The sequence below is a fragment of the Tripterygium wilfordii genome, chromosome 3, assembly GCF_013401445.1.
Source record: "Tripterygium wilfordii isolate XIE 37 chromosome 3, ASM1340144v1, whole genome shotgun sequence".
In the NCBI taxonomy this organism is placed as follows: domain Eukaryota; kingdom Viridiplantae; phylum Streptophyta; class Magnoliopsida; order Celastrales; family Celastraceae; genus Tripterygium; species Tripterygium wilfordii.
Genome location: NC_052234.1, coordinates 3,148,400 through 3,292,578, shown reverse-complemented (window position 1 = coordinate 3,292,578; position 144,179 = coordinate 3,148,400). Strand labels below are relative to the sequence as shown.

General features: G+C 38.0%; 8 protein-coding genes and 2 pseudogenes across 8 annotated transcripts; 6 read left to right on the top strand and 4 right to left on the bottom strand.

Annotated features, from left to right (window-relative positions):
* Window positions 1-6,054: 6,054 nt before the first annotated feature.
* Window positions 6,055-7,150, top strand: LOC119995320 (lignin-forming anionic peroxidase-like). The gene has a single exon (XM_038841792.1). The coding sequence runs from the start codon at window positions 6,064-6,066 to the stop codon at window positions 6,997-6,999; it is 936 nt and encodes a 311-aa protein (XP_038697720.1). The 5' UTR covers window positions 6,055-6,063; the 3' UTR covers window positions 7,000-7,150.
* A 13,168-nt stretch (window positions 7,151-20,318) lies between these two features.
* On the top strand, window positions 20,319-21,502 carry LOC119995401 (lignin-forming anionic peroxidase-like). Its single transcript, XM_038841881.1, has one exon. It carries the CDS (start codon window positions 20,339-20,341, stop codon window positions 21,266-21,268), a length of 930 nt encoding a protein of 309 aa, XP_038697809.1. The 5' UTR covers window positions 20,319-20,338; the 3' UTR covers window positions 21,269-21,502.
* Window positions 21,503-28,082: 6,580 nt separating this feature from the next.
* Window positions 28,083-29,210, bottom strand: LOC119995519. The gene is made up of 4 exons (XM_038842037.1): window positions 29,089-29,210; window positions 28,704-28,870; window positions 28,540-28,622; window positions 28,083-28,457 (listed from the first exon to the last, which is right to left on the bottom strand). Exons 1-4 carry the CDS (start codon window positions 29,208-29,210, stop codon window positions 28,083-28,085), a joined length of 747 nt encoding a protein of 248 aa, XP_038697965.1.
* Window positions 29,211-30,858: 1,648 nt separating this feature from the next.
* Window positions 30,859-31,519, top strand: LOC119995518. Its single transcript, XM_038842036.1, has 2 exons — window positions 30,859-31,182; window positions 31,286-31,519. Exons 1-2 carry the CDS (start codon window positions 30,859-30,861, stop codon window positions 31,304-31,306), a joined length of 345 nt encoding a protein of 114 aa, XP_038697964.1. The 3' UTR covers window positions 31,307-31,519.
* Window positions 31,520-33,443: 1,924 nt separating this feature from the next.
* LOC119995218 (peroxidase 5-like) lies at window positions 33,444-34,915 on the top strand. Its single transcript, XM_038841651.1, has 4 exons — window positions 33,444-33,708; window positions 33,801-33,992; window positions 34,115-34,283; window positions 34,370-34,915. Exons 1-4 carry the CDS (start codon window positions 33,475-33,477, stop codon window positions 34,756-34,758), a joined length of 984 nt encoding a protein of 327 aa, XP_038697579.1. The 5' UTR covers window positions 33,444-33,474; the 3' UTR covers window positions 34,759-34,915.
* Window positions 34,916-54,309: 19,394 nt separating this feature from the next.
* On the top strand, window positions 54,310-131,572 carry LOC119995517 (annotated as a pseudogene).
* LOC119995102 (peroxidase 5-like) lies at window positions 65,876-67,238 on the top strand. Its single transcript, XM_038841482.1, has 2 exons — window positions 65,876-66,484; window positions 66,570-67,238. Exons 1-2 carry the CDS (start codon window positions 66,245-66,247, stop codon window positions 67,125-67,127), a joined length of 798 nt encoding a protein of 265 aa, XP_038697410.1. The 5' UTR covers window positions 65,876-66,244; the 3' UTR covers window positions 67,128-67,238.
* On the bottom strand, window positions 96,777-96,876 carry LOC119995731 (annotated as a pseudogene).
* Window positions 104,867-107,168, bottom strand: LOC119995100 (pentatricopeptide repeat-containing protein At5g13770, chloroplastic). Its single transcript, XM_038841481.1, has one exon. It carries the CDS (start codon window positions 107,136-107,138, stop codon window positions 105,225-105,227), a length of 1,914 nt encoding a protein of 637 aa, XP_038697409.1. The 5' UTR covers window positions 107,139-107,168; the 3' UTR covers window positions 104,867-105,224.
* An 8,194-nt stretch (window positions 131,573-139,766) lies between the features above and the next one.
* Window positions 139,767-140,973, bottom strand: LOC119995516 (retrovirus-related Pol polyprotein from transposon TNT 1-94). Its single transcript, XM_038842035.1, has 2 exons — window positions 140,322-140,973; window positions 139,767-139,947 (listed from the first exon to the last, which is right to left on the bottom strand). Exons 1-2 carry the CDS (start codon window positions 140,876-140,878, stop codon window positions 139,767-139,769), a joined length of 738 nt encoding a protein of 245 aa, XP_038697963.1. The 5' UTR covers window positions 140,879-140,973.
* Window positions 140,974-144,179: the final 3,206 nt, after the last annotated feature.

Here is a 144,179-nt window from a genome sequence, read left to right as displayed (position 1 = left end):
ATACACAGTAAATATGGAAACCATAATATCACAACTTAATTACAACCGATTCTCCAATATCTCCAATACTCCCCCTCAAGCTGGATCAAGGATATTGATTGAGCCAAGCTTGGATAATATTTGATGAAATTGAGCCGAAGGTAATGCTTTCGTGAAAATATCCGCGAGTTGATCTCGACTGCGGGTGTAATGTGTAGCAATGACTTGTGATTGAACATGTTGTCGAATATAATGGCAATCGACTTCGATATGTTTGGTGCGCTCATGGAAAACAGGATTGGATGCGATATGCATAGCAACCTGGTTATCACAACAAAGAGACATTGGTTGAGGATGAGAAATACCCAAGTCACCAAGCAGGGCCCGTAACCATATTAGTTCTGCTGCAGTAGATGCCATGGCACGGTACTCTGCTTCCGCGCTTGACCGTGCAACAACCATTTGTTTCTTGCTTTTCCAAGATACTAAGTTACCACCTACAAAGATACAATATCCGGTGGTCGACTTTCGATCCAGATTATTTCCGGCCCAGTCAGCATCAGTATAACCATGAATTTGAAAATGACCATTATGCCTCATGAGAACACCTCGTCCAATAGATCCTTTTAAGTAACGAAGAATCCGTTTGACAATGGCCATATGATCCACAGTAGGAGCATGCATGAACTGGCTTACAATGCTAACCGCATGACTAATATCGGGTCTTGTTATTGTAAGATAAATAAGCTTGCCAACGAGCCGTTGATAAACTTGGATCGAATCAATTGATTCTCCATTCTCAGGAAGTTGTAATTTGCTATCTAGAGGCGTGATAGCTGGTTTACAAGTTAGCATGTCCGCTTCCCGCAATAAATCTAAGACATATTTTCGCTGATTCAAAAACAACCCCTTCTTGGATGTGGCCATTTCTATTCCCAAAAAATATTTGAGAGCACCAAGATCCTTAATCACAAATCGTTGATGAAGGATGCGTTTAAGGTCTTGAATAGCAGTATCACGATCCCCGGTGACAATAAGATCATCCACATAGATCAACACAACCAACCTTGCACCAGCTTTAGTACGGACAAATAAGGAATGATCTGCATCACTCCTTTTAAAACCAATTTCTTCAAGCACCTAACTTAACTTTGCATACCACACCCGCGGCGATTGCTTCAAACCATAAATAGATTTATGCAATTTACAAACCAATTTAGGATTGTTACCTTGAGGGTGACCCGGTGGAAGCTTCATGTATACTTCTTCTTGAAGATCCCCATGCAAGAATGCATTTTTGACGTCCATTTGTGATAAAGACCAACCATTATTCACAGCAATTGAAAGCAAAGTACGAACAGTAGTCATTTTTGCCACTGGTGCAAATGTTTCTTTGTAGTCAACCCCATAGGTTTGAGTGAAACCCTGCGCTACCAAACGTGCCTTATGTCTTTCAATCGAGCCATCGGACTTAAATTTGATTTTATACACCCATCTACTTCCAACAGCCCGTTTGTCTGGTGGCAACGGAACAATGCTCCAGGTATGATTAGCATCAAGAGCTTGAAGCTCCTCTTCCATGGCTTGCTGCCAAACTTTGTGACCGTGAGCTTCTTGAAAGCTTTGTGGCTCGATGTTGCTAGAAACACTATTGAGAAATGCGGTATGCATGGGTGACAGTTTGTGATATGTAAGAGCATCATGCAGTGGATAACGTACCGAATAAGATACATAATCTTGAAATTTTGATTGTGGTCGGCGTTCACGCGGAGGCAATCGTAATGGAGTTTCACTGGTAGGAACTACAACTTCTTCAGAATTAACTGGTGTACTATTCGTGACTGTACCACTGTCCGTAGCCACATCTTGAGAGGTCGGTTCTGCCATTGGCATATGAGATAGCTTATTAGGATAAATGAACTCAAGAGACCCTTGTGTTGGATTAGACAAAGGAATAGGAAAAAAATCATTCTCCCCCTCACTGAAATCATCATGGGACTGAGTAAAAAATGGAGCATCTTCATCGAACCGCACATCTCGTGTCACCAAGAGCTTTCTTGAGAGTGGGTTGTAGCATTTATATCCTTTCTGTGTGACAGAATAGCCCAAAAAAACACATTTAACAGCCCTTGCCTCCAACTTAGCACGTTGAGAAGTTGGAATGTGAACATAGCAAACACATCCGAACACCTTGAGATGAGACAAACTGGGTGCTTTTCCTGTCAACAACTCAAATGGAGAGTTAAAATTCAAAACTCGACTAGGCAATCGATTAATGAGATAGGCTGCAGAAAAAACCCCTTGAGACCAAATTTTTTTTGGAACATTCATTTGTATCATCAAAGCTCTTGTTTTCTCCAATAAATCTCGATTTTTTCGTTCAGCTATACCATTTTGCTGTGGAGTACCTACACAACTTGTCTCATGAATAATGCCATGCATGCTCAAGTATTGTGACATAACGTTTGTCATAAATTCAGTTCCATTATCTGATCGAATAACTTTAATCTTTGTTGAGAATTGAGTGTTGACAAGATTATGAAAATCTTGAAAAACAGTGGCAACTTCAGTTTTGGATTTTAAGAGATATAACCATGTAAAGCGAGAATGATCATCAACAAAGGTAACAAAATATTTATATCCATCAAATGATTCAAGGACCGGGCCCCAAACATCGGAATGGACCAAATCAAAGATATTATTTGCGCGAGAATTGGAAGAAGAAAATGGCAAACGAGTTGATTTAGATAAATGACATACATCACAATTTATTGCATGCTTATTGGAATTAGGAAAAATTTTGGATAAAATAGGCTCGGAAGGATGAGCCAAACGCCGATGCCAAAGCTCGGAAGACACAGAACCATTAATGTGGAGTCCCTTGGACATATAAACATCCTTGGGAAGATAGTAAAGACCTTGATAAAAAAACCCTTCACCAATTGTCTTCTGGGTTACAAGATCCTGAAACAAAACATTGTGAGAAGAGAAAATAGCACGACAATTTAATGATGCAACTAGTCTTCCAACCGAAAGTAATTGAAAAGGAAAAGAAGGAACGTATAAAGCAGGCAAAGGAATATTTTGAGAGAGCAACTTGATGTTACCGTGACCGGCAACTGTCACACTCTTACCATTTGCTACCCCGATATGGTGGAAGGTGGAGACAATATTTTGAAATCTGACAAATTGTCAGGATTGTTTGTTACATGATCAGTGGCACCTGAATCTATTACCCAACAATTATGCACATTACTAATATTGAGAGCAAGAGAAAAGGCATTAAGAATACCTGACATATCTTCATTCGAGACAGTTTTATTCTCAGCCAAAAAACCAGCAAATTGACTAAGTAAAGCCGTCGAACCGCCTCCATCACTCTTATCCGAAGTACCATGCTTAGACTGTAAGTAAGAGGCAAAATCATTTATGAGGTTAATTGGATTAGAGGTGAACCGAGACATCTCATCTGCAGATAATGAGGAGGTGACATGATTTGCTTGAGAAACGGGTGACTGAAATCGTTTCTGGCCGCCTTTAGTTTCTCGGGTAAATTTCGGTTTCAACTCAGGATGAAGAATCCAACAACGATCAGCTGTATGTCTGATGTTTTTGCAATGATTACACTTGAGTTCAGGTCTTTTGCCTTTATATCCCTTCTCATCAACACGTCTTGGGTTAGCCATGAAAGCACGGGCTTCTGATAAATCGACTTTGGTGCTAACATTCATGACCTTTTTACGTGTCTCTTCCCGTTGAATAGTTGCACACACACTTGCAAAAGAAGGTAATTCAAAGTTCATCAGTATACGACTACGAAGATCTTCGTACTCGGGAGCCAAATTAGCTAAAAGCTGAAAAATCTTGTCTTCTTCCGCACGTTTCAACAAGATAGTAGGGTCAATAGTATGTGGACGATAAACAGCTAACTCGTTCCACATACTCTTCATGCTACCAAGAAATTGAACAAATGACTTACCTCCTTGTTGCAAGCATGCGATATCTCTCTTGAGTTGAAAACCACGAGCAGCATTGTTCTGATTTTCATACATCTCCTTAACAGCATCCCATAAATCCACAGCAGATTCAGAATAACTGAAAATTTCGGCAATATGTGGTTCCATAGAATAAAGCAACCATGACTGAACCATCTTGTCATTGGCTGACCAAGCTTTATATTGAGCAGAATTGACATCAGGAATAGTGGTACTCTTGTCGATGAACTCAAGTTTTGATCTTCCACCAAGAGCCAACAAAATAGCCCTTGACCAAGGAAGATAATTGAAATCGTTCAATGGAACCGAACATAAACGTTGATGATGTGAATTTCCATCAGAAAGATTTGATGATGGAAAGACAACAGAACTATCTAAATCTTTTGAACCAGAAGGAACGATTTCAGCCATTATTAGGCAAAGAAAGAAAGAAACAGATTAATAGTAACCTGCTCCGATACTATGAAGAAAGTTAGTGGAAGAAGAAGAGGAGATGAAGCAAAGAATATTTTTCTGATACTTGATTATTACACTCAGTACATCAGCCATATATAGTTACACGTCTCCATGATTCTAGTGATACACCTAATATTTACCTCTAATTATCATATCAATCATTGACATCATTGACCCTATGATTTAGCACTAATGATATTCATACACAGTAAATATGGAAACCATAATATCACAACTTAATTACAACCGATTCTCCAATATCTCCAATAGTAACGATACCTAGATCTGTATGTGTGTGAGAGAGATCTATATCCTACTAGATCTATATATGTGTGAGAGAGATCTGAATCCAACTAGGGGTCTGTATCTTCCACCATAATATGGAGTTGTAGTGTTTGAAGAGAGATCTGTATGTGTGTGAGAGAAAGAAAGGCAAGAGATCTAGGGATTTTTCAACGATTGTTCAAGAAATCGACGGAAAAATCGAGACCCTTTTTACTTTCTTTTTCTTTCTTTGTTATTAAATGTAGTTGTAGTTTATTATCCTAACTTAATCTGGTTTTAAATTTTAATTGTATTAATTAGTGCTTTTTAACTTAATGTCACATATCTTTGCTTTTCCGTTAGCCAGGTCAATAATTCCGTCAAATTTGGACGGTTTATTAATAGTCAACATGTCACTTAGGCACGTTGACTGCCCCAAACTGGGCAACTCTGACCGACTGTGCAATTTGGTACCATTTGAAACTTTAGTGTATCAGATTGATATAAAAAATCCTTCAATGTGCAAATTGAAACACGGGGTATCTTTCAGTGACCAAAATGACTATTAACCCCAAGGAATATCAACTACCTAATTAGAGATGATTCAAAATAGTATTTTCTCTCGTAAATTATGAATATTCTCTTTTAACAAAAATTTTATTTACACCACAAAATCTACTAACTTCACACCATTTTTTCTAAAAAATTTTATTTACATATATATACTTGTTTGGAATGGCAAATATACCCTTTATTGAAAATAAATATTTATATATTGAATTAGAAATTTATAAATTTACACAAATTCTCTAAAAAAAATTTACACACCATTTCGAAAAAGTATGCTAAGGACGTATATATGTATATAACCTTAGAGTTCATGTTCATCTCCATACATTAGTACACGTACAGTTCCAAAACCTCCATCACCAAGTTCTTTTCAGAATCACATTTGTTTGTGGCTTCATCAAGTTCACTGTAAGAGAAAAAGGAGATTTATTTTTATTCCTTTTTCCCTTTAAACTTAGTAGATTTTGTCGTTAACATATTACAGGGTGTATAAACTTAACACTTTGTTAATCACAATTTTACAAGTAAATGACAGTTTAAGTTTTCTATTAAATATTTGGTGTAAACTCATAAAATATGAATGCAAACATATAAAATTAAATTAGACGGCGTAAACTTAGTAGATTTTGTGATATAAATAAAATTTCTCCTTTCTTAAATTAGATTTATTTCATACCTTGCATGCATTCTCCACCAATTCCTAATATCATTTCCTCTCTCAACTCTCTACTACTCCTCCTCCTCCTCCTTCAATATGACAACTTCAGCTATTCAACATTCTACTAATATTGGTGCTTTCATGTTGTTTCTCTTTATCATGAGCACAACATGCAAAGCCCAGCTTTCTTCAACCTTTTATGACAGTACATGCCCTAATGCACTCACTACCATACGTTCCTCAATAAGATCCGCTATCGCTAAGGAACGTCGAATGGCTGCATCTCTCATTCGCCTCCATTTCCATGATTGCTTTGTTCTTGGATGCGATGCATCCATCTTACTAGACGAGACCCCCTCAATCCAAAGTGAGAAGACTGCCCGTCCTAATGATGATTCTGTTAGAGGCTATGGAGTCATAGACAATGCCAAAGCTGAAGTAGAGAAAGCATGTCCTGGCGTTGTATCTTGTGCAGATATCATTACAGTGGCCGCCAGAGATGCGTCCGAATATGTCGGTGGTCCATCTTGGACTGTGAAACTTGGAAGAAGAGACTCAACCACCGCAAGCAGAACTTTGGCTGAAGGTGGAGACCTTCCTGCTTTTACAGACGGCCTTGAACAACTTATAACATCCTTCAGAAACAAAGGCCTTAATGCAAGGGACATGGTTGCATTGTCAGGTTCCCACACAATAGGACAAGCTCAATGCTTCACTTTTCGCGATAGGATATACAACAACAACAACGCAAGCGACATTGATGCCGGATTTGCTAGCACTCGCAAGCGTGGCTGTCCAGCTAGTGGTGGCAGTGGCAATTTGGCACCGATGGATTTGGTAACGCCCAATTCTTTTGACAACAATTACTTCAAGAATCTACAACAACGGAAGGGACTTCTTCATTCTGATCAAGTTCTCTTCAGTGGCGGATCCACGGACAACATTGTCAATGACTATAGCAAGAACCCCAACACTTTCAAGTCTGATTTTGCATCTGCCATGATCAAGATGGGAGATATTGGTGTTCTCACTGGTTCTGCTGGTCAGATAAGGAGGATTTGCAGCGCCGTCAACTAGACTTCCTCGTATTCTTTTTGTATATTGATTCAAAATTCTTTTATATCTTTGTCACAGCTTCGTTCGTTGAATTAATGAACGCCATTCGCTTTCCTTCTTTTAATGTCGTGGAAATTTTGTTAATTTCTTTCGTGGATTTCTTGCATAAATGCACGCCATTCGCTTCCTTTTTTTAATGAAGTAGAAAAAGTCAATTCTACTCTTAAAAAAAATAAATTCTTCTTTGCCCCATTAACTCTATATTAATTGTTATTTTATCTTAAAACGTCACCAACAATCTTTTATGCCAAATCAATATTACTTTTGTTCTGACTAAATCAATATAAATCAACATAACTTCTAAAGAATGTTTCGTAAGTCTCTAGTACTCACAAGTCTCTAGGGTTGTCTTTACCCCTTCTAGAGCGCTCGTGCTCTCTCTCTCTCTCAGCTGTTTCTTTTTCTCTTTTACGACTAGGTTACTGTTGACACATTTTTCCAAGATCATCTTTAACAAAAATATCACATAATAGTAGAGAAATTGAAATCGACAATAGCAACACAATGAACACAAGAATCTACATAGAAAAACTCCAAGACCGGTCTCAATGACATCTATACCCAAGAAATCTAAGAATACTCAAGAAATTATCGTAAGTCTCACTCCAGCTCATACTCTCAAAGACTCTACATCTTGGAATTTCTCACAATCCCACACCAGAACCCAATTATACCAATAGATTTTTCACATAGTTTTCCCCACCTTACTCTCTCTCTCTCATTAGGTTTGGTGGCCTCTTTAACCCCAAGAGAAACAAAACAATAGGAACTAGGTTTCAATCCTAAAAAACTAGTCTCTTATTTATAGAAAAAAAAACTGCTACATCGACAGTCGTCAGGATGGCTACTTAACCCGTTCGAACGGCAAGTCCTTCATACGTGTTTTTAAGCATACCTATCTAGACGCCCCTATCATCTGTCTATATGGATCTTCATCCTTCCTCGATCCAGACATTCTGGACAGCCCTTCTGCCACTTCACACACCTGAGGTGTCTGGATGGCAACTCCAGAAATAACATTCTAGCAACAGAACTTGCCTCCAAGCACAATTTGAACCGACTCCAATTTATTTTTCTATCATAACAGTTAAAAAGCTATAAATTTTTTTTCTATTTATATCAACCCTAATTATAACAAAACTCCAACCGTTTCAGTATTTAATTTTAGAGGATAGAAGGAAATAGTAACATTAGTAGCTAGTAGTAGTACCAACTAATAATGAATACCTAGTCAAGTTGGACAATTTTCATTTAATTAGAACTGTTGGCACCAAAAATATGTTAGGCCTAATAAGCTTAGAACATGTGCAAGGCCCATGGTACAGCCTATTATGATTTGGATTGTTATGACTTATAAGCCCATATTACTGAGGAAGAGAAGCCCAATTGTAATAACTGCCCAAGTGGAGTAGTGCTGAGAGTGGCCCATGAAAACTGGAGAAGTTGTGGCAGTTATAACAAGATGGTTCAGGTGGCAGCACATGAAAGAAATGAGGCAAGTTGTTGTGAGAAGGTTAGTAACTTCCAACTAACAAAACATGAAGTAAATCAATGATAACTGCAACAAGATCATGGTTTATGGGGAAGAATTTCGTGCAGGACAGGAGGTATAAAAGATGGTAGATAGACAGATAGAGGGAACAACAAACAATCAGTCAAACAGACAACAAAAACTCAAGCCCAAAGGCACTTTCAAGCTTCCTAGCATTTCAATTACTTTTCCAAATCCTTGTCAATTTCACGCAATTATTATGTTTTTCATTCCAAATTCTCTTGTATTTATTCCTTGTCAAGTTTCAATGCCAACCATTGTTGTGTAAATTGCTCTTGGTGTCTAGTTAGTCTTCTTCATTTCAATCTCAAAGTGCACTTCAGTGGAGTTGGGGAACCTAGAACTATTGAGGTCCCAAGATAGTTCGTTCAATTGTCTAGATAAAAGTCTTATTTACATCTGGTGCATTTCATTCAAATTAGTATAAGAAACTATAAGCCTTGGCACACTTACAAATTATCATCACCTTGGGCCACTTTTTGGTGACAACAACCTTTTTTGGCACACCCGATGGGACTGGAGAAGAAGTATCTCAAAGCTACCATGGCACCGCGCACTCGCTTGTTAGGAAAAGAACCAATCACTACGGAGAATTCGTAGGAGCAAGAGGATAACCAGCTGGCTTATCTGATGAAGCCGCCATATTGTTTGAACATTTGAAGCAAGAGGATAACCATCAAGTGAAAAAGGATCAACCACCTGCAAAGGAATTCATGGTGGGAGCAATTCAGGTACCATATGAATGTTCTACTACTACTTTAGTTTTACCAGCTGCTTGGCAGGCTAAGAAGCACATAAAAGAAAATCAAATGCCAAAAGTTGACCGGCTAGGGAAATTTGATCAACCTTTCAGCTCAGTGACGGTGCAGATAGTGGATGAAGAAACCCCCAAAAGGGTTATCTTGGAGAAACCTTCAATCCAAATGTCACAGCACATTAAGCCACTGTATGTCAGAGCACAGATGAATGGCAAACGATAGACAGAGTCTTGGTGCAGAACGGTTCTGCAGTCAATACCATTCCACGAGTTCTCAGACTGCTGGGTAAGAAAGAAGAAGATTTAATTCCAACTAACGTGACTACGACAGGTTTTATAGGGGAAGTTACTAAGGCAATTGGTATACTACCAGTAGAGTTGACTGTCGGGCAACAATCTTCCATGACTGCCTTCTTCATTATTGACAGTCAGGCCAAATACCAAGCTTTATTGGGAAGGGATTGGATTCATTCCAATTGGTGCATTCCATCCTCACTGCATCAACTCTTGGTGTGTTGGAGAGGAAATGATGTAGAAATCGTTCGGGCAGACAACTAGCCATTCAACACTACATCATATTAGGTGGAAGCTCGCTACTACCATGCCCAATGTGGACCAATTCAGTTCACAAACAAGAAGGAAGAGATGCAGAAAATTGCAAGACAATTATTGCAACCAATGGCCATTGTTCCTTATAGGCCGAGGAGGTCAGAACCAATTATTGAAGAAGTTCCATGATGTGGTCGAAGGAAGAAGAGAAGATAGTGGCGGCTACAATAAATAAGATTGTAGAACAAGCTGCCATTGGTAGAATTGTAACAGAAGAAATTAGTGAAAAAGAAATGATAGTAGAAGATGATGGTTGTTTAGCCACTAACAAAGAAGAGGAGTTAAATTGGAATAATTTGAAGATAGCACCGGCCAAATTAGATGATTTGAAGGCCGAAACCCAAGATCCTTTGGAAGAAGTGAACTTGGGGGGGGCAAGAAGAGTCTAAAGTCACTTATATTAGTTCTACCTTGGATCCATCTATTAAGGTAAAACTAATAGCCATACTCCACGAGTTTCGTGATTGTTTTGCTTGGGATTACCAGGAAATGCCAGGATTGAATAGAAAGGTGGTAGAACACAGACTGCCTATCAAGCCAGGATACAAACCATACCAGCAACCATCTAGAAGAATGTCTTCAGAAGTGGAGTTGCGTGTCAAAGAAGAAATACAAAAGTTGGTTAAGGCTGGCTTCATACGGCCAACCAGGTATGCTGAATGGTTATCCAATATTGTACCGATAGTTAAGAAAAATGGTAAAATTCGTATCTGTGTTGATTTTTGTGATTTAAACACCACTACACCTAAAGATGTGTATGTTATGCCAATTGCTGATATGTTGATAGATAGTGTGTCTCAACACGAGCTACTATCTATGATGGATCGTTATTCTGGATACAACCAGATATTTATTGTAGAAGAAGACGTTTCAAAAATGACAATTAGATGTCTTGGAGCATTGGGTACCTATGAATGGGTAATGATGCCCTTTGGCCTAAAAAATGCCGGAGCCACCTACCAACGGGCAATGAATGCTATCTTCCATGACATGATAGGCAGGAAACTGAAAGTTTATATTGATGATATCATTGTCAAGTCAGTCAAGGCCAATGATGATGTGGCCGATCTCAAACTTGCATTTGAAAGGATGAGGCAGTACCAACTAAAGCTCAATCCTTTGAAATGCGCATTTGGAGTTAAAGCCGGAAACTTCCTGGGGTTTTTAGTTCACCAGAGAGGCATGAAAGTTGACCAAAACAAAGCTAAAGCCATATGCCAAGCTCAACCACCGAAGAACAAACAACAGCTCCAAAGCTTCCTTGGTCAGGTAAATTACCTTAGAAGATTTATTTCTAATCTTGCAGGTAAAACCAAGGTATTCTCAGAATTATTGAAGTTAAAGAAGGAGGATGCATTCAGATGGGAGCCAAAACACGAAGAGGCTTTTCAAACCATCAAGGTCTACCTAAGCAAACCTCCAGTTCTCATGCCACTTACCAGGCATAAACCATTGAAGTTGTATATATAAGCTACTGATGATTCCATTGGGTGCCTACTAGCCCAAGATGATGATGTTGGAAGAGAGAGAGCAGTCTACTACCTGAGTAGATTGTTGACAGATACTGAAGGGGATATTCTATGGTGGAGACGCGCTGTCATGCATTATATTTTGCATGTACCAAGTTGAGGTACTACTTGCTTCAAACTAAGGTGTACGTGATCTCAAAGATGGATTTGATCAAGCACATGCTGACCAAGCCATTACTGACATGAAGGATAGGTCGATGTTCATTGGCCTTGACAGAATTCAACCTCAAATGGAGAACACAACAGGCAGTCAAAGGGCAAACACTTGCTGATTTCCTTGCTGACCACCCATGTCTGGAAATTTCTAAGACCTTACAAGGCATGATAGATGCGCACACTACACCAATCTTTGAAGATGAAGGTGAATGGGTGCTAAAATTCGATGGGTCTAGCATAGAGATGGCTGCTGGAGCTGGGGTAGTCATTCAATCCTCCCAAGAGGTACAAAAACCACCTTAGCTTTTAATTTGGATTTCGATTGTACTAACAACCAGGCAGAATATGAAGCACTGATCATTGGCTTGGAGATCTTGCTTGAACTAAAAGCCAAAAATATTCTGCTGGTTGGAGATTCCCAATTGGTGCTAAAATTGGTTGGAGAATACAAGTATGCTAGTTTTACATTGGCTCCATACTACAGTACAGCCTTGCAATTGCTTGATGACTTCCAGGAGGTGGAGTTGAAGTACATTCCACGAGAACAAAATCATGAGGCCAACGGATTGGCCCAACTAGCTTCTGGTTTAATACTTCCAGAAAGTTTGATACAACAAATCATCACGGTGGAAAGACGATCTCATCCATCTATCAGAGAAAGAGGCATGGCAGTTGAATGCCTAGCTCTTGACGATCAGATGGAAGATTGGAGGAGAGATATCATTAACCATCTGACATATCTCAATGATCCAGCAGCCAAAAAGGTCAAAGTGTTGGCACAAAGCTATGTAATGATTGAGCGTGAACTCTTCAGAAAAGGAGTTGATGGTTTGTTACTTCGTTGCCCTAGTTTTATTGAAAGTATGAAAATAATGCAACAGGTACATGAAGGTATCTGTGGTGCACATCAAGCCTGTCCAAAGATGAGATGGTTGATAAGAAGACACGGCTATTATTGGCCGACCATCTTGAAAGATTGCATTAAATATGCAAAAGGCTGTCAACAATGTCAGAAATTTGGCAACATTCAAAAAGCACCAGCAGCGGACATACAGCATATCATTAAACCATGGCCATTCAGAGGGTGGACACTTGATATCATTGGAAAAATATTTTCTGCCTCATCTAGGGGTCATCATTTTATCCTGGTCGCTACTGATTATTTTACAAAATGGGTAGAGGCAATACCCCTAAAAAAGATCGAACAAGCAGAGGTAGTAGATTTAATCAAAGAACACCTCATTTTCAAATTTGACATTCCAGAAACCATCACAACTGACCAAGGGACTGGAGGGGAGGTCAAATCATTTCTAGAAGATTATGGAGTCAAGTTGCTCACATTTACCACATACTATGCTCAGGCCAATGGACAGGTAGAGACTTCAAATAAGGTGATCATCTCTATCTTGCAGAAAACTATTGAGGATAATACCAGAGCATGGCACAAGATACTACCATAGACTTTATAGGCCTACCGCATATCCAAGAGAACAAACACTACAACCAGTCCTTTTGCTCTCACTTATGGGCATGATGCAGTACTACCTATGGAGCTAGTGGTCCCATCTTTGAGGATCATGAAGCAACATGATCTATCTGTTGAAGAATATTCAAAAGCTATGAACATGGAACTGGAACAGTTACATGAAAGCAGGATGGAGGCTTTGAACAGGATGATAGTCCAAAAGAAGAAGATAGCAAATGCCTATAAGAAGAAAGTGAAGAAGAAAGTGTTCCATGAAGGCCAAATGGTGTGGAAGGAGATCCTACCACCAGGAATCAAGGACAGAGAGCTAGGCAAATGGTCTCTAAACTGGGAATGACCCTTCAAAGTCCACAGAATTCTCAAAGGTAATGCATATTGGCTGGCAGACCTAGATGGTCAGCCACATAAGAGATTTATCAATGACAAATACTTAAAGCCATATTTCCCAAGTATTTGGGAATTTACATCTATAATGATATAAAGGATGTGAAAGCAGGCTATTTAGCCGTAGCCATGAGCTAGCCTTAGTGGCCGCATATTATGAATAAAAATAGTAGATGATCACAGGCCACACAAAAGAAATTGTAAATAAATGATTAGCAATTATAAAAGAAAATATCTAAAATTAAGGCCAAATAATGGCCAAAGTCAAGTACTAGAAGCCAATACAGATGGCAATAAAATTGTTTCTAATAAACCAACCAAGGCCAAACAATGGCCAAAATCCAACAATCAAGTCAACATATGCTTCAGACCCGACCAAGTATTCTAATGTGCTTGAAGGCGTGCTTGAGTTAGCTACAAATCTGAAGACCAAGTTTGAGCATCTAATAGTTGTGACTTGATGGAAGCACCCAGAGTATTGAGATTTTGCAGAGCATCTTGAAATTTCTCATGCACCTGGTTTCTTGCATCATATTGCTGCAGAATCTTACCTTTCAAACCTTGGATCTTGAGTTCAAAAGTCTCAATTTCTTCTTGAGCAGCAATGATATTCTTCTGAATCCCAAGGTCTTCAGCAGCCAGGTTTTGAGAGTTGGCAAGTAAAATTTCATAAGCAGCTCGATCGTTAGATAAACCTTCCAACTTGCTCGATAAAGTTTGCTCCAGAGAATAATCTTGATGAAAGGCAGTGGGTATATGATGCAAATCATGCTTCAGACGAATGAGCCTACTTTTACTCTCGAAAGCTATCTGAGGATCTGCTAGCAGAGTCTTCACATGTTTTAAAGCTTCCTTACCGTCTGCTTCTTGAACATCTGGAATATTTTTCTCAAAGAGCTGGACCAACTTATTGGTGGCATGCTGCAGTTCTTCCTCAGTTGGCACTTTGCTAGCAAGAGGAGGTGGAGTTAGGAAGGAGAAATCCAGACCTGCCAATGGCTTTACCATGCTGGTTGGAATGATGGAGGTAAGCACTTTAAATGATGTTGCTGCCTGCATACATAAAGTACTGTCGCAAGTATCAAAGAATTATTTGTGGTAGCAAAATAAAGAAAATGAAAGATATCAACCTGAGAAGAGAGAGGAGTAACTGAGCCAGAAGGTTGGTTAGAAATTTTGAGAGTGACAATTGGCTCATCTGATGAAGGAACTCCTGTATAGCTGGTGGAGATCTTTTCACTCTCATCTTCAGAAGCTTCACTATCATCATCGCCTGAAATTGTAACAGGCTCCGAACTGGATTGGGTGGTCTTTTTAATTATAGTAGAAGATCGTTGAGATCTTCTCACAGCCACCACCTTCCTATTGATTTTTGGCTTCTTTTTGGGGGAGATTGACTCACTTTTAATGTTCAATTTTCTAGAGGAAATTGGAATAGCAGGAATAGCTGCACAGTATGTCACCAGATCAGAATCTCATAGACAGACAAGCAAGTAGAAAAAGAGGTGAAGAAAGCATACCAGGCGTAACATCTGCAATGTCTGCCTCAGATTCAGTATTGAAGAAAGCATACCAGGTGTAATACCTTTCCTTTCAAGATAGGTAGTCAGAAGCACAACCATGACTTAAGGGTGGTAGCAGTTGAAACACAAATCTTTTCGAAGCATTATTATTTACAGCCACCTGGTTCTCAATCCTTTCTCTGGATTGAATGTTGGTCCTCTCTTCTCCAGGAGGGTTGCAATGAGAAGGCGGTTAAGAGGTACATTTTGGGTATAACCCACCTACGTAGCACAGAGTTGAGGATTGTATGCCTCAAAGCCACAAGCAGGGTTCATGGGGTTATCAATATTGGCACCTTCATGAAGATACGTGGGTGTAACAAGACTGGCCCAGAAGTCACGAAGGATATGGTCCATTACCATAGATATGGTGACTTTGGAAGATAACAATGGCATCAAAGGACCACCAGGCAAAGTGTCAATAAACAAGAAATATTCAGAATCAAGTCGATCTGAAGGCAAGGACAAGAAAAAATTGAAGATTTCTACAAAAGACCTATCACTGATGCAAGCTAAAACAGACTGCCCATAAGAAGTGAATTTGGCAGGTAGTCGATAGCCAAAAGCACGTAAAGTAGGGAAATAAGCAAACAACCAATGCTAAAGAATCCAAAGGCTACCAAAAAAACGATGGTAGTAAGGTTTCTCAAAGGTGAGTAAAGAGAGACAGTGATAAATACGACCTATCCAAATACTACCTAAAGCCACATTCTGACCTTCAGCTAGTGCGCATGCAAGGGGAAGATAATCTTTTACAGGTTGATTAGCAAAGGTGCCAAAAGCATACCTACAGAGTCTACATCACAAGAACAGAGCATGCTCTTTGAAGGTAGGTTCTCCAAGGTGTTCTGTTGAACTTAAACCCTGATAAGAAAAGGTTTTCTTTTCCTCCATTATTCCTACCTCGACGATTCTGACAGAAGTAAAGAGGTTGGGAGCATCTGGACCTGCAATCGGTCGCCCAGTTAGGGCATACATATCCCTCAGGGTGATGGTCATATGGCCACTGGGGAAAGCAAAAGAATTTGTTTAACGGGACCAGAAACAGCAGGCCGCTGAAATCAAAGTTGGATCGAATGGAATTGGCTCAAGAGTCATGTCAATAAATCCATCGAGTCCTTGCTTCATCCATTGTACACCGAAGGTAGTTCGAAGTCGATTGACCCAGTCTCTCCATTCTAGAGGTGGTTTGGGCCAAGAATGATGTCGTTCCAATAGCGGTTACTCATTTGCACGGTTGGCAAGGAGTTCTTCACTAGAGAATGATGAAAAGCTTGTCATCTTCTCGGTGAAAAGATGGGAGTCAATGAGAGCAGTATTTGGGAGGAAGGAAGCCATCAGTTGAAGAAGAAGAGAGGAAGAGGTCAGGGTTTTTTCTCAAATAAATGAAGAAGTAAAGAGGCGTAAGAGATTAAGAACCAGTAGCTCAAATTAAATGAGGTAAGTGAAGAGTTTGAATTTTAAATGGATTTTATTTGATAGTAATTGATATTTGAGAGGGATTTTTAACAAGAACACATATAGTTTCCAACTACACATGCTTGCGTTTATTTACCATGTAATTTATGCTCACATTCTGTTGATTTTTTTTAAAAAAAATTATGCTCTATTGATTTCACTTTATGAAAAAAAATAAACATAATTTAATAATAGTTTGTTCTATATTTCTTGTTTGGCATCACATTCTTAAATTTATGCTCTATTGATTTTCATTTTATTAATTCAAATTGATATTGGGCATAAAGTAACAAAGTATTCGAAATGTCTTCATTATTTCATTTACTCAGAATCCCGCAAAATACGAACAAAGTGCCAATACATTATAAATTTGAAGTTATAGTAATTTTTTTTTGAGAGCAGGCTAAGCAGCATAGCATTGATTTAAACAGGATTACAATAAGGCAGAACAAAAGAGAGAATAGACTGGGGAACCCCCTCCATGCAAACATGATCCGAACCAGAATGCGTCAGTTTATCGAGTGCAGCCAAAGCATCAGCCACCTTGTTATTTGCTCTATGATTAAACAAAAATTGATATACCATTGGACCCAACAGTATACTAAGTTTATAACATAAACTCGCATGCATGCCCGATTTGGTGAATATCATGCTGGAAGGTGATGTCCTTATGTATATTTTTTTTGGTAATCGAGAACGACGTCATACAAGCTTGTCTTTTGGATATCCGATATGGATCAAAACTCCGGTAGTCAAGTCCGCACACACAGAAATTTTCCACTTAGACTGATGAATATATATGTTAAAATTTTCGCTCAAGTTAAAGGTATGATACACATTGACTCGATGGGGGTCCCTGCCATAAGACAGATTAACTGCTAATATTCTATTTTTGGGCTATTGTCTGCCCTTTTGGTTTGTTGTTGTTATGGTTTGTTCTTTTCCTTCTTGGTGCTTGTTCTCTTGTTCTTTTTGTCCATGGGTTAGGTTTAGTCCCCCATTGTGAGCCACCGGAGAAGGGCTCCTCTTCTCCTCCTTATGAAATACAATTTTTGGTTTCTTAAAAAAAAAAAAAGTTAAAATTTTCAGGTTGCCGATGAGTTTATAAAAAGAAGGAAAGACTTAAGAGTGCCCTGTTTGCACGCTTATGACATTCTGCAATCATTTTTACTAATTTAGATAAGCTGATTATGAAAGCCAACTTCCTGTTAATTGACATCACTATGATTTATATAAGCTGACTATGATGGTCCTATTATAAGCTGACTATGATGGTCCTATTCGGTGGTTCTGTTCATGCAAACTTAATTTTCCTTTTTCATGCACCCAATATCTGAGAGATTAATGTCATCGTGTTTATCTAATTGCGAACACGATGAATGTTTGTAATGGGTTTAGGCATCTTACTTGAGGAAAGGCCCGATCCGGCCGAGTCCGACGTCGGTTTAACAAACTAACACCACCAACAAACTTACTGGCCAGAGATGAACCTGACCCAGCCCTTGGCTGACCGTAACTGTCGTCGGAGGTGCAAGACCCGGCTTTCACTCGAAACAGGTCACTTTGATCCGGGCGGAATACTTGTTTTCCGACGACCCAGAAGTTTGATTCCGATTTGTTTCATGATCCTGAATGCGTTGGTAATGTTTTTGGCCTCATATGGGCAACTTTGGTGCACACCAAAAAATTGATAAATATGCGTCTACGATCCCTTGTACATATAGGTAATTAAGCGATCATTTCGAATTGTTGGATACTCTGGAGGCAGGAGTATGATTAAGGTGTTTGGAGCGTATCAGATGAGTCGATAATGCTTTAAATAACACAATGTTTGACTCGATAAATATTTCGACAATAAATTCCCTATATCTTGTAAAATTCAATACTAACATCAGTTTTGAAACCCCATGTCATGATAGTCAATCTGTTCTGACATTTTTTTTTCAGTTATTCCTAAGTCAAGTCAGATATTTGGGACAAGCATTTGACTTGTATTTTGATTCCTGTCGTTGGTCTGTACGTCGTTCTGAAATTCAAATTTCATCAGTATTCATGATTTGATAAGCCTTTTGTGCAGGTTCAAGTTTTATGTATGCTAACGGCAATATTTGTTAGCCTTGTTGCATCAGTTATGTATGCATATACGACACTTGGTGCGTTGAGGTTTGATGCCGCACTTGATGTGCTAAGGTTTGATGCAACATGTGTTATGCCGACGTTTGATGTGAAACATGTTGTGCTGAGGTTTGATACGACACGTGTTGTGCTGCGGTTTGACATGTAATTTTTTAAAATTTATTTACGTAAGGTTGAATGCGAGATTTTTTTGACTCAGAATATATTAACAACGAGTCTTGTTTGAAAGAGCTATGCACATTGATTTTGAATATATGATTTATTTCAAAATTTGTCATCTATTTTGTAAGAAAAATCGTTTTGAAATTTCGTTTAAGAAAAGAAAAGAAATCAAAACTGATGATGTCATGTGCATGTTGGGGAAAATGTGGGAGGAAATACCTCAATTCATATGAGAACTTAAGGAAAATTTCGTAAATAAAAAATTATTTAAATCTTTATTAATACGTGTTTTAAAATTCCATGGATTTTATGGTATAATAATTAATTGTATGAATATATTGGAACACGACTTTCAAATTTTGTCATTCGTAATAACTGCCCGATAATAAATTAGAGACTTTTTCTATTGGTTAATAAAACTTGTTCAATTGTCTCTACAAAATTGGATTTGGGGGCTCAATAATTCCTTAGAGTCTATAATTCATATCCAATGGTGAAGAAAAAGTCATATAAATTTTAAAAATGAAAAAACAAAAATGTGGTGTGATGTGACACATGTCTCAGGCCATTGGATTTCAATTGTAGACTTTATAATTTGAAACTAATTGAGGAGCCCCCTAATCTCCTAATCTGACAAAATTAACTATGAATTGTATCTGTTAATCAAAGGTGGGTCCCAGTCAAGCATTTATTAGCATAAGCTAGAGTCAAACTTCTTCATAATATAATAGAAACTCAAGTAGAAAACGTCAAACCCATACATTAATACATAACGGTATTGTACTTGAAATATATATAATTATGTATAGTTGTGCGACTCTTTCTTATAATAATAATCATAAGAATGAGTCACATTACTTGTGGACTATATTATTCACTATGTTACTATAACGCATAGGTTATCAGTTTAGATTGGGTCTGCACGATAATTTTTTTAGGGTTCTATGACTCCAACCGATAATCTCGTTAAAGATGTTTCAAATTACTAGGTTTCGAACCACTAGCCTACCAAGTTCAACCGGTTACATCCGATGGCAAAACAAAATATCAAATTTTATTTTGAATTTTCATTAGCTATTTATTTGAAATTTTAAACAGTTAAAAATGTCTAAACAACTGTAAAAATAGTAACAAATCCAACAATAGGTCTTACCTCACCCGGATGAGGTAAGAAGGGTCCACGTTAATTCTTGCATGCATGGATGCGGGTCCCACTGCACGGTCATCCATGAATTCTTCAAACTCTAGGTATATTATATATTGTTGTCAGTTTTGTTGTGTTATTGATAAGTCAAAAGCAGAATAAGTCATGCACGTACACACTCATTTGTTTATCACACACACGCGGCATAACCTTTCCTCAACCCCTATAAATGATTTCATACTTGCAGGCATTCTCCACCAAGTCCTAATATCATTTCCTCTTTCAACTCTCTACTATACTCCTCCTGCTTCAATATGACTACTTCAGCTGTTCAACTTTCTAGCAGTATTGGTGCTTTATTGTTGATGCTCTTTATCATGAGCACAACATGCCAAGCCCAGCTTTCTTCAACCTTTTATGACAGTACATGCCCTAATGCACTCACTACCATACATACCTCAATTAGATCCGCTATCGCTAAAGAACGTCGAATGGCGGCATTTCTCATTCGCCTCCATTTCCATGATTGCTTCGTTCTTGGATGCGATGCATCCATCTTACTAGACGAGACCCCCTCAATCCAAAGTGAGAAGACTGCCCGTCCTAATGATGATTCTGTTAGAGGCTATGGAGTCATAGACAATACCAAAGCTGAAGTAGAGAAAGCATGTCCTGGCATTGTATCTTGTGCAGATATCATTACAGTGGCCGCCAGAGATGCATCCGAATATGTAGGTGGTCCATCTTGGGCAGTGAAACTTGGAAGAAGAGACTCAACCACCACAAGCAGAACTTTGGCTGAAGGTGGAGACCTTCCTGCTTTTACAGACGGCCTTGAACAACTTATAACATCCTTCAGAAACAAAGGCCTTAATGCAAGGGACATGGTTGCATTGTCAGGTTCCCACACAATAGGACAAGCTCAATGCTTCACTTTTCGCGATAGGATATACAACAACAACAACGCAAGCGACATTGATGCCGGATTTGCTAGCACTCGCAAGCGTGGCTGTCCGGCAAGTGGTGGCAATGGTAATTTGGCACCGATGGATTTGGTAACGCCCAATTCTTTTGACAACAATTACTTCAAGAATCTACAACAACGGAAGGGACTTCTTCATTCTGATCAAGTTCTCTTTAGTGGTGGATCCACGGACAGCATTGTCAATGATTATAGCAAGAACCCCAACACTTTCAAGTCTGATTTTGCATCTGCCATGATCAAGATGGGAGATATTGGTGTTCTTACTGGTTCTGTTGGTCAGATAAGAAGGATTTGCAGCGCCGTCAACTAGAATTCCGTGCATTCTTTATGTATTTTGCTTCAAATTTCTTTTATATCTTTGTCACAGCTTCAAAATTCTGTTGTATCCTTGCAGTCTATGGTCGTGGAATTTTTTTTTGCGTGAACATCACTAGCTTGCAAGGCTGAAAAGAAATAGGAAGCTCTCTTCAAAGCAGGTGTGAGATCTTCATATGTGACTTGTTCTTTCTCTTCAATTATCAACGGAGGAATTATTTGCTTGAAATTCTTCTCTCATAAACTATATTCAGTTTGGTGCATATCCCCAGAGCAAAGAAATTATATTAGTCGTATTAACATTTGAATTAATCCTACATTAGTTAAGTAACATTTTTGTTGGTCGCGTGAAACCCATTCAACTATCCATTAGACAACGGGAAGATAATGTAGGGTGACATTAGCACACACTGGGTAGAGCAAGGGCCAATGTCTCAATTGCGATAATGGAAACACCCATGAGACTTTAATTCACGACCTCTCGCTTGCGCTAAGAGTTACCGTGATCAAGTTCACCATCTCAACCATGATCCGTTGTTAGTTAATTAGAGCACGATAATCCCATACAAATATATCGATAACCCCATATTTATATACACTAAAAAACAGTATAGTACCTGCTTCATGCATCCAAAGTAGGTCGGAAGCATGGTTGACTTCATAGCGATTCTCGGTAAATTAAATTTCATGCGAGCCTCTTCGACCTCAGCGGCGGTGCCTGCATTAGGGTCAAACTCCTATATCTGCGTACCAAAGTAGAATATTGGAGTCTTCAATTTGCATTTCTGTGTACAGTGAGACCCCACAAAAGTAGATAGTGATGAGTTTGTCTTCGTAGAACACTTGCATGCAAATTAAAACAATAATAACTATGTGGTAAAACAGGAGTTATGAAAGCATTGTTCTTTCTAAATCCTATAATAAATCTCAAAGTCGGATTTGGGACTTGAAACATCTGCATGCATTCGTATTCATTTGAGGAAGAGATGTAAAAAGTCGCGCTTTATGAAAAGTACAACCAAAAAAAGAAAAAGTATGATTTTTTGTTGAAAGGAAATATATAACGTCCTGTTTGGTGTCACTTTCAAAAATTATGAAAAAAAAAATATAAAACAAAAATCGAAAACATAAATTTAACTACCTGTTTGGTTTTTGTATTTAAAACATAAAATGAAAACATAAATTTAATTCAATATGAGATTGACATGCTAGATGTCGTGAAACACTGCTCTTGATTCATAGAAAAAATCAATGCCCAAAGTTCGGACAAGCCCGACCCGATCCCCAAGCCTAGTCAGGGATAGACCTGGGCATATAGCCTGGCCCTAGATCGACTCGGGTCCGTAGCCCAACATAAAACAAGCATGGCCTAGAGATTGACCGTGGATCGACTCGGACCCAAAGCAAACCCCAGGATCGACCTGGACCTAGCCTGGGACTAACCAGGCCTAGGATAGACCCGACCCCGAAGACCGTCCCAGGACAGACCAAACCCCGAAGCCCACCCTGGGGCCGACCGACTTCAAAGATAATCACGGGATCGATCCGACCTCGAAGACCGTGCCTGGATCGACCCAACCACAAAGCCTGCCCAGCGTTTGACCTAGGCCCATAGCCAGTCCTAAGTGACTCAACCCTGAAGACCGTCCTGGGGCAAACTCAACGCCGAAGCCTAATACGGGACCGACCTGACCTTGAAGATTGTCCTAGGACAGACCTAGGTTCGGGGCTTTAGCCCGTCCTGAGACCGACCAACCCCGAAGTCTATCCCGAGACCGACCTGACCCAGGAGACCGTTTCAGGATTGACTTGACCCCGAAGCCCATCCCGAGACCAACCCAAAGATCATCCCGAGATTGACCCGGGCTCGAAGCCCGATCGGGGATTGACCTGTTCTAGAAGCCCAGCCCGGGATCGACCAAACCCAGAAATTAGGCCCGACCTGGGTCCGAAGTTTGGCCCGGGACAAACTCATATCCAAAGTCTGGGTTAGACACAGCCCGAAAATGAGAAAATGATAGAAGGGTCGGTACGCATGTCGTGCGAGAGAGAAAGGAGGTCGTTGTGTGTGTGGTGTTTTAAAACTTATGAAACCTTTTGTTTTGTGTTTTTAAGATTTTGAGAACCTATTGTAAGTTTTCATACAACTGAAAACAAAAATTACAAACAAACACTATCTTTTTTTTTTTTTTTTTTGTCTATTTTTTGAAACTAAAACAAAAAATAGTAGTGATAGCCTAAAGTTTCTATCTGATTTGTTTTATGTTTTATATGTTTTCTATTTTTCAGAAACGTCTTGTTTTTTCATTTTCTGGTTTCAAACAGTTTTCAGTGATTTATTGTTTCCCGTATTATCTAAAATGACTAGCTAAACGTGTTTTTTATATCCTTGTTTTTGCTTTCATTCATTTAATCAAAAGAAAAAGTCAATTCTACTCTTAAAACATATTTTTCTTCTTTGCCCTATTAACTCTAAATAAATTGTAATCTTATCTTAAAACGTCACGAACAAATCAATATAACTTTTGTTTTGACTTAATCAATATAAAGGGAAGAATGACTTACCAAAAACAAAAAAAAGGGCAAGAATTAGGGAGTGGTTCAACACAATTTGTGTTTCAATACAAGTGTTTAGTGGTCAATCACTGGATGATTAGTAGCCAGTAGTAGTACCAACTAATAATGAAAACCTAGTCAAGTTGGACAATTTTGATTTAGCACGAACATAGTTTCTCCCTTAGAAACTTAACCAAACATGCATGCTTTTATCCAACTTTAGTGACATATGAACAAGAAAACACATCAACCCAAGTACAGCAGCAAAATATATAATAAGAGGAGAAGAATAGTATAAAATTGATTCTGGTTCAGACTGAATATGAGATCCTAGTTCAGGAATGTTCTTTTAGTTTACTATGATTTTTAGAGAGTATACAAGATAAAGAGTACAAGAAATAGCCAGTGGCGTACCTGAGCATATGGGGGCCCTGAGCGAACTCTAAACAAGGGGCCCTCTAAATTTTTTTTGTGGCGATTATCATATAGTTAAAGTCTAACTCCAAAAAAAAATATATTACTTAAATATAACTCGTCTAGCATTTTGAGATGCAAAATCACTAATTACATTACTATAATCAACCTTTTCCACCAAATCACTGTCAATAGACAACATAGCTAACCCATTTAACCTTTCTTGCGACATGGTGGACCGAAGATATGATTTTATCAATTTCAACTTTGAAAAGCTTCTCTCTGCGGAGGCTACCGTTACTGGAATAGTTAACAATATTCTATATGCAATCCATGTATTTGGAAAACCACCATCAAGCATTTGCAAATGATTTAATATTTCAATAGGTTTTTTTACTTCTTCAGGAAAGATGTTACACAAAACTTTTAATTCTAAAGCTAAATCTCTTGCATCAATATCATAAAGATTATCACACTTCAAAAAATTCTCAAGTTTATTGCAATACGATATCAAACTTTCATTATCAATAGAATGTAACTTCTTCAAATCAAACAAAAATCCAAAAGTCTCTCCATATAATTGAAGTTGTTGAAACTTACTTCTAAAAGAAGAAATAGATTTATCCACTATGTACAGAAAGTAATCAACTCTAAATGACTCCTCAACTGAACGTATTAAATCTTCATTGTTAATTTCATCAAATTGTCTTTTTCTTCGAATTAGTCGTTTTGTTTTAAAAACAGGTTCAATATCCATTGCACTAGCTATTTCTTTAGCTTCAATTATGGCTTCCACAAATCCTGTCTCTCTATATTGTTCAAAAAATAAGATGAGTCCTCTTAGCTTTTCTACGGCAATCTTAATATCCATATCTTCAGCTTGAAGGGTTTTACTAACTGTATTTACAACAAATAACAAATTATACCATATTATCAAGCTAATCAAGAACTCAAAACTCTCAATTTCATTTGTTGCTAAGGATTGGGCTTCACTCTTTGTCTTTGGATCTTCACTAGTATTAACTAAGTCAATTAAAGCATCTCTAACTTGTGGACTTTGATATCGTATTGCTTTAACACTCTCAACACGACTTTCCCATCGTGTTTGAGAAAATGGCTTAAGTGTTAGATTTCCAACATAAGACATCAAAACATTCCACCGTTTTGTAGACGATGCAAACAATGAATATATGCGTTGAACAACTCCAAAGAAAGATATGGCTCTTTCACAAGAGTTGCCCATATCACAAAGTGCAAGATTAAGACTATGACAACCACAAGGTGTGTAAAATGCTCTAGGATTCTCCATAAGCAACCTATTTTGAACACCTTTGTGTTTTCCTTTCATATTTGATCCATTATCATATCCTTGCCCTCTTATGTCACCAACATCAAGATCAAGGGTATTTAAAATATCTTTGAGCACATTAAAAAGTCCTAGCCCCGAAGTATCATCTACCGTTAAAAATTGTATAAAAAATTCCTCCACTTTTATTGGTTTGACGGAAACATCCACACATCGCAATATTAGAGACATTTTGTAATATCCTGGTCTAATTTTACACTATTCATAGTATCTTCTCGTGGTGGTTGAGGTGGAGGGAACCTCTGTGTTGGTGAACCAGTATTTGAAGGAGTAAAAATTAAATTGTGATAAAATTATAAAAATATTTTTAATAAATGGGGAATTTTAAAGGAAAATTTTTAAAGTAAGAATTACTTAAATCGGATTTAAATTTGATTTGTTATGAATTTTTGAAGTTAATTATAACAATTTAGTTAGGGGCGTTTTTGACAGATGGGTGTTTTGGTAAGTCAAAGATATTATAAAAGAAAAATTAAAATGAAAAAAACTTACGCAGTTTTTTTCCTGTTCTTCCTCTTCTCTCGCGTGTATTTGTTCTTTACTATTCATTTTCCGAGTCCGATGACGGTGAGCGACACCACCGGTATCAAAAGAAGCGTATTGACGAGACGAGTATAACCCAACTTGAATCACGTCGATCGGAGTTGTGGTTAGGGAGATATCGGAGTTTGAAGTTCCGATTTCCTCGGATTTCTTTTGGTCGATCCGGCCGATTCCGGCAACGGTTTGGTTTGTTTCAGGTACCTATGAGTTCATCTCATCGAGTTCTTTAATTTGATATAAGATTTGGCAGGTTTGGGTGGTCGGATCGCCGGCGATGGGGTTAAATGGGTTTCCGGCGAGTTGACCGAGTCAGGCCGAGTTGAGTCGGTTGACCGGCGAGTTGACTCGGTTGACCGGTGAGTTGACTCGGCTGGGTACTATTTGACCCGGTCGGGTACTATTTGACCCGGTTCGGTACTATTTGACCCGGTTACTATTTGACTATTGACTTTGACTCGGTTACTATTTATACGTTGACTTTGACCAGTACTATTTGGCCGTTGACCATAGTTGACCGACCGTATTTTTACAGTATTTACATATATCGTGTTTTTCGGTGTAGACGGTGGTCACGGTTGAGATTCGGAGCGGGTTAACTTTTGGAGTTAGGGGTTGTCTGGGACGCGTGCTTGGTTTTAGCACTCTGATTTCCAGGTAGGGGTTTCCATACTCTTGCATGTGACTTTAGAGTTCCGGTTTTACGGACTCTGGTGATATTATGGTTTTGTTGGTTTCCGGGGGTGGAAATACGACCTGTTTGCATGTTGATTTATATTCTCTGTTATACATATAACTGTTGGTATGTTTTCTGAGAGTGAGGTGATTGGAAGTGTTGGATGTGGATGTGGATGTGGATGTGGATATGGATATGGATATGAATGTGGATGTGGATTGTGGGCCCATATAGGCGCCCAAATGATCAGATATGGATTTCTGATGGATGATATATATACATATACAGACCGGATATATACCGGTGGACCGTCTGAGATGGGGTGCATCACAGGGGACGCCCTCTGGTGTAGGCTATGCTATCGGGATACCCGATCCTCATCCAGTTTCGGTGTGGACCTGGATTGGGAGACACCCTACGGGGATTAGGGTGGGTCCAGGGGTGTGATGGATTGTTGGAGATTGATGTGGTGATTACAGTGTTGGATAGCCTTATCGGCTACCATTTCACTTGATTGGATTGGTGTATGGATTTCTGGAGACCAGTGTTGGTGGTTCCAGTGTTGCTTAGCCTTATCGGCTATTGTGCTATTTGGTTGACTTACTGATGGATGTATATTTCCTGTATTGCATACTATGCGTTTCATTTCTGGATTTATCATTATTATTTATGGATATTGGCGTTTCCTCTCTACGCCCTACTGAGCTTTGTGGCTCACCCCTCTTCTTTATCCCCTTTCAGGTGAGTTGGATGTAGGTGATGGCGGTCAGCAGCGGGATGCGTGAGCTGGTGTGTAGCCTTGGGCTGACTCTTAGTGGGTGTGGGAACTTTTTGTATTGTATTTGTATATACTATACGGTTTGGTATCGGGTAGATATGTTTTATTATTTCGCTGTTGTATATGTACACAGGTGGATGTACTTGGTGGATAGTATGGTGGTTCTTATTATTATTATTATTATTATTATGTCTGTTGGGTTTAGCAGAGATTTGGGATCTGGTTCGGGGGATGGGGTCCCCTGCCGGTCACGTCCCTGTGATATAGATACACCTCGGTGTATCTTAGGAGAGAGGGGCGTGACACATTTGTTCTTCATGACTTATATCAGGAGTACAATCAAGTATAACAGAAATATATTTTGCCTTCTTTACTCTTCCTATAATTGCACTTTTAATTTCATTGGCTAAGAGTAGGATCAACTCATTTTGTATTTTTGGACTAAGATAATGATAATGAATTGATTTATTTTTAACTCGTTAAATATGTTCTTGCATGATTGGATCAAACTCTGCAATCATCTCAATAAAACCTAAAAAGTTTCCATTTCTCCCTTCATAAAGCTTCTCCCTATGACCACGAAATGCTAAATTGTTTCTTGCAAGAGTTTTTACAAGGGCTATTATTCTTTTTAACACTTGTTTCCAATGCTCTTTCTCCCTATCTATTTGTTCTTGTACACTCTTATCAATTGTTTCAAGTTTTCTCAACCTCACTTGCAATTCTATCCATTTGGTCATGCAAACTAGGTGTTCACTACTAGTTTCATGAGCTTTAAGTCTTTCACTAAGATGTTTCCAATCATTAAATCCATCCGTTGTCATTCGGGAAGTGTTATGATCTTGTTTGAATAACTTACAACAAAAGCAAAACACTTTGTCATTAGAAACAAAATATACAAGCCATTTCATATATTGTTTCTCTCCATTCAATAACATGTTCATAATGATTAGATGAAAAATGTCTACCAAGATCATCAACACCAAAATCAATATCAAGAATTCTAATTGGACCTTTTTCTACTAATAGGTCCCTAAACTTTTGATTAATATTATCCTAATTTCCTGGATCGTAAATGTTTAATGGCCCAAATTCTTTACCTATTGGTAGAATTTCTTTTTCCTCATATTGATCACCATCATCACCTACTCTAATTTCTTCTTCTTTATCACCTATTGGTTCTTCTTCTTTATCACTCAGGACTGATGGATTTGTTTCTTCTTCAACATTCGATGTTGAGCCACCTCTTTGTTTACTAGGCAAAAATCTATCAAGAGATCCTGCTAAAGATCGAACCAATTCTTCTTCTCTTTTTTTTGTTTTCTTTTTTCAAAACCTGACTTGTATTTTCTAGGTATCATTATGATCAAATTTACAAATTATCAAAAATCTCAATCACAATACAAAAAATAAAATAAATGACAGGAGCAGCAAGAGTTATATTCAATCACTTATCACTGAGCCTATTAAGTGGAACAAAATCACCTGGTAAGGCTATAAAACCAGTCAACCATATGTTGTCGAGCTGCAGAGTGCAGGAGGAAAATCTCAGAATCCAAATTCCAAAACTGAATGCAGAGCAGACGAACAGAACGGCCAGAACCCATAAGAGATTACAAAAGAACCAAAGAGAATTAGAGATTGCAAACACCAAAGAAATCATGAAGATAAGAAAACAAAAACCCTAGAAAATCAAAACTCAAAGAAAGAATTACCTGCAAGTGCAACTCTCAAGACTCAAGTCTCAGGCTCCTTCTAGTTCTAAAATCCCAAATGAAAACCAAATCAATGTTGAAACAGGAAGTCAAAAGTCGGAAGTTAGAGTCGGAACTCGGTCTCGGAAGTCAAAGTTGAAACTCGGAAGTCACAAGTCAAAGTCAAGAATTGAGAAGATAGAAGTAGAATTGAGAAGAAAAGGGAATAGAGAATGAGGCATTTTGATATTCTTTTACTTCAATTAGTTGGGCCTCTCAAATTTTCTTGGCTATTATTGATTTTTTAGTTGGGCCTCTCCTCCAAATTTCATTCTTTCTTGATGGGCTTTATAAAGTAACACATATAAGGTTTTAAAATGGGCTAAGAGAGTAAGAGGATAGATGGACTACCATATAACTTAACTAACACTATGAAAAATTGGGGACCCTAAAAATTTGGGGAAATTTGGGGGCCCTGGGAGACGGCCCAGCTCGTCCAGGCCCAAGGCCGCCCCTGGAAATAGCATTCACAAGTCTCTAAGATTGTCCTTATCCCTTCAAGCTCGCGCTCTCTCTCTCAGCCATCTCTTTTTCTCTATTACGACTAGGTTATTGTTGAGAAATTTATCCAAGATCCTCCTTAACAGAAATATCACATGACAGTAAAGAAATTGAAATCGACAATAGCAACACAATGAACACAAGAATATATGTGAAAAAAACTCTAAGATCGGAGAAAAAACCACGACTGTTGTCAAAAGGTAACCAGATAAACTTTCAATATATGAAAAATTTATATAACCATAGTCTCAGTGTTCTTTAGCATATCCGTCCGGACGCCCCTATCATCTGTCCAGACAAATCTTCATCCTTCCTCAATTCAGATTCAGTAAAGCCCTTCTGCCACTTCACACATCTTAGGTGTTCGGATGGCAACTCCAGAAACAACATTCTAGCAACAGAACTTGGCTCCACACATAATCTGAACCGATTCCAATTTATTTATCAATCATAACAGTTATAAAACAATAAAAAAAAATTATATTTATATCAACCCTAATTATGACAGAACTCCAACCGTTTCAGTTTCTTCAACTTGGACCACTTCGTCACAAAATTTCAATCTTGAATCAAAGTTGAACATCAAACCACGGTATTTTTTTAGATCCACCACGGCATGAATTTTTTTTGCGCTTCGTCTAAATGTACCCAAATATTGATTAATGCCCGCATGCATGTTGATGAACAATGTTTCATGTTCAGAAGTGTTAGGGAGGCAATAATTGAGGATTGTTTCTTTCAACACATATTGTGTTCCAATACAAGGGTTTAATTGTAATATCCGGTGTTTTTTTTAAAAAAAAACAAAATATATAATATATATTTATGTATACTTGTAGAGGAAATAAAAAACTCATTTGGGCCAAAGTCTTTCATTAAGACCCAATATGGGATGTAGCTTGGCCCATACTAAGTTGTCCTAAACATATAAGCTTCAAGATGTAGAAAATGGGCTTAGCCCAAGTCAATTTCAGCTAGCCTTTTAACAAGCTTTGGCTTTATGGGAAGTTACAAGAAGAATATAGGAAGACAAGTCATAAGGCAGAGAACTAAACAGGGGGAGAAGAAGAATCTAAGGGGAAGACGCGAAACAATGGGAGTGGTGGAGTGTAAATCGCATAGATTCTCTCGTGGTTGCCAAGGTAATGAAGAAAGAAATGTGTTTTGGGAGGCTTTGAAAGTTGGGTCTACAAAGCTTAAGTTCGGTTTGCGAAAGAAATTCAGATTGAAGGTTGGGGAGAGATTGTCTACGTTAATTTGTCCTTGTACAAGGAAACTTGGATGGTCAAAGCTAAAGTTGGATTTCATGTGCTACTTGGTTCGGGTAAGTTCTGGGATCAATTAAACTCTGAATTTGTTTTGGCCTGTACAAAGATGGGAAGTGCTACATGCGTGTGAATTGATGTGGTATGATGGAAATTTTGTAGGAAATTGGACTTGAAGTGTAAGTCATGCGGTCAAGAACTAGATTTTCACGGGTAAGTGGAATTGAATCTCTATTTCAATTAAGATGACGTTTGTGCTTGTAAGTGAGATGAGGACTTATTGAAGTTCTATATACTGTTGGCATTGAGTTGTTAAATACTATATCGTTTTATTATATGGTCAGGCGGTCGACATTGTCTCAGGATTTGGCTAGTAGCATATTTTCGGTGAGTGGATAGATAATTTATCTGATGCACTGAACCCACACACACCTATGATCCGCCCTTTTCTTCAGATTTTGTATTAGTGTCCCTATTTGTCAATATCCGTATATATCCGTTCGGTTACTGTTTGTTAGACGTCTTGTGTGACCCATGATTTCTTACCATTGGGACAAGCATAGAATTAACTGCATGCGACCTTTTGATATGACATCGATTACTCTGATTCTGAAATATGTGTTATTCGGATTTCTTATCGAGATGGAATGTTCTGATTCGAACTTGTGATCGTATCCTATTCTGGTTTAGTTTGATGATTGATTGATTGATTGATGGTTATTTGTTCCTTGGGAGTTACTATTTGTCAGAATATTGTACACTAACGGTAGGATACGTTAGCCTTGGTGCACCAAGTTTGGATATGTTTGGATATCGGCACTCGGTGTGCTGTCTGATATAGGCACTTCATGTGCTGTTTGATATCGGCACAGTGAGTGCTGCCTGATATTCTAATTGATTCTGTATGATGGTACTCCCTTCTGATACGTTGCTTGTTCAGTTCTTTGACACCTGATTACCCGACTTGTCCCCTTTGTATCATTTAAGTTTCTATTCATTCACCGAGTCTTGTGACTCATGCTTCCTTGTTGATACTTTTGCTTTAGATAGAGTAGTTTCGGTAGATTCAGGACCACCTTCAGCTATTTTGAGTTCTATCCGATTTTGGAGAGCCCGTCACCTGTAGTGCGGGTAGTCACTCTGATATTTTGTATTTTACCACTCTGTATAAATTCATGATCTTAGACGCTCCGTTAACTATTGATAGGATGTTTTGGTATGTATTGCTGTAGGCGTTGACTGTACTCTGGCTATTGCTTCCGCGTTATGTAAATTTTAGTTACATGTTCCTTATGCATGTTTGGATTGTTAGTTTTGAGGCTTGCTGATCTTAGTGGGCTTCTAGGTCCATTGGGGTCATGCGCCGGTCACGTGCCCTTATTTGGGTCGTGACATTAATGATCAATCAGTGGATGATTTCAAGGTATAATAATTTAATTTTAGAGGATCGCAGGAAATAGTAACATTAGTAGCTAGTAGTAGTACCAACAAATAATGAATACCTAGTCAAATAATGAATACCTAGTCAAGTTGGACAATTTTGATTTAATTAGAGCACATATAGTTCCCAATTACACAGCTTGCGTTTATTTACCATGTAATAGTATATTATCTTTGAAAAAATATGTAATTGTTGGACAAAACGTTGGCAGCCGGCAATTCTAGCCGACATGACAAACATAATTTCTACGACAATGATTTTTCAACCATGTTAATTAGTTAAACCAACCAAATTGGTGTTTCTACTCTTGATTAAAGCTCCCAACATACCTAGTCAAGTTGGACAATTTTGATTTATGACAATTTAGTTTCCAACTACTAGTGGTTACACGTAAAATGTTCATGTTGCCCGCGCCCACAACACACAGCTTCTCCCTTATATATATATTACATATTTGAAAAAGAAAACATGCATAATTTTTTATCAATATATATATATAATATATATATAATATATATATATATATATATATATTATACTTGAAAAAGAAAACATGGGCTGCTTGCAATTTGGGCCGACATGACTAACAGAATATGTATGAGATTGATGTTTCAACCTAGAACATTATTTCTACGAGTTGGATGTTTCAAAATTTGTTACCATGTTAATTAATTTCATTAATTTGTGTGTCAACGATTATAATATTTATTTTTCCCTTCTTTGATTGGATGAAACATAAAAAATAATTTACCAAGTCTAAGTACAAAGCCTCACGCAACACAAACCAAAGGAGGCACCCAGGATTGGATTAGTGTGATAGCCATCGCAGAAAATAATATGGCCTATAAATCTGCCTACACAATGCAGTATTCTTCATTTCTCTCGTACGTTTTTCATTAAATCAGTGACTATGGCTCGCAAATTGATCTTCACCTCTCACCTAAGCGCAGCCTGTGCTTCCATGTTGATCATGTTAATGCTCTTGAGCTTGACATGTGAGGCTACACTTTCTACCAAATTTTATGACAAAAAATGTCCGGATGCTCTTACTACTATCAGAAAATCCGTCAGAACTGCCATTGCTAAAGAGCGACGTATGGCAGCGTCTCTCATTCGTCTTCATTTCCATGACTGCTTTGTTCAGGTATATATGTACCCCTAATTTTTCACAAATTCCAACAAGTTGATGTTAACTATATGTACATAACTAAAGTATATTTGTTTTAATTTCTCCAGGGATGTGATGCCTCAATTTTGCTTGATGAAACCCATTCAATCAAGAGCGAAAAAACTGCACTCCCCAACAATGCTTCCGTTAGAGGCTATGAAATCATAGACAATGCCAAAGCAGCCGTAGAGAAAATATGCCCCGGAGTTGTATCTTGTGCTGATATTGTCACGGTGGCAGCCAGAGATTCATCCGAATATGTGAGTAAATACATCTAATTAGTATATGTATATGTATATGTACATGTACATGTAATCTTCCACAAGTAATATATAAGTCATGAAATTTAAGAGCAATGTGTATTAATTTGTTTAATTATTAGGTGGGCGGCCCATCATGGAAGGTAAAGCTGGGACGAAGAGATTCAACGACTGCAAGCAGATCTCTAGCTGAAAGTGGTGAACTTCCTAGTTTTACAGCCAGCCTTGATCAACTCATAACACACTTTGCACGTAAAGGACTTGATAAAAGAGACTTGGTTGCTCTGTCAGGTCTGGTAACCAAACTTAGTATATGCGCATATACATATACATACACATATAGAATGCTAATATATACATATGTTTGATGAATGTAGGTTCGCACACAATTGGACAAGCGCAATGCTTTACGTTTCGCAATAGGATATACAACAAAACCAGTGACATTGATGCTGGATTCGCAAACACTCGTAAGGGGCGTTGTCCAAAAAACAGCGGCAGCGACAAGCTCTCACCACTTGATTTGGTGACACCCAATTCTTTTGATAACAATTACTTCAAGAATTTGATACAAAAGAAGGGTCTTCTTCACTCTGACCAAGTTCTCTTTAGCGGCGGATCCACCGACAAAATTGTCTATGAATACAGCAAGAATCCTTCTCTCTTTAACTCCGATTTCGCTACTGCCATGATTAAAATGGGAAGCATTGATGTGCTTACTGGTTCATCTGGGGAGATAAGGAGGATATGCAGCGCTGTTAACTAATATATCATTTACATTAGTGTGATTGTTTTCTTATTTGTCTTTCAATTCATTCTAATTTCTTCTCAGTCAAAATAAATGATGTAAAACATCGTAGAAAATCTGTGATTGAATTTGTTCTATATTTCTTGTTTGGCATCACATTCCTAAATTTATGCTCTATTGATTTTCATTTTATTAATTCAAATCGATATTGAGGATAAAGTAATAAAGTATTCGAAATATCTTCATTATTTCTTCAGTAGTGCTAAATAGCCCATATAGTGGTAGCACATGGGAGTCAAACTCTCTTAAAAGAAATTTTAAAGCGTTTTTACTCTCAAAATACATGTTAAATTTTTTAAAAAAATTACATATTCAGAATCAGCACATAAAACTCTCACTAACAAAATCCAATATTGTCGATGAGTTTTATTGGGTAAATCTTAATTCTATTGTTTTTTTCAATGGAATTTCAAAAAAAATGAATTCAGAACTAAAACAATAAATTATAGATTGTGCTTTAAAAAAAATATAAAATCTATATTAAAATAATAAATTTTAGACAATAAATTTTGAGATAAAAGAGTGAAAATAAAACTATTCCATTGATTAAATCAATGGAATAAACTTGTTGGGTTTTCATGGGATGGACTACATGTCATTTTCGTTATTTCTTTACTTACTTAGAATCCCGCAAAATACGAACAAAGTGCAAATAAATTACAAATTTTAAGTTTTAGTAAATAATTTTTTTTTCTTTGGGAAGCAGCATAGCATTGATTTAGACAGTAAGACTGGGGAACCCCCTCCATGCAGACATGATCCAAATCAGAATGCTTCAATTTATCGAGTGCAGCCAAATCATCAGCCACCTTGTTATTTGCGCTATGAGTAAACAAAAATTGATATACCATTGGACCCAACAATAACATAGTATCCTCTAAAATGAATCTTAACGAAGTAAGAGGAGAAGACTTATTCCTAAGTACCGAGACAACATAAGGACATCACCTTCCAGCAAGCACCCATGCACCGAAATTTCCCACCTAAGGATAGGAAAAGGTGGACTAAAACTCAGTGACAAGGGTATTCGAGTGCAGCCAAATCATCAGCCACCTTGTTATTTGCGCTATGAGTAAACAAAAATTGATATACCATTGGACCCAACAATAACATAGTATCCTCTAAAATGAATCTTAACGAAGTAAGAGGAGAAGACTTATTCCTAAGTACCGAGACAACATAGGGACATCACCTTCCAGCAAGCACTCACGCACCGAAATTTCCCACCTAAGGATAGGAAAAGGTGGACTAAAACTCAGTGACAAGGGTATTGCTCCTAGTATGAATACGCTGTCGCTACATTTAACCGTCACAAACTTTGACACCAAAATCCACCAAAATTAGTGAGGGATTATTGCGGAAATTAGTGACGGCTTAGCGATGGAAGTATTTTTCCGTCATTAATATTAGAGACAGAAGTATTTCGTCTCTAATTCTGTCACTAATCCATCGAAATAAAAGGCTTCTCAATAGGTTCTCTGAGTGACAATTTTTTGCAACGGGCATAGTTTTCTGTCTCTAAATTCAGTGGCGGAAATATGTTCCTTCAATACTTCCCTCACTAATCCGTTTGAAAAAACAGGCTTTTAGAATAGTGTGTAAGAGAGACAGCATTTCTGTGACAAGTTTTTTGCGACGGAGTATGGTTCTCATATGGTGTCAGAACCTTAGTTTTGCGACGGATTATGGTTCTCTATCACTAATTTTGCGACGGATTATTTTCCTTTCCTAATTCTATTTCACAAAGTTGTATTTACTGCTTGAAAAATCCCTATCAAAGGCTATCACCTAATTAGACTGATGAATATGTTAAATTTGTCAGGTTGCTAGTGCTCTGTTGCACGCTTATAACATTCTGCAACCATTTTGTAGTAATTTACATAAGCTGATTGTGAAAGCCAACTTCCTGTTAATTGACATCACTTTTACTAGAAAGACTGAATGAGCTGCACTATGATGGTCCTATTCGGTTGTTCTTTTTTTGCAAACTTAATTGCGAACACGATGAATGTTTGTAATGGGTTTAGGCATCTTACTTGAGGAAAGACACAAAGTCTATGTCCATCTTATCTAATTATGGCTGTTTATTTTAGGTAATCATCTAATTTTAGCCCTTGTAACTTCTTGTTTCGTGGTTTTCATGAGATATATGTTTAGAGTTGTATTAGAAAAAACATCACCTAAAATATGTTTTTTTTGAGTTAAAATAGACGAAATCATGTACCCATTTTCGGGTAAGGGTTGGACTTACTCTAAAAATCCCATCTCGTTGTTACTTGTCAATTGAGCACACATTGACGAAGGCCCACAAGGTTCTCATACTCTCATGGATTGACGTAGTTTTAAATGTAACAGGCTACAAAGATCTTGGGCCATTTTGGACAATCAGTAATGAAGCATTCTCTTCCCTATATTCAGACTTGTTTAGATGGTGGGCCTATTTAGGTTTGATACATGCTGATCTCGTCTTTGATAAGGTTGTCAGGTTAGTGCCAACTAACACTTTTTCATATTTAATTTTCATTTATGGAGATCCAATGCACCTAGATGCTACTTTTTTAATGATACTCTATATCTAAAAATAAAAATATATAGATGCACCAACTCATGGATGGAATAATTTTTAATAACACACTATATATGTATATATGTTGCATTGCATGGTCTCATATTCACCAAACATCTTTATCTCTCGCAAAAACAATGGGTTATTCTACTTTGTTGTTTGTAATAAGTATGATGATGGTGATGAGCAATTGAGCATGTTTGATGCATTCTCAATTTTTCCAAAAACACATGTGAATATCACCAATGATATAGGTCCTGGAATTGAGCTTCTTCTGCGCTGCAAGTCCGGCAATGATGACCTCGGACAACACACACTCACATATCACGATCTTGACTATGATTTTAGCTTTCGTCCCAATTTTTTGGGAACGACACAGTTTTATTGCAAGTTTTGGTGGTTGAGTGAATGTCATTGGTTCGATATTTACAAATATGTCAGGGACGACTATTCATGTAACTATCATCATTGTAACTGGGTTGTGAGACCAAAAGGTCCATGTCTTACTGGTAAGACGCCCGAGCCGTGTTATCCATGGAATTCTGATCCATGTTAATTAGTGATGTATCAATTCTGATCCACGAGCATCTCGCCTTCATGTTGAGTCAACTTAATAAATAATCAATAACAAGTTCTAAATGATATATCATTTATATTTTTCTTTTTATTTCTTCAAATGCTTAAATTGTCAAGTCAATATATTGAAGATGTTGTCAGCTTTGGGCCATCTGTCTACACGAATTTGTTCTTCATAGATTGTCACCATTTATTTTTTTGGCTTAGAAAATGCGTCTTCAATATTAGATAAGCTAACTAGTATATGCCAGACAGATGTGACATTTTAGTCTTGACATCAACTTCTAATTACTGTTTTTTTAACGTTTTTTCCAATATTTACCTTGACTATCAAGGATATGAAACTTGAGTAAGAAGAGCAGAACACTATTGTGGCTTGTTCTCTTGGCAAAGATATATTACTGCCGAAAAAGAGAACCAAAAAATTAATCTCTTTACTATCAATGTAGTACCTAAAAAGAAAGTGCAAAATAGAAAAAATTCCATCTTGACAATTCCCGCATTCAAAAACAGAACGACGCGATCTTTAAAGAAAAATTGTAACATTTAGTTTTAATCGAAAATAGGTGAAACAATTGAAAATGACATACATACATAATTTTTCAGGTACATAACATACATAATCTATGTCGCATGCCAACTAGGCATGCCACATAGATATATTGACACAAAACCCTAAATGCTCACCTTTTTTTCCCGCTTCTCTCTCCTCTATTACTAGTAAAATACACTGCTAATACATAATGCATTAAATACTGAAAAACAAATACACTGTAAAAAATATAATGTAATAAGGTACTGCATGATAACAATCGAACTTGCCAAAAATGGGAAAGAAATACACTGTCAAAACATAATGTAATAAGTCACTGTCATGATTAGCTTGGTTAAATACACTGATAATTCGTAATGCATTAACAACTAAGAAACAAATACACTGTAAAATTATCATGCCCATCGGCACCAACAAATGAATTGTAACTCTTGTTCGATCGAATTCCAGCAATATCATTAATCTCTAGTTGCATTTTCACACTCGGGTTTATTTCCCTGTTACACACGAAGAATCTAGAATGACTAGGACTTAGATCGTGGTAGTGGATATCTTCAAACAATGTAATCTTCGACTTCCCATCGACGAAAAGTCTATCAACAAGCCTCGCCTTGTTATCCAACCTCCCGCATGTAAATATCAGATATTTGTAATCACCATTCGCATCCTACGTTATTGACCTCCTCTTGATTGAAAACCCATCTCTTCACTACAAAACAATATTGAAACATACATTTGTTTGATAAATACATAAATTTAGTGATTGATAATGTAATAACTCATATAATATCAACACCAAAATGAAATGACTTTGTCATTATTACACTATCATACTAGAGTGTAATAACTAAATGCCATAAAAAAAGTGAAACCAATTTATTTAACAAGGAAAATAACTATGTAATAAACAACGGTGCTAAATACATTGGTAAATCGTAATGCATTATAAACTGGCAAACAAATACATTGTCAAAAATATAATGTAATGTTTTATAAACAACAAATGAAAGGTAAAATTACTCGGATATAATTAAACCAAATACATTACACAGTGTAGTAGTGTAATCAAATATTTGACCAATATGAAAAACACACACTATCGAACGACACTATATACCTAAATACACTTCCATTAAGCGTGAATAAAATATCACAAAACACAAACCAATGCATTTAACAGCTGAAACCCATCAAGTATGTAAACAGAACCATTCAAGCCAAATACATTATTTAATTGATAGTGTATAGTTCTATCAATGTTCATAATTACAAATTTTACTAGCTTTGTCCATACTTCAAATTACTCACAACAAATACATTGGGCAATATGGAAGTGTAGTTCTAGCATTGTTCATACATACAAAAATTTTACGAACAGAGTATACCCAAACAAGACAACATTGAACATATGTTAAAAACATTATGCACACTGACAGTGAACCAATCGAACCCATCAAGCAAGGAAACTAAAATATTCAATGCAACTACATTATGGGAACTTACAGTGTATGTAATATTTTGGTTTTGTATAAAACAAATGCATTACTAAAATGAAAGTGTAATAAAATATTTTGTGGAACCAAGAAATCACCAATCCAAGACACCATACACTATATACTAAATACACTATGTTCTAAATACACTAAATGCTAAATACACTATTTGCAAAATACATTCTCTGGTAAGCTAGGCAAGAAACAAACCATGAAACAAAATAGTTGCACTTTTCATTACGACAGTGTAATAACCCACTATCAAGCTCCACAAGTAATCCATAAGATGTTCAATCAACAGAAAAAGCTAAATACACTGCCAAATGTAGAGTGTAATAACGCACTGGAGCATACCTTCGACGTGGGTCTTCAATTCCAGTGGCCGTTTCGGTCGATGAAGGGCTGGGCTAAGTGATCCTCACGTAGGGGAGTCTATTAGTGGTGTCGGGTTGCCAAACCGACATCGAAATCAGTCGGATCTGTGAATTTTGTTCGGTGGATACCCATGGCTTCACGGTGGATTTTCGACAAAATCAACAACCGGTGACGGTAAGTGGTAAATGGGCGTTGCTCCTGGGGGCTGGACGCTTCTTTTGGCAGCAGCGGCGGTCATATCGGTGGTCGGACGATGGAGGTCTGTTATTGGCCGTGAGAGAAGAAGAGAGAATCACGTGAGAGAGAGGAGAGGAGAGGGAAAGGGGAGACATGAGGAGAGATAAAAGTGATTTGTAGGGTTTGATTTTTGAATTTTGAAATTTTAAATTGCCTAGTCATTTGCTTATATGGCATTCCATGTCATTATGTATACTAATGTATACCAATCTTATGTATGTTTATCATAACCGTAAATAATTTTAACAAAATAAAAATTGTTAATAAAAGGAGAGAAAGACAAAAAAAAGTAGGATTTGAACTAGGGTCTAAGGCACAACTCCCATAACCTTAACCACTCTCCTATCCTTCAACTCATGTTCAAAATACACATACAAATTCTTATAAAATATATATAATCATCAACAAGTACTAGCTCAATAAACCCAAAGTCTTCAAAGTAAATAATATATTACTTTAGAAGCAACTACAACCGATTGTGTTAGGTATATGTGTGTCCAATGCTCGATTACAATGAGAAGCATATTTCTCAACGATATTTTCCAAATTCAATTTGATGATCTCCAAGACAGATTAACCAGAATTAGAAGCACTCAAGAAGAGTATGATGGCATACTCCAAGCTATTGCCCAACGAGCTAAGATACACAAGAAGTAACTATTTGTGGGCTCAAAAAAGGGGGGAGAAGTCCCACAGGGGGAGTATAGGTGTCTTGGGGAATCTTACTTGGGGGAGTCTTACTTTGTTTTTACTTTTGCTTGGGAGTTCTTTTTGTCTAACTTGTTTTTATATTCTGAACAATCTATTATGTGTTAACTCTGTGGACTTTTGAGGGGAAGCTGATCTTTATGGCTACTATTTTACTTCCCCTTTTCAGATTGACCTTGCTCTTCTACAGGGGAACTTTGTGTGCATGCTCGATCACCACTGTGATCCATTTCTGTTTGTGAAAGCTTGTGTGTGCATTTTGTTGGACCTATGGTACTACATGTCTAATTTTGATGATATTAAATGATTTGTAAATGATATTGAAACATTAAAGCAATATTTGATTTATGTAAATTGAATTTAAATGAATATATCTTATTGATTACCTTACATGAATATATCATTGAAGTGAGACTTTTGCCTAATACTATGTGAATTTGACATTTACTCATGCATAATATATTGTTGGAAATTCAGAATTGCAAATGAATTAGAATGGACTAAGTTAGAGTATTAATTTTCTATTTATCATATCTTAACCAACTAAGGTCCAAATGACTTGAAACTTGAACCACATGCACATGAAGGTCTAATATATGTTCTAGAACTATAATCATAAGAAATTAAGTGCATCACATATATATTTGGTCATATGCTTAAATTCCGCCAAAACTAGGTTTTACCTAATTTTGTGCATACGTGTTCTTTACGAACGTGGTGAACCAAATGAACTCCGATTTAAATGAAATTTCGTGTGCACCTTAGTTTCATCACTATGAACATATTTGACTTAGTAAAGTTCAAAAGAAAAGGTCATTTACACTGAGTTTACAAAATGACATTGAATTTACACTTAGAATTTATCGGTTTCACTATTAGTGACCTATTTGCTTGGTTGAGTGACCAAACGATTTCTGATTGTTATGAAATTTTATATGGACATTCTAATACATATAAAATGATTTATCATGCAGTAATATGAATTTTATGGGTTATTTTTCTAATATAATTAACCTATGCGCTTCATATGAAGCTCTTTGAGCTTACATATAATTGGGGAGTTCTACCTCCTATTTCCTTGTAGGTTAATCATCATTGTGGTCTCATATGACTCAGAATTCAGTATGTTCAAGATTTTCGAAGTCCGGTTTCTAAGAATGAGCTTCGAGCTCTAGGAAACTATGAAAAATCCTAAATTCGCCAACTTTCCACTAAGGCATTTGATAAAGTTGAATGAATCCAGCATTGAGGCTATTGGTTATGGTCTTCATGGAGATACAACTGATATTTATTAAGTGAAGAGTGCAGCTGTGTTAAGTGTGTGATAAATTGGACCCAATCATGTGAAACATGGAGATTTGTCCAACAAGGCTTTTACCAAAAATATACAAACATGTGGTACAAGCCTTGTACTCTCTATTAGAAGTGGTATATTCTTTGTTTGGCTTCTTCACTCAAGACTTGTGCTACCAAGAAGATTAGTTTGGTGCAACCAAACAAGGCCCTTGCCTTGGGTTCACTTTTTAAGTCTTGGAGCCAAAATGAAGGGACAAGATGGCATAGTACAATGTGCATCCATGGCTGAGAATTAAAGAGAGTTTAAATGGTCAAGATTTGAAGACATACATTGATCCAAGGGTTGTGCTTGTGACAACACTTATGGAAGAAAGGTTCTGTCTTTTTCTCTCAAGCTTCCAACGTCTATATGCTCTATGGTGGAGATTTGTTTGCTCAAATCATCAATGGTCAAGATTAGGAGTTGCAATGAATGGTAAAGATCAAATCTTGAAGTTTAATCCAATGGCTGCAAGCATGGGAGAGCATTGACACAAAAGAGGGGTCTTCTCTTTCATTCTACTTGGAGAAGCAAATTGAAAATTATCCTTAAGAGAAACCTCTTGCTATCAAGTTCATCAATCATCAAGCTTTCTTGTTATTTGCTACAACAATCTTCTCCAATACAAGCCTCTACAATCAAGGACTTCTCACTACTCTTGCTTTTGCAGAAGGGAAGTTCCTATATCCTTTAGGCTTTGTTTACTTACAATCTAAACCTCTCTTGTTCTTAAAATCCTACCTTTGAGAGTGTTGTTGTAATCTTGAGAGTTCCACGCCAAATACCTTTGAGGTAACTTGTGAGAACCTTGGCTGAAAACCCCATTGAGAAAGCCCCTTTGTTAGGGCAAATTGTAAACATTGAAGTTTGAGGGAGTTCTTAGAAACTCTTGGTGTAAGGAGTTTTGTGGGTCTCTTAAAACCACGCCTTAGCGGAGTTGGGAAAATCCTAGGTTGGTGAATTTAGGTAGTAGACGTAGGAGAAGGGTCTCCGAACTACTATAAATCGCTATCTTGATTTCTTTGTTTACTTGTTTCTATTTACTACTTGATTCAAACTGCAGGATTTTCAAAACCCTAATCTGTCCGAGATTAGCAGGCTGCCTTAAACTTTGAATTTTGATCTGAAATTTTGATATAGTGTTTATTAAGGTGTTGTGACATTGCATATAAAATTTCGTTGCATTTAGACATCATTTGATAGGTGAAATCTGAGTTGAAAAATCTATGCGCAGTGTGTTGTTTGAAAATCTGTTTTGTGTAATTCTTGATTATTTGATATTTGATCATTCACTATATTGTATCACATCTTGCATTGGATTGAATACTGATTAGGATAATCATTAGAGTCCAAATTTGTGTGTTACTTGTTAATTGCCATTAATTTGTTTAAATTGAAAAAGGGATTCCAATTGGAATTTGGGGACACAATTCACCCCCCCCTCTTGTGTTAAACTCAATCCTTCACATTTATCTTCATGCAGGTCATATGATGAAAGTTGGATTTACTGACTTACAGTGTTGGGTTTCTGACCCTGCAATTGTCAAGGGGGAGATTGTAGAATTCCGGATTCTAAGTTCCATATTTCTGACAAATGCGTGGTCATTGTGAAACACAGGATTTAATTATCCAATGGATAAATATTAGAAAAAATGGATAGACGTTGGTTATTGATATACTTGTCTTGATACAACAAACTTGTTTTATTTGATAAAATAAAGTCTATCTTAACTCGTGACTTTAACAAATCACACTAGATAAATGTTATATCTTCAGATTGTTATGGTTGGGTTTTGAACAACAGAAGAAATACAAAAGTGGAAGTATAAAAGCCCCAAAGAGATCTTAGCATGGTATCGAAACAATTATGAGCAAAATTGAAGATTTGACTTTCGTAGTTTATTGAGTATTCTTGTAATACACAAAGTAAATGTGTAAGAGTGAATGTCAGATGTTAGTGTCTAAAGCTGATGAAGACCGTAGCAATGAATAGTTCAAGGCACTGAATTGGTTCATGTTGGTGGAGTCCAGTTAAAGCTCCACACAAGCAAGAAGCCATTGATGGAGTCTAGAGTAACTTCAACATTGAAGGATTCCTGCTGAGCTGAGGCATACACTAAATCTAGATGTTCTAAGGTTTTAATTGAGGTTAAGTAATTCCTTGTAAACTACATTTCATTATAGTAGATTGCTTCAATGTTAGTCGCTCTATAGACTCGAGGTTTTTCCCATCTCGATTTTCCTCGTAAAACTGTGGTGTCACATTCGTTTTATTCCGCATTTTATTTCATATATTGTTGATGATCAGAGTACACAAGTACACGAGTGTTTCTCAATAGTTTCATATATTGGCAAATCACTCATGCCAAAGAAATAAATGGTAATTTTATGTACCTTGACAACAATATATATATATATATCAATACACAGTACACAGTAGGGTTTTTTGTAGCTATATACGGACAAAACGAGGATCTAAGTAGACCGTTGGGTTTCTCTCTAGAAAGAAGTGATTCAAGTAAGATCTCTTTCCTTTAATTTCTCCAATCAAATATCAAAGAAAGTCAAATTTGCAACTCAAGCCAACACTCCCCCTCAAGTTGCCTGACTTGTCGAGTGAGTTGTAGAAGGCTTTGCTTGAAACAGCCTTTGTAAGAATATTCGCCACTTAATGTTCAATTTTCACATAAGGAAAACGAATCACCTCGTCTCCAAGATTCTGTTTGATGAAATGTCAATCTACTTCAACGTGTTTATTTAGATCATGTTGGACTGAGTTATGTGCAATCTCAATAGTAACTTTATTGTCACAGAACAAATTCATCTCAAAGCTAGGGGTAACACCAATTTCAGTTAGCAATCTTTTAAACCAGAGAAGCTCACAAAACCTTTTGCCATTCCTCTAAACTCAGTTTCAACATTGGATAAAGCTACCACCTTATGTTTCTTGCTTCTCCATGTGACTAAATTTCCTCCTACAAAAATAAAATAGTCGGATGTGATTATCATATGAACAGTACTTTCAAGCCCAATTTGCATCCGTGTGCCCCTCAACATTACAATGATAATTCTTGGAGAGCAATCGCCATTTCCCCGGTCAAGACTTTAAATAATGAAGAATCTGGACTACTACATCCATGTGATACTTGGGTAGTGCATAAACTGACTCACAACACTTACAACGTAGGCAATATCTGGACGAGTATGAGATAGATTAATCAGCCTATCGACTAGCATTTTATATCTTTCGTTATTTGTTGGTACCTGATCTGTATGATCTCCAAGTTTATGATTCTAAATGATCGAAGTATCTACTCGCTTACAATCCAATAATCCAACTTCTGACAGTATGTCTAGTACATATTTCCTTTGAGAAAAAAAATATTCCTTGTTTTGATCTTGCCACTTCAATTCCTAAGAAATACTTAAGCACTCCAAGATTCTTCATTTCAAACTCTGTTCCCAATTGGTCATATAGTCTAGCAATCTCCTCCACATCATCTCTTGTAATAATCATATCATCTGCATAGATTATAAGAGCTATTAATTTTTCAACTCGATGTTTCAAGAACAAAGTATGATCTAAGTCACTTTGTTGAAACCATACTTCTTCATAGCCTGCAGGCTAAAGCGACCAAACCACATACGAGGTGATTGTCTTAGCCCATATAGTGCTCGTTGTAACTTATATATATATACCAGTCTCAGCAGATGTTGTATACCCAGTGGAATGTCCATGTAAACCTCCTCTTCAAGGTCACTGTGAAGGAACACATTTTGTTACATCAAACTAGTGTAATAACCAATCTAAGTTAACTGCTAGAAATAACAAAACTCTGACGGTGTTTAGTTTTGCCACTGGAGAAAAAGTCTCCTGATAATTCACCCCGTAAGTTTATGTATATCCTCTCGCTACCAACCTCGCCTTGTATCTCTTAATAGAGCCATCTGCTTTGTATTTGATGGTGAACACCCACTTGCACCCTACTGTTTGTTTTCCATTTGACAGTGGAACAAGAGTCCATGTCTCATTGTGCGCTTCCCTCTCTTCTTGAATTTCCCGAACACAGTTAGGGTCTGTTATGGCTTCTTGGACATTGTTTGGAACATGAAATGAGGAAATACTTATGTACAAATGCCATGAGAGACTCTGATAAATTCTGGGTGGACATATAATTTGCAATCGGGTATCTAGATTTTCGTTCTTCAAATTCTGGTGAATACCGACTTGGTGGCTTGCCACGATTATGTCTAAAAGGTAAGTTGTCATCAATTGAAGAATCAAACTCATTATTAGGAGATGGTGTAGTAGGAGAACTTACCTCGAGGATATTTTCAAGAGACTGATTTCGGGTACTAAAGAATAGGGGGAATCGGCAGCTTCTGGTAGTATTCATTGTCATTCTCTCCTTCTGCTATCACTATTCAAGTTTCTTCAATCGTGTTTTCGACGTCATTCTCTCCTTTTGGTATCACTCTTCTAGTTTCTTCAATCGTGTATTGGACATTGCTTCGCTTGATAACAGACTCATGTATCCAATGTCTTCAATCGGCCACTGACACGATCGGAAGTAATGATCGATTGGCTAGTTCACGATTAAGTCAGCATAACTTGGAATCCACCAAGAAAATTGAGAGAAATCTCAAAAATATTATTAATTCATCAGTCATCCCTTTGCCGAAACGGCTATGGCCCTATAAATATTAAAAACAAGAAAACCTAATAAAATTAAAAATACTAATTTGACTAGAATTCCTATTAACTACTAAAACTCCTAATAGTTCTATTAGAAATAGACTTCTAATAAGGAAAGCAAATAAATAAACTAACTCTGAATAAAGTACTAAACGTTGTCCTACATCAATCTCCTCCACTTGGAAAATAACTCATCCTCAAGTTATCATTCGAATGAAAATAATTGTGTCAATAGAGAAATTCATGTAGAACCAATCCTTTAATCTTCAAAACATATGGATCAACAGGTTGCTTTCGTGCAACATCACGAACACCGTTACACATTGATTGGTTGATTCTGGTTGACATTAAGTGGATTAAGCAAACCATTGAAGCCATGCGGTTCATCAAATGTACTGCAGTAGTAACAGTGCTTTGTTGTGGCGTCTAGGTACAAGAGGTTTCATGAATAAGATAGTGAAGTTGAAAGTAGGCTTGAAAATTCTGATTAGCATATTCACCGCCATTATCTAATCGAAGAATATGAACTTTTGCTGAAAGTTGAATTTTAATCATAGCCTGAAATTACTGAAACACACTCAATACTTCATCCTTGTATTTCAACAAGTATAATGATAAGTCTATATATTCTCTAAATGTAGTACTCTCTAAACTTGGTTTTTGTTAGAGGATTGACTTTAAAAAGGACTAATTACTTTGTTTTCCTTATTTTCAGTTTTCTCGAGTACTTGGATGGTTTTTGATGGAAAATGATCGATTTTGAGTATTTTGAAGAACCGTCAATTGGAGAATTAAGCTAAGTTGAAGAATGTTGGAGAATATTTTGGGAATTTTCGGTGAAGCCAATTGACCCAGATTTTGAAGACAATTTTCCTGGAGATGTATGAGATAGCCCTGTAAAGCTAAGACATTAAGATTCAATTACATTTTTTTGGAGATTTTTATGAAGAGCAGAACATGAGAAAAACGTGTGAGACATCCAGCAGTGCAGTTTCCTAATCAAAGAAGAAGTCAACCTCTTCCCTTTTGTTGGGTTTATTGCTTTGGAAACCATGGGTAAGTTTCCTTGGAGTTTTAGTATTTGTTGTAGTGGAAGTTTAGGGTTTGAAAGAGCTATTTAAGGGGGACTTTCGGACGTTCAACCTGGGGGACATTCAGTCGACTTTTCTAGGGTGTTCTACTGCTCTCCAACCTTTCTTGTGTTTTTCATTCATGACTATGTGTAACTAAACGCTTTTACTAGGACGTGATGAAATCTTAATATGATTCTCTAGTTTGTTTATTGTTCTTATCTTTGATTGCTCTTTTGATGTTGGATTTCTAATCACTATGCTATATACTTGTTTGATTGCTTGGATGATTGGCCACCAACTAAGTTTTCAATTAAGTAATTTGATGCAAGCTCATGTAGATACCATACGGGGTTTGGGACCAGCTTCCTGTGATTAGGAATTGGGAATGCCTAGGGTAGATACCATACTCCTAGAGTTTACATGACATGTTAATGAATTTTTGCACTTAAGGACATCTTGCATTTCATATTTGAGTTAGATACCATAACCAAATTGCATGTTAAGATAAAAGAATTAGCCTAGATACCATAGGTAATTCATGCCTTAGTGGATATGCCAACAACATCTATTGAGTGGGTTAAAGGTGAGGTAATAAACAACTAGAGAGGATTATTAAGATGGATTCATTGTCCTAATGCTTTCATAAATTTGCTTTCGTAACTAAAATCAACAAGTTTGTGTTGTCTTTACTTCGTTGCTTTAATTTCGTTACTCGCTATCTAAAATCAATCATCTCACAATAATTATTTCTTTTACTAAGTTTAGTATTGTAGTTAATCGTATTGTTTGTCCAATCCTTGTGGTTCGACCTCGTTCTTGCATAACCTATTCTACTACGGACTTGTGCGCTTACGAGTATTTTAATTTGGGATTTTTGTTTACTTATTTTAAGTGATCAAAAATTGTTATCTTATAACCATGTCATTTGAATATAGTCATCTACAAACATTACGAACCACCGAATACTAGATAGAGTAGTACGTGGAGAGGGTCCCTAGACATTAGAATGAATTAGAGCAAAACGAATATCACTTTTATTCATACTAATAGGAAACGGGACACGATGAGTTTTTGCCAGAATGCGAGTCTAACATTTAAAGTTCAACTCGTGAAAATTAGAACACAAATCTGGAAATAAATATTTCATATAGCTAAAGGATGGATGCCCCCAAACAATGATGACATAGCCAAATCTGTCTCTCCTTGCTACTAATAGTATGATGCATAGAACTAACTTTGCCACGGCTCTAAAGTCATCCATGTAATACAACCCCCCTTTCTTAGTACCACGCCTAATGATCTTTTTGGTGACAATATCTTGGAAAAGATAAAAAGTGGGGTAGATTAGTGCAACACAATTTAGTTCTTCAGTAGCTTGTCCTACGAACATCAATTTATTCGAAAGAAATGGAATTAGTAACGTATTAGATAAAGAGAGTGATGGTGAGAGTGAAATAATTTCAGCCCCTATGATTGGATATGTAATCCCATTTGCATTGGCAATAGTAGTCCTCTGTGGTTGAGTGATGTCGATAAAGTCATTTGGACTGAATGTCATATGGTCGGCTGCCCCGGAGTCAATTATCCATCCACTATAGTGCTCTTGATTAGAGCCTAGTAATGCATAAGCACAGTTACCCTGATCCCCGAGGTTGGTTGACTCATATGAGAGTTCTTCTTGAGCCATAAAGGAAAATTAAGGTTATGTTGTATCATAGTTGCCCGTCTCGATCCAGTTCGTTCCACCACTCTGGGTATCCATGGAATTTGAAGCAAGTCTCACGGGCATGTTTCATATTCTTACAGTATGTGCATCCATCTCCCTCAGATTGATTTTTTTTCATTTTTAGTTCGAGTTTGGCTTTCCCGTAAATTTTGGTCCAGTTTTGACATTTTGAAGAGTTAGTGACTGTGATTGCCCAATCCTAACTCCTTTGGAAGCCATGTAGCACCATTGGTGATCTCTGTTCCCGTTATCATCACTGCTTGTCTAATATCTTTTCTTCGAACCTGAGCATACTTTAGTTCGACTGTTGGAAATGGCATCAACTGTAGCACGTCACTTCGAACCTTGTCCAATCTATCTTCCAACCCAGCAAGAAAAGTATAGACTCTATCTCCTTGTATGATAGAATTATATTTCTGAATATCATCACCAAACTTCATTGGATTTGGACAATGGGAATCAATCTCCCTCCAATGGATCCTCCATTCTATCTCATTCTAGTTCCCTTTTATAAATCATAAACTTCAGAGGTATCTGATTCATCAAAATAAGTCGTCGCAATAGAGACCCATACTAGTTTTGTTGTCGGGAAGCGAATAAATCAACCATCCTTTGACAACAGCATTCTCAGTCCTCCCTTTCTGAAAATTTCGGTCCGTCTGCGGAGGCTTTGGTAAGTCTTCATTGATATATCCCAGTTTGTCTTCACCAGAGATATATGTTGGGTGTAAAATACACCTACTTTTACGGGCTTAAAATTACTATTTTTCTATGTTGTTTAGTGCAAAATACTACCCACATTGGTGTTTTTATGCACAGGTACTGCGGGAGAATAAATTCATTACTGGACAGAATTTGTAACCTGTTTTGCAACTTGTCGCGGCCGCAGAACGTGGGAACCAGACTTGTGTTAATTAAGTTGCTGACGTGGCAAGGACAATTGGGCCAGTTTAGGGTTTGCTAAAGACTATATAAGGCGTGTTAAGCTGAGAAAAAAGGAGACTTTTACTTTGCGCAGCCGAAGACCAAAGATTGAGGAAGTGGGTGTCGGCAGGAAGGAGGAGAAGCAACATCAAAGCTGGGCACATCAATTCTTCAGCAAATTTCTACTCTTCCATTGATTTGAACATTGTCTATGAGTATTTATATGGTTTTAATTTTAAGCATGTGTAGCTAAACTCTTTTCTAGCTAGGGTTTGGTAATTCTTCTACCATAAACCTTGTGCACAGATTTAATTGACAATCAGACTAAGTTTAATTCTTTGTTCTCTGGATTAATTGTTTATTTCCTATTGTTATGCATGTCTGATCAACATCATAATTTTAGGAATTGTTAGTTAAACATATTCGGCTGACCATGACCCGGTGTTTGACGAAGTAACAAGAACTTGCGTAAGATCCAAGTTTTGGGAACATAGGACATAATTGATTGGGTAATAGACCATTATCCTAGATTGTGCAACTGTCGATTTCCTAGTGCTTATGCTTGTCTTAGGAAACTCTTAGGATAGACCAACCAAGACTCCTTTGATAAGAAAAGATCTTGCAACTGGACCAAAGTCAGGATCGTTGTTTAGGGAAATCTAATTGACTACAGCTGGACCAAGGCCTTTCAATTGACATTGTTAGACTTTTAAATTGTGTGATTGCATATTAATCTGTGTGCACAGGTGGAGGTAGTTGGCAAGCTAAACCCAAGCTAGTTTTTCATCCATTGATATTTATCTAAATTTTATTGCTAGTTAATATTAGAAGCATCCGAATTTAATTTGCACTATTGTTAGTAGTTATAGTTGGTAATTAATACAGTCCTCGTGGATTCGACCCCTTTCACTATTATACTGTCAGTTGGCACGTACACTTGCGATTGGGATAAACCCGTCGGTATTGAGTTGCAAGTATTTCTTGCAATAAAAAGTATCGATCAAGTTTTTGGCGCCGTTGCCGGGGACTGTTAAGTTTATTATCAGTTGTTTCTTACGGCAATAGTGTGTAGTTAAGTATTTAGTTGATTTATCCTACTGAAACTTACTTTAAAAAAAAAAAAAAAAAAAAAAATTTCTTGTGCAGGTCCAGAATTGTCTCTTACATTGTATGGTCAACACTCGTTCTCAACATCAACCATTAGAAGAATTTGACCCAGAAATTGAGAGAACAACTAGAGCTTTGAGACAAAGAAACATGGCTGAAAACCCACACAATCATGAGATTCAAATTGCTGGTGGTGCTGGGAATGCAGCGGGTAATGCAAGGATACCCATGATGAACAGATACATCCGGTAGAACATTACCCAGCCATCATGTATTACATATCAACCTACGGGAGCTGCTAATGTCAGCCTGTCACCTCAATTGCTGAACTCTGTACCACATTATGAGGGGCGGTTTGATGAAGATCCACACCAACATCTGAAGGATTTTACTGATCTTTGTCGTACTCAACACATGACAGGGATATCTACTGATAATCTGAAATTGGTGCTCTTTCCATTCACTCTTAGAGGAGGAGCCAAGATGTGGTACAACTCTATTGAAGCAGGTACTATTGGCACGTGGGAGCAGATGGCAACTAAGTTTTTAAGGGAATTTTTCCCAGCCCATAGAACCAAGCAGCTGGTGCGAGAAATTCAAAATTTTCAGCAAAAAGAAGGTGATTTATTCTATGAGGCTTGGAAAGATTTCAAGAGCCGCTTAACTCGTTGCCCAACTCATAATCTGCATAAGGATGATGTTGTGCTGCACTTTTATGAAGGGTTGAATGAGATTAATAGGATGAAGGTTGACTCAGCTTGTAATGGAGTGTTGATGCGAAAAAGTAGTGAGGAAGCGATGGAGCTATTCGAAGAATTGAGTGAAGATTCTCAACAATTTTCTACACGGGGTAGAAGCTCAACAAGGAAGCAAGGCATGTACGAAGTAAGTGCTGACACTATGGTACAAGCTGAGATGGGAAATATCAATCGAAAAATTGACATGATTGTGGAAGCCATGAAGGGAATGAATATGAAAACTTCGGTGCCAGCAAAGCCAGTTATTGTGTGTGCTATTTGTTCAAATAATGACCATGTGACTGAAGCCTGTCCATTGACTTCTATGACAGACCAAGAACAAGCCAATTACTTGGGGCAAGGAAATTTCAACATGAGAAATCAATCTTACCCATGGCGAAATCACCCAAATTTCTCGTGGAGGAATGAACAGAATTCTACTGAAACAACAGCTCCTGCACAGCAAACATCAAAGAGGAGTGACTTGGAGACCACAATGATGCAATTCATGCAGCAAACAACTCAAGCCATCCAAAAATTGGAGACTCAAGTGGGACAAATGGCTAAGGAGATGAGTGAACGAAAGAAGGGAGAATTACCTTCGCAGCCCTTGAATAACCCAGCTGGGCAACCAGAACAATTGAAAGCTATCACAACTCTCAGAAGTGGCAAGCAAATCAACAAGACAGAGCAGTTGAAAACAGAGTCTACAAATTGCAGTAAAGCTACAGACAGGGTACAAATGGGCCGCAAAACTGCACCAGTGGAGACACAGGAATGGGAAAGAGATCCTCCACCTTTCCCGCAAAGGTTTGCCAAAAAGAACACTGATTCTAAAGCAGTTGATATTTTTGAGAATTTGCGGAAGGTTGAAATTAATATTCCATTGCTTGATGCTATTAAACAAATTCCATCTTACGCTAAATTTCTTAAAGAATGTTGTACTAAAAAGAGAAAATTTGCTGCTCATGAAAAAATTACTTTGAAAGAAGAGGTCAGTGCTGTGTTGTTAAACAAACTCCCACCAAAACTCAAAGATCCTGGTAGTTTTACTATACCATGTAAAGTGGGAAATCAATTTTTTGAAAAGGCATTATTAGACTTAGGAGCAAGTATTAATTTGTTACCTTACTCTGTCTATGAAAAACTTGGGTTGGGAGAGCTTCAAGAGACTTCTATAACACTGCAACTAGCTGACCGTAGTGTTAAAAGACCCAAGGGAATTTTAGAGGATGTTCTGGTGACTGTAAATGACTTGATCTTGCCTGCTGATTTTGTTGTGTTGGATATGGAGGATAGTCCTAGATCAACATCTTTGCCTATCATACTTGGACGACCTTTTATGGTTACTGCTGACATGAATATTAATGTGAGAAAAGGGACTGTAACTATGCAAGTAAATGACAAAGAATTGGAATTTCGTGTGTTTGATGCACTTAAATCTCATGATGATCATAGTGATTGTTTTAATGTTGACACTACACATGATCTTGTGAGTGAGGTTTTTCAGGTTACTAGAGTGGATCCAATTGAAGCAGTGGTGGCATATGGTTTGAATGAGAAGACAATTTTGGAGGGAGAGTTGGAGGATGACCGTATAGAGGAGGCCATCCAAGCATTCCAGTTGGACCGGCCTTATGGTGGTAAGAATACTCCTCCATTTGAGCAACTGACGCCTACTAATGCATCTCTTGTTCCTTCCACAGTTAAAGCACCCAAGTTGGAGCTGAAGCAGCTGCCAAGTCACTTGAAATACATCTACTTGGGTGAACATAGCACTTTACCAGTGATAGTGGCTGCAAATCTAAGTTTGGGGGAGGAGGGAAAGTTGATCCGAATTTTGAGACAGCACAAAACAGCTCTTGGTTGGACCATTGCGGACATAAAAGGCATCAGCCCGTCAAGATGTATGCATCAGATTTTTCTGGAAAATAATGCAAAGCCTACCCGAGAAGCACAAAGGAGGTTGAATCCACATATGAAGGAGGTTTTCAAAGCTGAAGTTCTAAAGCTACTTGATGTGGGGGTAATTTATCCGATTTCAGATAGCAAGTGGGTCAGTCCAATTCATGTAGTACCGAAGAAAAGTGGCATTACTGTAGTGAAGAATGAAAATAATGAATTGATACCTACACGAATGACCACGGGATGGAGAGTGTGTATTGATTATAGGAAGTTGAACAACGAAACTCGAAAAGACCACTTTCCGCTACCATTCATTGATCAGATGTTGGAGAGACTAGCTGGGCATAGTCATTATTGCTTTCTTGACGGCTATAGTGGATACAATCAGATTGCCATAGCACCTGAGGACCAAGAGAAGACTACGTTCACATGTCCATATGGCACTTTTGCATACCGAAGGATGCCGTTTGGGTTGTGCAACGCACCAGCTACATTCCAAAGATGTATGATGAGTATTTTCTCTGACATGGTAGAGAAGTTTATTGAAGTTTTCATGGATGATTTCAGTGTATTTGGAGCTGATTTTGATGAATGTCTTGAGCATTTGAGGTTGGTGTTAGAGAGGTGTGAAGAAACCAACCTCGTTTTGAATTGGGAAAAATGTCACTTCATGGTGCAAGAAGGAATTGTGTTGGGTCATCTGATTTCCAGCCGTGGCATTGAAGTCGACAAGGCAAAAATCGAAGTCATATCTAAGCTGCCCCATCCTACAACAGTAAAAGGTGTGCGGAGTTTTCTTGGTCATGCGGGATTCTACCGGAGATTTATTAAAGACTTTTCCAAGATTTCCCAACCTTTGTGTGTATTGCTGACAAAGGATGCTGATTTTGTATGGACAAATGAGTGCAGAACAGCTTTTGACAAATTAAAGGAAGCACTCACCTCAGCTCCTATTATGCAAGTACCTGATTGGGAGTTGCCATTTGAGTTAATGTGCGATGCAAGCGATTACTCCTTGGGGGCTGTTCTGGGGCAGCGGAAAAATAAGACACCATATGCCATCTATTATGCTTCTCGCACCATGAATGATGCTCAGCTGAATTACTCAACAACGGAAAAAGAATTATTGGCGGTGATTTTTGCATTGGAAAAATTCAGATCTTACCTCATTGGCTCCCGAGTTATTGTGTATACGGACCATGCTGCGTTGAGGTATTTAATGACTAAAAAGGATGCCAAGCCTAGGTTAATACGCTGGGTACTTCTTTTGCAGGAGTTCGACTTGGAGATTAAAGATAAAAAGGGAAGTGAGAATGTAGTTGCCGATCATCTTTCTCGGCTGCTACCTGACAATGAACATGACGAACTTCCTTTGGGTGACTCTTTTCCAGATGAACAGCTCCTGTCCATAAACACACTGCCATGGTATGCCGACATTGTGAATTATCTTGTTACTAATTCTTTTCCTACTGACTTGTCTTATCAGGAAAGGAAGCGGATAATTTCACGGGCTAGAGATTACATATGGGATGATCCTTACCTCTTCAAGATATGCCCGGATCAAATTATTCGTAGATGTGTAGCACAATGTGAACAACAAGAGATCTTGACTCATTGTCATGCCTATGCATGTGGAGGCCACTTTGGGCCTAAAAAGACTGCACTTAAGGTATTCCACGCTGGATTTTATTGGCCTACTATTTTTAAAGATGCTTGGAGTTTTTGTAAGACTTGTGACAGATGCCAAAGGACCGGTAACATAGCTGCCAGAGATCAAATGCCTTTAACAAGTATTCAAGTCCTTGAACTTTTTGATGTATGGGGAATTGACTTCATGGGCCCTTTTCCTAACTCTTTTGGCTTTGAATATATTTTAGTTGGTGTTGATTATGTGTCCAAATGGGTCGAGGCTGTCCCCTCACGAACTAATGATCATCGAGTGGTTGTGAAGTTTTTGCAGGACAATATTTTCTCTCGTTTTGGGATGCCACGAGCAATCATTAGTGATGGTGGCAGGCACTTCAATAATTATGCATGTTCGGCCCTAATGAAGAAATATGGGATCACTCACCGTGTGGGAACCCCATATCATCCTCAGACGAGTGGGCAAGTGGAGATAAGCAATAGAGAAATCAAGGCCATTCTTGAGAAGACGGTGAATCCAAATAGAAAAGATTGGTCTCTTCGTTTGACTGATGCTTTGTGGGCCTACAGGACTGCATACAAAACACCCATTGGGATGTCTCCATTCCGGTTGGTTTATGGGAAAGAGTGTCACTTGCCAGTTGAATTAGAGCATCGAGCTTATTGGGCTATTAAAAAGCTAAATTTTGACATGAAGGCAGCTGGAGATAGGCGTCGCTTGCAACTAAACGAGCTTGAAGAATTACGGCATGAAGCCTATGAGAATGCCAAATTATACAAGGAGCGTGCAAAGCAGTACCATGACAAGAAGCTTGTACGGAAAATTTTTTCTGTAGGACAGAAGGTGCTGGTGTATAACTCTCGTTTGAAATTGTTTCCGGGAAAACTCAAATCAAAGTGGCATGGCCCGTATGTGATACAAGCTGTGTTTCCTCATGGTGCATTAGAATTAAAACATCAATATTCTGATCACACATTTAAGGTTAATGGCCATCGAGTGAAGCTTTATTGGGAGAATGTACAAGTTACTGTGGATGAAGTGGTATATCTCCACTCTATTGATGTCTGACCGAATCTAAGGCTATGTCCGGCTGAAGACAATAAATTTAGCACTTCATGGGAGGTAACCCATGTGGAAGAGAAGCATATTTTTGACAACTTAAATCAGCTAAGTCTCTCTTCCTTTTCCTTCACTTATTTGTGTTCGTTGGTTTCGTCATTGCAAAATTTCTGTTTGTTTTTCTTTTTAAACATTGAGGACAATGTCAATTTCAAGTTTGGGGGAGAGGGAATTTGCTTTTGCCGAAAAGTTTTGAAAAAAAAAAACATTAGTGTTTTTAGAAGAGAATTGGCATACTTGTGCTTAATTGTTATGAAGTGCTTTTGAGACTGATGGTGTGAGTATTTGCATGACCTTTTGCAATGAATGTCTGCTTAGTTTACACATTATTTACAGCACCAATTAGCTTGTGAGGAGCCTTCAGAAAATTTTGTGTGCTATGAATTTCATGACTTTGTATAGCTAGAACTTGCATTAGACCATCTGAAGTAAATACTATGTTTTTGTTCTTTGAAAGTGATGAAGGCATTCTTTGTTAATTTTTGGCCTACCTTGAACCCAGCTGTTGCTTCCAATCCTTTCATTGAATTTCTCTGCTCTTGTGATAAACCTTCCCATCTATGTGATGTGTTATGCCTGTGTCATAAGTCATAAAATAGTATCCATCATGAGGCTATGGTCAAGGTGTTTGGAAGGTTATGAGGAGTCTAAGTGTGGTGTTGAATGGAGAAATCTGAACAGTGGAGAGAAGTGTATAAGTAGAGTGCTGGGGACTTTGTAGCCTTTGTGCAGCCTAAGTGTGGCCTGAAGTGTATACAATTAAGCGGTGACCCATGCCAACCAAAAAAAAAAAAAAAAAAAAAAAAAAAAAAGATAAATATATATATGGAGTAGGGTTGGTGCCAGGCCCTACAGCCGCCGCAACCCCTAATTTTCTCTTCTACCTCTTGCACCTAAAGACAGGGGAGATTACCTTTCTAAAAAGAAAAAATTGGGTTAATTCTCTCAATTTTGGCAACAATACCGAGTTCATTAATGGCTACAAGAAGTGCAAAGAGGAAGAAGGAGTTAGCAAGCAAGAAGAAGGGAAAGGTGGTTGAGAGTGCGGATGTCCCTGTGGAGGAAGAAGAGGGTTTTGACCGATTCATATCCCCGGCAGTGCAAATCGAGTGTGAGGAAGTGTGGTCGAAGCGGGCTTTGCATGTGGAACGCCATGTTGTGGTGGAGCACTTCCAACGGGTTAACTGGTATTACAAATTGAAAGAGAGGGGATGGCTCGGCATCACCAGTGTTCCAGGTGTGGCTATTTGGCAATTGGTTTATGAGTTTTATGCCAATTTGATAGTTAATGATAACCACTGTATGGCATATGTGCGAGGTAAGCAGTTCTTTTTCAACCCAAGAAGGGTTTCATCTGTTTTGAGCTTACCCGAACCATTGAAGAAACCTAGCTTTAAATTTAGGGATTTTGGAACTTCGAATGTTGATATTGTGTGGCCTGATTGGAGGATTGTGGTTGAAACTCTGACTGGGAATAGTAGTGATGAGCCGAACAAAAATGTGATTTTATATGTAGATTTGATGCAACCTTATAGACTGTTAGCTCAGATAGTGACCAGGAATGTGATACCTGTGACTCATCTCTCCACTGTTAATGCAAAGTCTTGCTATTTGATGTATGCCATTATTTGTGATTTGGATTTTTGCATGGCAAGTACTATATATGATCACATTGTTAAAGTGAAAGAGGACAATAAACCTGGTCAGGTGCTGCCGTTTGGAGTACTAATCACTACTTTGTGTCTTGCTGAAAGTGTGGAAAAGGAGCTGGGTGATGTTCAGGAGAAAAGGAAAGCACCTCTTAACAGGTTTTGGTTTGATAGAAGTGAAGTGCAGCTTGTTAGGCAGCAGCAGAAAACTTCTGGGACAGCTGAGGAGTCTCGGGTGCATAATACTGAAGAAGGAACTGTTGGTGCAGGTTGTGGTAATTTGGACGAAAGGTTGGAGGCTGTTGAGGAGAAAGTGACTGATTTGGGTGTCGAAGTTGAGCAAGTTGGGAGTTTGCAGGGGCAGGTTATAACCCGGTTGGAGCATCTTGAATCAACAGTTGAGTCACTTCAAATGAGTATTGGGACACATATGCATGAGATGAAGGAGGCAATGCAGAGGTTTGAGGCTCAACAGAGGGAGATGTTTGATTTGATTCGTGATGGAAGCCTACCCTGAAGTTATGTGGATGTGTGCTGGTGTTCTAGTTAGGTTGCTGACAATCTTATTTGTTATTTTGGAGTAGGGGAGTTCTCTTTTGGTACTTTATTATGTTGGGATGGTTAGATGGTGTTAGGATTAGTCGTATGATGGATGCCTATTTTTGAGACTGTGTGATATATGGCATGATCATCACATATTTTGTTAAACCATACCCGTATCTAACCTATGTATTCATTGACGCTTATCCTTGTTGCATTGTGCCTGCTTGTGATTGGATCATGATAACTTTGGTTTGAATCCAGTTTATATTTATTTTGTTCATTTTTTTAGCCTTCCTTAGCCAAATTTCTTGCCCCAATAAAGTCCTTCTGATTTATTGAATGAAAATTTTAGTGTGAAGTAAGATTGGTGGACATGTGAGCATATGGCTGCAGGTTATGAATTCATAAGAGAGTAAACACTACCCTTATACACTTGAGTGAAAATTCTCTTCTACATATTATGTGCGTACCTTGGTGAGGGTGTGTGAGAATAATTGTGTAAACCAAAGTGGTTGTGAGCAGAGTTAGGGCTGTGCAATTTTCTACTGGATGTCAATATTGCATTGCAATAATGAGAGAGTACTTGTAGTGCCAATTCTTGATTGCAGATTTTCAACTGATGCTTAAATGGTTTAAACTTTTTCTTGATTACTTGCTTGAGGACAAGCAAGAGTGAAGTTTGGGGGATTTTGTTGGGTGTAAAATACACCTACTTTTACGGGCTTAAAATTACTATTTTTCTATGTTGTTTAGTGCAAAATACTACCCACATTGGTGTTTTTATGCACAGGTACTGCGGGAGAATAAATTCATTACTGGACAGAATTTGTAACCTGTTTTGCAACTTGTCGCGGCCGCAGAACGTGGGAACCAGACTTGTGTTAATTAAGTTGCTGACGTGGCAAGGACAATTGGGCCAGTTTAGGGTTTGCTAAAGACTATATAAGGCGTGTTAAGCTGAGAAAAAAGGAGACTTTTACTTTGCGCAGCCGAAGACCAAAGATTGAGGAAGTGGGTGTCGGCAGGAAGGAGGAGAAGCAACATCAAAGCTGGGCACATCAATTCTTCAGCAAATTTCTACTCTTCCATTGATTTGAACATTGTCTATGAGTATTTATATGGTTTTAATTTTAAGCATGTGTAGCTAAACTCTTTTCTAGCTAGGGTTTGGTAATTCTTCTACCATAAACCTTGTGCACAGATTTAATTGACAATCAGACTAAGTTTAATTCTTTGTTCTCTGGATTAATTGTTTATTTCCTATTGTTATGCATGCCTGATCAACATCATAATTTTAGGAATTGTTAGTTAAACATATTCGGCTGACCATGACCCGGTGTTTGACGAAGTAACAAGAACTTGCGTAAGATCCAAGTTTTGGGAACATAGGACATAATTGATTGGGTAATAGACCATTATCCTAGATTGTGCAACTGTCGATTTCCTAGTGCTTATGCTTGTCTTAGGAAACTCTTAGGATAGACCAACCAAGACTCCTTTGATAAGAAAAGATCTTGCAACTGGACCAAAGTCAGGATCGTTGTTTAGGGAAATCTAATTGACTGCAGCTGGACCAAGGCCTTTCAATTGACATTGTTAGACTTTTAAATTGTGTGATTGCATATTAATCTGTGTGCACAGGTGGAGGTAGTTGGCAAGCTAAACCCAAGCTAGTTTTTCATCCATTGATATTTATCTAAATTTTATTGCTAGTTAATATTAGAAGCATCCGAATTTAATTTGCACTATTGTTAGTAGTTATAGTTGGTAATTAATACAGTCCTCATGGATTCGACCCCTTTCACTATTATACTGTCAGTTGGCACGTACACTTGCGATTGGGATAAACCCGTCGGTATTGAATTGCAAGTATTTCTTGCAATAAAAAGTATCGATCAATATACATCTTGACAACCTACGACTATAAGGCATGGTTGGAGCCATCCAACTTGATGGCAATCTGTGCAGTCAGATCGTCATAGGTCGGTGCATGGGATTGAGTTTGGTTTTGGGATCAATCTTCTGCCATCCTTGTCGTCAGATCTTTTAATATAGAGTCAGTGGAATTTCCATCGTGTTGTACCACGCCGAATGAAGGACCTTCCATCCTCTTTTAGTCGTAGCAGAGGTTCATGAGAAACAACTCTTCTGATACCATGTTAAACGGAAGTATTTGTTATATTATCTTAGCAACCTTTACAACAGTATTTACAACAGTATATATATCAGTACACAGTAGGGTTTTTTCTAGCTATACACGGCCAAAATTATCTAAGTAAACCGTTGTGTCTATCCTTGAAAGAAGGGATTCAAGTAAGATCTATTTCCTATATGTGGATACAAAAATCTAGACGATCCACGCATCAGCTGCTGAGATGGTTGACGCATCGGCAAGCCTCTGTGAATCCTACAAGAACGAGGGAGAAGGCGGCCCTTTGTGACCCGATAACACTCCGACGCTTAAGTCAGTAATTTTATTCAAAGAATCAAAGTGAAAGTGAAATGTCTCGATTATGAGAGCCTACCTGGGATGAGTTTGATCATCCTCATTTAATAGTGTTGTAGCTCGTATCTATTGGGATTTTTATATCCTAATTGTTCAGTTTGTTGAGATCTTGATATTGAGGTTGATATCTTGACGTTGAGATTGTCATACGAGGTTGTGATATGAGGATTTTTCATGATCCCTAGGTTGTGGTTAGGAAGCATTCCCTCTTTGGGTTGAGACTAGATACTTCCCTAAATCATACATGGTTGTTAGGTTGGTATTGCACGACTGTTAGGATTCTCACATTCCCTTTTCCTTGGGTTGACTTCTTAGTTTGACTCATAGCTAGATTGTCTCTGGGAAGTCATTCCTCTGTATGCCACCTATTATGGTAGATAGGATATGGAGTGTTATGGCAGGTAGGATAAAATCCCTCATGATCCCTGATCTTCTTCACATTTGAATTTAGCTTGAGGTATTATTCATGGGAGTGAGACAGATCCTCTCCTAACCTCTTCCCTAGTACGATGCTTCCTGGAAGCTGGTCATACATTTCTCATTCTCCATCCCACGTGTCCTGCTGACCTGGCATGTGTCATTTTATTTGTTCACACTATAATTTCTCCTATCAATTATGAAAGAGTCAAATTTACAACTCATGCCAACATTAGGTTCATGATATCTTCAAAAAAAGGAAGACTCTTTCTAAACCATTATGGGACATTTGGTTGGTGTTTTGAGGGGGGAATGAGGGTGGGATTAAATATTCTCTTATTTGGTTGAGTTTTGGAGGGTGGAATCTCAAACTCATTCCTTGCTCTATTCTCCTTTTGTGGAGAATAGCCAACCTCACCAAAATGGTGAGAATGACTATTCTCCACAAAAGAGAATGAGTTTTGATGTGTAAAAGGCTCTTTTATCATTGTTATAAAATATTGTTTTATTTTCTAAAAAGAAAAAATGGATAATATGAAAATTGTACTATTAATATTTGGGAAAATTAAAGATTTGTCCCTTATTGAAGAGTTTTGTTTCAAGAAGGACACTCTTAAAAGTCTTATTCCATAAAGTCCATGTAATTTGAACTAATATTCCAAAAAAGACAAAAAGTTAAAAAATAAATGATTTTATTGTCTAAAATACCCTCATCTTCATCCTCAAACATGACACATGTCTCCTGCACATGATTCATTTTTGAACTCTGTCGGAAGCTTCGTCTCCGCCGTTGGAAGCTTCTTCTCCGCCCCTCATGGCTTATTCGAGAGTTCTATATCATTTTTTAGTGATTTTTCATCCCCATTTTTGTTGTATTCAAACTAGATCTACTCATACTCATCACGAGACCTATAGATCTTGTAGTTTTCCTTCGATTTGTCATCACATCATTATTTTCGACATTTTCTGTGGTGATTTTCGTGATTTTTTGGGATCTATAGACTGCAGATGATATGTTTTCTATTTCGATTAATTTGATATCTGTCATAATATTATTTGTCTTGCTAAATGTTATCTATCTTGTTAAAATGTTATCTGTATTTAATGAAATGTTATATGTTTGAAGTTTCGAAACAGATAACATTTCAGAAAAAAAAAAAAGAGTTCGAAAAAGCAATAAAACCTCATAGGTGATGTGCCTTGATCCGTGGAGTTGATTGGGGCGTTGATAGTCGCCGGCGTTGGCCATATGGACCGGATTTAGCTTTTTTTCAAACGGTGGCTGTGATTTCACAAAGCTTTTTCGGCGACTCAAGTGATAATCGACTGTGGGTGATGCTTTGATCGAGTTGATTTAGAGCTTTATTTCGATAGTTGGCTTGTTGAAAATGATGGACGGACGGCCAACTTCCGATATGGTGGAGCAAGGAATGAGGAGGAGGAGGAAGAAAGAAGGAAGGAAGATATTTTCGTAAGTTGGTAGGTTTTGTCATTTTTTCTAAAGTTTTTTTTAGATTGTCCTTGTTTGGATATAACTTTTAGTTTTTGTCCTTATAGGTAAAAACCCCTTAATATTTTCACACTCATGCTCATTCTTTATTTTATACCAAGCATTACCATGCACATCCTATTCTTATCTCACACTCACCTTGCACTTATCTCCTACTTATCTCACACAATTATGAACCAAATGTCCCATTAGGATATTAGGAACTGAACCCTTGGTCGTTATATATCTTATTTAATAATTACTGCGTGTAAAAATTTAAGTAGCATCCAGGATTACCTAGAATGGAAATTTTAGTAGATAATAAAAAATAGATTTATATAGAATAGCGATTCTAATGAATGATTCAGAAATAGACAAAAAATTATATGGAATCATGAAAGACGAAAAAAGACTTCGGATCTAGTCAGACCATATCATTCTATTGTATATTGACAATTTCAAAAAACTGCTCATACTATGAGCATAGTGTGCTGGTGGTCGGGCAACTATGCCCCCATCGTCTAGTGGTTCAGGACATCTCTCTTTCAAGGAGGCAGCGGGGATTCGACTTCCCCTGGGGGTAAGGTATTACGAAAGGAAAAATTGATCAGGGATTCTCAGTAAGCCCAGAATTTATTCTTCCTGGGTCGATGCCCGAGCGGTTAATGGGGACGGACTGTAAATTCGTTGGCAATATGTCTAGAGGAGGGTGGCGGCTTGGAGTTGAACAAGCAAGCCAGAAGTTTCAAAAGGAACTGCCTCGTAATTAGTGTATTTGCTTTTAATTAATCAACAACGAAAAACCCGTTTAGTCAACATGGAACAGATCTGCTTAACCAGTACTAGTCAACATGTCCCCTTTACTTTGCCGAATTTTTCCCACTTTAATTTGTTGATTTTTCTACTTTAATATTAAATAGCAAGCAGAAAAACCAATCCAGCTATCACCTTCAAGAGAAACTACCACGTCAAATGTCAAAAACCATCCAACATTGCATGCATGCATGCGGATCCCACTGGAAAGGATAATCCATGCGTATACGAAATGATATGTGTATAACAGCTATAATTCTCATGTTTGACTTTTGACATTAACAATTTAACATTTATTTTATTGCATATAAATATAAATATAAAATGTGTTTTCCCTGGGATTGGGGGCTTCAATTCCGACTCCAATTCTACCTCAAAACTACGTTAAATCATGAATTAAAATGTGTAATTAAATATTTTTGCTATTCATAATGTTAATATATAGTAGATTTTGGGGAAAAAAAATTCTAAATACTAAATTTTAAACCCTCAATCCTAAACTCTAAACACTAAAAATTAAGTCATAAACTCTAAACCTTAAACTCTAAACTCTAAACACTAATTTCTAACTCCTAAACTCTAATATGTCATTTTCATGATTTAACATGATTTTTGAGGGATAATTGTAGTAAGGAATTGAAACCCCTCCCATTCCGTTTTTTTCCCAACTCTACATACATTGATTATGGTAAGTAGTATTCTATTGTTGATAAGTCAAAAGTAGAATAAGTCATGCACACACTCTTTCAAATATATAAAAATAGATTGAGTCACATATTGCTAGCATAATATGTTGATTGTGTCACTCACGGGATACCTATCTCATCCTATAAATTGTTGCATTAAAATGTATCCTGCACCAATTCTTCGAATGTAGAATAAGTCATGCACACACTCTTTCAAATATATAAAAATAGATTCAGTCACATATTGCTAGCATAATATGTTGATTGTGTCAGCCACGCGTTACCTATCTCAACCTATAAATTGTTGCAGTAAAATGTATCCTGCACCAATTCTTCAATTTCAATTCCTCTCTCTACTCTCAACTACTTATACTCCTTTTATTTCAATATGGCAGCTTCAGCTTCTCAACATTTAAACAAAACTGGTGCTTTAGTGTTGATGCTGTTTCTCATGAGCACAACATGCCAAGCACAGCTTTCTTAAACCTTCTATCAGAATACATGTCCTAATGCACTCAGTACCATTAGAACATCAATAAGATCTGCAATTGCGAGAGAACGTCGAATGGCGGCATCGCTCATTCGTCTCCATTTCCATGATTGTTTCGTTCAGGGATGTGATGCATCGATCTTACTCGATGAAACATCATCAATCCAAAGTGAAAAGACTGCAGGTCCTAATGATAAATCTGTTAGAGGCTATGAAGTCATAGACAATGCCAAGGCTGAAGTAGAGAAAGTATGTCCTGGCATTGTATCTTGTGCTGACATTATCGCAGTGGCTGTGAGAGATGCATCTGAATATGTAAGTGTATATATTTATAAATTTGTAGTATTTAAGGTTTTGGGTTTTGGGCTCAGAACTTAAACTAACTTTTGGATTTTGTTAGGTGGGTGGTCCATCTTGGACTGTGAAGCTTGGAAGACGGGACTCGACCACTGCAAGCAGATCTCTAGCTGAAAGTGGACAGCTTCCTAGTTTTCTAGACGGTGTTGATCGACTTATATCTGTTTTCCAAAACAAAGGCCTTAGTGCAAGAGACATGGTTGCACTGTCAGGTTCCCACACAATCGGACAAGCTCAATGCTTCACATTTCGCCAGAGGATATACGATAACACAAGTGACATCGATGCTGGATTTGCTAGCACTCGCAAGCGCGGCTGTCCAAGTAGTGGCAGCGACAGGAATTTGGCACCGCTCGATTTGGTGACTCCTGATTCTTTCGACAACAATTATTTCAAGAATTTACAACAAAAGAAGGGGCTTCTTCATTCGGATCAAGTTCTCTTTAGTGGCGGATCCACGGACAGCATTGTCAATGATTATAGCAGGAACCCCAGCACTTTCAAGAATGATTTTGCATCGGCCATGATCAAAATGGGAGACATTGATGTTCTTACGGGTTCCGCTGGCCAGATAAGAAGGATTTGCAGCGCAGTCAACTAGTACTCGCAGTACTCTTCATTTGTCATCATTTTGTCATCCTTTTTTTCTTTTTTGATTACATCGGATGTACTACTCAATCAAATTGTATACCCATTCGTATTGGAAAATTTGTGTCCTTTGTATTAACTATATATGCTTGCTCATCTATTTCTTTATTATATATTGGTATGCGAGTTTGGGAATAATGCATCCAATTGTCGTTTGAGGGATTGGAACATAACATCTAATAATTGACGTGATATTTTTATCAAGGGAATTTGTAGAAAAATATAGAAAGGATAAAAAAAAATCTATTTAGTATTTATAATCTTGGAGAAAGAATAGGGAGAAGAATCAAAATGGCCCCTAAACTTTGACGACTGAGTCGATTGAGTCACTGAACTTTATTTCGGATCAAATAAGCCCCTGAATTATAATGAACACTAACCGTTAGCCCTCCATTATGTTTTCCATCCAAAATCGCTGATGTGACTAATTTTTGTTGACATGGTAATATCATTTAGAAAACATGAAATGACATGAAAAATATAAGGAATTAAAAACTAAAGTACGTCTAACCCTAAAAACCAAGTCTAACCCCAAAAGTCAAATTCTCAAACGTATTCATGGGAGTTTTGTCAGATTCTATGAAGAACGAGGGGTTTATGGATGGACCAATAGAGCACGCATGCCTGTTGTGGTCAACAAGAGAAACCCACCCTTGGATGATCTAGAGATAGGGGTCGGTATCGGGCAGGGCAGGACAGGACAGGACAGGACAGGACAGGTCAGCCCGATTTTGAGAATCGGGCTTTGGACCGGGCATGACCCTCAAAATGAGGCCCATGCCCCTAAGGCACAAGGCTTTGGGTCGGGCCCGATTTTTGACTATTTAATATTTATATATGTATTATATATATGTATATGTATTATACAAGAATTCTCATATAAGGGTCTAACGTAAGGGTGTAAAATAAGAGTTTATGTTTAAACAGTGGACCACACTTGTTATCTCATTCATCCACACCATTAAAAAATAACTCTTATTTTACACCCTTACATGAGACCCTAATGTGAGAATTCCTCATATTATATATATATATACACACACACACATTGCACATATATATACACACACAGACGGGGCACATATATATATACAAACAGCTTCAACTTTAGAAAAGTCAACCACCACACCCTCCTTAGAGATTACGTGACCTTGAAACTTTACTTTGTTCACCCAAATTCACACTACTTAACCGACATAACTATTTTCTTATAATATTCGTTAACTATTATATTCGTATCCAAAAGGTAATTATCGTCATTGTAACCTACCATAAAACATCATGTGTAATATTTATTCTATACACTTTTCTATATGAAAAAGAATCATCAAGTACCGCTGAAACTATAAAAATCAAAAGTCCACCAGTATCATCTACAAAGGAATTATTAGCTTATCCAATATATCAAAATCACACAATGTTACTACAATAGGATCACCAATCAAACCCTTAAAACCAACTATCGTTCCAAAAAAATTATTTGTTACACTGTAATCATCATATTCCAATCAAGACATCACAAATACCATTGTAAAATTTCCGTCACTAATGTTATTTTTAATTTATTATTTCCGTATTTTTATCTTTTAAATGCGATTATTAATATTATAATTTGACTAATATAATTGTATTTAAAATTCATTAAAAATATTTACGATAAAAATCAATTACGTAAAAATTTGTTTAAGGCTATTTGTCAAACTTTTCACAATACAAAACAACCCCAAAAGCTAACCTTCATCAAAAGTGTGCACATCATCCTCGCAATCGTCATCGGGGTTATCATAGGGTGGTTACATCCCAAACCAAGCAAAGAGGTCTTGCATCATTCGACTTTCTTGTTGTATCTTCCGGTCTTGTTCCTCCAACCTCCGGTCTTGTTGCTGCATCATTTGGCTTTGCATCTACACCAACTGCTTACAGAACTGCAACTCCTCCTACAAGGTGTTGATCATAGTTCGTTGATCTATGAACTGATCCTGTAACTCAGAATTCAATTGAGCCACACGATCCTCTATCTGCTGCAGCAAATACTGAGGATGCGATCCAAATGTCCGCTATAAGAAAATGAACAGCGCAAACGATGCGACTCTGATACAAGACGGTAGATACATCCTTTCTTATTGAACCCCCTACCCGCCTCGAAGAATATGGAGTTCCCATCCAACGGTTCAACGATGACTCTCCGATGGTCGATGCTTGAGTGGACCGAGCTTCCTTCAGCTTGTTGAATTCATCTTGTATCAATATTAAAAAAATTATAATATCAAATATCATCATGATTTAAATATCTTATTAATATTCAAATTTAACAAGATTTATATTACTTACATATGTATTGGTTGCTCGTTCTTCAACGAATTCTTGAGTACCCTTTTTTGATAGGTACGAATAAATACCTCAGCCTGAGTGGGGTCCTGACTATATTCTTCTTTCTGTAATTTAAGTTAAACGACAAGTTTGACGGATCGAGTTTAACACAAGAGGGGGGGTGAATTGTGTCCCCAAATTCCAATTGGAATCCCTTTTTCAATTTAAACAAATTAATGGCAATTAACAAAGAAACCTCCACTAATGCAATTATCAACCTCAAGCAAATTATCAACACACAAGGGCAGAAAATCAGTTTTAATGCATGGTCTTGCAATGACCAAAATAGTTTAGGAAACAATTAAACACTTAGTCAATCAACATGCAAACAATGCAATGAACAAAAATTGACACAACGATTTATAGTAGTTCGGAGACCCTTCTCCTACGTCTACTACCTAGGTTCACCAACCTAGGATTTTCAACCTCCACTAAGGATGTGGTTTTCTCAAGAGCTCCACAAAACTCACAAGGGTTTTTAGGTCACCCTTGAAACTGAAGATTTCAAGACAATCTTCAAACTTTACAACCAAGGGTTTCTAAGAACTCCCTCAAACTTCAATGTTTGTAATATGCCCTAACAAAGGGACTTTCTCAATGGGTTTTTTAGCCAAGGTTCTCACAACTAGCACTAAGCTATTTAAGTGAAGAACTTTCAATAACAACAATCACACACTCACGGGTAGGATTTTCAAGTAGGTAAGGTGAGGTGATTTTGGGAGAAATAACACCTTGAGCTTAAGTGAAAGCACCCTCTCTTTGCAGCAGCAAAATGGTGAGAAGGCCTTGAGTAGTGGCTCAAGAAGAAGCTGGGATTTTAGTAGACAATGGATGCTTGAATGCTTGAAAGCTTTGAACAAAGTTCTCTCTTGATTGTAAATGCTTCTCCAAGTTGTATGAAAGGGAAGATCCTCTTTTAAAGGCAATTCTCTCCTATGCTTGCAGCCATTGGATCAAACTTCAAGAGTTGATCTCTACCATCCATTGCAGCTCCTAATCTTGGTCATTGATGATTTGAGCAAACAAATCTCCACCATAGAGCATATAGACGTTGCACATGCTCCTTTTTTTAAGTCAAAAATTGCAAGCAAGAAAGTTGTCTTATGCACAACCATTTGATCAATGTATGTCTTCAAATCTTGACCATTCAAACTCTCTTTAATTCTCAGCCATGGATGTAGATTGTACTATGCCATCTTGTCCCTTCATTTTGAATCAAAGACTTCAAAAGTGATCCCTTAGTCAAGGATCTTGTTTGATTGCACCAACATAACTTTCTTGGTAGCACATGTCTTGAGTGAAAATGTCAAGGATCTTGTTTGATTGCACCAACATAACTTTCTTGGTAGCACATGTCTTGAGTGAAAATGTCAAACAAGAATATATCACTAATGATAGAGAGGACAAGGTTTGTCCCACATGTTTGAAAAGAGTTGTATCTCCATGAAGACCACAACCAATAGCCTCAATGTTTGATTCATTCAACTTGATTAAGTGCCTTAGTGGAAAGTTGGCAAATATAGGATTTTTCATAGTTTCCTAGAGCTCCAAGCTCATTCTTAGAAACTGGACTTCGACCACTCTTGAACATACTGAATTCTGAGCCATATGAGACCACAATGATGATTAACCTACAAGGAAATAGGAGGTAGAACTCCCCAATTGCATGTAAGCTCAAAGAGCTTCATATAGAGCGCATAGGTTAATTATATTAGAAAAACAACCCAGAAAATTCATATTACTGCATGATAAATCATTTTATATGTATTAGAATGTCCATGTAAAATTTCATAACAATCGGAAATCGTTTGGTCACTCAACCAAGCAATTTGATCACTAATAGTGAAACCGATAAATTTTAAGTGTAAATTCAAAGTCATTTTGCAAACTCAGTGTAAATGGCCTTTTCTCTTGAACTTTACTAAGTCAAATATGTTCATAGTGATGAAACTAAGATGCACACGAAATTTCATTTAAATCGGAGTTCATTTGGTTCACCACGTTCACAAAGAACACATATGCACAAAATTAGGTAAAACCTAGTTTTGGCGGAATTTAAGCATATGACCAAATATATATGTGATGCACTTAATTTCTCATGATTATAGTCCTAGAACATATATTAAACCTTCATGTATATGTGATTCAAGTTTCAAGTCATTTGGACCTAAGTTGGTTAAGATATGATAATTGGAAAATTGATGCTCTAACTTAGTCCATGTATGTTTGTTTTCAAAACTTAATTTCCAGCACTATCTAAAAAATATATAGTCATTTAAATTCAATTCATATAAATCAAATATTGCTTTAATGTTTCATTATGATTTATAAATGATTTAATATCATCAAAATTAGACATATAGGACCATAGGTCCAACAATCTCCCCCTTTTTGATGATTACAAAACATGCATGATATAAATGTCTATTTGATTGTAATTGAATTTAATATCAATTCAAAGTGCATTAAAAAGTTTAATGATATCAATTTAAAACACTTTTGAAACTCATATACAACTTTAGTTAAGTAAGCTTAGCTCCCCCTTACTTTAACATCTATTCTCTCCCAATCATGGCATATACACTCCCCCTTAAGTTATGCCTATATATGCATTTTGGCAAATGATTTTAATGCAATTTATCATCATGTCTCTCCCCCTTTTTGTAATAAATCAAAAAGTGGAGAACTAAGGGGTTGATGCAAGTTTTGGAAAAGATTTATAAGCATTTTTGAGATTTTATCACAAAAGTGATTTAAGACCATAAACATACTTCAAATAATATCAAAACTAGTTCTCATCAACAAATAGTCATGGCAACACACCAATTGAACTAATAGAACCTAAGTGACCTAATTTGGAGCCTATCACACTAAGTGACCCATGGCCTCCTAATGACACTAGGTCACTCCCCCTTCAATCATGCATACCAATTTATACATTTAGCTTATAAGCACATATCACCAAGAAAATATAATAAGCATTCAAGTTCAATCTTGGGATATCAATCAAACAAGGATATGCATTCAAGAAATATGCTCTCAAGGTGCTTCACACAAACCCAATGCATTTCTTAGTTTTATGAATCTATCCTTAGCTAAAGGTTTAGTGAACAAATCGGCAATATTATGTTCCCCTTCTACATGTTCAAGCACAATGTTCTTTTTAGCAACATGATCTCTAATGAAATGATGTCTAATGTCTATATGCTTAGCTTTACCATGATATCTAGGATTCTTAGACAAATGTATGGCACTTATGTTATCACAAAGAATTGGAATGTTTGAAAATTCCATATTAAAATCAAGCATTTGTTGTTTAATCCAAAGCAATTGGCAAGTACAACTACCAATAGCCATATATTCGGCTTCGGTAGTGCTCAAAGCAACACATGTTTGCTTCTTGGAGAACCAAGATATGAGCATATTTCCTAGGTATTGACAAGTACCACTAGTACTTTTCCTATTTATTTTGTAACCCGCAAAGTCGGCATCTACAAATGAATGCAAGTCAAATGAAGATTTCTTATCATACCACAACCCTAGGGAAGGTGTGTCCTTTAAGTACCTAAGAATCTTCTTTATGGCCATGAGATGTGTTTGCTTAGGATTAGATTGAAATCTTGCACACATGCAAACACTAAACATAATATCGGGCCTAGATGCGGTCAAGTAAAGTAAACTACCAATCATTGACCTATATCGCTTTTGATCAACATCATTACCATCTAGGTCGGGTTCTAATTTGGTTCCCACTCCCATAGGTGTGGATGAACCTTTAGAAATATCCATGCCAAACCTTTTTAATATCTCATTTGTATACTTAGTTTGACTAATGTGAGTGCCAAGTGGGGTTTGTTTAATTTGTAAACCTAGAAAGTAAGTCAACTCACCCATCATACTCATTTCAAATTCATTCTTCATGCATAATGCAAAATCTTCACACATAGATTCTAATGTAGCACCAAACACAATATCATCAACATATATTTGCACAATTAGCATATCAAGACCTTTGTATTTAATAAACAAAGTATCATCAATACTACCACATTGAAAACCATTTTCAAGCAAGAACTTAGACAATCTTTCATACCAAGCTCTAGGAGCTTGTTTTAAACCATATAAAGCCTTGTCTAGTTTGTAAACATGGTTTGGAAATTTCTTACTTTCAAATCCGGGAGGTTGTTTAACATAAACTTCCTCATTTATCACACCATTTAAAAATGCACTTTTCACATCCATTTGAAAAAGTTTGATATTTTTGTAACATGCAAATGCAAGCAATAATCTAATAGCCTCTAACCTTGCAACCGGTGCAAAGGTTTCATCAAAGTCAATGCCCTCTTCTTGGCAATATCCTTGGGCCACTAATCTAGCTTTGTTCCTAGTTACATTACCATTTTCATCCATCTTATTCCTATAGACCCATTTTGTTCCTATAATGGTGTGGTCTTTAGGTTTAGGACAAAGAGTCCAAACCTTACTTCTCTCAAATTGTTCTAACTCCTCTTGCATGGCATACACCCAATCATCATCATGCAAAGCATCACGTACATTTTTAGGCTCTACTAAAGAAAGCATGACAAAAGAGTTTAAAGGATTAGAATTGACCGTAGAGTCCCTTTTGGCTCTTAGTTGCCTTCCTTGATGCAAGTCTCCAATAATTAGTTCTTTTGGATGAGACTTCATCACCTTGTATTTGTGAACACCCGGTTGTTCCATAGCATTTTCAGCTTCTTTTGGTTCTTCATTTCCCTCGGGTTCACCTTCACTTTCTTCATTTGGTGGTGTTTCTTCATTTGAGATATTCATCTCCCTTAAGTTCTCCACCAAAGGGACATCATCTTCATCTTCTTCTAGCAATTGTACTCCATGTGTACCTTTATTTTTGTGCTTCAAAGGATGTTCCAAATCTGAAAATTTATTTTCTACACGCACATTTGGAGTAAGTGTGGTCATATCATCGAATTTAACATTTACACTTTCTTCCACAATTTTAGTTCTAGAGTTAAATACTCTATATGCTTTAGATGATGATGAATATCCTAAAAATATTCCAATGTCACTCTTTGCATCAAATTTATCCAAATTGTCTTTGGTATTTAAAATAAAACATTTAGCACCAAAAACCTTAAAGTAATCTACTTTAGGTTTCTTGCCATACAAGAGTTCATAAGGAGTTTTCTTTAATCCTTTTCTAATGCTAAATCTATTACTCACATAACATGCATTACTAGTAGCTTCGTCCCAAAAATATTTAGGAAGATTATATTCTAGAAGCATGGTTCTTCCTAGTTCTTGTAAAGTTCTATTCTTCCTTTCTACAACCCCATTTTGTTGAGGTGTCCTAGGAGTACTAAACTCGTGTTTAATACCAAAAGAAGCACACAAAGAATCAAAAAATTAGCATTTTCAAATTCACCTCCATGGTCACTTCTAATTTTTGAAACTTTTAAGTTATGCTCATTTTGCAATCTCCTAAGTAAGTTTTCAAAAGCATGCAATGCATCACTTTTATGCACAAGAAACAAACACCATGTAAATCTAGTATAATCATCCACAATAACAAATGCATAGTATTTTCCACCTAGACTCCTAACTCTACTAGGACCAAATAAATCCATATGTAACAATTCTAGAGGCCTAGAAGTACTAATATCAAGTTTAGGCTTAAAAGACTCTTTAGTTTGTTTACCCCTAACACAAAAATCACAAACATGTTCAACATTGAAATTTAACTTAGGCAATCCTCTAATAAGTTCATTGGCACACAACTTTTTCAATGTAGACATTCCGATATGACCTAATCTTCTATGTCAATGCAAAGCATCATCATTCTTAGCAAGCAAGCAAGATATTTTAGAATTTTTCATAGCATCAAAATGCATTACATACATATCACCACTTCTACTTCCTAATTTCACAACATTACCATAAACATCAAACACATAACATTTATCATTTTTGAAAAGAATATCAAAGCCTTTATCGGCTAAATGACTAACACTCAATAAATTAAAAGATAAATTTTCAACCAATCTTACTTCACTAAGGGAGAAAGAAGAGTTACCTATGGATCCCAAGCCTAGGATCTTACCTTTGGCCTTGTCTCCAAAGGTCACAAATCCTCCATTCTTCTTTGCTTCAAAGGATGTGAATAATGAAGCATCTCCCGTCATGTGTCTAGAACAACCACTATCCAAATACCATTTGCATGATTCGGATTTGGATTTTAAGCACACCTAGATAAACACATGTTTAATATACCTTAGGTATCCAAACTTTGGATCCTTTGGGGTTAGTAGCAATAAAGGCATATGCATCAATTTTGAAAGTTCTCATCACATATGCTTTCTTTTCAAAGTCATTCAACCCTTTAGGCACCCAAACCTTCTTCACATAAACTTTTCTCTTCCTAGGTGTAGTTCCCTTAGGAACATTAGCCTTACCCTTGGGGTAGGTACCATTTTTGTTCACATTGACCGTGGCCTCCTTAGCCTCTAGGGTGTCCTTAAGTTTCATAGGATCATATCCTAATCCACTCTTGTCAAGATAATGTCTTTGAGATGCAAGAAGTTCATCCAATTTAGAAGAACTCATAGAAAATTTTGAAAATTGTTTTTCAAGCATATTGTATTTCTCATTGGCCATATCAAGCTCTTTTCGTAGAGAAGAAGAGTTAGGCATAATAATGCACTCATGATCATCCCATGTATCCAACTCACCTTCTAGCTCATGAATCCTAGCATGCAAAGCATCTAAGTCATGTGAATTGCTAGATGATGCAATGTTACTAGAATTAACACATGTTTTCAATTGATCTTTTAAATCCTCATTTTCTTGAACTAATGCATCAAGTGAAAAACATACATCATCATATTTAGATTTCAAATCACAACACTCATTTAGATGCATTTTTTCTACTTTAGAAAGTCTACTAACTTCTTTCTTAGTATGCTTGTGTTTATGCATTAATTTCTCATAAGCAATATAAAGTTCATCATAAACACAAGAGAGCTCATCATAAGAAGGTTTAGAAGATGTTACCATCTCATCCGAATTTGATGAGGACACTTCCTCTTCCTCATTTGCCATGAGACACAAGTTGGCTTGGAGTTCCTCTTCACTATCACTTGAAGATGATGATGAAGAATCATCCCAAGTGGCCTTGAATGCCTTCTTCTCCTTCTTCCCTTTGTCCTTCTTCTTCTCTTTCTCTCTATATTCCTTATGCTTCTTCTTTTGAAGCTTAGGGCAATCGGCCATAAAGTGACCTACTTTGCCACACTTAAAGCAAGTACTCTTTTCTTTCTCTATCTCCTCTCTCTTTTCTTTAAAAGCCTTTCTATTCTTGAATCCTCCACGTTTGTTCATCTTCAAGAACTTCTTGAAATGCTTAGCTAATAGGGCTGCCCCTATTTCACTATCATCATCACTAGAATCCGAACTAGTGTCACTATTGATCCTAAGAGCTAAGCCATTTTTCTTAGGTGGTGCATCTTCTTCATCTAATCTTGACATCTCCAACTCATGTGTCATTAGACTTCCTATTAATTCCTCTATCTTAAGCTTCCTAAGGTCTTTAGCCTCTTTAATGGCTACTACCTTATCTTTCCAAATCCTAGGTAAACTCCTAAGGATCTTTTGGACCTTATCAACTTCCTCATATGGTTTGTTCAAAGCTTCTAATTCATTACATATGCAAGTAAGTCTAGAAAACATCTCCCTAATGCTCTCACCCTTCTTCATTCTAAAGGTCTCAAACTCGGTGACTAGCATGTTTATCTTAGAGTCCTTCACTTGACTTGTTCCTTCATGCTTCAACTCTAACATATCCCAAATCTCCTTTGCACTCTTACATTGAGCTATGTAATCAAATTCACTCCTAATAAGTGAAATGTGCAAAGTGTTGATTGCCTTATTATTTAGGCTAAGTAATCTCTTATCTTCCTTAGTAAACTCACTCTTTTCCTTATCTACCATCTCATCACCCAAAAGTTTCCTAGGAACATAAGGACCATTCTCTACAACTTCCCACAAATCATAATCAATGGAATTTATAAAAATTTTCATCCTATTTTTCCAAAAACCGTATTGCAAGCCATTGAAAAATGGTGGTCTATTCATGGATAGGCCTTCGGCCTCACCATAAGAATTAATATTTGCCATAAATATGCCAAATAGGATATAACTCCTAGTTTTAGCTAACCTGCTCCGATACCAATTGACGGATCGAGTTTAACACAAGAGGGGGGGTGAATTGTGTCCCCAAATTCCAATTGGAATCCCTTTTTCAATTTAAACAAATTAATGACAATTAACAAAGAAACCTCCACTAATGCAATTATCAACCTCAAGCAAATTATCAACACACAAGGGCAGAAAATCAGTTTTAATGCATGGTCTTGCAATGACCAAAATAGTTTAGGAAACAATTAAACACTTAGTCAATCAACATGCAAACAATGCAATGAACAAAAATTGACACAACGATTTATAGTAGTTCGGAGACCCTTCTCCTACGTCTACTACCTAGGTTCACCAACCTAGGATTTTCAACCTCCACTAAGGATGTGGTTTTCTCAAGAGCTCCACAAAACTCACAAGGGTTTTTAGGTCACCCTTGAAACTGAAGATTTCAAGACAATCTTCAAACTTTACAACCAAGGGTTTCTAAGAACTCCCTCAAACTTCAATGTTTGTAATATGCCCTAACAAAGGGACTTTCTCAATGGGTTTTTTAGCCAAGGTTCTCACAACTAGCACTAAGCTATTTAAGTGAAGAACTTTCAATAACAACAATCACACACTCACGGGTAGGATTTTCAAGTAGGTAAGGTGAGGTGATTTTGGGAGAAATAACACCTTGAGCTTAAGTGAAAGCACCCTCTCTTTGCAGCAGCAAAATGGTGAGAAGGCCTTGAGTAGTGGCTCAAGAAGAAGCTGGGATTTTAGTAGACAATGGATGCTTGAATGCTTGAAAGCTTTGAACAAAGTTCTCTCTTGATTGTAAATGCTTCTCCAAGTTGTATGAAAGGGAAGATCCTCTTTTAAAGGCAATTCTCTCCTATGCTTGCAGCCATTGGATCAAACTTCAAGAGTTGATCTCTACCATCCATTGCAGCTCCTAATCTTGGTCATTGATGATTTGAGCAAACAAATCTCCACCATAGAGCATATAGACGTTGCACATGCTCCTTTTTTTAAGTCAAAAATTGCAAGCAAGAAAGTTGTCTTATGCACAACCATTTGATCAATGTATGTCTTCAAATCTTATCCATTCAAACTCTCTTTAATTCGCAGCCATGGATGTAGATTGTACTATGCCATCTTGTCCCTTCATTTTGAATCAAAGACTTCAAAAGTGATCCCTTAGTCAAGGATCTTGTTTGATTGCACCAACATAACTTTCTTGGTAGCACATGTCTTGAGTGAAAATGTCAAGGATCTTGTTTGATTGCACCAACATAACTTTCTTGGTAGCACATGTCTTGAGTGAAAATGTCAAACAAGAATATATCACTAATGATAGAGAGGACAAGGTTTGTCCCACATGTTTGAAAAGAGTTGTATCTCCATGAAGACCACAACCAATAGCCTCAATGTTTGATTCATTCAACTTGATTAAGTGCCTTAGTGGAAAGTTGGCAAATATAGGATTTTTCATAGTTTCCTAGAGCTCCAAGCTCATTCTTAGAAACTGGACTTCGACCACTCTTGAACATACTGAATTCTGAGCCATATGAGACCACAATGATGATTAACCTACAAGGAAATAGGAGGTAGAACTCCCCAATTGCATGTAAGCTCAAAGAGCTTCATATAGAGCGCATAGGTTAATTATATTAGAAAAACAACCCAGAAAATTCATATTACTGCATGATAAATCATTTTATATGTATTAGAATGTCCATGTAAAATTTCATAACAATCGGAAATCGTTTGGTCACTCAACCAAGCAATTTGATCACTAATAGTGAAACCGATAAATTTTAAGTGTAAATTCAAAGTCATTTTGCAAACTCAGTGTAAATGGCCTTTTCTCTTGAACTTTACTAAGTCAAATATGTTCATAGTGATGAAACTAAGATGCACACGAAATTTCATTTAAATCGGAGTTCATTTGGTTCACCACGTTCACAAAGAACACATATGCACAAAATTAGGTAAAACCTAGTTTTGGCGGAATTTAAGCATATGACCAAATATATATGTGATGCACTTAATTTCTCATGATTATAGTCCTAGAACATATATTAAACCTTCATGTATATGTGATTCAAGTTTCAAGTCATTTGGACCTAAGTTGGTTAAGATATGATAATTGGAAAATTGATGCTCTAACTTAGTCCATGTATGTTTGTTTTCAAAACTCAATTTCCAGCACTATCTAAAAAATATATAGTCATTTAAATTCAATTCATATAAATCAAATATTGCTTTAATGTTTCATTATGATTTATAAATGATTTAATATCATCAAAATTAGACATATAGGACCATAGGTCCAACAAAGTTAATTTTAATTTTAAAGCAGATAAACAATTGAAAATGTAAACTTGATTTAAAATTATGAAATTTACCAGTCTCCTATAATAGTCGGAGTGCGGAATAGAGCCACCGGTACTAGTGCACCCGTGAGTCGTAGATGCTTGATTCATCTTTCCTTTCGCCCTTTTCCTCACGTAAGCCGATTCTGCGCAAAGCCTTTCAAGCTCATCTCTTCCTTTCATTTTAATCCATTCACCTTTGTCTTTCTCTTTTCGAACCTTCTCCATCATTCCCCGAAATAATTCTCCATTCATCTTATTCCACAAGTTCATTATTTCACAATCATAGGCAGAGTCCAACTCATATATCTTCTGTAAAATATAATAAAATAATAGTTAACATTGGGTAGCAAAGTGACCTTGTAGCAGCAAAGAAAAGCCTTAAAAAATCCTACAGGCCTGTATATTATATTATTATCCACTAAAATGTTAGATTCATAACTCTACTCCATTTCAAGGTTAGCATGAGAATTCCCAAGTTTAATGAATATTTTAACAACATAACATACCAGTATAAAAACTGTCCACAAAAATGTTAGATTACTAAGTTACTAACTTTATACCCCATTTGTAGGTTAGCATAACAAAAGTCCACGAGTTTTGGTGATCTTCCGCTACCTATTCTAATATCTAGTTTCTTTTTCGGGCAAGTAAAAAGGGTAAATCAGGGGCGGAGCAAAGATTTTTCGTGAGGGGGACAAAATTTTGATGGGGGTTCGAGGGTATAGTAGCACCCCCGAAATTTTTTTTAGAGTTATGTATTGAAAAATTAACTAATTTCTCATTGAAAAACAAAAATATCATGGACTATGAATGCATAGATACCCTATACTTACAAACAAAAATATGTATACTTCAAAATGAATGTAGTTACAAAATTTAGACGAATAAATTGAATAAGTAACAATTTTTATTAATTTTTTATGAGAAGATGCCGTCAGTCCTATTAAATTTATCCGACAGTCCTATTAAATTATGGACAATTTTTTAAGGTATTTTATACTTACCGTGAACGCCTAAAAATAAAGACCATTGGCCTCACTAGGAACACTCTTCCATGTATTCACGACATGATTGAACTTGCCCTTAATAATCGTACTCATCGTCTTATGAACGTTAGAAGGCTCAAATCTAAAAATTAAAAAATAAGAACATATTAATGACATGAATAATACTTGAGACCCTCAAAAAGTGACCCCAAAAGACCATATTTTATGTGGATTGTTGGAGGTGAAGTGGCCCTACATGTGTTTTAATCAATGACTATTTTAATGCAACATAGATTTGGGGGACTTTTGGGGTCATATTTTGGAGGTCTCTAGCATTGTCCGACATGACATATATGTTTATGTAATTAATGTCTAGAATATAAGAATAAGAAAAAATGCACTTACCCTGAGTCAAAATATGGTCATATCCACATTTTTGTTTCCACACAATTGGTCAATAGAATTTCCTGGGACAAGAAGCAACTGGCAGCCTGCGTGCCCATCATCGGGATGTGGGTGGACGTGGGGTAGGGGGCATGTGATGGAGATGGTGCCCACTTCTCGGGATATACCTGGGAAGGTGACATCCTATTAGGATAGGACTTGATAGGTGGCAGAATCGGATTAACAGATGAGGGAGATGAGAATGTGCTCCGAGGGGATTCTGGCTTTGCTAGTGCCAGGTCAGATAAGCCGATGACGCCCTCGACCCGATGGAATTGGAGTATGATCGCTCGAATGAGCACCAGACATATACCATTTAAAACATTAAAAACATTGTAGCTACAAATTCATAATGAACAACTTGTTCACAAGTTAGGCTACTGCCCTAATTAGGATTTACTAGGTGATATGAAGTGTATAATAAGGATATCCACATATCACACAACCAATACTGCGTCATATAGATAATACCCATAAATATATATATCACAAGTTAGGCTACTGCCCTAATTAGGATTTACTAGGTGATATGAAGTGTATAATAAGGATATCCACATATCACACAACCAATACTGTGTCATATAGATAATACCCATAAATATATATATATATATATACACACACACACACACCAAATCAAGAAATTAATATAAAACAATAATTGAACACCAGTTAGTGAATCTGATTAAGTATAGCTACGAGTTTATCCACTTAAAGAGTTCAAATAATATGATGACACGGGTGTCTCTCTTTCCTACCTCTATTTAGTCTGTTATTAGTCATCTAACTTGTATGGGTTTACTATTATTGTATTAGGGTATTTTAGTACTTTTCTTGGTGGGGTGTTCCCTCAAAACCCTTGTTCTGTTCTTTGTTGAGCAGTTTGTTATTTTGGATATTACGTATTAGCCATCGGCTACAGCACGAGCAGTTCTGCTTGTTGAATCTCCCTCTTGTTATCTCTCTGTTGATATAATATACCTGAAATAGCTGGTTGTGGGTTGTTTGGCTTTGGTATGTTACTGTCATATTACGAAGACAGCTGTGAAGGACTCTCCATTGGATCTCTGTTTGGTTTTTTTTCGGTGTCATATGATATAGGCATACAAATTGCAGAGATCCTCCTTGATTGTTGAGAGAATGTTTCCTGTTTTTGCAAATTGTCATGAAAATGTTTCCTTGCAATTCCGTTGCTATTTGTGTCATGAAAATCATTTTTTTCCTTGCAAACTGTCAGGAAAAACAGCCTTTATGAGCACAATATCATTTTTTTAGCGATGGATTTGGCGACGCAATAGGTATTTCATAGCTAAAATGCTTGATTATGCGACGGCAATTGGCTTCCATTGCTAAAAACATGTACGATGCTAGACAACTCAAAAGCTTGTTTTCCTTGACAAGATATTCCTTTTTATTGATGAAAAAACATTTTCGTCGCTAATATAGTGACAAAAATCAACTTCCATCGCTGTTGTAGCAACGACATGTATTCCATCACTAACTGTTGTGACAGAATCCAATATCTTTCACTATTTTAGTGACGGAATCACGAAATTTTGTGACAGAATCCAATATCCATCACTATTTTAGTAACATAATAGTAATTTCGTCGCTACTTCGTCACTAAATTCTATTGCTAATTTTGGCAGGTGTTCACGCCAAACTCTGTCGTGGAATTAATTTGTGACAGAAAATTGAAGAAATTCCGTCGCAAATTTTCATCACAAAACAAGCATTTTCCTATAGTGGGGGCATATGATGAGGATCACGTGGTACTAATGATGAGTTTTGACTCCGATTCTTGACTCCATATTATTGATTTGTCAGTCGCTTTCCACTCGCAAGAAGATGGATTTGATTCTTTTCTCGTATTTTCTTCAGTTTTTCTGGGCTATGTTTTTATTGTCTGGATTTGGAGTACTTTGTATGTATTTGAACGTTATGGAGATTCATCTAAGTACTTTATGGGATTTAGGCCTCTGAAGATTATATTGATTTGCTATGGACTTCATTGGTGTTGGTTGTCTAAGCTTAGCTCAAATAGTCGCTAAGCTTAGACAATTGACTTTTTTAATTACTCAAATACTTCAGCGGTGATTTAAATTGTCGCATAAGATTTAGCGATGATTTTTTTCAGCAATTTCGAAATACGTTCTATTAGGTACAACGACATACACTACAACAAAGGTATAATTTTGTCATGAAATTTAGCGATGGAATAATTTTCGTGGCTAAATTTAGAGTTAACGATATATTCAGTCAAAGTTCCGTCACAAAGGTCAACTTAGCATCTGACCAGGTCTGTTACAGTATTTCAGTCAAAGTTCAGTCACAAAGGTCAACTTTGCAGCTAACCAGGTCTGCGAGAGAATTAGTGACAGAAATTTCCATGGCGAATATATTTCGTCACTAATTTCGTGACAAAATTAAACACCAAATCCCGTCAAATTGTGTGATGGATTTTGCGATGGATTTGTGACGGACACACTTCCGTCACTAAATATCCGTACATGATCAAAGATTTTTATCACAGATGAAACGATTTAGCGACGATCCCAACATTCCATCGCTAAGTTAGTGATGAAAATATTTATCCGTTACTAATTTAGTGACGGATTTGTCTTTCGTCACTAAATCGTAGTTTTTCTTATAGTGGTGTGGCTCAGCTGGGGATTTTTAGTGATGGAAATGAAATTCCGTCACTGAGTTAGTGACGAAAATTCAATTCCGACACTAAATCTCGTTAACCAGATTGACTTGCCAGGTTGTATGTCAAATAGAGGTCAGGTACCGATGTTTGCCAGGTACGGATGTTTATACCATTGAAGATTGACCAAAATGTTATTCCGTCCCTATATTAGGGATGAAAATGTTATGTCGTCATGAATTTAGTGACAGAATAGCATGTCCGTCATTAAATCTCGTTTACTAATATACCCGCCAGATTTTATGTCAACTCATGAAAAATAGTGACGAAATACCATTTCCGTCACTCATTTAGTGGGACAATAGCTTATCTCTCACTAAATCATGTTAGCCAGACTGGCCTGCCAGGCTTTATGTCAGGTTTTATACCATTGAAGATAGCGACGAAATTATACTTCCATGACTAATATACTAAAAAAAGAATTCTCTTTTTATTTACCATCACTTTCATATTATCCATCTCTCGTTTATCATTCTCTCCTCTCCTTTATTTGTTTCATCTGCCTCATTATCTCTTAATTTTCACTTCTTCCATTCATATTTGGTTTTCTAGTTGTGATGGACCTACCTGAATCTCGTGCATAGATGTACAAGAGAGTTGGACCCAATCGGGTTGGAATTACTGAAGAGTTCTTGGCGGGGGTTAAGGAGTTCATTGCTTATGTCAGTGCAAATAATTCAGAATTTCAAAATACAGGAACAATAAGGTGTCCATGTGTTAGGTGCAAATGCACAAGATATCAGAAGTTGGATGAAATAAGGATGCACTTATAAAAAAAAGGTTTTCAGCTTGGGTATCACTGCTGGACAAGTCATGGTGAACAAATGTCGTATAATTCCCACGTTGAAGTCGAAAATGTTCAAGCGGATGCTGCAAATTATTACTGACAAGGTAGTGATCGAGTTGATTTCAATCAATACGAGCAAATGGTAATAGACGTTGTTGGACCGTCGATTGGGGATGAGATTTTACAAGGAGATAGTTGGAACCAACAGTTTGTGCCAGAACCTCCGAATTCGGCGACGCAAAGTTTCTTTGACATGTTGTCTGCTACCCAACCTCCACTGTGGGCAGGATGCGATTCACACTCGGAGTTGTCAGCTTCTATGAGGCTTTTAATAATTAAATCTGACTACAATATGCTGCAGGGTTGTTTCGACAAAGTCATTCACCTCATGAAAGAGACGATGCCTGGAGATAATAGGATGCCTACAGATTTCTATTAAACCAAGAAATTGTTGTCAAAACTCGGACTTAGGTATCAACGAATCGACTATTGCACAAATGATTGTATGATATACTATAAAGACGACGTGAATGAGATGTGATGCAGATTTTGCGAGGCGGATCGTTATAGAGCTCGGAGAACTGGACGTGAAAATTTCAAGGAGATTCTGATTAGCCGTATGTGGTACTTACCACTGACTCCCAGGCTACAAAGGCTTTATAAGTTCAACAGCTACAGCGAAGGAGATGAGGTGGCATTATGAGCATCTAAGCGAGGCCGCAATTATGTGTCATCCATCTGATGGAGAAGCATGGAAACACTTTGACCGAACATATGGAGATTTTGCTTTAGAACCGTGAAATATAAGATTGGGTCTCTGTGTAGATGGTTTTACCCCTTTCGGTCAATCTGGCAAGAACTATTCTTGTTGGCATGTCATATTAACTCCTTATAATTTACCTCCTAGGATGTGCATGAAAAGGGAGTTTATGTTGCTGACAGTAATCATTCTGGGTCCTCATAATCTGAAGAGCAGGATAGATGTTTATCTCCAACCTTTGATTGACGAGCTCAATCAATTGTGGTCAAAGGCTACGATAACATACGATGTCTCCACGAGACATAATTTTGTATGAGAGATGCATTGATGTGGGCTATCAATGACTTTCCTGTCTATGGTATGTTGTCCGGATGGATGACACAGGGGAAGTTGGCATGTCCTTGCTGCATGGAGTGTTCGAAGGCGTTTACCTTGAAAAATGGTAGGAAAAATTCATGGTTTGACTGTCACAGACAATTTTTGAACCCGACACATCCGTTTAGGCGAAACAAGGATGCATTTTTCAATAATTGGGTGGAGATATCACAGCCTCCTCCATGTTTGTCTAGCGAAGAAGTGCTGGCACGAGTTTGGAATTTTTCGAAGATCACTGAGACATGCCCATTAAAGAGCATCTTCTAGGACCTGCCTTATTGGCACATCAATTTGATCCGACATAACCTCGATCTCATACATATTGAGAAGAATGTTTTCGATAACATTTTCAATACTTGTATGAACGTTAAGGGAAAAACGAAGGATAATGTTAAGTCCCGACTGGATCTTTCTCACTACTGTAAATGCAGAGCTTTAGAGTTGGTGGAGTATGGAAATAAAAAATCCTTCAAACCAAAAGGACAATATTGTCTCAACATGAAGCAAAAAAGGGTTGTGTGTGCTTGGGTCTCCAGTTTGAAGTTGCCAGACGATTATGCATCCAGCCTAGGTAGGTGCATGGACATAAGGGAAGGAAAGCTGTTTGGGATGAAAAGTAATTACTGTCATGTTTTCATGTAGTGTCTACTTCCAGTGGCATTTCAAACATTGCCCGAGCCCATTTGGGCTGCCCTTACTAAGCTTAGTAACTTTTTTAACGATATATGCTCGACTAAGCTTCGAGGGAATCAATTGAGCATCATGGAGGATAATATTCTTGTGATCATTTGCAAATTGGAGCATATATTCCCTCCATCTTTCTTCGATTCCATGGAACATCTCCTTGTACATTTACCGTTAGAAGCAAGAATGGGTAGGCCGGTAAAATATAGATGGATGTATCCTTTTGAAAGGTGTTATTTACTTCATCTTTATCCTATTATGTAAATTATTTGATTGATTTATGACACGTTCAATTAATTGTTTATAATAGGTTCCTTCATTTCCTAAAGAAAAGGGTTAAAAATAAAGCTCGTGTAGAAGGATCTATTTGTGAAGCATATATAGTCGAAGAGACCTCAACGTTTGCTTCGTATTATTTTGAAGCACACATAGCTTCTCGACGTACCAGAGTGCTTAGAAATGTTGAAGGGGGCACTTCCAACCAACATTTTTCGAGAATTTCAATATTCAATCAAGTTGGTCATCTAGCTGGGGAGGCTGGTAAGCGCTACCTCACCGACAAAGAATACTATGCGGCAATGCTATACATTTGTTTGAATTGCGATATTTTCCAACCTTTTATAGAGTAAGTTATTGCAACTGGTTGAGTTATTATAAACTTGTTATTATATAGTACGTTATATAGTATGTATAACAAAATGTGGTAACATTGTCAACTTTATATACCATGTATGTATCACATGATAACTTTATATACCTTGTATGTATCACATGATTCGCCGTCTACCACTTACTAAGTGATTTTTGCAGATGTCGAGTGACAATTCGAGTCGAGGGCGTTATGTTAGACATGGTGGCACTAGCAGAGTGTCATCAGAGCATACTTCTCTCCATGACACAACTTCGTCACCATCTTCAATCAATTCCCTCCGCCTTGCCAGCCAGTCACATCCCCCCAGTTATATCCTCCCATTATACCACCACTCCAATCATACCCCACCCAGTTGTATCCCCCACACTCAAATCCCCCTCCATTATCGCCTGGCCAGACATTTCCTGAGATGTGGCCATCGGGTTCACCATCGCCCCTCTTTCCCACGCCACAGGCTCATCCTGAGATGCCCCTTGTATCGCCAGCATCCAGCTCACAGGTCCCGCCAATGAGTTCATACGACCACATTCTGACTCATCTTAAGTGCATTTTATTTTCATTACTTGTCATGCATTAATTACCTAAATATATGCTTATAAATATGTTCTTAATTTTTTTTTTCAGATTCGATCCGTATAGCGTTCATAGAAAGATGGGTATGATTCTCAAGAGCAAGTATGAATGACCTACGAATACATGGAAGGATATTCGTGATGAGGGAAAGAAATTTTATTGGGAAGAGTTCAAGGTAAGTATACGGTACCTGACAAATATTGTCTCTTTTAATTAGTATATGCACGTATTGTTGCTAACTATTATTTTTTACATCATTACATTTTGCAGAAGAGACATACATGGGATCCCGACTGTTAAGCTGAGATTTTGAAAGTGTGAAAAGAGAAGAATGCACAATTGTTGAGGGGGATGATGCAGAAGGTAAGACAAGAGGAAGACGATGGAACATGGATATATGAGGGAGCACGAAATGAGCTTCGGAGAAAGTGGACAGACCCATGTTTCATGAGCAAAAGGGAGTAAACGAAGCAGAATCGAGCATCTGAGACTGGTGGGTGCACCAATACTGGTGGTTCTGCTCCACTCTGGAGCTATCGCGACAAATTGGTAAATTTTATAATTTTATGTGAAGCTCACATTTATAATTATTTATCTCCTTTGGAATCAATATTAACTTGTCTTTCAAATTATATTGTAGAGAGAAGAACTTGGTTGGGATCCTACCCAGCCCGAGATTTTTCTTCTTACCCATCAGAAAAAGGGTACTGGAGAATTTGTTGATGCACGATCGGCTAAAACATATGTAAGTAATATAAATTTTATTAAATTTAAATCTTAATTTATATATAAGCCATTATTAATTTGTTAATATTTATACAGGCTGACTATAAGAAGATGAAAGAAGCCCAATCCTCTCAAGCATCGACCTCCAAAGGGTCGACGGTCGATGATAATTCCATCTTCTTTCAAGTGACTCGGGGAATCAATAAAAAAGGCCTTGGCTACGGTTATGGAGATAAGACACGTCTTATGCGTTGTACATCTACCTATAGTGGTAGATCCTCTAGATCGCAGTCTCAGTATATCGACCCAGAGATAGAGGAGCACGTGGTTCGGAAGAACTTTGAGTTATTTGATAAGATTGCAACCATGTAGGAGGAGGTGGATCGGACGTAGGAGGAGGTGGCATGGAGGCAAGAGGAGGCTGCTCGGATGTAGGCGGAGGCTACCTAGATGCGTACGGAGGCAACCCGGATTTTACGGGAGGCAGACGAGAGGGTTGAGCGACAAGATCAAATGATGCAGCAAATCTTTGCTCGATTTGGGATGCAATCACCAGGTAATGATGATGACGATGCTTGTGATGATTAGGAGCACGATTCTGATAGGGTTTAGATTATGGGTTACAGTTAAATTGTTGTAATATATTTTGACAATTTGACTTCAACATAATTTTTAGATAAATATTTTTATTATAATGCTTGTGTTGTCACCAAAAAGTGGCCCAAGGTGGTGATGATTTGCAGGTGTGCCAAGGCTTATAGTTTCCTACACTAATTTGAATAAAATGCACCGAATAAGACTTCTATCTTGACAATTGAATGAACTATCTTGGGATCTCAATAGTTCTAGGTTCCCCAACTCCACTGAAGTGCGCTTTGTTGAGATTGAAATGAAGAAGAATAAATAGGCACCAGGAATAATTTACACAACGATGCTTGACATTGAAACTTGACAAGGAATAAATACAAGAGAATTTGGAATGAACAACATGATATTTGCTCGAAATTTGACAAAGATTTGGAAAGTAATTAGAATGCTCAGAAGCTTGAAAATGTCTTTGGGCTTGAGTAGTTTGTTTTCTGTTTGACTGATTGTTTTTGTGTCGATCTCTGTCTATCTACCAACTTTTATACTTCCTGTCTTGCACGAAATTCTCCATCCATAAACCATGATCTTGTTATAGTTATTCCCTCATTTGTGTCATTTTCTGTCAGTTAGAAGCCATTACCACCTCTTCATATCAGTTTTTCCCTTACTTCTCTCACAAGCTGCCACCTGGACCACCTTGTTGTAACTATCACAACTTCTTTCGCTTTACACGGGCCACTCTTAACAAACCTTCCTGGGCCATTTTTCCAGCAATTGGGCTTCTCTTTCCTCTCCAATATGGGCTTATAGGCTGCACCATTCCAAATCATAATAGGCTGCATCATGGGCCTTGCACATGTTCGAAGCCCATTAGGCCTATCATATTTTTGGTGCCAACAGTTTGTGATGTATTTTAATTACAATATATGATCAAATTACATTATTAATATTATATTTAAATAAAATAACAAAAAATTATAAATATAAATAAATATTAAATTAATTTTACGAATAAAATAAAAAATTTCTGAAAAAAAAATATTAATAAATTTTGTGACGGAATATTCCGTCGCTAATTTGTCACATAAAATTCCGTGGAGGCGAATTAGCCACGGAATATTCGTGGCGAATTCGGGATAGAATATTTCGTCGGTAATTAGTCACGAAATATTCCGTCACCAAGGCTTAACATTACTTTTTAAATTTAATTTGTGATGGAATATTCCGTCACAAATTCCATCATAAATATTTCTGTCACAAAATTTCCATCACCCATTCCATTGCGAAATATTGTCGCTAAGTTCCTTCACAAAATTTAGAGATGAGGGTTTTTGTGACGGAATATTTTCCGTGGCAAATTCCGTCACTAAATGATTTATTGATGAAATTTCACTGGTCAACTACGGAATTATCCATGGCTAAATCTGTTGTTTCTGGTAGTGTTAATTAATAATATTAAAAATAAAAGTCCAAGAAATATCAATGACATAATAGGAAAACACACTTGAAATGATATGAGAATTGTTCAATTTGGAACAATTTCAAAATGACAATAAAGTGGTATTGGAATACTCAAAAAAAATTTGGGAATTGTAACCCAAAAAATGTTGTTTGGTGAGTCAAAACACAATATATTATACTAAAACAATATATTGTTGTGTAATATGATTCCCCAAGCGGGCACATCATACTTAAATGTTGAAACCTTTAGACCTTTTACATCTCATAACGTGGCTCCAGCAATAAGAAAATATTCTATTTAAAAACTTTTAAAAAAAATCTATATGATTTGTATGATGATTGTATTTCAACTCTTTAAGCATATATATGATAAATACTAACTTGATTATAATTTCGTGTATATATATATATATATATCCAAAATAGCAAATATATTTATATCTATACAATACTATAGGACGGATGTTCAGAGAAAGTTTTGTCAAATTTTTATGCTGCCACATCAACTTCTTCCTACATCTAATTGTTGCCACAAGGATTTTGTTTTTGTTTCTTAAATAAAAATAATAGCTTGGTTTTTATGCTGTAACGTCAGCTTCTTTCTACATGTGATTGTTGCCACTACTTTACAAATCTATTGCATCAAAAGACAACCAAAATTTTAAAGAAATTAGAAGTGAAATCTTTAATCGATCAAGCTAAACGAAGATTCATCATTCTTTGGAATTTTGTCTTGCTCGTGCTCTCTGCTACTGATAAATTCTACAAGATATCCTTGTTCAACTAAATGCTATAGATGCCACTTAAGGTATCTACATTATTTCATAAGATGCCCTACGTCATTGTGGTAGGCAAAAGAGCGAGTCTGACTTCTTTTGTATGGATCACCCATCATTCTCGAAGGCCACTTGAAGTAGTGCTAGTCCTTGATTCTTTGGAAGATTTTGGTGATCGTTTCATTGAAGGTCGTATGGATGGCTTTATGGGTAGACATTAATCCCATAGGTGACTCTTCTTCGCTACTTGACTCATCAGTCTTTTTGTTGTCCTTTTCCAACTTGATATACTTCAATATCCTCTCCTAGAGTTTATTCATCCTCATTGGTGGCTATATGGTTAACCCTCAAGTTACCATTTTTGGGAGCATTAGGCAAAAAGTCACCACAAGTATCTTCTCTTCACATTCTTCTATGTCTGCATACATTTAAATAACGAGAAGCAAAGTCTCTTAGGGACTCACCTTCTCTTTGTCGAGTGGAGAACAACACATCGATAGTGGTTGCCTTCGTAGTGTTGAATATTAATCTGGAAACAACACGATGAGCAAGTTGCTTCCAAGAAGATATTGAGTTCGCTGGAAGTTTGTCGAACGACTTCACGACATGCGTCCTAGGCTTGCGGGGTACATATTGCACATCAACGCGTCACGGTCTGCCCACAACGCCATCTTGTGTGTATAGGTAGCGATATGAGTCATTGGATCTGCCCTCCCATCATAGGCTTCGAATGCTAAAGGAGTAAACTTGGTTGGAAGATCCTCGTGCTAGATGGATTTGACAAATGGAGTCACGGTCATTTTCCTTAAAGTGTGTTCCGCTTTTTTTCTGAGCACTTCACGACACCTCATTGGATGCCTTCTCTGCGCTCTTCCGAGACTTCTCCATGCTCCGAGACCTGGACTGGTGATAGCGATTTTTGATTGCTCAAAATAAAGCAAACAAAAATTCCAAATTAAAATACTTGCAAGCGCATAAGACCGTAGTAGAATAGGTTATACAAGTACGAGGTCGAACCACAAGGATTGGGCAAACAATATGATTAACTACTACACTACATTTAAGAAAAGAAACAATTCTTGAGAGATGGTTGATTGTAGATAGCAAACAATGAAATTAAAGCAACTAAGTAAAGAAATCACGAACTTGTTGATTTTGGTTGAAAAAGCAAATTTATGAAAACACTAGGACAATGATTCCATCTTAATAGTCCTCTCTAGTTGTTGATTACCCCACCTTTAATCCACTCAATCGATATTGTTGGTGAATCCACAAAGACATGAGTTACCTATGGTTTCTAGGCTAATTAGTTTATCTTAAAATGGAATTTGGTTATGGTATCTAGCTCAATAATGTGAATAAGTTCAAGTATCATACTCAAACTAACTCACAATAAGGAAACAAACACTTTTGAGAATCACTCTCAATTTTCTTACTAAGGAATCACTCCAAAATAACAATTTCTTCAATACAAAATATGCTAATCTTAACAATAAAAAGAACAATAATATAACTAGGTTGGACGTGTCTCTTATTATGGTAAGTTATTCAATGCCTAAGATCATGGCTTCTGAAACGAAGCCATCAATTGCTCTCCAAGATTTACTCTATTGACCCCATAGCTTGCTCTCCTTAATCAACTCATTTGACCCTTCTTTTGCCATATCAATTCTCATAATATCTTGCTAAGACGTGCCATAACTTCTATTCTAGTATTCATGTGGTCATGCATAATTATAGGCTTATCTTTTGCGCCAACTATTTCTTCAATACCCATATTGCATCACTCAAATATGAACATGCAAGATGTCCTTAAGTTCAAGAACATATTAACATGCCATGTAAACCCTAGGAGTATGGTATCTACCCTAGACGTTCTCAATTCCTAATCACAAGAAGCTGATCCCAAACCCCGTATGGTATTTACGTGAGCTTGCATCAAATTACTTAATTGAAACTTAGTTCGTGGCCAATCATCCAAGCATTCAAACAAGTATATATAGCACAGTGATTAGAAATCCAAGATGAAAAGAGCAATCAAAGATAAGAGCAATAAACAAACAAGAGAATCATATTAAGACTTCATCATGCCCTAAAAAAATATTTAGTTACACATAGTCATGAATGAAAAACACAAGAAAGGTTGGAGAACACCCTAGAAAATTTGGTTGAGTGCCCGAGTTTATGAACGTGTGTGAGAATGAGTTCTGGTTCTCTAAATTTGTACTTAAATATACTTCTCGCAAAACCCTAAATTTCCTCTAAAACAATACTAGAACCCAAGAAAATCTCACGGCAACCCCAAGTTTCCTAAACAATAAAGAACAATAGTGATCGGACCTCTATTTTGAGGTTCTAATACCATCTAAATAGGGGGTTCTAGTATCTAAAGTAATGTATTTGTGTTTAATTAAGTTAGTTTTACTCTTATAGTTGCCTCTCATTGGTTTTGCAGAAAATATGATTAAACCGACAAAGTTCGAAGCCTCGGGATTGAAGAAAAGTGCATAGAGATGAAGATTTGTTCGGACACCTTCATTGGATGTTCGGATAGTTGAATCCAAAGGCAAAAAGGTCAAAGAATCATGAAGCTACAACCAAAAATGAAAATCTGCACAAACTGTCCAAACACACTATAATATGTCTGGATAGTTGGAACCATAAGGTTTAATCGTCCACACAGATTTCAACCATCCGGACAGTTGCCCGATTTCTGCATTCCGAGAATGGTTAATTGAGTTGGGTTTTTGGGTATTTCTCAAATCTAACCAATGGGAGAAAGCTTTGTAAGGGTAAATAGGTAATTTTACTTGTAAAAAGAAGGAAAAACCCTAAGATTTGGGTTTTCTTTCTCATTGATTCACTCTTCAACATCTAGCCACCATAGTTTTTCTCTCTCTTTCTCTCTCTAGGGTTTTGCTTAGTTCTTGTGATCTTGATTGTAAACATTGGTTTTCTTCAATAAAATTGATGTTTATTCTCATTATAATGAGTGGCTAAGTTCCCTTTCTAGTTTCTAGTCCCGAACGGTGGGTGCAAGCTTTCGATTACTCAAAGTATGCTCAAAGAGTCGTAGCTTCGATTTCTCTCTTTTACTTTCGTTATAGTTGTGTGATTGGATACATGACAATGACATATTTGATTGTATTCTTGGATTGTCTAGTTTAGGGATTGCATCTAATGTGTTTGATTGAGAATTGTTAAACCCATTGCATGATTTCCTTAATTAATTGAGTTTTCCATTGCATAGCTATTAATTATGTGTATTGATGATAGGGTTTTGGGTTAATTTAGGAATGTGCATGGGAGAGTTATGGTTAATTGATCTTTGAGTGTGAAACTAGGGTGTTAGCCAAGCCGAACCCCAAGGGGGAACATTAATCCATAATATTAGGTGCTTATCCCTTTGCGTTCATCGTAGATTAAGAGACCCGATGGCCTACATGTATGAATTGAAGTCTTATATCCCAATTCTCTTTGCATATGCATGATTGATAGTATCACACAATGCATTGCGTATGGTTGTGTGTGTTTGCAATGATACCTTGAGTATGAGAACCGAGTAGCCACCGGGACGGATTAGAGACTAGATGTTTTTAATTAATTGTTTTAAATCCAATTCTCACTTGCTTTGGTTACAAAAATCGCTTATGCTACCGAGTCATTCGGCCCATTTCATTTACTTGCTTTTATTAGATATTCATTGCGTTTATTAGTGTTGGCTAGTTATTTGCATATCATTCATTACCAAATTTGCATTGCTTCCTCGTGGATCGATATCGGACTCACCGGTTTATTACTTGCCGATACCCCACACTTGGGGTAAGTACACACACAGACTTTGATGTCGGTCAAGTTTTTGGCGTTGTTGCCAGGAAAGCGAGTGTCAAAGATGAAGCTGGGTGGCTTGTAGATGCTAGCTTTATGCTATTAAACGCCATCAAATAAGGAAGGAGCATGGTCACGCTTCCAGGGTAACTTCGTTCCTCCCTTTTACTTGCTTTTTAGTGTAGTTGAGTTAGTGTAGTTGCTGAAAAGAGAGGAAAAAATAAATTGTGCGGAGAACTTAGCGGATGGGGCTAACTTAGATTCCTGTGGGCGATGGATGCCACCTTGTTTGTTGCTTGATAGTAATACGTTGTTTGAAAGAACTTTGCGCATTTTTCTTTTTATCACTACTTGCTAAATCTTGGTGTGTTTTTGTTCCTAAGATTGATTGTTGTTCTATTCCTATCTCTGCTTTTGTTCTTGCTTGATATTGTTTTTGGTTGTTCGTTGATTGACAATCTTGTGTTACTTGACTTGGTTGGTTGCCATCTTTTGTGCTATTTGCTTTATTTGCTTGCCATCATGTCTCAACTTAGAGATAATATTAGTAGGCGTGGGTCTAATAGAGATGGGAGAGGTGGTGATATAAATGCAAGTGATGCGGGGAGTATACATAGGGGTGATATGAATCTTGATGCATTGCGTCGTCTTTTGCAACATGTGAACATTGATGAATTAATGAATCCGGTGCAAGGGCAAGATGCCCAAGTTGGAAATGCCCAAAATTTGCCAAATGTTCAAGTTGAGCATGCTTTGCAAAATGCACCTCAACCACTTCAACAAGACAATGCGGCGCAATTTGCCCCGTAAAATGTCTATCAAGTTCCCAATATGCCTCCCGCATACCATATGCCTCCCCCATACAATTATGTGCATCCCATGTATTATCCAATGCCACAATATGCCCACCTTGGGCAAAACATTCATGCACCTCCTCCTATGGAGTACATTCATGCTCAAGCCCAAGAGCATCGCACTTTGAGGGAGCTTACGCATCCCGCAAGGCAAACTCAACCTTCTTGCATCATGATGCCACCGAACCAACAAAATGTGAGTCTTAAACCGTCCATGTTCCAAATGATTCCCAAATTCCATGGAATGGAATCGGAACGACCATATTCACATGTGCGTGATTTTGAATCGGTGTGTACTACTTTGGGTGATGTCACATGCACACAAGAAATTTTGAGACTCAAACTTTTTTCATTCTCTTTGAAGGATCATGCAAAATAATGGTTTGAGAACTTGCACCCCCAATCGATTGTGACTTGGGCGGCAATGCAAGAAGAATTTTCAACAAATATTTTCCTTCCCACCGTACCATTTCTTATCAAGCACAAATCATGAATTTTCATTGCAAAGAACATGAAACCTTCTTCCAAGCCTGGGAGAGGTTTAAGGATTTTTTGTTTATGTGCCCTCACCATGGTTTTCAAAAATTTCAAATTGTGAATTTCTTTCACAAATCTTTGACTCCATCTTTGAAAAAATTGGTTTCAACTATGACCCAAGGTGATTTTCTCAACAAGGATGCTAATGAGGCCTTTACTTTCTTTGCTGGGTTGGCGGAGGAATCCCGATCTTGGGAAGCTCCTCCACTAACCCGACATGATGTTGTGCCAAGCTCTAGTGGCGAGTTTGTTTTGAATGAAAATGATGATGTGCATGCTAAACTTGCTTTGTTGTCCAAGAAATTGGAGTCCCTAGAGTTACTAAAGGCCCCTATAAATGTGGTTGGTGTTGATGAATATGTTGCTTGTACTTTGTGTGAAAGTAGGGATCATAGGACGGATGAGTGTAATGCTCTACCGGCTTGTAGGGAAGTCCTATTTGGGCAAGGTTACAATGAGAACAATTCTCAAAACTTTAGGAAGCTCTACCCTACCAATAACCAAGGCAACAATTCTTACAATGAGAATTACCCTTGGAGGAATCACCCAAACTTTGGGTGGAGGAATGATGGGAATGTTCAATCCCAATCACTCCCCAATCCACCCCACAACAATTGCCTTCTCCAAGTGTTGCACAACCAACTCCACAACCTTACATTCCACCTCCTAAGAGGTCTCTTGAAGACACTCTTAACATTTTCATGCAAGCTCAAATAGGGGAGAATCAAAAGGCCAACAAATTTCAAGAACAAACCAATAGGGCCATTGAGGATATTAAGAGTCAAATCACTAAGGTTACCCAAGCTCTCACCACCAATGAAAAGGGGAAATTTCCTGCTCAACCTTACCCCAATCCTTCAAAGCAACCAATTTGATAAATTCATCTAGTGGGAGTAGGGACGTTAGTGGACATGAGCAAGTGCAATCCATTCTTACTTTAAGGAGTGGAAGAGTTGTGGATAGACCTATACCCTTTGAGAATAGTGATGAAAATGATGTGGTGCAAGACTTTGGTCATGGTGTGAAAGAGAAAGAGGAAGAGAATAGTGAAAATGAGAAAATTTTGCTTGGTGAAAAAAGAGTTAAGCAATAAAGAGACCACGAGGATACAGTAGAGCCTAGCAAGGAGAGTGAGTGAGTACATCCCCAAGCTACCATTTCCCCAAAGGCTAAGAAAGAACACCAATGAGACATTGCATAAGGAGATGTTTGAGCTATTTAGACAAGTTAAGATCAATATACCTCTCCTATATGCCATTAAGCAAATACCCTCTTATGCCAAGTTTCTTAAGGATTTGTGTACGGTGAAGAGGAAATTAAATGTTAAAGAGAAAGCTTTTCTAGCGGAGCAAGCAAGCTCCATTATTCAAACCAATACCCTCCCTAAGTACAAAGACCCCGGGTGCCCTACTATCTCATGTGTCATAGGGAGCCATAGGGTAGAGCAAGCATTGTTAGACTTGGGAGCAAGTGTGAATCTCCTTCCGTACACAATCTATCAAAAATTGGGGTTCGGTGAATTGAAACCCACTAGGATTACCCTACAATTAGCCGATCGATCCATTAGGGTTCCTAGGGATATTGTTGAAGATGTGTTAGTACAAGTGGATAATTTTTACTATCCCATGGATTTCATTGTGTTAGATACTCAATCCCCCACTAGCTTTAGCACTTCCATTCCGGTCATTTTAGGTCGCCCATTCCTAACAACTTCCAATGCCTTAATCAATTGTAGGAGTGGGGTGTTACAAATTTCTTTTGGGAATATGACCATGGAGATGAAAATCTTTAGTGTGACTAAGGTTGTGGGTGAGTGTGAGGATATAAGGGATGCAGATTTTCTCCATGCCTATGTTGAGGATAATTTGGAGTTAACCCTTGCAAAGGATCTGATTGAAGGTGTGCTAGCATTGGGTGCAAAAGTTAGTCAACCTTTGTGCGAGAAAGATGACGTTAAGGAATTAGAGCCTCCTACACTTAGAGTAGAATCATCCCAATTGCATCCACCAAGACTGGAAAGAAAACCATTAGTAAGTAGAGTGATAAACGTCACTTTGTGCAAAAAGTTATTGGAAAAGTTAGGAAAGTGTGGCGGCCCAAATCTCGGGTATAATTTTTTCTCAGAGATTTGAGGAGCAAGGAGAATGGACCTTTAGATGTTCGCCATGTTCCTCAACATGGAAGTAGTGATTTTGAGGATACTAGTGGAGGAAAAGTGTTTAAGGTGAATGACCAATGCTTGATACCATTCATGGAGAACTTTGATGCTTTGGTTGTTCCCCGGGATCTAAAGGATCCCACCCCCACGTAGTTTGTGGGAGACTCCACCCTTGTACCATAGTATGGTTGTGATTAGTTTTGGTTTGATTTCAATTTTTGTGTGTGTCTTGTATGCTCACAATCCATTTCACAATTTTTACGCCTTGTGCACTCATTGAAGTTGGGGGGTGAGAATTGTGAAATGGTTGTGTGTTATGTTGTGATTTTCTTACCCTTAATTTTGGTGTGTTTTTGTATGTTCACAATGCATTTCACAATTTGTTCTTACCTTGTTTTCCATTCTTGACATTGGGGACACTGTCTCATTTAAGTTGGGGGGTGAGGGAATTGTGAATTCATTGTGAAACTTGTTTTATTTTGGTGTGCTTTTGTGAATATCAAAAATTTGAAAATTTTGAAAAAAAAAATAAAAAATCTTGTTGTATCATGCTTGGATAGTGTGGTTGGTATTAACTTTTTTCAGGATATGCTTCGTTTCTCATGATTCCGACCACTTTTGAAGAGTATGGTATGATTTCCTACCCTCTATCATATTGTATTGTGCTTTGTTGTAACACAGAAATGACTAGTTTAACCCTAGGTAGGGAAGGGTAGACGCTTTTGGGATTCACTACCAATTTGAACGTTAATTTATTGTTCTTGTTCAAACGTGGAAGTGTAGAGTAGGTTTCTTGATTTCTTTTGGGAAGTTGATACATGCAATTGAGTGGGATAATTGCAATCAATCTTTCTTGGGATGATTGTGACCTAGTTTTATATCAAAATTATGGTTGTGTAGGCATATTGACATTGAAGCATTTGTATGACTATGTTTTTGGATCTTTTTGTCTGAAAATTACTTTTTTTTACCCTTCTCATTCTTTTGAGCCATTCTTCATTGATATACATTGGGTTTTGGGTGATGCTCTTCATTGATATTCATTTGACATCCTATGCGTATGTTCTTTAATAGCTTTGTAAACATTACATTTGATTACTGAGAAGTGTGATTTTTGTATTTGCCACTTGCTTGTGATTTTCGGATTGAATGATTCATTAGGTTGAGAGATTTGAGCCTAGCCTATTCATTTGTGAGTGATTATAAGCCTAAATTTCTTGAAGCCTTTTTATTTCACTTACAAGCCTTGTGTGAACCACTTCCTTAAATACTTCCTACCTTTGATTGCAATGTTGAGTAGGAGCTTGAAAAAAAATAAGTTGGTAGTGATATTACTCTTTCTTATGTTGGAAAAAATTAAGGGTTGTTGAATAATTGTTGTTCATTTTCGAAAAAAAAAGAGAGAAAAAAAAAGAAGAAAAGAAAAGAAAACATAGAAAAGAGAAGAAAAACATCAAAAAGAGGTGTATGCAATAAAGTTAATCCTTTGTGTGTAAAGGATGAGAAGTGTTTGGATTTGTGGTATAATGGAAGGGGTGACTGTTGATGTAAATTATCGACAATCGAATTATGGAGAATGAATGGGCAAATATAAGACAAAACAGAGAGATTTTACGTGGTTCAGCTTTTAGCCTAGGTCCACGGTGCAGAATGATATGGTATTTTATTTATCACTTGTGAATACAGTGCGAGTAAGAAATCCCCCCTCCGAGTCCGAATCCCCCCACCACCCTCCTAATGAACTCCTTTTATGCTTTTCTTGAGCAGTTACCAGCAGTTGTGGCAGTTAGAGAAGTTCATAGCAGTTTGGAGGAGTTTACGGTAGTTTGGAGGAGTTTGTAGTAGTTTGCAGCAGTTTGCAGTAGTTTATAGTAGTTTCGGCTGTCACCATTTAACAAGGAACTGCCTTATCTTCGGCTTCGTCCCTTAGTTATTGGTTCGGCCTTATTTGCATCGGCTTTGTACTGCCTTGACAAGACCAAATCCTTTTGGACTGTAAGTTCTTGTCTGTTTTATGTTGTTGGGCTTCGGGGCCCTAGCCTCTGTTGGGCTTTTATGTTGTTGTTGGGTTGAACATGACCCATATAATTTGTTGAGGTTGACTTTGACCCCTACAGTGACAAAATGAGAATTTAGCTCACGTGTTTAAACTTAACCTTGCAACTTGTTACCTAATGCCAAATTCTTCCTACCTTGTCCCGTAGCCACATTACAACCCATTTAACCTTTTGATGAATTTGATCCAAGGTAAGGAAGTGAGTTGGTGAATGCATTAATTGCTCTTGTAGGTGATTTCTTTCTCAAAGCTATGCCCATCCAAATTATCTTTTATAAACACATACATTTAATTCAATTGTGTAAGTCATTCACTTAGCACAATGCTTTCATGTTTTTGTGTACATTTGGGATTGGGGATTTATGAACACCAAAAGGGTCCATAACAAGGTTTTACTTGTGTGAATATGTTGAGTTGTCTTGCTTGATTGCACATATATTTTTCATAGTATAAAATGTTCTTGGTCATCTTTAAACGGATTGAGATTGATTTTCCAAAGATTTTGCATTTTTTTGACTAAGCGGGGGAATTAGGGGATTAGCTCTATTTCTTGCATGTGAGAACTTAAGAATCATTTATGGTGCTTTCAAAGTAATGGTGGATCCCTTGGCAAGTGTTTGTGGGTATCGCTCTGATAAGCCGTCACGAGACTACAACTCGTCCACTAGGCTGACCTAGTGGTTTAAAGGCTTGTTGCATATGCTAAATGCAACCGTGATTCCTACGTCAGTGAGTTAGGTTTTTATTTTTAGGTAGTGTTTGCATTGCTAGGGACTAGCAACGTCTAAGTTGGGGGGTGTGACCGGACCTCAATTTTGAGGTCCTAATACCATCTAAATAGGGGGTTCTAGTATCTAAAGTAATGTATTTGTGTTTAATTAAGTTAGTTTTACTCTTATAGTTGCCTCTCATTGGTTTTGCAGAAAATATGATTAAACCGACAAAGTTGGAAGCTCTCAACACTGAAGAAAAGTGCATAGAGATGAAGATTTGTCCGGACACCTTCATTGGATGTTTGGATAGTTGAATCCAAAGGCAAAAAGGTCAAAGAATCGTGAACCTATAGCCAAAAATGAAAATCTGCACAAACTATCCAAACACACTATAATCTGTCTGGACAGTTGGAACCAGAAGTTTTAATCGTCCACGCAGATTTCAACCGTCCGGACAGTTGCTCGATTTCTGCATTCCGAGAATGGTTAATTGAGTTGGGTTTTTGGGTATTTCTCAAATCTAACCAATGGGAGAAAGCTTTGTAAGGGTAAATAGGTAATTTTACTTGTAAAAAGAAGGAAAAACCCTAAGATTTGGGTTTTCTTTCTCATTGATTCACTCTTCAACATCTAGCCACCATAGTTTTTCTCTCTCTTTCTCTCTCTAGGGTTTTGCTTAGTTATTGTGATCTTAATTGTAAACATTGGTTTTCTTCTATAAAATTGATGTTTATTCTCATTATAATGAGTGGCTAAGTTCCCTTTCTAGTTTCTAGTCCCCAACGGTGGGTGCAAGGTTTCGATTACTCATGGTATGCTCAAAGAGTCGTAGCTTCGATTTCTCTCTTTTAATTTCGTGATAGTTATGTGATTGGATACATAAGAATGACATATTTGATTGTATTCTTGGATTGTCTAGTCTAGGGATTGCATCTAATGTGTTTGATTGAGAATTGTTAAACCCATTGCATGATTTCCTTAATTAATTGAGTTTTCCATTGCATAGCTATTAATTATGTGTATTGATGATGGGGTTTTGGGTTAATTTAGGAATGTGCATGGGAAAGTTATGGTTAATTGATCTTTGAGTGTGAAACTAGGGTGTTAGCCAAGCCGAGCCCTAAGGAGGAACATTAATCCATAATATTAGGTGCTTCTCCCTTTGCGTTCGTCGTAGATTAAGAGACCCGATGGCCTACATATATGAATTGAAGTCTTATATCCCAATTCTCTTTGCATATGCATGATTGATAGTATCACACAATGCATTGTGTATCATTGTGTGTGTTTACAATGATACCTTGAGTATGAGAACTGAGTAGCCACCGGGACGGATTAAAGACTAGATGTTTTTAATTAATTGTTTTAAATCCAATTCTCACTTGTTTTGGTTACAAAAATCGCTTATGCTACCGCGTCATTCGGCCTATTTCATTTACTTGCTTTTATTAGATATTCATTGAATTTATTAGTGTTAGCTAGTCATTTGCATATCATTCATTACCAAATTTGCATTGCTTCCTCGTGGATCGATATCGGACTCACCGGTTTATTATTTGCCGATACCCTACACTTGGGGTAAGTACACACACACACTTCGGTGTCGGTCAAATAGAAGGAAAGTCTGATTCCTAAGTTAAGTTGGAAATTGGACTGCTGCATCTTTCATTGATTCTGACAACGTTCCAACCTTCAGAAAAATCCCGAAAACTATATAAGTTGAAGATTGATGTCTTAGCTTTCCAAGGCCATCTCACACGTCTCTAGAAAAATTTTGTGGAATCTTCTAGATCCACTTCTTCACAGGTAGTATAGTTTTGTCGAGATCATAATTCTGCTCAACTTGTCTTCAAATTATGGGTTAAATGGCTTCACCAAAAATTCTCAAAATATTCTCCAACGTTCTTCAAGGTCTTAGCTTCATTCTTCAATTGACAGTTCTTAAAAATATTCAAAATAGACTGTTTTGCATCAAAAACCATTCAAGTGCTAGAGAAAACTAAAAATGAGGAAAACAAAGTAATGATTCCTTGTTATAGCCAATCCTCTAACAAAAACCAAGTTTAGAGAGTACTAAAATGAGAGAATATATGGACTTATCAACTGGCGTCATGTCCTGTCATCTGGCGGCATCGCATCCTCCTTGTAGCAGGAGATCGTCCTTGCTTTCGGCTTGTCTTCCTAGATTTCCTTGGGTTTCGAGACTTCTCTAGGTTTTGAGACCTAGAGTGGTGCGTTGAAGACCCTTTGTCCCATGATCTTTCATACCTTTTCCTCGGGGATGTGGAGCGGTGTTGCTCCCTCCTAGTCGTAGGGGAACCCCCTCGCCTTCTCTTTGGTGAGGGACTCCTCCTTCTATGGGATCTCCCCGTGCTCCACTCTTCTGCTATTGCTATGATATGTCGGGTGGATGATGCTTGCAAGATGCTGGTCCCTTCCTTTGACTTGATGGAGCTCTTCTTGCTTGCGACGCACAGTTTCCCTGATTTCTCCTTCAAGAGAAATCATGTCTCCATCTCTCGCCTATTGACTTATTTGTCTCTCCTGATGACTTCTCTATCTCTTCTAATGACTTCTCTGCCTCTCCCCAATTTTTTTGGGAGTAGGCACTTCCTCTACCCTTGGCTTTCTCTCTGGAGTCCCCGTTATGGTGATGTAGTGTAGAGGTTCACCGAATCAATACTCGATTCCCACAAATGGCGCCAAATTGTCGATGTGCTTTTCGCCACAATCTGACACATCGAAAGCCGATTGCAAGGAGCGATGTGGATGATCAATAATGGTACCTGCAAGAATAAGAATGAGCGGTCCTTTGTGGCCCAGGGATACTCCGACGCTCAAGTCAGATGCTCTTTTTATAACAAGTCAGAATGCTTCAGAGAGAACTAAAGTATTATAAATAGTGAATTGTTTGTGCATATTTCATTCATAAGTCGAATGCTCTTTTTATAGTTGTTGTGGAGTGTGTCTGTTAGAATTTTCTTATCCCGAATTTGATTTGATCTCATTGTTTGAAATTTGAATTGTGATATAACGATTCGCCTTGATCTTAAATGGATTGAATTCGAATCCTTTGGATTTGAATCCTCCCTGGATTGAAAAACATGGTGGTAAAAATAGTACAACCCAAAAATATAAGCACATAATTGATTCATTGACATTAATACAAACGTATACTCGAACTAACAAAAAATGCAACCCATAAGGGATGCGGCCCTTTAGACCTGGATCTAGATCACCTATAAGAATTAAATAACAACTTCACCTACCACTGAGACAAAATCCAACATGTAAAAATGAAAGAGAATTAGAAAATAAAACAACTTTGGCCTAAACACAGCCACCGGTATGCAGAAGAGAACTTTGACCAAGAAATTTGATCCAAAGTCGATAATAATTCAATGAATCCTTTCTTCAACTAGTAATGAACTGTACAGGTTACATTTTGAATGATTGAAGAAGCTAGCATAGAACCTGTCTTGATGTCACACGAGCCCCCAAGTTCTCTTGCAACCATTTGGCTTGATTTTCAAGCCCTGCATCCCTCAAAGCATTGGAAGCAGACCAGTAAAGTCTCCCATCTAATGGTGTCCCTTCCGATCTCATATCCTGAAGAAGCTTCACCAATTCATCAATCCGGCTTATCTTAGAGAAAATACCAATCATGATTCCGGCCATAGCCTTATCTATGGTACCTCCATTGATCCTGTACTCCTGGTAGTATCTCACACACATGTCATACTCCCTAGACCAGTTATATGCACTTATAATGGTAGTGTAGCTGACCTTATCGGGCGCAACCTTTCGTCGCTTCATTTCCTTCCATAGCTTCTCGACTTGTCTGAAATTCTTCGCTCTCCCATGCATATCCATTAGAGAATTGTAAATCCACACATTTGGCTGACAACCTCTGGCTTTCATTTTGGCAACTAGCTTCATTGCATCATTTAACCTCCCTGTCTTGCCATACATTGCAACCATACTAGAGTATGCAACAACACATTTATCAAAACCCTTTTGTGTCATCTCTGAAAACAACATTTCAGCTTCTGAATAAAGCCCAATTTGGCAATGGGCATTAATGATCGATGCATAAGTCACTTGTCCTGGTTTGAAACCCTCCGAGACCAGTTTCTCGTAAACCCTAATTGCGACCCGAAACCCTCTCCTTTTCGAGTAGCCATTCACAATTGTACAAAATATGCAATCAGAGACCTTTAAATTTGCCATTCTCATTGCCCTGGCCACTTCAAGAGTTTTCTCCATTAGTCCATCTTCAATATACATCAGCACTAGCTTCAAAAACAACTCCGGATCCCGTAACATTCTCTTCTCTCCTGCTTCTCTGAAGAGCTCTTCTGCAATTTTTACTTCTCTTTTTCTTGCAAAAGAACATATCAATGAGGAATAAACAAAAGAGTCCCCCACAATCCCTTTCTTTGTCATATCTCTGAAGTACTCAAGAGCTTCAAAGGCTCGACCCGATTTCCCTAATGAATCAATCAGTATTTTATACATCTTCCTTGAAACTGAGGGTGATGTCTCTAACTTTCTACTTTGACATTCACAAAACAATTGCACAACTCTCTCACTGTCACCAATTTTTCCACAAGCTTGCATTATCTGGCAATAACACTCAGAATTAGGAAAAATTCCAGCCGAGTTCATTCTATCGTACACATCGATAGTGCACTTGAACATATGTAGCTTGTTGTAGCCTTTCATTGCAGAATCAAATGCCAAAATTGCAATAGTACTATCAAATTGAACAACATCGAGTAACCCCTGTAAAACCCTAAACTTTCTTGCTGAAATACAACTAGTAATCAATCCTGAACAGGTATAAGCATCTGGCAGAACATGATAACTCTCCAAATCCTTAAAAACTAACAAAATCAAATCCCAGTTCTTTGATTGTTCCAAGTACCTGAATAGAAGCCTTAACATTGACCTTTCAGGCCTGAATTCTGGGTTTTCTCTGGCTTTCTTGTAATACTCAAATGCCAGTTTTTCAGTCTGAGGATTCTGTAATAACCCACATAGAGTTTCGTTTAAATTCTTGGAACTCTGATCTTGATGAACCTGTTGAGATTCTTGGAATGTGAAATCCAGCTGCACTACTGGCAAATCGGTGGGTGTTTCTTCGAGCACTTGGTGATCAGAAGAGCAAGTGGTGGAGCAGCTCACATGGAGAACGCTTGAATTGGTGTATGAAACAGAGAGAAAAGAAAGCGATTTGTAAACTGATGTGAAATTGTACTTGTGGGGCTTTCTGCAATTGTTAATGGAAGCCAATGAACACTCCGAAGTTGAAATCGCCATTGTTGGTGTGGCTTCAAATTCAAACTCTGTGTTAGAAATTGGTCCTCTTTTCATTATTCACACCTTATCACTACGAGATTTTTTTCTTTGTGAAAATCATGCAAGCCATTGAAGACATGACATGTGGAATTTGTCAACATAAGATAAACTAGTCCAAGAGAAACCCACGTGACCAACCCTTTCTGTGTTGGTTCGCAGTTCTTACAAATACAATTAGCATGAAAAAGGAATCCATTATATATAGGAGACCAAATGAAAATAAATTATTCTAGGAGACTCTTAATATTCTTGTTTTCATTACCAGTTTTTTTTTTTTTTCCTTAATTAGAAGTCTATTTGTTCTTTCAACAGAATTTGGTGATTTAGGTTATGATATTTCACTGCAGAAAATATTATTTTCATATAATTTTAAATGTCAAATTTTGTTAGTCATTACAAGTTTTGTTTTTGTTTTTGTTTTTCTTTTATTTTGTACATTGGAAGAAACTATTACATGACATTATGTTGGTGGGATGTTTACCTGAAACATAATAGGTTGATGTTCAATATTTATGTTTTTGTACTTAATTTTGTGGTAAATTTATTGATAACTTTTGATATAAAAATTGTGTGAGCACCCTTCACTTTTTGCTTGTCTCCAACTTTGCCCACTACAAGAATTTTGTGCATTTCATGTTGTTTATTTTTGTACCATATAATTAAATATTTAATTGCAAAGCATAGAAAAAATGTATAAAATGAAAAAAAAAAATTGAAAAAACTCTTCTTCTTCTTTTTTTTTTTCCCGTTTTGTGCAGGTCCAACTTATAAAAATGAGAACACACCAAAAAAAAAAGGTGAAAATAATTAGCACAAATTATTACCATACCGATCACTTCGGTAACTCAAATAATCAAACCATTACCGTTACAGATAAAGTCGATAATCGTTGATCGGTATATCGATCGATTGATAACGGTGAACCGATAATTGATAAATTCATCAATTCTTATAACCTGAAAAAATAATGCTTCTTGTTACAGCATCCACAGTGCTATCATCTCCATGTTCATTCTTGTAATACCCTGACCCGATTATACACTGTTCATAGTACTTTGACGCGTTAATCGAGGTGGAGTGAATCTCAGTGATCGTGAATCGGGATTTGGGGAGAGTAAACATTAAATCAAGATAAAACTATGAAAGTATTTTTAATAAATGGGGGATTTAAAAAGAAAATTATTGGCGCAAGAATCATTCAAATCGGATTTAAATTGGATTTATTACGCATTTTTGAAGTTAATGGAACATTTTATTAAGAGGTGTTTTTGAAAGATGAGTGTTTTTGAAAGGGAAAGATTGTATAAAATAAAAATCAAAGAAAATAAAAAAATAAAAAATATTGCAAAAATACCCTCTTCTTTCATGATTTTCTCTCTCTCTCTCTCTTCTTTCTCTCTCTTAAACGGGTTCAACGGCGGTTTCGTGATTCTGGCGACGGTGGTGGTCGTGGTCAGTACCAAAAGAAGCACATTGACGAGACGAGTGTAACCCAACTTGAATCACGTCGAATGGAGCTCCGGTTTGGGAGAAATCGAGGATTGAAGTTTCGGCCACCGTGAACTTCCTTTAGTCGATCCGGCCGATTCCGACGACGGTTTGGCTTATTTCAGGTATCATGAGTTCATCTCATCGAGCTGTTCAATTTGACGTAAGATTTGGAAGGTTTGGGTGGTCGGATCGCCGGTAATGATGCTGAATGGGTTTGGGCCGAATCTGGCCGAGTTGACCCGGTTTGACCCAATTTGACCCGGTTTGACTTGGTTTGACACGGTTTGACCGTTGATTGTTGACTTTGACCGTTGATCATAGTTGACCGAACGTATTTTAACTGTATTTTCGTATATCGTGTTTTTCGATGTAGATGGTGATCCCGGTTGAGATTCAAAGCGGGCTGACTTTCGAAGTCAGGGGTTAATCAGGGACACGTACTTGGTATTTGCATCCTGATTTCCAAGTAGGGTTTTTGTGTCTTTCGCGTGTCGTTATAGGGTTCCGATTTCACGGACTCTTATTGTATTATGGTTTTATCAGTTTCCGGGGGTGGAAATGCGACATGTTTGTATGTTATATACGTATTCTCTATTGATTATCATTATTGGTATGCTTTTAGGAGTGAGGTGATTAGAGGTGGTTGATGTAGACTATGGGGCCCATATAGGAGCCCAATATATTGGATTATGATGGATTATACAATAAACTGGGTACGTACCTATAGACCGTCTGAGGTTAGGTGCATCACAGAGGACACTCTCTGGTGTAGGCTATGCTATCGGGATATCCGATCCTCATCCAGTTTCGGTGTGGACCTGGACTGGGAGACACCCTACGAGGATTAGGGTGGGTCCAGGGATGGATTATGAATTATGGATTATGGATTACTGGAGACCGATGTTTGTGGTTATGGTACTATATAGTCTTATCGGCTGTCATGTTACTTGGTTGGATTTACTGATAGTTATATATTTACTGTACTTCATATTATACATCATATTCCTTGTTTTCTTATTTCTGGATCTCGGTGTTCCCTTTATATGCCCTACTGAGCTTCTTGGCTCACCCCTCTTCTTGTTTTCCCTTTCAGGTGAGTTGGATATAGGTGACGATGGTCAGCGGCGGGACGCATAAGCTGGTGTGTAGTCTCGAACTTTAGCCGAGTGTGAGGACTTTAGGTATTGTATTCTGTATAGATTACGTATTTACTCAGTTTGATCTCGGGTAGATATGTTTTCTTATTTTCACTGTTGTATAGATACTCCAATGGTTTTGGTGGGTGTATGTATGGTATTTTGGAGAGAATGTTTCCTTATATGTTTCAGGAGTTGTTTTCATTTGATATACTTTATTAGGTTTATATATTGGATTAAGACTTGGTTCGGGGGATGGGGTCCCCTGCCGGTCACGTTCTTGTGGGAATAGGTACACTTCGGTATACCTTAGGAGAGAGGGACGTGACAGTTTGGTATCGGAGCTGTATGTTTAGATACTTACAGTGGTTAGACTACCTAAGTTATGTCGTTGGCTACACATCATGCCCTTCCCGGCTGACCTGGTGAGTTTTTATTTTTGTGTTTCTTGCTTTTAGATTTATGTATACGTGTGTTATAGTTTATAGATGTGGTTGACACACGTAATACTAGGGTGTGAGGACATGGACGGGGTAGAGGACGACACGAGGCAGATGAGCCTCAGGGGGTAGATGAGGCAGGTATGCCCGAGGTGGCTCCATTAGAGCGTGGGCGAGGACGGAGAGGTAGGGTACGAGACGTGGTAAGGGTGTGAGACGTGGGAGGGGTAGGGGCAGGCGAGGAGCTTGTGTAGCTCCAGTAGATGATATTGGAAAGGATCAGGAGGGTGTAGGATAGATTGTGGAGGCACAAGCAGCTCCTTTGGCGATTGATACTTCAATCAAGGAGCAAGCTGAGTTACGGAAGACGAATCATCTGGTTTATATAGGAGTGATAGATCCAGTGGCTTCGTCAGCTACGCAGGAAGATGACTTCCTTGCGGATTCTTGAGGAGATGAGGGTTTTATTAGCTACAGAGTCTTAGAGGGGGATGCTTTTACATGGTGGGAGGTGATGACAGTTAGTCGGGGTAGGGAGGGTATGCCATGGGCAGAGTTCGAGACAGTTTTTCTGGTGCAGTATGTACCACAAACAGTACGGGCAGCTAAAGCTAAAGAGTTCCTTGAATTGATTCAGTCTCCGGATATGATAGTGACTCAATATCAGGCTCGCTTTGAGGAGTTAGGGCGATATGGGGAGGAGTATATTTCCACAGAGGAAAAGAAGATACTGAGATTTTGGAGAGGATTATCACCGAAGATTTCACCTCATTTGGCTGTTCAGACTATCACCACCTATCGCGAGTGTATTGATAAGGCACTCAAGGTTGAGAGGACATTAGTGGAGATTAAGAATTATTGGGAGATTCATAAGAGGAAGCTTGAGAGTTCTACATCTACTACTGGTGAGAGTAGTCAGCGCCGACAGAGAACTGATACCCGTACGCAGTAGCAAAGTCAGGGGCAAGTTCTTAGAGTCAGAGACAGAGTTATCAGGGTACCTAGGCAGGGACAGCAGGGTCCTAGACAGGGTCAGCAGGGGCAGAGACAGGGTCAGCAGAGGCAAAGATTGGACCAGCAGCGTCAAGCTCCGAGACAAGATCAGCAGCCTCAGCATTGCTATGTGTGTGGGCCATATGCGTTGGGATTGTCCTATGGCAAACAACCCGTTATGTTTCCAGTGTGGCTTGCCAGGACATACATGGAGAGATTGCCTACAGGGTGGAGGACCTGCTCCGCCAGCACCTCGAGGTCAGAGAGCTCCAGCTCCAGCTCTAGTTCCAATTCCAGCACCGATTCTAGCACTGAGAGGTCCTGTAGGAGGGGGTAGACCACTAGCTCAGCAGCAGCAGGTCCAGAGAAGTGGAGTGTATGCACTCGGTCCTGATGCAGTACCAGCAAAGTGAGATCATTTGGGAGGTAGGTTTCTCTTATTCAGTTCTTGGGCACGTGTTTTGTTTGATACTGGTGCTACGTATTCATTTATTTTTGCATCATTTGCTGAAGAATTGGGCTTAGGGATTACGGGAGTGGCGAGGAGATTTATAGTTGATTCACCCCTAGGATCAGGTACTGTGATTAGTGGTATCTGTAGGGACTGTGTATTTAGTTTCGCAGACCATGAGTTTAGAGCGGATTTGTTTGTGATGCCATTTTTTGATTTTGATGTTATTCTCGAATTGGATAAGTTGACTGAGTATGAGGAGATTATAGAGTGTGCTGAGAGGAGGATTACACTAACCACACCTATAGGGAGGGTTAGATTTCGTGGGACGAGACTTCTTCCGTGTCCACATTTTCTAGATAATCCTCAATACACCGATTGTGTTGTTGTAGCGGGTTTGATTACCTCATAATCTAGGAAGGAGTCTTCTGCGTCTATACCTACTGTGAAGCATTCTATGGATGTTTCTCCTGATGATTTACCAGGGTTGCCACCGTAGAGAGAGATTGATTTTGTGATTGAGTTGTATCTGGGTACAGATCCTATTTCTATACCACCGTACAGGATGGCACCAGCAGAGCTGAAGGAGTTAGATACCCAGTTGACAGCTTTACAGAAGTTGGGTTTTATTAAACTAAGCATTTCACCTTGGGGAGCACCTATTCTGTTTGTGAAAAAGAAGGATGGTATGATGCGGATGTGTGTGGATTACCGACAGCTGAATCGGGTGACAGCGAAGCATAAATATTTGTTGTCGAGGATTAATGATCTGTTTGATCAGTTGAGGGGTAGTCATTATTACTCCAAGATTGATCTCAGATCGGGATATCACCAGTTGAGGATCCTAGAGGAGGATATTCTGAAGACAGCTTTCCGCACACGGTTTGACCATTATGAGTACTTGGTCATGCCGTTTGGGCTAACCAATGCACCTGCAGCGTTTATGGATTTGATGCACAGGGTGTTCAGGCCATATCTAGATCAGTTTGTGATTGTGTTCATTAATAACATATTGATTTATTCAGCCATAGAGGAGGAGTATGTTAGACATTTGGGGATTGCATTGCAGACGCTTAGAGAGCATAGATTGTATGCCAAGCTGAGTAAGTGTGAGTTTTGGGTGACTCAGGTGAAATTTTTAGGGCATGTGATATCCCAGGAGGGGATAGCAGTGGATCCAGCTAAGGTGGAGGCAGTGATAGCATGGAGGAGACCGAAGAATGTAGCAGATTCGTAGTTTCTAGGGGTTAGCAGGGTATTACGGGCATTTTATTTGGGGGTTCTCGTGAATTACATCACCGATGACACAGTTGACCCGAAAGGATGTTCCGTTTGTATGGTCAGACGAGTGTGAGCAGGCTTTTCAGGAGTTAAAGGCTCAACTCAAGTCACCACCAATGCTGGTGATACCAGACAGAGATATTGGTTATCAGGTATATTGTGATGCATCAGGAGTTGGATTGGATTGTGTGCTGATGCAGCAGGACAGAGTGGTTGAGCATGCTTCACGTCTACTGAAGCCGCATGAGAGGAATTATCCGATGCATGATTTGGAGTTAGCTGCTGTAGTGTTTGCACTTAAGCAGTGGAGATATTATCTTTATGGAGAGAGATTCGAGGTATTTTCAGATCATAGGAGTCTTCGGTATTTGTTTACTCAGAGAGATCTGAACCAGAGACAGCGCAAAGGGATGGAGTACCTTAAGGACTTTGATTTTACTCTACAGCATCATCCAGGCAAAGCCAATGTGGTGGCTGACACCTTGAGTAGGAGATTGGTTGTAGCTCGATTGGTTATCCGTGAGTTAGTGGATACGCTTAGTCAGTACTGACTAGACATGGAGGAGCGTGAAGACTCATTAAGTTTACGGAGTTTGATAGCTCATCCGACACTTTTACAGTAGGTGTTGGATGCACCATTGGGGGTGCTCTATTTGATGACGTTGAGGATATGAAGGGATGGGTCAGAGGCATCAATGGTGGAGTTAGATTTTGCAGTAGGTTAGTGGTCCCAGAGGATACCAAGTTACGGGAGGAGATACTTCGGGAGGCATATTACTCGCAGTTTGCGATGCATCCTGGTGCTATCAAGATGTATCGAGATTTACGGAGACAGTATTGGTGGAGTGGCATGAAGAGAGATGTTGCACAGACCGTGACTCGATGTCTTACCTGTCAGCAGGTAAAGTCAGAGCATTGAAGACCCGCAGGATTATTACAGCTGCTTCCATTACCTGAGTGGAAGTGGGAGCATCTTACTATGGATTTTGTGATGGGTTTATCAATGACTCCGCGGAGACATGATGCAGTTTGGGTTGTTGTAGATCGATTGACAAAGACAGCTCATTTTATGCCTATTCGTCAGACAGATCCGATAGAGTCATTGACCAGATTGTATGTACGGGAGATAGTCCGACTGCATGGAGTACCATTGAGTATTGTGTCTGATCGGGATCCCAGATTTACTTCACGATTTTGGGGTAGTTTTCAGGATGTTCTGGGGATGAAACTGAACTTCGGTACAGTTTTTCATCCTCAGACTGATGGGGTAGAGTGAGCGTACCATTCAGATTCTGGAGGATATGCTTTGAACTTGTGTGGTAGACTTTCGAGGTGATTGGGAGACTCATATTCCTTTGGTGGAGTTTGTGTACAATAATAGCTACCAGAGCAGTATACAGATGGCACCATATGAGGCATTATATGGGAGACCTTGTAGATCACCATTGTGCTGGTCAGAGGTTAGAGACTAACCATTAGTGGGTCCAGAGATGGTACAGCAGACTACTGAGGTGGTGATAGTGATTCGACGTGACTTTTGACAGCTCAGTCACGTCAGAAGAGTTACACGGATAGGAGACGTAGACCTCTAGAGTTTCAGGTGGGGATCACGTGTTTCTGTGGGTTAGCCCGAAACAACGGGTACAGAGATTTGGGAGAGCAGGGAAATTAGCTTTGAGGTTTATAGGACCATTTGAGATTTTGGAGAGAGTGGAGACGATAGCTTATCGATTACCATTGCCCCCACAATTATCAAGGGTACATGGTGTATTTCATGTGTCTATGTTATGGAGATACCATAGGGACCCTTCTCATGTATTAGATTGGTCTACCTTGGATATTGGTGAGGACGCTACTTTTGAGACCCGTCCTATCAGGATTGCGGATAAACAGGAGAGGCGACTACGATCGAAGACCATACCCCTAGTCAAAGTGATATGGCAGCACTATGGTGCTGAGAAGGTGACCTGGGAGTTGGAGTCTGATATGTGAGCTAGATATTCAGGGCTATTCACTACCGAGGTATGATTTTATTTCGAGGACGAAATTTTCTTAAGGGGGGAAGATGTAATATCCTGACCCGATTGTACACTGTTCATAGTACTTTGACGCGTTGATCGAGGTGGAGTGAACCTCGGTGATCGTGAATCGGGATTTGGGGAGAGTAAAAATTAAATCAAGATAAAATTATGAAAATATTTTAACAAATGGGGGATTTAAAAAGAAAATTATTGACGCAAGAATCACTCAAATAGGATTTAAATTGGATTTATTACGAATTTTTGAAGTTAATGGAACATTTTATTAAGGGGTGTTTTTGAAAGGGAAAGTTTGTATAAAAGAAAATTTAAAGAAAATAAAAAAAATATTGCAAAAACATCCTCTTCTTGCACGATTTTTTTTCTCTCTCTTAAACGGGTTCAACAGCGATTTCATGATTTCGGCGACGGTGGTGGTCGTGGTTGGTACCAAAAGAAGCGTATTGACTAGACGAGTGTAACCCAACTTGAATCACGTCGAACGGAGCTCCGGTTTGGGAGAAATCGGGGATTGAAGTTTCGGCCATTGTGAACTTCCTTTGGTCGATCCGGCCGATTCCGGCGACGGTTTGGCTTGTTTTAGGTACCTATGAGTTCATCTCATCGAGCTCTTCAATTTGATGTAAGATTTGGCAGGTTTGGGTGGCCGGATCGCCAGCGGTAATGTTGAATGGGTTTAGGCCGAGTTTGGCCGAGTTGACTCGGTTTGACCCTGTTTAACCCATTTGACCCGGTTTGACCTTTGACCGTTGACCTTAGTTGACCGAACGTATTTTAACTGTATTTTCGTATATCATGTTTTTTGGTGTAGACGGTGATCCCGGTTGAGATTCGAAGCAGGTTGACTTTCAGAGTCAGGGGTTAATCAGGGACAAGTACTTGGTATTTGCATCCTGATTTCCAGGTAGGGGTTTTCGTGTCTTTCGCGTGTGGTTATAGGATTTCGGTTTCACGGACTCTTATTGTATAATGGTTTTGTAGGTTTTCGGGGGTGGAAATGCGACATGTTTGTATGTTTTATACGTATTCTCTTTTGATTATCATTATTGGTAAGCTTTTAGGAGTGAGGTGATTGGAGGTGGTTGATGTAGACTGTGAGGCCCATATAGGAGCCCAATAAATTGGATTATGATGGATTATACAATAAACTAGGTACGTACCTATAGACCGTCTGAGGTGAGGTGCATCACAGGGGACGCTCTCTGGTGTACGCTATGATATCGGGATATCCGATCCTCATCCAGTTTCGGTGTGGACCTAGACTGGGAGACACCCTACGGGGATTAGGGTGGGTCCAGGGATGGATTATGAATTATGGATTATGGATTACTAGAGACCGATGTTTGTGGTTATGGTGTTGTATAGTCTTATCGGCTATCATGTTACTTGGTTGGATTACTGATAGTTACATATTTATTGTACTTCATATTATGCATCATATTCCTTGTTTTCTTATTTCTGGATATTGGTGTTCCCTTTCTATGCCCTACTGAGCTTCTTGGCTTACCCCTCTTCTTGTTTTCACTTTCGGGTGAGTTGGATATAGGTGACGATGGTCAACAGCGAGAAGCATGAGCTGGTGTGTAGTCTCGAGCTTTTTCGTTACCCGAGTGTGAGGACTTTGGGTATTGTATTTTGTATATATTACGTATTTACTCAGTTTGATCTCGGGTAGATATGTCTTCTTATTTCCGCTATTGTATAGATACTTCGATGGTTTTGATGGGTGTATGTATGGTATTTTGGAGAGAATGTTTCCTTACATGTTTCAAGAGTTGTTTTCATTTATATACTTTATTAGGTTTATATATTGGATTAGGACTTGGTTCGGGGGATGGGGTCCCCTGCCGGTCACGTTCTTGTGGGAATAGGTACACTTCGGTATATCTTAGGAGAGAGGGACGTGACAATTCTACTCATTTCTTGATTCAACAACCTTGAACACAAAATAAGCTTGGAATTGTAGAAGTATCAAATTCAAAGGACTTTTTGGTGAGAGATTCGGTTGGAGTACCAACTCCTCCACACAGCATCTAGAATCTGCAGATTTCTTCATAGAATGGAAATCGAAAAGGAATAGCTTGTGCAAATCTCTCTGGACTCTCTACCTTCAACCATGCCAGTCTAAGTTTCAAGACTAGATTCACTCGGCTCACACAAGAAATCTCAACAAGAAAAGATAAAAGAATATTTTATCAAACATACACAAACTGACCACACAAAACAAGCTCTGACCTCTTATTGATTTTGAACTGATTTACACAACCATTGATAAGGGAATTAAATGCATATTATTCGGATAACATAACAAACCATATATTGACCAACTAAGTTCCTAAAAAATTATATCAAGACTAGCTACTATCCAACTACTATTGAAGACTAGGTAGAGCTAATTCCTTGCTTGTAACGACTCGTCCTGAAGGGGGTCTGTGGAATTATCAATGTGTCCAAAACATAAACTATCTATGTAAATCCCCAAAAATTATTAATACAATCTCAAAATGGATAAAATGTATTTAGAAATCCATTAAGACATAATTAATAAGTCTTTAAAATAAATAAAGCGGAAGTCTTTATAAATAAAACTCTACACCACCCACAAACCACAATTGTATCCATGAAAAAACTGTGCAGGCCTCGGGAAGCTGGCTGCCATCTGTGTACACACCTGAAAGAGAAGCAAGAAAACAGAAGTTGAGCTAAATAGCCCAGTAGGGGTATAATACCTTATAAGGACTCAGATATCCATGATGCAAATACCGAGAGAAAACAAATCACAACGATAATCACAAAAGATATGAAAAAGAGTAGAATTAGTCTACATATAGAACAATCAACCCAAGAGTGATGTAAGAATAGGCAGGAACAACATGAATATGATCATGCCACAATCACAACCCAATATGCATTTATATAAGCGTGTAAATATATATATATATATATATATATGTAAAACACATATCCAACTTGTACGCATAGCGCCAAAAATCATCCACAACCGATCGGCAACACATAGCAGTCTGAATTCCTCATAAGAGGCTGTGGCACTTAAATCTATCCACAACTATCAATGCATCACACGGCAGTCTGGATTCCACATCGGAGGTTATGGCGCTCAAATATCTTGTACTATCAAATGGGCAACATATAAGGGAATAAATCCCAGACAGTGATCACATCTCCTGATGGTGTGTCGCGAGCACAACCATCGCACAAAATCAACTGATCACAATAAAGCTATCACATCCACCAATACAACTCCCAGTCACAATCCAATCCATCCAACACACAATCATCCATCTCATGATGCATGTAATTTCAATAATTTATCATGCACCTGAAAATAATTTCCAAACAATTTAGAAACAATTAATGTTCTAACAATTTAATGCAAGGCTCTAGAAGAGTCCTAAACAAAACAATATTTTTCAGCCAATATCCAAATAGTGCATGACTAACTATATGCCTAAAGGAATATAATTCAGCTCGAAGAACTGTGAATCAATGAATAGGCAACAAACAGCGATTCAAGGAAGCGAGTATTTAACACGCAAGAAAATAAATCACATAATTTCATAATAGAAGTATCAAGCACTCGAGGCTAATAAATGAAACACCTCTGCATGCCATGAAAGGAATCCAAACCAACAACACAAGGAACAAGAACAATACGAGCCCGATCAGATACAACAGAACACTAATAATTCCAAATGTATATGACATTAAAGAATTTATCAAGCAAGCAGAAAAATAAAGGTAAAAATATCCCAGAATTTATACAGAGTGAAAGATCGGGTATAAGAGACCAAAGAAATCAGAACTCCAACCTCGATAGCAGTGCACAATCAAATACGTGTCTACCTCACCTACAACATATCCTCGATCTCCGGGTAATGGATCATAGTAAAATCGGGTCACTGGTCATAACCGGATTCTCCACCTTTGGTGGCGTTTTTGGTCGGCCAATGAATGGTTAAGATCGTCGTTGGACCAGGGAACACATCTGTGACGGCATCTTGCAGCGACGGGAGCTCAGGCTGCTAAATCGGGTCTTCTTCTTCCAAGATGACCGCGTCTTCGCAAGCTCTTTTCCTGGCGACTCTGGTGGTCCGTGACGGCTATTGAAGGGCGGGAATTGGTAAAGGTACTAATGTGATTCTTTTGACACTAGCGAGAGCTCCTTTTACGACCAGACAATGGCTTTGGGGTGAGTTAGCCATGCGGCTTAGGAAGAGAGAAGAAGAAGAGGAGAGGAGAGAGAAAAAAGAAATTAGGTTTCGTGACAGAATATATATAATAGGTTTAATTTAAGATTTTCATGAATTCAATTTTTAACCCTCATGTTTTTCCACTTTTTCAGTTAAACCCCTCTTTGTTATAAAGAAAATTTCAATTACCCCCTTACAAAGGTTTGGGGTTTTATATTGCCTTATGTAGTCTCGATCAAGCTGACTGAGTTTGTTATTCCCAACACTCTTCTTCAAACTTGGTTTGTTTGTACTCTTCTTTACTTTGAATCTCCTTCATGCCAAGCATATCCCTCATCTTCGAAAAGCTTTTGCAAGGTAATGGTTTAGTGAATATGTCAGCCACTTGCTCAAGTGTATGATAGTATTCTAGCTTAACTGTTCCTTGCTTGACATGGTCCCTAATGAAGTGAAACTTAGTATCAATATGCTTATTCCTTTCATGTTGAACTGGATTCTTGGCTAGTTTTATTGTTGACATGTTGTTCACATAAATAATGATTTGTCTCTTGCAATTGCTTAAGTATAGTAAGCAAATTCTTCAACCAAATAGCCTCACCTACTGTAGATACAGCTGCAACATACTCAACCTCGCATGAAGACAAAGCTATAATAGTTTGTTTCTTTGATGACAAAGAGAAAGCAGTTGATACACCAAAGAAAACTTATCCTGTAGTACTCTTGTTCTCAATTGGGTCTCCACCCCAATCACTAGCCAAATATCCAATTAATTCAAAATTTTCACCATAAGCATAAGGCAATCTAAAATTCATAGTTCCTTTGACATAGCTTAGGATTCTTGTTAACATATATAGATAATTTCAGTTCCTAACTATCAACAACGCATTTTTTTGAGAAAAAATCTCATAGTAACTCCTCAGTTAAGTGTGCCTCTACGAGAGCACTATTGGGATGGGTGACCTCCTGGGAAGGTAAAGCCGTGCGGACCGATATATCCACATGGAATTGGACAACCCAAAGCGAACAATATTGTCGATGCGTCTTGGACTGAATATTTTAATATGGTATTGGAGCCAGCTTTACTAGTTTGGGTCACCTATTGGGCCTTTCATATATCCTAATGGACGGACCATCCATATGTGAAGGGTTCTTGTAGGGCCTTTCGGATGTCCAATAGATGGACCACCTATAACTAACCCTAACCCTACAGTCCAATTGATGGGCCTGGTATAACCTAGCCCACAAGTGCAGGGGAGTGCCAACATATATAGATAATTTTAGTTTCTAACCATCAACAACGTGCTTTCCTGGAGAAAACATCCCGTAGCAACTCTGCAGTTAAACGTGCTTTTGCCAGAGCACTATTAGGATGGGTGACCTTTTGGGATGTCAAAGTAGTATGGGCCCGATGTATCCATATTGTACCGGACAACTCAAAGCGGACAATATTGTTGATGTGTATTGGGCTGAAAATTCTAATATTGCTATGTGAATCTCTTGGTGTCTCCATATAATGACTGAGTAGACTTACACCATATACTATATCCAGTCTTGTCATAATGAGATACCTCAGGCTTCCAATTAAGCTCTAATATTGCATTGCATTGACTTATTCTCCTTCATTCTCTCTTATCAACCTATGATTAATCATCACTACTAGAGTATTGACAATGTCACAATCACTCATCCTGAATTTCTTGAAAAGTTCTCCCATGTACTTCTTTTGTGATAAGAAGATTCCATCACTTTCTTGTTGTACTTGAATGCCAAGGAAGTAAGTCATGAGTCCATTGTCTGTCATCTCAAATTCTTGAAACATGTCTTCCTTAAATTGTGCAAACAACCTTTCACTATTTCCTATACAGAGGAGATCATCAACATAGACATATAACACCATAAATTATCCATTACCTACTTCTTTAGTGTACATGGAGTGCTCATAGGTGAACAAAATCATTTACTTACAGATAGCTATCAAGTCATGAATTCCAGGCTCTTGGTGCCTACTTGAGTCCATAAAGTGCTTTCTTCAAGTGATAGACTTTGTCTTCTTCTTCTGGGATGATGAATCCTTCTGGTTGTTAAACATACACTTCTTCTTCAAATACTCCCTTTAGGAAGACTGATTTCACATCAAGTTAGAATATATTCCACTTGTGAGTAGCTGATAATGAAATAATTAGCCTCACGGTATCAAACCTGACCACCAGTGCAAATACTTCGTCATAATCAATCCCATACTTTTGTTTATGCCCTTTCTTCACTAATCTTGCTTTGTAACGATCTATGCTCCCATTTGCTGCCCTTTTCATTTTGTAAACCCACTTAACACCAATAACTTTCTGTTTTGGTGGAAGTGGGTTCAACAACCAGGTATCATTCTTCTTGAGTGCCATCATCTCTTCGTTCATGGCCAAGTTCCAAAAATCCTTTTGGTTTGATTCCTTTAAACTCAAAGGTTCATGATCAGCATAAAAGCATAATAGGTATGCTTCGAGCTCTTCATCATAGTCTATCTCAATTGTTGTTGCATAGATATCACTAATTCTTCTCATATGTAGGGGTGATGTTGAGCCTGTAAAAGAACTTACAGTAGTTGTTTGAGCTTGTGGTGAAGGTGTCTCAACATATTCTTCTTGTGGCTGTGTTGTCTGATTAGGAGATGGTCGTGTTAGCATTTCTACCTGTTCTATTTGTTGTGCTTTTTCCTCTCCTAGTACCATATTCTCTTCATTTTTCTCTTGAGTGTCCCACTTCCATGCAATCTTTTCATGGAACACCACGTCGCTATTGATCAGAACTTTCTTTGATAGGATCATATAACTTATAGGCCTTGGAATCTTCACTATGGCCCACAAATACACACCTTACCCCACGGCCATCAAGTTTCTTTCTTCTTGCTTCAGGTATTTGTGCATGAGCAATGCAACCAAATACTCTCAGGTGTGCCATACTTGGTTTGACTCCACTCTATGCTTCTTGAGGTGTTTTGTAACAAACACTTTTGGTAGGACATATGTACAATAAATACACCGAACATGCTATAGCTTCTACCTAGAACATCTTTGGCATCAACCTTTCATTGAGAAGTGTTATAGTCATGTTCATAATGGTGTGATTTTTACGTTCTGCTACCCCATTTTGCTATGAGGGTATCGGCAGTGGTGAGCTGATGTTAGAATCCCATGTTCTCTACAAAAACTTTGAAAAGCATTGGAGGTATACTCTCCTCCACGATCAGACCTTATGATTATAAGTTTACATGCACTTTTAGTCTCAGTATTGGCCTGAAATCTTTTGAATATTTCAAATGCAACTGATTTTTCTTTAAGAAGTAAGACCCATACTTTCCCATTGAAGTCGTCAATGAAAGTGATAATGTACTTGTTACTTCCAATTGACTCAGGCTCGAGTGGTCCATGATAAATGTATAAAAGTCTATATATAAACAGTGTTATAGGTAGATATATACATATATAAGTCTATATATATAGTTGTATATATATATGTGTGTGTGTGGTACGAAAGTCAAAGTAATAGTTATATGTATAGATATATATGTATATGTATATAAGTGTCTGACATTAATAAATGATCTTTGTATTGATATTTCATGTATGCAGCCCAACTTTCCTCTAAAGTCTTCAAAATACGGCATTCGTGAAGCTTATCGGTAACTTTTCACTTCTATAAAAGGACCAGACACTGAGACAAAAAGAGAGGAGTCTCTCTGGAGAAAGCAAAGAGCAAGAGAAGAAAAAATATCAGAGAGTGAGCTAGAATCATAGAGAGAGTTCTAGAGTTTCATTTTCTCTTGTACAGCAATTCTATCACATATTCTTTCTAGAATTTTGTGAGATAAATTGCTAGTTGTGTAACCTAGTATGAGGAACTAATCCTCTTACTAGGGTGATGATGGATCCACTCTATTATGTTTAAATAAATTTGGTTTGATTAATTGTTAGTTTATTCATGCTATGTCAAGTGTTAATTAGCTATTCTTTATTGATAATTAAATCCGGATGCTGAGCTATCATCTAGGGTTGATTACCATGATGCAACTTGAGACATATTCCCATGTCCAATTTGAGACCAGCTTCTTGCAGTTGACACCGGAGTTACTTAGACATAAATGCCATATGCTAGGATCTCTGTGATCGCTACATAAGTTACCATAGGTCCTAATGCATTTTTTTATTGTCCTAGCCAATCCATATGCCCATGGATGGTTGCAGTTGAGAATAGACGTGGTAAGTCAGATGCCCATGACTATTACATAAATTAGGGGACTCGATCTTTGACATGCATTAATGAAATGAGAATTATTGGCTAAATCATTTAAATACAATAGAGTTGGTGAAATCGGATCCCTAGTGTTTGTCTAGTTGTGTTAGTCTTTATTCATTTTGTTTCTACTGATAATTATGAAGAGTTGGAATTGCATATATTTAATATTCAGTCCTTGTGGGTGCGACACTCGTATTTACCACTTCTATACTACAATTGATTCGTGCACTTGCGAGTATAATTTGGGTTTGAAATCGCTATATTTTTAGTAGGTCTTAAATTTCATATCAAGTTTTTGGCGCCGTTGCCGGGGACTGATTTAATATATTGTTATCTAACTTTTGTATAAATATATATATGTATATATATATACATATATATTAATATTAGTATCCTACACCTAATTAATGGAAGGTTTTTCAGTTTTTTTTTTGTGGATGGCTTAACCGCCCCATCTAACTATATATTATTTGTTGGTTCTACAGCTACCGCTTATATCTGTCTATAATAACTGTCACTAACACTTACAAACTTACTAACATTTAAATTTCTGCCACTAACAGTAACGTTTATTTATTTATTTCTTTTATAGTATTATTTATATTTGTGGTTGGCTTTACACTACCCCACCTTTATATATATATATATGCTTATGTGGTCGGCTGAGCCGCCTAATATAACTTTTTATTTCTGTTAATACTTATGGTTGGCCTTTATGCCCCATTTTATTGTTTTTTATATTAATTTCTTATTTTGTGTATATTCACTTTTTTAATTTTGTTAAAAAAAAAAGGATTATTATTGCTTACATTTTCTTTTATGCAAGGACGTCGATCTCAAAGTTCAAATCTTCTTAAATACAATCCAGAGATTGAACAAACTCTTGCACAACTGAGAAGAGAAGTAAGAGGAAAAATGGCAGAAGAGAATCCTGAGAATGCTCTTGCTGGAATTGTAAATCCACCAATCAATGAACCTGCTCGGAGGCCAATGAAGAATTCATTTGTACCTCAGAATATGGAGCAACCATCCAGCATAGCATTTCAACCCAATGTTCAAGGCAATGTCACATTCTCTCCAGTTCTACTCAATGCAGTCCCACAATTTCGAGGCACAACATTTGATGACCCTTACCTACACATTAGAGAATTCTTTGAACTCTGTAAGACACAATCTGTTCAAGGTTTGACGTCGGAAGAAGTACGACTCATATTGTTTCCATTTTCTCTCAAAGACAATGCAAAACTATGGTTCAATTCTTTGACCCCAGGATCGATCACTACATGGGAGGAAATGACAACAAAATTTTTGAAGAAGTTTTTCCCAGCCCAGAAGACGAAGCAATTAAGAAGGGAAATTCAAACATGGCAGCAAAAAGATGGGGACTTATTTTATGAAGCTTGGGATAACTTTAAACAGCTACTGCTCAAGTGTCCACACCACAACTTGTCACAAGATGATCAAGTTCAAGCTTTTTATGAAGGACTCGACGCAATAAACACAAGCATTGTAGATTCAGCTTGTGGAGGCATATTAATGGAGAAAAGCAGTGAAGAAGCTTTTGAACTATTTGAAATTTTAAATGAAAATTCTCAACAATTTTCATCTAGAGTAAAGAAAGGGGTAAAGCTTCCAAAAGGTGTGTATGAAGTTCACACCAGAGCAGAAAATCAACCTCAGTTGCAAGCCATGGAGAAGAAGATTGACATGATAATGAATGCAATTTCATCTTCCCAACAAGCAGGCCAAGTTGAGATGTGTGCCATTTGTTCTCAACTTAACCACACCATGGAAACATGTCCCATGTCTTCCAACTCTGAACAAGAACATACCAATTATGTGGGGCAAGGTGGTTTCCAACCCAACAACAATCCATTTTCGAATACATACAATCCAGGATGGAGAAATCACCCAAATTTCAGTTGGGGAGGACAAGACCAGAGTAAGCAATACAATCAGAAGATGACGCAACAAGTCCCTGCCGAACCAAAGAAGTTTTCTTTGGAGGAGCAAATGGCTTTTCTAGCTTTCAACACCAACAATTTTATTCAGAAAACGACGGAGCAAAATAGCAGGTATGACCAACAATTTAGCAACATACATGGATCTATTCAGAAACTTGAAGTTCAAGTTGGTCAAATTGCTGAGCGATTAAGTGAAAGAGAGCTGGGCAGATTGTCGAGTCAACCAGAAGTCAATCCAAAAGGAAAGGAACAAATCAACGCCATTACCACCAGATGCGGAACAACTGTGGGATTTTTAGAGAATGATGGTGAAGAGGCCAAGAAGAAAAACAAAAACTGATGAACAAAAGCCTGATGATGCAACTCAGCCCAAGCCGATTGACTTATCAAAGCATAAAATGAACGAATCTTATGTGCCCTTCCCTAACCGGTTGGTGAATGAGAAGAAGATTGACCAGATGCGGCGAATAATGGATATATTCAGAAAGGTGGAGATCAACATTCCTCTCCTTGACGCAGTTCAACAAATTCCTTCCTATGCAAAATTTCTCAAAAGACGTCTGCACCAGAAAGAAGAAACTGGCACCATACGAGAAGGTTATGCTGTCTGAACAATGCAGTGCTGTTCTAAATAAGAAGATACCACCAAAGCTTAAGGATCCAGGGAGTTTCACTATCCCTTGTGCTGTTGGGCAAGTTTCTTTCGAGAAAGCTTTTCTAGACCTGGGTGCTAGCATCAACCTGATGCCATATTCAGTTTTTGTGCAACTTGGTCTCGAAAAGGAATTACAACCAACTTCGATCACTTTGCAATTGGCGGATCGATCAATAAAATTTCCACAAGGTATCATAGAAGATGTTATTGTCAAAGTTGACACATTTCTCCTTCCAGCAGATTTTATTATCCTTGATATGGAGGAAGACAGAAACATACCAATCATTTTGGGGAGGCCTTTCTTGGCCACTGCGGGAACTATTGTGGATGTACAAAAGGGTTGTTTGTCCATGACTGTTCAAGGACAAATGGTGGAATTTAATCTGTTCGAAGCTACTCGACATCCTTCAGATATAGGGGAGTGTTTTAGCATTGAAGTTTTTGATGGCTCAATTTATGAATCATTTTTGGAGCATCAATCTACTGACCATTTGGCAACTTGCCTTGCATTTCCTGAACTGTAAGTTGAAGAAGATGGTGAAGTTGCAGAATTTTGTGTATATTTGTAAGCACACCAACCAGTGAATCATAGGTGGATCCGTACATTTGAAGCTCTTGGTCCTCCACTTCCGAAAGTGGTTCCTTCAATTGCAAATCCACCAAAGTTAGATTTGAAGCAACTTCCGGAGCATTTGAAGTATGTTTATCTTGGTGCTGAAGAAGCGTTACCTGTCATTGTAGCCGCTAATCTTACCAATTCGGAGGAAGAAAGTCTCTTGCTGGTGCTATGGCAATACAAAAGTGTTATTGGCTGGTCGATTGCTGACATCAAAGGCATCAGCCCTACTATGTGCATGCACCAAATTTTACTGGGAGATGATTCAAAATCCTCACGTGAAGCACAAAGACGCCTCAATCCAGCGATGAAGGAGGTAGTTCGATCTGAAATATTGAAGTTGTTGGATGTTGGAGTCATCTATCCTATTTCCGACAGTCAATGGGTCATTCCTGTTCAAGTGGTTCCCAAGAAATCGGGAATCACGGTGATTACTAATGACAACAATGAGCTCATTCCAACAAGAAAATAGACATGATGGCGTGTTTATATTGATTATCGGAAGCTGAATTCTGCCACAAGAAAGGATCACTTCCCTTTACCATTTCTTGATCAGGTGCTGGAAAGACTGGCATGTCATTCCCATTATTGCTTTCTTGATGGCTACTCTGGCTATAATCAAATTGTGATCGCACCGGAGGATCAAGAGAAAACAACTTTTACATGTCCTTTTGGGACATTTGCGTACAGAAGAATGCCATTTGGGCTTTGCAATGCACCAGCTACTTTTCAACGGTGCATGACAAGTATATTTTCTGACATGGTGGGCCACTTTATTGAAGTATTTATGGATGATTTCTCCGTGTTCGGATCATCTTTTGATACTTGCTTGTGCAATCTTGCCTTGGTTCTGGAGAGATGCCAGAAGACTAATTTGGTGCTTAATTGGGAGAAATGCCATTTTATGGTTCACGAAGCTATTGTACTTGGTCATCTTATTTCTGAGAAGGGGATTGCCGTTGACAAAGCAAAAATTGAAGTTATTTCTAGATTGCCACTTCCGACTTCTATAAGAGGTGTGCGATCTTTTCTCGGACATGCGGGGTTCTATCGTCGTTTCATCAAAGACTTCTCAAAGATTTTCAGGCCATTGTGCAATTTGCTATCCAAGGATGCCACTTTCCACTTTGATGATGAGTGTTTGCAAGCATTCCGCAAATTGAAGCAATTACTTACATCTGCACCTATCATGATGGCACCAGATTGGAGTTTACCATTCTAGCTCATGTGTGATGCCAGTGACTATGCAATTGGAACGGTATTGGGGCAAAGAGTCAACAATCTACCACATGTCATTTATTATGCAAGTCGTACTCTCAATGATGCCCAACTCAATTACTCAACAACAGAAAAAGAATTGTTGGCGGTAGTTTTTGCATTGGAGAAATTCCGATCGTACTTGATTGGATCCAAGGTGATTGTTTATAGTGATCATGCGGCTCTCAAATATTTGCTGTCTCAGAAAGATTCAAAGCCGAGGTTGATTCGCTGGGTGTTATTACTCCAAGAATTTGATTTGGAGATAAGAGATAAAAAAGGAGCAGAAAATGTTGTAGCAGATCTTCTTTCTCGTATTGTCCAAGCAAATGATGGTGAGAAGACGGAGCTTCCATTGAATGAAACTTTTTCGGATGAACAGCTTTTCTCCGTACAAATTAAGATACCTTGGTATGCTGATATTGCCAATTACCTTGCAAAAGGTGTTATTCCCAAAAACTGGACTCACCAACAACGGAAGAAATTTTTCTCCACAGCCAAGCATTATTTCTGGGATGAGCCTTACTTATACAAGCATTGTGTTGATCAAATCATTCGGAGGTGTGTGCCACAGGAAGAACAACAGAGTATTTTACAATTCTGTCATACATTCGCCTGTGGTGGTCATTTTGGTACCCACAGAACTTTTGCAAAGATTTTACAATCAGGGTTATATTGGCAAACTCTTCACAAGGATGCCCACATTTTCTGTTCCACCTGTGGAAATTGTCAGAAACTTGGCAACATTTCTCGCAGGAATGAAATGTCACTCAACAATATTTTGGTGGTTGAAATCTTTGATGTTTGGGGAATAGATTTCATGGGGCCATTTCCCAAGTCTCATGGGAATGAATATATACTAGTGTCAGTAGACTACGTGTCCAAGTGGGTTGAAGCTGTTGCAAGCCCAACCAACAAAAGTGAGGTGGTAATCCGGTTACTTCAAGGTGTAATATTTCCAAGATATGGCACTCCACGTGCTATAATCAGTGATGAAGGGAAGTATTTTCTGAACAGGAGTGTGTCTACACTTCTTGCCAAGTACAATATCACGCATAAGATTGCCACTGCTTATCATCCTCAAACCAATGGACAATCAAAAATTTCTAACCGAGAAATTAAACGAATTTTGGAGAAGACTGTGAATATCAAAAGAACTGATTGGAGTATAAAATTGAATGATGCTCTTTGGGCATATCGCACTGCATATAAAACTCTAATTGGCGTGTCTCCGTATCGTTTGATTTTCGACAAGGCTTGTCATCTTCTTGCAGAGCTCGAGCATAAGGCATTCTGGGCAATAAAAAGGTTGAATTTTGATTATGATGCAGCTGGTGAGAAGAGGAAACTGCAGCTCAATGAACTTGCCGAGCTACGTGACGAGGCATACGAAAATGCGAGGATTTATAAGGAAAAGACAAAAAGATATCATGATCAGCGCATCACAATGAAAGAATTTTTTCCTGGTCAAAAGGTACTTTTGTTTAACTCTCGTCTAAAACTTTTTCCAGGGAAGTTACGTTCAAGATGGTATGGCCCATTTCAAGTTGTTCGAGCATATCCCCATGGAGCTGTTGACATTAAAAACTTGGAAACGGGAAATGAATTCAAGGTTAACGGTCATCGCCTCAAACCTTATTTGGAAGTTAATTATGACACAACAGTGTCCAGCATTACTCTCCAAGACCCAGGTAATTGAGTGTTGGGAACACTTCATCTTGCCCAGACGATAAATACAGCGCTTATGGGAGGCAACCCATATTTCTGTCTTATTTTTGTTTTTATTATTATTTTTTTAATATTATTATTATTTATTTGAAAAACAAAAGTATTTTGGTCTTCATCGAGCGTTGAACTGAACAGCGGAAATAGACTGGTGATGTGACAGGCACCCCAAATTTCTTCCATACTTGTAGTATGTTTTTCTTTATTATTCTCGATTCATCGAAATCTCAAATCAATTTTTTTTTTTGAGTGTGTTTTTTTCTCTCTAGCAAATATCAGAAAATATGCCGAGATGCCCACACACCATCTTATCAAAATCCCAGTCCAGGTTTGCATTATTCAACGAAGCTGAAATCATTCCTGAGTGTAGAATTGATGAAAAGATACAACGAGACGTCATCAACAGATGGGCGATGCACTACCTGAGGGAGCATTCCTTGTTGTTTCTCGTAGATCCAGATCCAGAAGATAATTTACTAGTGTATCCTTAAATCATTCATTCTTTCTATCACACTCTCATCGAGCTACCACGAAGTGAGCGGACTGGGAATCAACCTGTTTACCAGGTTGTTATAGCTGGTGTGACTGTTCAATTCACAACAACAGATCTGTGTTGCTGCTTAGGGTATCCACCAGCATATGATAAGACCATTGGATTTCGACAACCGATATTTGCATCAAAGCAGGAAATGATTGATGATATGTGTAGCGGAAAGAGGAATAAACACACCAATGCTACTCGCCGAGCCTACTTGCCACCAAAGATATGGTTGTTGGATGATGCTATCAGGGAAAATCTGTGTCCTATTGGCCATGAGCAAGAACGACGGGGAAAATTCTTGTCAGTTTTATACTCTATGTATAAAGGGTATTGGTTTGACATTGGGAAGATCTATCTGGCCATAATTTTCACAGCCAAATCTTTCGTCGAGAAGAAGCCAACAAAGGCAGGAAAGTTATTTTTCCCACGGCTTACACAAAGGTTGCTTTCGTACAAAAGCATTCGACCTCCTTTGCCTCAGGCATCTTCAGGATATCAGGTCACCATGCTGGAAAACAAGACATGGCGGCAAAGCATTAACCATTTGAAAACATCTTCTTCTAGAAAGAAGCAGCCCCAGGAAGAACCCTTAACATCACCACCTGAAGAGTCCTCCTCAGCAGTTGCAGTGTCTCAACAACCAGATCGCGTGAGTGTAGCGATAGCCTGGCTCGAGATGGGGCTACAAACATTAGAGGCTGGAGCACATGTTGACCGTGCTCATGGATATGATACGGCATTGAAAACATAGCAATCCAATGGTCCAAATTTTTTGCATCAGGTTGTATTTCTCTGAACCACAGTTTAGCATATTTAATTTTCATATTTATTTATTTTTATTTTTTTTGTCTTTTCCCATTGAGGACAATACGAAATTTTAAGTGGGGGAGGAAATGATTGTTAGATATAAAAAAAAAATGTAGCTAGAGGAGGCAAGCTGTGCTACCTTAGGTGCAAGCTTGAAACACTTGTAGTTGATCTCTTAGAGGGATGCCAACTCAACCAGCTAAGTAATTAGTAGTTTGTCCAGGAAACAACCACCGATAAGGTATTTGGGAGTCCTAAGCATGGACTGGATGAAATGTCCATAATTGTAAAGCCCCAAAGTGGAGAAACAAAGGACTGTTGACCTTGGCTTAGGTTCCATTGAGCCGACCAGAAACTCTTAGAGAATGACAACCTATTGCAAGGCCTTGTTAGCCTTTTACCCTTTGCTACGGGGTACATCTCTTTAGTTAGGTTGATAGTAACCTAGCATCCAGTCTCAAGGATCCTGGTGTTGAGACAAATTCCGTTTGTTTGCGGTGCTTTGGGAATATTGAGTCTTAGAACCGTTTGTTGTTAAATGTTTATTCCGTTTAGTTATTTGAAATATATATATATTGTTTGTGATTTGGAAGTTATGATTTTACCGTATTTCTGAATTGGTCTAAATATCTCTGAAGTATGGATAATAATTTGAGTTGAAAACCCATAATCACTTGTGGATTATTCTGACTTTAGTTTTGTCTCACCTATACTATTTAATAATTGGATCAATTGCACAGAATTACGTATTTGTGGGGTATGATATTTGAGATTAATTATGAATATTGTGATTTTCTAGAGTTGATTTGGAATTCTTTGAATATTTATATCTTGGGATATATATATAAAAAAAGTAATTATAAATAACAGGCATGTCTATGAGTTTCTCTGCCGAGTAACCGGGCCTCTTGCCTCAGTAAGCAGTGAGTGTTCGCGTAAAAAGGTAGAAAAATCAAGACATCAACCTATGTGACAAGCGAAGTTTTGTAGCCTTTTTGACTCGAGTTATTAAACCCGTTGGGGTGTCTTTACACCTAATACCCTGAGCCAACTGGATTGGGAGTCATTGGTTGAACGCTTGTTACAAGGGTCAATTAGAAAGCTTAATAAAACTGAGCATTGCACAAGTCACATAAAAAATATATATATTATTATTAAAAAAAATCCCTTGATATTAACTGTTCATTGAGTCTGATGATTCTTGTGATATTGCAGTGTTTGTGTTAAGCTTAAATTAAAGCCACATATTTATGTTAAATTCGCTACGCACTACACCTCACGCTAAGAAAGAATGGGTGGTATGAAATTTAGTCAGAATGATTTGTTCTAGTGATAGTGGTTGATGGATTCTTGAATATATTCATATTATCAAGATACTTGGATTATTTACAGTTTTTGCATGAATTTTACGAATGCTTGAATTACTAGGGACTAGCAATAAGCTGGTTGGGGGTTGTGATAAATGTATAAAAGTCTATATATAAACAGTGTTATAGGTAGATATATACATATATAAGTCTATATATATAGTTGTATATATATGTGTGTGTGTGTGGTACGAAAGTCAAAGTAATAGTTATATGTATAGATATATATGTATATGTATATAAGTGTCTGACATTAATAAATGATCTTTGTATTGATATTTCATGTATGCAGCCCAACTTTCCTCTAAAGTCTTCAAAATACGGCATTCATGAAGCTTATCAGTAACTTTTCACTTCTATAAAAGGACCAGACACTGAGACAAAAAGAGAGGAGTCTCTCTGGAGAAAGCAAAGAGCAAGAGAAGAAAAAATATCAAAGAGTGAGCTAGAATCATAGAGAGAGTTCTGGAGTTTCATTTTCTCTTTTACAGCAATTCTATCACATATTCTTTCTAGAATTTTGTGGGATAAATTGCTGGTTGTGTAACCTAGTATGAGGAACTAATCCTCTTACTAGGGTGATGATGGATCCACTCTATTATGTTTAAATAAATTTGGTTTGATTAATTGTTAGTTTATTCATGCCATGTCAAGTGTTAATTAGCTATTCTTTATTGATAATTAAATCCTGATGCTTAGCTATCATCTAGGGTTGATTACCATGATGCAACTTGAGACATATGCCCATGTCCAATTTGAGACCAGCTTCTTGCAGTTGACACCAGAGTTACTTAGACATAAATGTCATATGCTAGGATCTCTGTGATCGCTACATAAGTTACCATAGGTCCTAATGCATTTTTTTATTGTCCTAGCCAATCCATATGCCCATGGATGGTTGCAGTTGAGAATAGACGTGGTAAGTCAGATGCCCATGACTATTACATAAATTAGGGGACTTAATATTTGACATGCATGAATGAAATGAGAATTATTGGCTAAATAATTTAAATACAATAGAGTTGGTGAAATCGGATCCCTAGTGTTTGTCTAGTTGTGTTAATCTTTATTCATTTTGTTTCTACTGATAATTACGAAGAGTTGGAATTGCATATATTTAATATTCAGTCCTTGTGAGTACGACACTCGTATTTACGACTTCTATACTACAATTGATTCGTGCACTTGCGAGTATAATTTGGGTTTGAAATCGCTATATTTTTAGTTGGTCTTAAATTTCATATCAGTGCACAAATATTTGTATGGACTAACTATAATGGTGCGGCTACTCTCCAAGTCACTGTAGTGGGGAACGATTGTCTTGCTTGCTTCCCAAGCACGCATGTGGCACACAGATGATCTAGCTCCTCCACGTTGAGTAGTCCTCTCACCATGTCATTTTTTGATAGGAGCTTGAGACCATGAAGATAAAGATGTGCATAACGTAGGTGCCATCTCTTGGTCTCATTTTTAGTTTGACTGACCTGACACTGTTTGGACTTTGTGTACAAATGCAAAGGAAAGATTTTGTTGTGTGTCATATAAACTCTAGTAAGTAATCGACCATCTGAATTTCTTAATTCAAGAAAACTACCTTCTATGTGTACCACATGAACCTTCTGTAGTAGTTGCCCGAGATTTAAGATATTGCTATTCATATTTGGTATGTAATACACATCTGAGATGAGTGCAGTTGCGCCATCCTTTTGAGCAATGGCTACCTTTCCCTTTCCTGCAATAGCAAGCTTCGAAGCATCACCCAAACTCACTGTGCCATATGAGCTTTCATGTAACTCTAGAAAGAATTATTTTCTTCCACTCATGTGATTGTTGGCTCCATATTCTAGATACCAAACTTCTCCATTCTCCAGTGGCTCACTCGCTACCATTAATAGTGTTGGCTCCTCCTCCAGCTTCCCTAGCCCCTCAGCAAGATTGGATACCTTATAATCTTTGTTTGGGCAGTTATATGAGAAATGACCATATTGCTTGCACACCCAACACTAAACTTGCAATCTCCCGTCACCATATTATGTAATATCCCGTAACAAAATAAAAATGAATAAAATATACAATAATAAAAAAATAAAATGAATAAATTGGATTTAGTTATAAAAAGAATAAATTGTAGGGTAAAAGGAATTATTGGGAGGGTTAAAAGAATATTAGAGTTAAAGTTAGGGTGAAATGAGTAAAAGAATAAATGGAATGATTTAAAATATATATATATATATATAAATAGACAACTTAAAGTATAAAAAAAAAAAAATTTAAAGTGCGACCTTCACCCATGCTTATAAACAAAAGAGAAAAGGGGAGAAGTCACCCTTGTGCACTCCACCACCTCCGGCAGCATTCCGGTGACTTTTCCGGCCAGTAAAGGTGCTCCAACGTTGAAACCAACAACCATACTAAGAAAGAGAAGGATTAAGGTAATTTTGAACTTAGGGTTTGTGGGTTTAAATGGGTTTTGGGGATGTTAATTCAAATGGAGTTTTCTTTGTTCACTAACTCGAAATTAGACTCTAATTTTCTTATATTGTTAGGTACAAGTGTGATTCTTGAATCAATTCAAGAGAAAGCTTGAAATTCTTGAGTTAGTGGAACTAACAAAGTTCAAGGTAAGGGTTAGTGACTCAAATTGCTTTAATTAAGGTTGGGGTAAGATGAAAATAATATTGTGATATGAATTTAATTGTTTAACCTTAGAGAATTAAGGTATGAAATGAATTTAGTAAAATTGGGGATATTGCGTAGTATGGAATGTGAGACTTGAAAGGATTGGTGAATATGGAAAATTAATGGAGTTTACCTTAATGAATAGGTTAGCGAATTGGCGTGAAGTATACGTTGCTTCTTGGTGAGGATTGCTTGTTTACTTTGAGGTAGGGATTTCTTACTATTTTTTTTATTTCAAAACACTTTCAAGCCACCAAATTACTTGAATGGTAAGTTTGGTTTCCGTCTCGATTTTTCCCGAGGGGAAACAAGCCCTTGCATGCTTACCATTGTTCCTTTGCATTATTGTCAATTTATTGGTGATTTAATTTGATGGATATATAACCTTGGAATGCTTGGTCATAAATCGGGCATTATGTAAATCTTCATGCATCATGATAAATGAATGTTTTTATCTATATGTGTTGCACGAATGACATAAATTATAAGAATTTACATTAGATGCATGGTGGGTTCCGAGGGTGGTCCCAGGCTCACGTTAGGTGTTGGATGTTATTTGGGCACGTGCGTGGATGATGGATAGGAGCCTTGTGATGGTCATAGTCCATAGGATTCCCGTAGCGGTATTTATTACTGCACACTGGCTAGTTATTTGATGCTAGGCCAGGCGTGGCAGGCTGAGATATCACCGTGGGGCCGGCGGTGAGTGGTTGCGACCACATGCGTGCCAACCTTCTCTCTAGCGGTTTGAGATTGATGAATATGTGATTGTGGTATTGATTGGATGCTAGAGAGAGAGGTAGTGCGGTGGATTCTCTCGGCTTATCGCCGCAGGGCGGGAATGTGATTTGCCAGCTTTGGTGTCATTGGTGGAGGATATGGAGGTTCGGTTGGGTTGATCGGGTGCATTAGTTTGCATTGCATTTTGTTGCATTAATTAAACGATGTTTCTTCTCCAACCTTGTTATTCTTTACTTGTCTTCTAGTATTTATCCCTACTGAGCCTTCTGCTCACCCTATCTACTTTCCCTCCCCACAGGTGAGACAGGATCTAGTGCACAGGCTGCGGATCAGCAGGAGGACGTGTGACAGAGGTGGCCTGGACTTTTGTGGTTATGTGACATGTGTGTGTGGACTTATATATATGTATGGTGTGATGTTGGTACGTTTTAGTAGTTTAAGTACATTGATGTATGATGTTGTTTTTTGTTGGCCGGGAGTGGTAGCCGTGACTAGTGAGTGTTTGATGATGATGACGGAGTATGTGTTTGATGGTGGACCTACGGGTCAGTTGATGTTGATGATATTAGAAGTGTTTTTCTTGTATGTGATCTGATTACAGGTGGGTTTCCTCAATTTATGGGGAGATGCTGCCGAAATTTTTGGTAAAGTTTATGTTGGGTTGGGATGTAACGTGTGATATGCACGTGGTTCTTGTAAGTGTTTCTTCAACGATTTTCAAGCCCCCTAGAGCTGAAACTTCCACGTGTCAGGGCTTGAGCCTACAATTTGTCGCAAGAACTCAGGTTCAATATTTGATAAAGAGCACACACACAAACAATAGAACGACACAAGAAATTTTTAACGTGGTTCGGCCTAGTTTTGACCTACGTCCACGGAGCATCGGAGAGTGTTTTTATATTTCTGTCAAGATGATTACAACTTACTTCACCACGTATTCACTTATAGAGAATACAAACCCTAAAAAAAAAACCACTCGTACATGGGCCAAACCAATTCTCATAGGCTTCCATTTAGAATGGCAACATGGAGTCTTCAAACCCAACAAATCTCCCACTTGGAGACTTCATGAAGCAATCTTCAATTCCAGAAATTAAAAAAAAATTCTTCAAACACAACGAAGGCTCCCTCCAATCACTCATCCTCAGTTGCTCAATTCTGAAGACGCACTGAAGTTGCACATAGCTTCAGCTTCTCATGTGTCACACTCTTTGTTAACATATCAGCAGGATTTTTTGCACCATGTATCTTCTCAAGTTTCAACTCATCATTCTCAAGAAGACTTCTTATATAGTGAAACTTCGTTTGTATGTGCTTTGTTCTTGAATGGAATGCGGGATTCTTTGCAAGAAATACCGCGCTTTGACTATCACTGTACAGTGTGCCAACAGGCCCTCCATGACCTAACTCTGTCAAAAATCCTTGTAATCAAATCAACTCTTTAGCTGCTTCTGTAATAGCTACATATTCAGATTCTATAGTTGATAATGCAACCACTTTTTGCAACTTAGAACCCCAAGTAATAGCAGCACTACCCATAGTGGAAATTAGCCCTGTAGTACTTTTCTTGCTATCGACCTCACCTGCATAATCTGCATCAACGAATACCTTGAGCTTCATATCACCTTTACCATAACATAGACACAAGTCTTGTGTCCCCTTGAGATAACGCAATATCCATTTTACTGCCTCCCAATGTTGCTTCCCCGGATTTTGCATGTATCTACTTACTGCTCCCATATCATAGGCAATGTCCAGTCTGGTGCAAACCATTGCATACATAAGGCTACCTATTGTCGACGCATAAGGTACCTTTTCCGTGTAAGCCCTCACTATCTGTTTGAGGTGACTACTCCTTAGATAATTGAAATTGATTGCGAAGTGGTGTGCCAACTACTCTAGCACCATTCATGTTAAACCTTTTGAGTACTTTTCTGATGTATTCAGTCTGTGACAGCCTCAAAGTTCCTTCCTCTCGGTCTCTCTAAATTTTCATACCAAGAATTTTGCTTGCTGGCCCCAAATCCTTCATGTCAAACTTGCTTGATAGTTGTTTCTTTAGATCATCAATATCTGCCATGTCAGATCCTGCAATTAAGATGTCATCCACATACAATAGCAGGATCACATACGAGTCTCTAATCTTCCTCACATAGCAACAGTGATCCGATTCACACCTTCTGTACCCAGTTTCCTTCATGAAATTGTCAAATTTCTTGTACCATTGTCTTGGTGCCTGCTTCAACCCATATAAGCTTTTCTTCAGCTTGCAAACTAAATTCTCCTTCCCATTTACCTCAAACCCCTTAGGTTGAGTCATGTAAATATCCTCAGATAAATCACCATGAAGAAATGTTGTCTTCACATCCATTTGCTCGAGCTACAAATTTTTAGCAGCAACAAGAGAAAGAACAAGTCTAATAGAGGGCATTTTTACCACAAGAGAAAAAATATCAGAGTAGTCAATTCCTTTCCTTTGCTCGAACCCTTTCACTACCAGTCTAGCCTTGTACCGTTTACTCCCATCAAGTTCATCTTTTATTCGATAAACCCATTTGTTGTTCAAAGCCTTCTTCCCATGTGGAAGGAGTAACCAAATCCCATGTCTCATTCTGTGACAAAGAAGCAATCTCACCTTGCATCGCGAGCTCCCACTTGCTCGCAACTTCGTTTTCTAAAGCTTCCTCAAAACTCTCGGGTTCTCCTCCATCAGTAAGTAAAGTATAATTAAGAGCTAGAGAGTACCTTTCAGGTGGTCTAACAGTTTTTGTAGACTGACAGACAATATGAGATGGTGTAGTCGGTTCATCCCTGATCAGATCTGTAAGAGGACTTTGTGGTGACTCATTCTGTGACCCAAGCTGATCAACAAGCCTCTGATCAATTACTTTTTGACTCTGGTCCAACACAATTTCCTCCGCGACTCCATCCAGAGTCACTGTCTCAGATTTCTCTTGATTCTTCTCCCCTGATTTTCTATCTTTATACAGTAGTATTTCATCTAAAATTACATCCTTGCTTCTGATGACTTGACGTCCCTTTTCATCCCATAAATAGCCGAACTCCTCGTCACCATAGCCAATAAAAAAACACTTATTAGATTTAGCTTCTAACTTGTTTCTATGCATTGCATCAATCAAAACAAATGATAGATAACCAAATACCTTCAAATGAGTTAGATTTGCCTTTTTACCGCTCTAGACCTCCTCTGGTAGCGTGTAGTCTAACGGAACAGAAGGACTGCGATTAATTAAGTAGGCTGCCATCTTGATAGCATCGCCCCAAAATTTAGTGGAAGTCTAGAATGCAATCGCATGCTTCTGTCACGTTCTGTCAGGGTTCTGTTCATGCGTTCTGCAACACCATTCTGTTGCGGTGTACCTGGGATAGTCTTCTCAATCCGAATACCATTCTTTATGCAGAACTCATTAAAACCAGCAACTGAATATTCACCACCATTATCTTATCGCAGACACTTCACCTTCAGACCGGTCTCATTCTCTACTAATGCCTTCCAGTTTTTGAAAGTTTCGAACACATCAAATTTCTGTCTGATACAATACACCCATACCTTCCTGCTCGAGTCATCAATAAATGTGACAAAATACCTCGAGCCATTGAGACTCTACAGGTGCTGGTCCCCACACATCAGTGTGCACTAACTCTAGTCTAGTGGTTTTAAATGCTCTATCGGTTTTTAGAAAGGTCACCTTTTTCTGCTTCCCCATCACACAGCCCTCACAAATATCAAAATCAATAGATTTTAATTTTGAAATTTTACCTTGTGACTAAAGCATCTTCAAACCCTTCAAACTAATATGACCCAAGCACTCATGCCATAGCCTGCTGTCAACTCCGATATCGACAACTGCTACAAACCCCTGACACTCGGCAGTCATTTATAGTATGCCGCGTTTGCTTCCACGCGCTACAACTCGGGCTCCCATAGTGACTTTCCAAGTCTATTTGTTGAACAATATTGCATGTCCCTCATCATCTAATTGTCCAACAGAAATAAGATTTCTTCGCAACCCCGGAATATGGCGAACTTTTTCCAATAGCCAAATTGATTTATTTGGAAGTGCTAATCTGACTTCCCCAATGCCAACAATTGCGAGTTCCTCACCATTTGCAAGAAATACCCTTCCAAAATCACCAGCAATATAATTTTAAAGTACCTCCTTGTGCGTCGTTGTGTGAAACGAAGCACCCGAATCAAGAACCCAATCATCCTATGGACTCTCCTGAGCAATTAATAGTGCATCTTGCACCACCTGTGCTTCATTACCCACTGCATTATTCGAACACTTGTTTGCAACTTTCAACAGTTCATCTTTATATGTCCGGATTTACCACAGTGCCAACACTCCATAGATTTCCCATCTTTCAACTGGCTTCTGCCTTTGGGATTTCTGGACTTTGAACGACCTCTATTTGACTTTCTATTGCTATTCCTACCACGGTTCTCAACATGGCAAGCTGATCCTGAACCTGATGTTTCACCCGAATCACATCACCGAACTTCTTCAGCAAAAATCAGATCCCTTACATTATCGAAGGCTAACTTTGATTTCCCTACAGAATTACTCACAGCCATTCGCATAGGCTCCCAACTATTAGGTAATGACGCTAGTAAAATTAACGCCATGACCTCATCCTCAAACTTAATCTCAACATATGAGAGATTATTAATCAATGCATTGAATTCGTTTAGATGGTGTGTAACCTCCCCTCCTTCCGTCATGCGCAAATTAAATAACTTTTTCATCAAATAGACCTTGTTGTTTGCCGAGGGAGTTTCATACATACTTGATAGGACCTTCATAAGGCCTACTGTTGTAGTCTCCTTGCTCACGTTCTGAGCCACAGATCTAGAAATCGTTAGTCTGATCACCCCGGGAACCTGACGATCCAACAATTTCCAGTCATCCTCCGTCAGACTGGGGGGCTTATCACCAGAAAGTGGCTGATGTAGTTTTTTTCCATAGAGATAATCCTCAATCTGCATCTTCCAATAATTGAAGTCCTTGCTATCGAACTTCTCGATCCCAGCCATCTTTGAGTCGTCAGACATGTTCTTTACCAATCACCGAATAAACCTTCGGCTCCGATACCAGTTGTTAGGGCTTGAGCCTACGATTTGTCGCAAGAACTCAGCTTCAATATTTGATAAAGAACACACACACAAACAGTAGAAAGACACAAGAAATTTTTAACGTGGTTCGGCCTAGTTTTGACCTACGTCCACGGAGCACCGAGGAGTGTTTTTATATTTCTGTCAAGATGATTACAACTTACATCACCACGTATTCACTTATAAACACAAACCCTAAAAAAAAACCACTCGTACATGGGCCAAACCAATTCTTATGGGCTTCCATTTAGAATGGCAACATGGAGTCTTCAAACCCGACACCACGTTCCTCGATCACCATTCTTGTTATCGAGCACAAGCTTCATTTTAAAGCTTGTTCACTAGACCCAACCACATCATTCTTGTGCATGCATAATTCATGTACTTGATGTTGACTATGAAGTTGAAATAAACAAGGAAGATAAGAGACATCTTGAGTTTCAGTTCTGTTACCACACAACCATAGAGTGCGGCTAGGGTTTTCATAATTATGAAAAGACTAGAATAACCTTGAGTTCTAAAGACAAAAGACTAAATAGGACATAGCAAAAAATGTAAATCATTCAACACTCCCCCTTGATTGAATTTTTGGCATCACTCCAAGCTTGCTTCTCAAGTAATAAAATTTGTCTTTAGGTAGTGCCTTGGTGAATATGTCAGCCAGCTGCTCATTTGTACCACAGTGTTCCAGCCTTAGAATCTTAGCTTCTACTACATCCTTGACGTACTGGTACTTGATGGCAATATGCTTAGTCATATTGTGGTCTACTGGATTCTTTGTAATGGCAATGGCAGATCTGCTATCACACAGAACTTCAGTGGCACCTGATTGTGTTAGACCAAGATCATCCAGAAACTTCCCGATCCAAACAGCTTGTGTGGCAGCTTTGCAGGCTGCAATATACTCAGCCTCTGTGGATGAAAGGGTTATGCAATTTTGTTTCTTTGAAGCCCATGTACAGACTCCAGAGCCTATGTCAAAAGGAAAACCTGAGGTGCTCTTCATGTCATAAAGAGATCCTCCCCAATCACTGTCATAGTAACCCCCTAACTTCACTTCCTTACCAGCAGCATACATAACTCCATAATCCAATGTCCCTTAAAGGTACCTCAATAATCTTTTGGCAGCGCCAAAATGGAACTGTGAGGGCTCCTACATGAACTGTGAGAGTAAGCTTACTGAAAACATAATATCGGCTCTGTTAGTTGTCAGATACAACAGACACCCTACTAGACTCCTGTAGTTGCTAGCATATGCTTTCACTTCTTCATCATTCTTGTGTACTTTTTTTGTCACTATCAAAGGAATGGTCATTGGATTGCAGTCATGTAGTTGCTAGCATCTGCTTTCATTTCTCCATCATTCTTGTGTAGTTTTTCTGTCACTATCAAAGGAATGGTCAATGGATTGTAGTCATGCATATTTGTTTAAGTAAAACTGCTTTAGCATAGGCAGTCTCAGATATAAATATCCCTTCAGAGTACCATGCTCTTGGTGACTGTTTAAGACCATAAAGTGCTTTTCTGAGCTTGTACACTTTGTCCTCTTCACCTTCAACCAAGAAACCTTCGGGTTGTCCTACATAAACCTCTTCTTCAAGCTTTCCATTTAGAAAAGCATATTTGACATCCATTTGGTGCACCCTCCACTTCAGCTGAGCTGCTATTGACAGAACAATTCAGATGGTTTCTAGTCTAGCCACTGGAGCAAACGATTCATGGAAGTCTATGCCAGATTTCTGTGTGAATCCCTTAGCTATTAATCTGGACTTGTACTTCTGAATGCTCCCATAAGGATTCAGTTTTGTTTTAAAAACCCACTTGACACCTACAACATCCCTCCTAGGTGGCCTGGACACTAAATCCCAAGTGTTGTTCTTCTGAATCATAGTTATTTCTCCTGTCATAGCTTTCCTCCACACTGGGTTTGCTTAAGCTTCAGCAAACTTCGTAGGTTCCTGGGTGGCAAGATTGCATGATCCACATAGGTCTAATATGTTCCTCATCCTGAGGGAAGGGGACTCTGGTTCAGAATCACTACCTTCTCCAGAGTCTGGTCTGGTTCACTGACCACTGTCACTGAGTCAAATTCAGGTGCATGCTGGTCACTGTGAATTGAGGCATCTTCCCCAGTTTGAGCAGCAACTGCCTCAATCTCCTCCTCAATTTGAGCTGTAGTAAATTCTTCAGACTCCAACATTCTTTCCTTTCCTTGCTGCATTTCACCAACTTGACTATTCCAGTTCCAAGCAGCCTTTTCATCAACCATTATATCTTTGCTCACCAGCAATTTGTTACTCTCCACATCAAGGACTCTGTAAGTTTTTGAGTTGGTGTTGTACCCCACCAGAACACACTTCTTACTCTTGTTGTCCAACTTGGTCATCTTCTCTGCTAGAACATGGACATAGTATACACTCCCGAATATTCTGAGATGATCCACTGAGTGCTTAACACCACTCCAGGTCTCCACAGGGTTCTTGTCATTAAGTGCCCTTAAAGGACACAGATGCAGTAGGTATAGTGTTGTATGTACTGCCTCAGCCCAGAAGGTAGTAGGCATGTTCTTTACAGCCAATAGAGCCCTGGCCATCTCCATAATGGACCTATTTTTTCTCTCAGCCACAACACATTCTGCTGGGGACTGAATCCAGCTGTTAACTATTTCCATATGCCTTCCTCTATACAGAATTGCACAAACTTGGTTGAAATGTACTCACCTCCCCTGCCACTTCTTATATGTTTAATCTGCTGGCCACTTTGGTTTTCAACTAATGCCTTGAATTGCTTGAAAAATTCTAGCGTTTGAGACTTCTCCTTCAAGAAGTACACCCATGTCATTCTTGAGAAGTCATCAATGAAAGTCAAAAAGAATTTGTATTGACTAAATGAAGGTACTTTCATTGGTCCACAGAGGTCTATGTGAACCAATTCAAGTACTGCAGTTGCTCTCCAATTGCTTGTTTTAGAAAGGATTGTCTATGTTGCTTACCTAGCATGCAACTTTCACGCAAGCTAGCATCTCCAGTAATTGTAGGTAAACCAACCACCATGTCTTTCTATTGGAAGAGCTTAAGACTGTTGAGGTTTAGATGACCCATTCTCTTATTTGCAAGACTATCAATGCAATTTCGCCCATTTGGAACCCTTTTCTTCTTCTCCAGTTCTTTATCCCATTTCCTATTCCCTATCTTACATAAAATTATCTCCTTCACATAAACACTTCTGTCTCTCTCTCTCT

Bases quoted from the DNA above. Each gene is read 5' to 3' on its own strand.
- LOC119995320 (XM_038841792.1), top strand. From the start codon at position 6,064: ATGTTGTTTCTCTTTATCATGAGCACAACATGCAAAGCCCAGCTTTCT.
- LOC119995401 (XM_038841881.1), top strand. From the start codon at position 20,339: ATGCTCTTTATCATGAGCACAACATGCCAAGCCCAGCTTTCTTCAACC.
- LOC119995519 (XM_038842037.1), bottom strand. From the start codon at position 29,210: ATGGGTTCTGGCCGTTCTGTTCGTCTGCTCTGCATTCAGTTTTGGAAT. The intron at 28,871-29,088 runs GTGATTTTGTTC...ATCTCTTGATAG, and splicing joins TGGTTTTATAGCCTTACCAG to ATTTTTGCCTAGTAAACAAA. The intron at 28,623-28,703 runs GTAAAGAATTTG...ACCTATTAGTAG, and splicing joins AAAAGAAATTCTACCAATAG to AAAAAGGTCCAATTAGAATT.
- LOC119995518 (XM_038842036.1), top strand. From the start codon at position 30,859: ATGGGAAGTTACAAGAAGAATATAGGAAGACAAGTCATAAGGCAGAGA. The intron at 31,183-31,285 runs GTAAGTTCTGGG...GAAATTTTGTAG, and splicing joins TCATGTGCTACTTGGTTCGG to GAAATTGGACTTGAAGTGTA.
- LOC119995218 (XM_038841651.1), top strand. From the start codon at position 33,475: ATGGCTCGCAAATTGATCTTCACCTCTCACCTAAGCGCAGCCTGTGCT. The intron at 33,993-34,114 runs GTGAGTAAATAC...TTTAATTATTAG, and splicing joins CCAGAGATTCATCCGAATAT to GTGGGCGGCCCATCATGGAA. The intron at 34,284-34,369 runs GTCTGGTAACCA...TGATGAATGTAG, and splicing joins AGACTTGGTTGCTCTGTCAG to GTTCGCACACAATTGGACAA.
- LOC119995102 (XM_038841482.1), top strand. From the start codon at position 66,245: ATGGCGGCATCGCTCATTCGTCTCCATTTCCATGATTGTTTCGTTCAG. The intron at 66,485-66,569 runs GTAAGTGTATAT...GGATTTTGTTAG, and splicing joins TGAGAGATGCATCTGAATAT to GTGGGTGGTCCATCTTGGAC.
- LOC119995100 (XM_038841481.1), bottom strand. From the start codon at position 107,138: ATGAAAAGAGGACCAATTTCTAACACAGAGTTTGAATTTGAAGCCACA.
- LOC119995516 (XM_038842035.1), bottom strand. From the start codon at position 140,878: ATGTCTGACGACTCAAAGATGGCTGGGATCGAGAAGTTCGATAGCAAG. The intron at 139,948-140,321 runs GTGATGTGATTC...TGATTTTGGAAG, and splicing joins ATTTTTGCTGAAGAAGTTCG to GGTATTTCTTGCAAATGGTG.